At 42.2% G+C, this 144,179-nt stretch overlaps 1 long non-coding RNA gene and 1 pseudogene across 1 annotated transcript; both read left to right on the forward strand.

Moving 5' to 3' along the window:
• Window positions 1-3,593: 3,593 nt before the first annotated feature.
• Window positions 3,594-63,485, forward strand: LOC121147820. The gene is made up of 3 exons (XR_005882474.1): window positions 3,594-3,662; window positions 3,752-3,911; window positions 63,325-63,485. It is a non-coding gene; the product is annotated as an uncharacterized LOC121147820 (long non-coding RNA).
• Window positions 63,486-92,383: 28,898 nt separating this feature from the next.
• LOC121147746 lies at window positions 92,384-92,918 on the forward strand (annotated as a pseudogene).
• The last annotated feature ends 51,261 nt before the right edge of the window (window positions 92,919-144,179 follow it).

The raw sequence follows: 144,179 nt of genomic DNA on the forward strand, positions 1-144,179 counted from the left end.
TAAATGACATGTATATGTGATATTCATGTGTATTGAGGATATTGATATAGGACTTTCATCCATAAATCAGGGTAAATTGTCGGAAGTTTCACTTGGGCTGGTCAACCGTATTCATGTTGGGACCTGCCAAGATAAAACTCCAGAGCAGTCCTCATTTTGCAGTGTGAGCCTCAGTCTCCTTACACAATCCCTTGAGTGTAACGAAAAACGTCAACCTCTGTGGAGTTCTTCCACTCTCCCACAGATTTCCCCTCTCAGTGACTGGTGTAAGAAATATGGTTTTCTGCTTTGGAGCGTTGTATTTTTAAAGTTGCAGTTGAATGGCTGTGGTTCAGCATTCAGGTGTGGAACTGGATATGAGAAACATTTTCCAGCAAATCCATAAACCCAGCTTTATATCTCACTGTGAGTCATCCAGCAGCATCTCAAAGGGACCTGGGAGCCAATTGGTCCTCTGGCTGCTTTCGATCACAAGCAATAGGTGAGCCACTTGGTCTGCAAATCTCCTTTGCTCTGAATCCATCATGTCAGGAGAACATTTCCATGGCTATTTGATTTATACTGAGAAACGAACGCTGAATCTCAAACCACCATTTACAAAACCCACAAGCTTCTGGGCTGTCATTTTGGTTGCCGCCTTGGAGAGGCCTTTCTGCCTGTGCTCTGCGTGGTGGGTTAGTGCGTGTCTGAAGGGGCTGCGTCTTTGAGGCCGGACACAGCTAAGGATATAATTTAGGGACATTCTGCTGACTGCATTCCTTGCTAGGTGTGCCTCTCCCCTGCTTCTCTGTGTTAACAGTTTTCAAGTATCTCTTAGCCTAGCTGAGTCTGACCTCACAGTTTGGTGACTGGATTTTGTATCCGGGTAATGGCTCCGTAAACATACCTATTGGAGACACCCACTTTTTGTTGTTGTTGTTAACTATTATACTCTGTTTTTTTTTTTTTCCTTCAGTGATTGTATGAATCAGTGTATATTTAACAAGTGAACTGACTAAATGACTAAAAGCCATCAAATGAGTTGTCCTTATTTTGGTTTATGTCCTGCCTCAATGTTAAATTTTCAAGTGGAAATCCAGCATTTAACTACTACTTTTGACTCTCTGCCTTTTAATTTTGACTACCAAATATGGCAGAGTTATTCAGGTTGCCAAGTAGACTTTTTCTGACCTTGAGTGTGGTTTACTGGTATTGCATTAAAAAAAAGAAAAAAAAAAGAAAGAAAAAGAAAAAGGATGTCAGTATTTGCAGTTTTAGGGTAGCCTAAGCCCTTGAGATTTCCCAAAGATCATTTTTAAAGCCTGACATGCAGCTGCCTGACATCTCCATTTTTAGCTAAAGGCATCCTCCCTGCGCTCACAGTGACATGCCCCTGGAACGCAGCACAGGGATGGCTTGCTGTGGGTTAATCTTTGGACACTTCATCTCTGACAAGCACCAGCATCTGTGGTTTATATTGTATTGTTCTTTAGGTCTAAAATAACATTCTCCTAACCCTGATGAGAGTCAGGGGAATGTTTACCAAGATCTCTTTGCTTCCATTTGCACCGTTTTAAAGCTAGAGGTAAAACATAACACAAGTGTGATTTAAAAAAAAAAAAAAAAGCCTGTCATCCAAAAAATAATTCATGGCACTGGTGAGCTGAATGTGTTTCTTTGTCATGGAATGCTCACTGGGGTGGACTCCTTTCGCTAAGAACATGTTATATCTGTGTGCTCTGCTATGGATGCTGGAGACGAGTTATCGTCCGGGCTCACTGGAGACAAGTGTGTGTGTGTGAGCTGTGTACTTGGGCAGCACAACCTTCAAGTTGAAGGAAATGCTCTTGCTTCTAAGCATAAAATGTTGATGGATTCTGGGTTAGTGATTCTTTGACTGAAAGGTGAGCAGACCACAACTGATTTATATGCAAAGAGCTTTAGGCCCTATAATGTAGAGCGTATAATCTTATTAGAAAGCCCTTTAAAAATCAATATAAAAAATAAGCCTTAAAAGTGTGGTCGCATTGAGTTCATTCTTTGGGAAAAAAAAATCTATTATCAATTACATTACTCTCTTTAAATGCACCACAATGGTTTTTATTCAAAGGATACTTCTAGCCTACGTATATATTCACAGCTGTCAAGACTTTGTGTCGTTCTGCCTTTTACAAATCCCTGTTCTCAGCCATTTCAGAACCTGGTGCTTGAAGCAGCCATTTTGCAGAAAAGCAGTTCAAGCAATCATCTGTCAGCCCCTTCCCTCTGCTTCCTGCTGCATCATTCAATCCTTCCTAGGATGTGAACCTTTGTTCCAGATTTTGAAAGATGCAAAAGTAAGGTCAGAGAGTTAAATACTGAAAAATAAATCTTGCAGGCAGAACCCTGCGTTCATCAGTCTCTGAGATCTAGGAGCTGAGTGACTGTTGTATCGGTGTCTTCCTGGTGCCCAGGTGATGGTAAATTTCATGAAGTCTGCTGGTTCTTGTGGAGGACCCTGGATAATAATGACACAAGCTCAGCAGGAAGCTTCAGTAACAGTTGCAGGAGAGGTGTTTTCTATCATCTGGCCTATTGGATTGGTGTTGACTTGGCCATTGGGAATAGATATTCATATCTCAGCTAGGGAGAGTTCACCTGAAGAATAAGCATGCTCTGTTATAGGCTTTCCACAGCAAGACCATTTGCATTTTAAGTAGACATATCCATCCAAATACCTAAAATTCACATAAACCTTAGAATGATTTGCAATCCAAATAAATTTATAATCAAAATTAAAGACTCGGTCCGGCGCCATGGCCTAGCGGCTAAAGTCCTCACCTTGAAGCGCCTGGATCCCATATGGGCACCGGTTCTAATCCCAGCAGCTCCACTTCCCATCCAACTCCTTGCTTGTGGCCTGGGAAAGTAGTCAAGGATGGCCCAAGGCTTTGGGACCCTGCACCCATGTAGGATACCTGGAAGAAGTTCCTGGCTCCTGGCTTTGGATCGGCATAGCATCGGCCATTGCAGTCACTTGGGGAGTGAATCATCGGACAGAAGATCTTCTGTCTCTCCTCCTCTCTGTATATCTGACTTTCCAATAAATCAATAAATCTTAAGAAAAAAAAAGAAAAAAAATTAAAGACTCTTTGACTATCACAAACCTTTGTTCAGGGTTTGTGTGTGTGCACACTGTCTTATAAAATCAGGTAACCGAAGATTTTTTTTTTCTCTCTTCTGGATTATTGGTATGGTTTGATTGTTAATCACTGTTGTGTAAATGGACCTGAGCTTATTTTTTAAAAATGACATAGCAACCAGTAACATAAGATTGGTCTTATTCTTGCCCTGCAGAGTTTATGAGAGAAAAGTTGACCTAACAGTAGCGTCAATTCTGCTAATTAAAGTCACCAATAGTTAAAGTCAGTCTGTCAGGTAGGTTAACATGATGATATAGATGTTTGCTTTTTAAATGGTTCAGAAATGATGCTGAGTCTTGAAATGTGCTCTTTGGGGAGTTTTCTTCTCTACAGTCGGCCTTTAACATAGCAGGTGATCCTGCTATATTGAGATACCTTTCTCTGCCCTGGCCTTTCTGAGTCCTCGTTCTCTCTGCTCTGTTTCAGGTGTGAATCATGGCGCTACGGGGAGAGTCGATGATTTACGGCTTTGGAGGGCGTGCATGTGTATGATTAAGGGATGTAAGTTCAGGACTCCAAGATTTACTTCCTTCCTGTTCCCGTAGGGTTACCTGAGGGAGTGAGTAATGGGATAATTTATAACACCACAGGTCCTTTGTCAAGACTCACAGTCAAAACAGGAAGATAAAAAAGACAGTTTGAAGCGTGAGGATGCAACTTTTGATCCTTTCTGGACGTCTTAAGTGCAAGCAAGAGCGTCTTCCTAAGTTTCCTGTTTGTTTTTTTTCCAAGGAGCTGTCCATGACAAAGGTTAGTATGTCAATCCTAGGTAAACTCTGTGAGTGGTCTGTTAAAACTCACATGTCTCTCTCCATGCTTTCTGTTTCTTGGCACTCTTACCTTTTGGGTCTGTTCTAGAAACCTAGTGGCCACACAATAGAACTCATATCTTTTTACAAGGTCAAAGAGTCATCAGGTGCTTGGAGTGTGATGTCTAACTCAGCGGTATTTCAGTGTGTGGGAGGTCTATGCATCTTAGAATCTTTCATTTTCATTTATATATTTCAGGGGCTTCGGAAAATTCATAAGCATATGGAATTAAAAGATAATATTTGTTGTGAACTGGGGTGAAGTATAGTTTACTGATAAATTGTTGATAGAATGACTACAGGGTTTCTCTCCCGATTTTGTATACGTATATTTAGGCAAAAAGGGATTTAGATATCCTCAGAGATGGATTTTTTTCATGTTGTAAGCAAAAGTAGGGCAGTTGAACATGGCGTTCGATAGCATTCAAATGCTTTGTTTCATTACCAAGTGATTTTGATACAGATTTGTATGCTTTGGTTATTTTCACACTTTAGAAAATGCCAGATACAGTAAAAAAAGAACAAAACTCTTGCGTAAGAATGGAAGTATATCATCACCTTGATTTTGTTCCATGACATTATCACATGATGGGTCTTCTGTCTGCTTGTTGGTAACCTTAGACTCACAAAAAATGAGTACCACAAGTGACAATTTTACATTGAAAACATTAATCTCACTGGTCACTGTGGAATGCCTTAGTGGTTGGCAGTAGATGTCTTGTATTAGAAATCATTATGATGAAATGGGAACCGTTCCAAGCTCTTCCTCCTCTCCCATCTGCCCTAAGTGACTAAAACATTCCCATAAATAACTGCTACCCTTTTGAACCGACCTTCAGGTTCATGAGATGTAAATATCAATGGCCTTGTCTTTTTTTTTGGGGGGGGGATGTGTGCATAGTTCAGGAAGCACAATTTCTGCAGATAACTAAAAACAGGTGCATGAGTGGGTAGACAGGCATGGGCTTTTATGATCCATTTTGGAATTCTGTCCATTAACTTGGCTTCTAGATTTTTGTGCAGGAGAAGTGTCTCACGGACAAAGAAACCTACACGTTCAGGTCCTCTAGGGGTTTCCGTGGACAGATTTCGTCAGGTTGGGTTCTTCATGTTAGGCTGACCTTGTGATATTTTGCAGGAATACAGTATGTAAGTTCCTCTTGCCACTGGACCTTTAAAGTAGAGGACTGTTTTTCGGGTAGTCTAGCTCTATAACTGTAACAAGACATATGTCAACAGTTTAGGTGAAACTGATGAACTTATCTGCGCAATAAGATGCTGGACTCTATGTTTTGTAGATGCTTGCAAGGAAAAAAAAATCTCAACTGAATTTGATCTGTGGTAATGAAACAAGATGGAAGAATCCACCTTGGGGGGAGGAGCGGGTTTTGGGGAGGGGAGGGGGGAATCCAAGTGCCTGTAAAACTGTGTTTCATGATGCAATGTAATAAAAAAAAAAGAAAAAAAAATAAAGTAGAGGACTGCAGTATTCCTGCGGAGAAGATAATAGCTTGGGAACACCCCTCCCACCCTTCTGGGTTCAAATTCAGATTCTTCCACTTGTAGTTTGACTTGAAACTCTTTGAGTTTCAGGTTTCAGAGTGACTCATTTGGAATAATAATTATACTTACCTTTTATTTTCTTAAAGAAGTAAATGAGACCTATCTAATTGTGAAAAACACTCCAATAAAGATTTCTTAAATGTTATCTGCTAACAAATGTTTCGGTGTCCCCAGAGACTGGCTTGCAGAGCTGATGAGACCTGCAGCTTTTTGGGAGATTCACCTCTCTGGAGCAGTTCCAGAACTTTTGGAAGAATATCATATATTGCAAAAAAAGAAAAAAAAATAGAGCAGCTCTTTCATAAAAAGGCTTAACAAATTGTATTTTGTTTCTCATTTAGAGAAAAATAATTCCTCTGGTTTTATGAAATGTGAATTATTGCAAAGGGAAACATTTGAATACGTACTTCATTGCCTTGCCAAGTGGCATCAGTCAGACTTAGTTACATATCCATGGGTACTTGCAGTTGCGGAATTGCCCCCTGTAGGAATTACTTCAGTGCTTGATGGCACGGGGTTACTTTGCTGTTTGGGGCACTGTTTTCTTGAAGAGGTATGGACACACCCTGGGATGGTTCTTACCCCTCTGCATGTTGGAGCATTTGTACGTTTATTCTCTGAGCACTGAGGCACACCATTGGGAGTTGGGGGGGAGTGGTAAGATGAAGGGGATAAAGGTAAAACTGAAAATAAACGAATATGATAGAAATAACAGAAACCTCTTTGCAAGGAATACTTAAACTGTTTTTATTTTAATTTTTATTGCAAAGTCAGATGTACAGAGGAGAGACAGAGAGGAAGATCTTCCATCCACTTATTTACTCCCCAAGTGTCAGCAATGGACAGAGCTGAGCCAATCCAAAGCCAGGAGCCCAGAGACTCTTCTGGGTCTCCCACGCAGGTGCAGGTGTAGTGTCCCAAGGCTTTGAGTCATCCTCAACTGCTTTCCCAGGCCACAAGCAGGGAGCTGGATGGGAAGTGGGCCCGCTAGGATATGAACCGATGCCCATATGGGATCCTGGTGAGTGTGAAGGCGAGGGCTTTAGCTGCTAGCTACTGTGCCAGTCCCTAAACTGTTTCTCAAAGTGGATTTCACAGCCAGCAGCAAAACCATTCGTTATTGTCTTTTAAAAAACCAAGTCCAGTCCACAAAGTTGGAACTCAGATGCCCATCTGGAAGTTTTCCAGGGAAGTCTAGCAGTACTGGCTTCTAGGTCTCTGATTCAAGAGGCAGAAAAATCTATTTTACAAAGTAACCTCTTCTATTGATTGGGAGTTGTCAGTGTTTGATGAGAAGGCTCTGAAACATTAACTGATTAAATTCTCTAAGACCAGGCAGTTCGTCACGGCGGCCTCCGCTCTTCTGAACTCCTAAGTGTTGGTGTTGACACATCGAGTATTCTCGAAATATGGAGCAGAGAGCAGAGTGGCACATTTTGACAGCAGTTTGGTTTTTCCCAGAGGGAATCAGTAGAAATAGGTTGCATTCAACTGAGATGTTACTAATTGTTGGCGCTTTGTGGTACCTAATCATTTGTATAGTTCATTAAAAATAGCCCATACACTTAATTTTTCTTTACTAGTTGTGCTGAGCATAGAACTAATAATCTGTGCTGATGGAAAAAGCAGTTCAGGTCATTTTCTTACTACTGTGTTCCCTGCCAATTATTATTATTATTATTTTTAAGATTTATTTTTATTTACTTGAAAGACTGAGTTACAGAGAGATAAATTTGGAGAGATCTTCAGTCTGTTGGCTCACTCTCGAAACAGCTACAGGGACTTGGACTGTGCTAAACTGTAATGTGGAGTCCTGCACTTCATCCAGTTCTTCCCTGTGGGTGGCAGGGATGCACGTGCTTGAATCAGCTGCTGCTGCCTTCCCAGGGGACATGAGTAGGGTGCTGAATCAGAAGTGGAGCCATTGGGGCTCGAGCTGGGGTTCATATGGGATGCTGTGTGTGGCAGGTGGCAGTGTGACTTGATATGCCACGCCAACCCCATTTCTTCACCTTTATCCTTCCAGATACTCACATCTTTGATTTTTAACTGGAGAAAGGAGAAGTGCTTTTGTTCCACATTCACCTGCCTTCCATTTTAACCAAGGCAGCTCTGCCTCCAAACACATGTGCTTGCTTAGAGCTTTTTCACCCCTATGCCCGGAAGTGGGGTATGACTGGGCAGGATTCTGTTTGCTTGCACACCTGAAGAGCCGTGAGGTCATGACTTAGTGTAAATTTAGGTGGCCAGGAGGTTGCAGACGTAACCTTCATTGTGCAGATATGGAAGGGAGATCAGGAATGCAAATACTTGCCCAAAATCATTCAGCCATTTGCTTTCTGAGCAGCAGGTGCCATCAGTGCTGTTTGCGCTTTGTCACTAAGGCGCACTGCAAAAGGTAGAGTGCTGGACCGCACTGTGGTTCATGGATCGAAGTGGTCTGATGGAGGAGTCAAAGGGAAAAGTCTGAAGAATTAGGGCTGGGGCAGGTTTTGTTTGAGGTTGTATTAAAGGGAATATCTCTTGGTCAGGGAGCATGAATACGTTTTTTTCTAATACAAGAGAAAAGGAAGAGATTAAAACATGACGAAGATCTGATAGCTTTTCACGCTGTTTACTTTCTTTTGAAACCATGCAACAATGGATATTTATTCCTCATCAGGTAACTTAAGGTAATGGAAGATGGACGTTTTCTGATTTTACCTTCTTAACCTCCTTTGGTGGTACTACCCTTTTGTTTTGCTTAAAAATAGCCTAAAAGAGAAAGCAAGTGAAACTTTCCAGATCTGATAACTGCAGTGATCCCATAGGAAACCTCTGGCTCCCATCCCGGAGTGAGGTCACGCAGTCTGCTGTCAGCTGGATTTATGTTGCTGTAGTGACCAAATGCAAGGCATGCTGCCACTCCTGCTTTGTCGCCATTTGTCATGGTGCTGGAGTGGCTCCTGGTCGGCTGTGTGCTTTCTGTTCCTGCTCAGAAGCACAGCTCTTCCATGGGCAGAGGCACAGCTATTCGGGGTCCCCCTCCCCGCCTTTTGTTTCGAGTAAGTTTTAAATCTAGGTAGGATAGGAAATGTGACTATCAGTTATAACTGGTGTTACGACTTTGATTCTATCCCTGTGCACTCACACTCAGAGTTAGGAGCTGCCTCAGGATCTGGAGGAGATATTTTCCTGATTGTCTCATGAACTCTGGGAAAAGCTTCCTGTCTGGAAAGATATAATTGCACTGGACAAGAGATAGCCGGGGAGCTGAGACCTGCCTTTACCTCCGATGATCAAAACATATGTCTGCTAGGTATACTGTTAAGGAGTTCAGATAATTCCTGTAAACTGGAAAAGAAGATTAATTTTATTTTGATGAATAGCAGCTTTGGAATTCAGGCATAATTTTTTCATAACATACACTTTTACCCTGAACATTTTTAAAAAAATAAATCACCCGATTTTCTTTTTCTTCTTTTTTTTTAAAGATTTATTTGATTTTAAAATTTTTATTGGAAAGTCAGATATACAGAGAAGAGGAGAGACAGAAAGGAAGATCTTCCATCCGCTGAATCATTCCTCAAGTGGCTGCAACAACCAGAGCTGCACTGATCCGAAGCCAGGAGCCAGGAGCCAGGAGCCAGGAGCCAGGAGCCTCTTCTGGACCTCCCACGTTGCAGCAGCTTTTCCTCCTCTGCTACACCACTGATCTCTCCATGGATTTTTTTGAAGGCTTCTCCTGTACTTCGCCTTCAGATTTCTATTTCACTAAAGTTAGCTTTTAATCCAGTTCCTGGAAGCTGTTTTTAGTCTCTCCATATGTGTGTACATGGGAGTAACGTTCATGACAGCAACCAACATGGAAGTGCTTCTCTGCCCTAGACACCACTCCAACCACTGTACCGTATCATCCCTGAAACTCAGTAGGGTTTGGTTGTTTCCAATCCACTTTACAGGCAAGGAAAAGTGACATGCATATTAGCAAAACACTTACAGTGGAGCTAAAAGGCTAACACCTCACTCCTACATTCGGCAATCCAAGTGCCTAGTCGGAGGAATCTTTACATTAACCAAACATCAGGATATGGTGATTGAGGGGAGGGGAATTCCCAGGGAACAAAGTGACAACCTCTTGGATTGCATCCCAAGTAGAATCTCCTGGGATCAAGCTGGAAACCTAGGAAGGCTGGCCTCTGTTAAAGGGAAAACCAAGATTCAGGAGAATGGATTCATCAAAATCTAAGCTTGCATGGGACTTGGGGAGAAGTTGGCTAAGCAGCAACTGGAAAACTTGTCTGGGGCAACCACAGGAGGTGACATCTTTGTTGAATACCTTGAGCACCAGCGACTTTGACCCTCTGCGATGTGTCACTTGGTGGGACTGGGCAGTAGAGGCAGGAAGTGGCAGAGGCGTATCAGATGGTGGAGAAGCCAGGTTTGTGGGTGGCTTGGTCGTCTCCTGGGGAATTCGTGGTGTGTCTGCTGCTGATGGTGGGAGTGCGTGGGGTGAGAAGGGCACTGGCAATCACACAGGCAGGAAATTTTCAGGAACATAGTTTTGTGCTTCAGTTTGAAACGTGTTTGTGTGGAATGTTGTAATTTAACGGTTGGGTGTTCTGGGCATAATGTCTCTTTGTGAAATGCTGTCAGAAAATGACATTTACCTCCTTGTGCTCTTCTAAGAGTTAAATCGTTTAATTTAAATGAAGGGTTGATGGTAGTGATGAAGAAGTAATAGCAATCAGTGATTTAGATTAAACAATCTCAGACACACACCATTGGACTAGAATCCAAGGGACTTGTTTTCTTCCCTTCAAGGACATGTACATCTTGTTGGGAGAGAAAAGATGCACACAGTTACCTAAGTAATTAATCCTTAGTACCCAGTTCTTATCTATTCACACCCATCCAGCCCAGGATAGTCTTTTCCCAGCCAGTTCTCAATGCCTCCTCCTTCCTATAAGCATGCCAGGCACCCTAACCTCTTGATTAAGTCCTTGATGAAGTTTTTAATCATTTACATAATCTGTTCTCATCAGTTTCAAGTTCTGTCTGGGTAGATGTTTAGTACAGTGGGTAAGACACCACTTGGCACACGTGTTGGAGTACCTGGGTTCTAGTCCCAGCTCTGTTTTCAACTCTAGCTTCCTGCAAGTGTGTCCTGGGGAGGCAGCAAGGGATGGCTCAGGTACTGCATGCCTGCAAGCCACGTGCAAGTCCACACAGAGTTTGTGGATCCTGACTTTGGCCTGGGCCCAGCCCTGGCTATCGTGGGTGTTTGAAGAGTAAAGCATTGAGAATGTAGGATAATCTCTTCACTTCTCCCTCTCCTCCTTTCTGCCTTTCAAACAAATAGGAAATAAGTAGGTTGAGGATTTTTTCTGCTTTTATACGTTGAATTGACATCCCCTCTTGCAGAGTTTGCCTCTGCACTGCCCCCTACACTCACTTTAGCTGCTTTTGCAGTGCTCATGTGACATACACGTCTTTGGTGAAAACTCGGTGTTTCTCCCTTGGGTTATGAACTCCCTTGGAAAACCCTATAGAAATATACAGCGACTGGCACCATGATGTAGCAGGCTAAGCCTCTGCCTACAGTGCCAACATTCCTTATGAGCATTGGGATGCTGCTCCACTTCCCAGCCAGCTCCCTGCTTGTGGTCAGGGAGAGCAGCAGAGGGTGGCCCAAGGCCTTGGGCTCCTGTTCCCACATGGCGGAACTGGAAGCTCCTAGCTTTGGATGGCCTACCTCTGGCCATTGTGGCCATGTGGGGAGTAAACAGGAGGATGGAAGATCTTTCTGTCTCTCTTTCCTTGCTATAATTCTGCCCTTCAAAGAGAAATCAAGTAAATATTTAAAACAAACACATTGTACACACGCAGTTTTGTATTCTATACGGTTTAGTCTATTAAATGTGTATTTTTCTAAGTTCACTGTAAGCTCTTTGAGACTTTCCATCTATTGTCTACTATTACCTGTTTTTCTGAGTCTCAGTATACTTGTGTATAAAATGTAAGCAGGGAGAACAGGGGTTAGTATACCACCACTCACTGAGTGTTTGCTGGTAAGAAAATAGCTGGCAGATATTTGAATGCAGTATACTGTCATTGTCTTTGTTATAATGACTCCAAATACTCCACGGACTCATTCTTCTTGAAGGCTGAATCTCCCTTAGCTATGAAAAGAATTCTTCCTCAAGTCCGCAGATGCACATGTCTGGGGCCATTTACTTTCACTACAGAGCAAACGAACGCAATCTTTTTGCCTTGATATCTATTCCATCTAGTCCACGGAGAATATGCTAATCATTTTTGCTAAGTGCTTTCTGGCCAAAGGTGTAAAAGCCTATTACAGTTAGAGGGGGAAAAAATGAAATTTCTATCTTAAAATTTGCACCTATGGAATTTGCATTTTGAAAGGCAATAGTAACTCAGATTTAACCGCAAGCCCTTGGCTATGGAGTGAGCATCCATTTTTCACACGCTGTATAATCAAACGAACTATGGGGAAGCATAGATTACAGGGACACGATACTTGATTTTGTCACATTCAGATTCACTTAAATGAACATAAGGCAGGTTCCTTTTTCTTCAGGTATCGATCACATTTTGGGGGGGGTTGGTAGGGGTACGTGTGTAAAACTATCTATTTTCAAAAAGCAAAGATTGTTTTTAAAAGAAAGGTATTTAAGGTTGTCAACCTGCTTCAGTTTTTTGGTCAGTAAGTGAAACCCTGGCCACCCACATACCTCCCGGGAGTGTTTGGATGAATGGCTGTGGGCTTGGAAAGCACTTTGAATTTCTTGGATGAAAGGGGCTCTGTAAATACAGGTCTTAGGGAGGTATCCTCCATGGGCCGTCGGAGCTGCCGCACAGCCCGTTTGGCAGGTGCGCTAATGCAAGTCTGGGTTTAGGGCTGTAAGAAGATGTGTATTCGAGAGCCTCGGGCTTCGTCTTGTGAGGTTCCCGAGAGGCATGTGCTCCGGCTTGTCGACCTCTCACACAGATTGTGTCTACACTGCAGGCCTCTGCAGGTGTGCACATACAAATCACCACTTTGGACTTCTTAGCGCCTACGTCTGGCTGCTGTCATGCGCAGGAGAAAGCCGGGGAGGCTTGGAAGGGAGAGCAGCTTGCGAATGCCTGGGCCTGGCCTCACCTCTCCCGAGCCTCTGGGGCTGCCACATTGATGGCTGTGAGATTGCACAAGGGACAACTTGTAGTTGGCTGTGTACGCTGTGAAGAACTGAATCTGGGTGCAGGCTCTTGTAGTTACTGGCCCTGTGCCTTCAGACATGTGGGTTCACTGCTCCAAGCCTCATCTTCACTAACTGGCAGTCCCACCCCTGGAGGACTGCCTACTATGGACACATGATCTACCCACCTGAAGGACTGTCAAATAGGAAATGCTTAGAAATTCTGTTCTGACAAATATACCTTCCTGAGGATCTCCAAGACTGCGTATGAACTTTGAGATTTTATACCTAACACGGTTCCCTGGCTGCCCCGCACCTGGAGGTGCTGCCTGTTGGACAGCTGAGTGTGAACATCTGTGCATGAACTCTGCCCTCTTCCCCCCCCAAGCACACACAACCACGGCATGTTGAAGCAGGGACATCTAAAGCACCTGCAGGAAATTCTTGCCCGGAGACCAGAACAGTGAACCTGCCTTTATAGACAGGGGACTCCAGGGCCTTAGGACCTAGCACATGATTCAGGAGGGGATTTGGGACTTCTGGCTGGGCCTGTGCCTTTGGCCCCTTGGAATCTTGACCCCAAATGCTGGAGTATAGCAGGTTGTGGTGCCCTTTTGTTGGGACACAGGGTGATGATGCCATTGATGTGGTGGAATATTCACTGTACAGTACACATGACTATTACACACGTGGAAAAGCCTCAGCCTCCATTGCTTACACACTCTGCAGTGCTGGTAGATGATGCCTGTTCTTGCATCTGCAGGCTTGGCACAGCACTCTATTTTTAGTTAGCAGTTAATTTATTTGTTCTATCACACAAATTCACCAAGTATGTGCTGTCTCCCTTTTCTTTCCTGAGCATTTTCTTAGGCACATTGTTACCAGCAGGAAGCAGAGAGAGAGAGTGAACTAACTATGGAACTTTTTTTGTAAGAGAAAATAAAAAGCGTAGGGGGAGAGTAAATATGGGACATACTCGGTTTCCTCGAGGTTGGCTGCTTCTCCAGCCCTTCATTTGACCAGCAGCTTCGCTCTCAGGCATCGTTGGCAGGGACTGGTTTTGTGACAGTCAAGTGTGGCCAGGGAAACAGGATGGTATCTTACCTGGCATCTATGTGCAGGAAATACCCTTCACTTCCAGTGTTCTGGAGTTTGTTCTTTTTCCTTGTGGTTTGTCAGCTGATTGTTCAGTCTCTGCTGTGGGTAAGGCAATGTCCTGCACTTCATGAGCGGTTTTTTTTTTAATTTATTTTTTTGCTTGAAAGTCAGAATTACAGAAAGAGATCTTATCCTCTGGTTCAATTCCTGAAGGGCCACAACTACCAGGGATAGGTCATTCTGAAGCTAGGAGCCAGGGGCTTCTTTCTGTATCTTCCATGTGGGTACAGGCACCCCAGAACTTGAGCCATCCTCTGCAGCTTTCCCAACCATTAGGCAAGGAACTGGATCAGAAGGGCATGAACTGGTGCCCATATACTATTTCACTGCATCAGCCCCTAGATAAGAATTAACAGTCTGTGGGAGGTAATACAGTATGTGTGAACACTTCAGTGCAGTTCTTGGCATATCGCTTACTCTTGCATGGTACCTGTTTTTACTGCGTGTCCATCAGGGTCCCCATCAGCAGTTTGTATTCTTCTGTTTCCCTTTTTCTCTGTGTTGTCTTCTCTGGTGTGGCAGGGAGAAAGGTTGCCTGAACTGAATCCTCCAGTGGGTGTGTAATGACAGAATTCTTTTCTCCGCCCTGGAATGCTGTCTTTGGGATGCAGCTGACTTCTCTCAATAGAGCCTCATACATCAAGAGGGCAGGTAGTGTAATTATCCCAGCTACGGGGAAGCCACTGAAAAAACACCTGCTGGATCTGGATGTAAAATGGATTGTGAAATTGAACAAAGGAAAAGTCACCTCCTTCTTTCCTTTCTTCTCTTGAAACCCCCATTGCATTTGAAAAGTCTTTCAGTTAGGATAAATATATGTTATTTGATCTGCCATTAAAGGGCCTAGCCTTCCTGGTTTGGAGCATGTAAATACCTCGCTGAAGCAAATGACATGCCTGGGTTGTTTACACCTTCTTGGGAGTGGCAATCATGAGCCAGTTCTTCCTTTTGATAAATCAAACAGCTAGAAAAGAAAGGATAACAAATTATAGTAGACCTTAATTTTGGTAACCAGAAGGTTCTCACCTTGTTGCTAAACGGGCAGATGCTCTCCTCGCTTACGTTATAATCTGCTGCTCACTGTGTTTTACCCACCATAAATATGGTTTCGCTCTTAGATTCACTATAATTTTTATGCAGATTAGGGTTAATTTTTGCCCATGAGCTACAAAGGATGATGAACTTTGTTAAAAAAGGTAAATGTAGGAGCTAGCTGTTGGAACTGAGTACAACAAACAAGATTGGGAAACCTGATGCTTTAATTTTTTAGAAAAATAAAAATGCAGTATTTTTTTTTAAATTTAAAATTGACAATAGCATATTTTGGGATCCTCCTCCTCTTTTTTCTTTTCCTCTTCCGCCTTCCTTCTTGTTTTTTAATCTAAAAGGCAGGAAAAGAGAGGGAGAAAAGAGGGAAGAGAGATCTTCCATTCATTGGTTCACTCTCCAAATAGCCAGAACAGCCAGAGCTGGGCTGGTCTGAAACAAGGAGCTTCTTTTGGGTCTCCCATGTGGATCCGGAGACCCAAGATGTGGGCCTTCCTCTGCTGCTCTCCCAGGCCATCAGCACGACACGGTGAGACATAGAGCTCCAGGAACTCAAACTGGTCACCAGGTGAGATACTCGCACCTCAGGCTTCTGTGCCATGGTCCTGGCCCCCTGGACTGTTTGATTTAACTAGGTTGATTCTGGAAAAGTTATTCAACAGGTCTGATTCCTGTCTATAAAAAGGATGTGCTGGTTTTCTGAGTTCTTGTTCTTCAGTTTTAAAGCTCCATGATGAAGTAAAATCCGGACACTAGTCCAGTGAACTGCCTTTGTATTTCTTCACCCTGACTGTGTGTGGTAATTGAGCATCACTCAAGAGAACTTACTCCTTGCTTTAAGATTCACATGCCGGGCCCGGCGCGGTGGCGCAGTGGTTAAGGTCCTCGCCTAGCACGCCCAGGATCCCATATGGGTGCCGGTTCTAATCCCGGCAGCCCTGCTTCTCTTCCAGCTCCCTGCCCGTGGCCCGGGAAGGCAGTCGAGGACGGCCCAAAGCTTTGGAACCATGCACCCATGTGGGAGACCCGGAAGAGGCTCCTGGCTTCGGATCGGCATAGCATAGGCCGTTGCGCTCACTTGGGGAGTGAATCATCGGATGGAAGATCTTCCTGTCTCTCCTCTCTGTATATCTGCCTTTCCAATAAAAAAATAATAAAAAATAAATCTTAAAAAAAAAAAAGATTCACATGCCCATGGACCTGGTTATTGATATTCTGATATAGACAGTCCCTTGGGGCATGCATTTCTTTAAAGTCCCCCAGAGATTTCTTCTGATTTAAGAACACAGGGCCACCATTTTACTGTCAGGGTTCTAACACTGAGAGAACAGTGTGAGCTCCTGAAGGTTTAGGAAAGCTCTGAAATTTTTCCTGAGAAAAATGCATTTTGTGCAAATTTTAGAAGCAATGACTTAAAGGTATTCAGGCACCTCCAGCATTTAACAAACCTTAGACTGAAAGAGTTCCCGATGCAAGTCTTTTGGCAGACTCTGTTTTTATGAATTTCTCCTAATCAAATTTTGTCAACCTAGGATGAGATTGCATGGCATATGAAGGATCCCTGGTAAGGAATTTCAGTGAGAGCCACAGAGGTACAGGGAATGATGGAAACAGGAGAGTTGGTGGTGATGGGGGTGGTTGTTGGGATGATGGTGAGGTTGGCCTTATTTGCCCAGCTTTGACCTTTCCGATAGGTTTCCTGACTTCAGTGGAATGCAGAGTTAGGGATACTAATATTTGCTACTAGGTAATATTTATTTAGTGATGTGAGAATCCAGGGCATTAGTTGACTGCAAGAGTGATTATTAACAGGACTCAGGAAAACACTGCTACAAATAATGGCACCTTTGTTATCATGGTGATTTTTTTTCTTCCCATGGCACTGCAGGAAAAGTGATATTTGTTATCAAATCAGTGGGGGAATTTACAAATGATAAAGAGTTAGAGAGCCTGCATTCTTTCTAGTATCTCTTGTAGTCACAAGTATCTTTCTCCCATAGAAAGATAAAAACACTTGACCAGAGCCATGCATTTGCTCTGTATTCTTTCACCAAGGCCTTCAGAAGTCTTGAACTGTCTTAACCTGCAGTTCACCTCTTATTGAAAGGATGCTTATAATATGGTAATGATTTTAGTCAGGGAGGATGAGGAAAAATAGCAAAAACAAAAAAACTAATGCTGCAAAAGATTCATGGAAATTGGGATTCAAGAATGGGTTTAGTTTTGAAATCCACACATATGTAGGATCCTCAAAATGTTGCCTAAATGTGTACATTATGAAAAAAAAATGCATAGATTTCCATTGTCCATGGAGTTTTCAAAGGACATCCATACAGTCCATAATTTCCCAAGGAAAGATTCCATGGCCATTGAGTGGGTAGAAATATCTACCTTTTACATGGTAGCCTTCCTATAACTGTGGAAGAACTTTGTCAATGAAAATGAGTACAAAACCCTCTTCCCCAACTTTATAATGTTTTCTTAGCTGATGGTTTTTCTTGCCCTGATGGCTGCTCAGGGTTCTGGCAGGGGTGCCAGTACCATTGCTGGCGCCCACATAACCTGGTGGAATTACAGATTGTGGTAATTGAAGTGGAGTGTTTAGGAAGAATTTTTAGTTTGTATTTATTTATTTATTTTTTACTCTGAAAGTAATTAAATGATGTACTATCGCACTGTCTGAACAATGGAATGTTTTGCAGACGGGCTGTTTCCGTGTAGAGAGCATTGCTTTTGAAATGCCAGCAGTAGATACCCAAATGACCATCTCACTATCCAAAGTGGAAAATGTTATTTTTGTGGTTCATTTGCAAGTCTCTGGAATGGTTTAGGGGAGGGTGCTGTGGGCAGGGTCCTGCTTGTCTCCAGTCTCCAGCTTCCTGTTGGACTGTAGTTGACCTGAAACCAGCAGTTGATATGACATCATCGTGGGTGTTGCTGGCACCATCTCCTCTTCTCAGTGGATCTGAGCTAAATTATTTTTCCTTTTCAAAACACAAAACAAAAGAAACTTTGACTTGCTTCGCACACGCTATAGGTACGCCTGGCTGTGTCTGAGCAGTGAGGTCTTATCCTCCCACTTGCCTCCTCCCAGGGAAGTGTTTGTTGACAGGACAGGCAATTTATTCCTCTTTGTTCCAGAGCAGGCTAACAAACCTTTAGGGCGAGTTGGTAGAGCCCTCATCCAGAGCACCTTCCCAGCCTCTCTAAGCAGGCCTCAGCAGACACCAGCAGTTCCTAGTTCTGTGTTCCTAGACATTTCTCCAGCGATAATGAGAGACCTCACGGTAGAGTAGAGCATTTATTTTGAATTACACATTCGATGATGTGAGCAAATATGTCTCCAGGTGTTTGCTCTAGGAATCCATCAATCTTCCCACCACCTAGGTTACCTGCAGGACTGAGTCTCTTAGTGCTTAAACAAAGTGGCAAAGTTTAAGTCAGTGTGAAGTATTTGGGGTTCCCAAGCTCTGTTCTGTTGCATTTCCTGACCCGTCAGGATTTTTTTTTTAATATTCTGTTATCAAACATTTCCACTAAGAAGGTTAGTAATTATTTCAGTTTTCAGTATGTGCTATCATTGACTTACGTCTGGGGGAGGTGGACCACTTTTCTGGAGCCTTGGCTGGGTACCTTTCCACTTTGCATTGAACAGCTAAAATTAGAGGAGTGCTGGTGTGTCCCCTGCCCCATCCTGCGAGGGAATTTTATACACCTTAGAGACTCGTTGCACTTGGATGTCCAAAAATTAGGATCATGAGGGAGCCAGTTTTGGTTGACTCTTGTATTTCTTGCTTCTTTCTTTAGTTCAGATTCTCTAGTTGCCTTCCCCCAGATGTCAAAAAGCAATACAATTTTTTTTAAAAAAAGCGCAATATAATTCATTTTCATATTTGTTTCTTACCTAATGTACAATACTTTTATCCTTATACCACTTACTTTAAGAAGAGTTCACGGGGCCTAGGATGTGGCATGGCAGGTAAAGCTGCCACCTTTGTCTTTGGAAGTTCATATGGGCCCCAGATTGAGGCCTAGTTATTCCCCTTTCTGTTTAGCTCCCTGCTCATGCACCAAGTTTTTGGGCACCTGCCCACACTTGAAAGACCCAAAAGAAGTACCTGACTCCTGGCTTCAGACTGGCTCTGCTCTGGCTGTTTCTGTCACTTGGGGAATAAACCAGCAGGTGAAAGAGATTTCTCTCTCTCTCTCTCTCTCTCTGTTTCTCTCCTGCACCACACCACCCTGCCCTTTCACTCGGCCTTTCAATGCATAAATCTTTTTGTTTTAAAAAAGAATTTGCTTTATTATGACATGCTGGTATGTTCACAGAAATAGTGAAAAGCTAGATCCAGTTTGTGGCGCAGTGAGTTAAACTGCCGCCAACAGTGCCCACATTCTGTGTCAGGGCACTGACTCAGCTTACTGCTTTGCTTTCAATGCAGATTCCTACTAAAGCACCTGGGAGAGCGACAGAAAGTAACGCAAGTTCTTGGTCCCCTTTAATCTATATGGAAGGTGGAGATGGTGTTCTTGACTTCACTATTTGGGAAGTAAACCAGTTGGTAGAAAATCTTTCTGATTCCCCTTCTCTGTTGCTCTGCCTTTCAAATAAATAAAAATTTCAAAGACAGACAAACAAACTAAATGGAGGGCTGGAGAAAAAAAGCATAGATAGGAAACAAAGACTGGAAATCCTGGGGCTTGCTTTGTGGGATGCCTACCCTCCAAGTGCCATGTTTTGTCTAGCACTGGAATCCTACCCAAGCTGGAGTGGGCAGGAGGCGGGACTGGTCCTCATTTCCCCTTACAGAGTAGAAGTTCAATGTTGATGAGAAAACATTGCCTAATTTTTGGGTTTTCTCACGATCACTTTGAGAGAATGCTGTGCACGGTTTTGAAACAGAATCTCCGTACGTTCAAGCATTTCTCATAAAAACACATCTTCCATGTTTGAGTTCTCCTTCTCCTCCAGGGTGTTTAACAGATTCTTTAGGTCTCTTCGCTCCCCTGGTGTATCCAGAGCCCTGCTGCCCACTACTGTATAAGTCCCCATCTGTCTAAGTGGTACATCACATCAAACTTGAACACATTCACGGCTCTAGTATTGGCTTCTTCATCCAGCCTTCCTTTCTCTTCTCTGTCTTTATTCTGTTGCCCAGGGAAGAAGATACGGTCTACGCTGATCCTGCCTTGCAGTCAGATGGATCACTCAGTCATTTCCTTTGTAGCTGCTAAATAAGCGTGTTCTCTCCTCTTGATTTTTGTGCCTTTTGTTTTAGCGCCTGATTTATCCTTTCTTCCTGTTTGGCTACAATAGGTGTTGCTTGTCTGCCAAGTTAGGATTTTTTTTTTTTAGGAGGCTTCTCATCAGTTCACCTCCTTGTCCCAAACTCTAAACTGTTTAGAACCCTTTGCAAACTGCTTTTCTATTCTTTCTTTTTTCCCTGCCTTACCGCCCCCACCACCCTCGCTTTCGGCTTAAGGTACCCTAAGCTCTGCTGTTACTTAGCATTGTTCTCTCTTGTACTCTGTAAATGGACTCATCCCTGTCTTCTCATTTCCTCCTGGGCACTGACCTACCCACAGAAAGCCTTGCCCAAAGGTCTTCTCTGGGAGGTCTCTGTCAATAGACTTTTCACGGTGGCCTCTTTGTGATAGCAAATATCATCCCAGGTTGTGTTTGTTTGTTTATATGTCTGTCTCCCGCTGTGATGACTGTGTAATGTCTGGCACCCAATAGACAGTCAATAAATATTTGTTGAATGAATGTCAGTTGAGGATTGAGTCTATGGCTGATACAGAATCAATCCCTCTCTCTCTCTCTGTCTTTCTCTCTCTCCCTGTATATGTGTACCACAGCAAAAATGTGTTCAGTATGTCTATTAGTTCGTAGTATATACTTTTTCATGTATTTTCTTTCTACCTTTAAAATAGCTACCTTTCCATTTGTTGCAAATGGAGGTGACATTAGGAACTGTAGCATTACTGGCATTTAACATGCCTAAAATACTAATATATATCTTGACCAACTTCATTCTCATTTGACATGCTTAACAGAATTCCTCAACCCTGACCTCTGCCCTTATTAAGTCAAACCTTATTTCCTCTAGATTAGAACGTCTCCTTTCTGTCTCCAGTGTCTAGAAATTATTCACATTTCACTAACCAAGAACCTTTCAATTACAGAATGTTTACCTTAGCTAAGGGTGAGAAGAGGCTGGGATATAGAAACTCAGCACTAATTTAATTTTGTCTCCAGCACTGAAACCTTTAAATGTCGCTCTTAATAGCAAATTGCAAGAAGATTAACAGAAAGCTGAAAGGAAAGGAGCTCTAAAATGTTAGTAGGTTTTTAGTAACTTATGGGAACTTGTTAAGAAATCATCAGTTACTTCATATCAGCTTTCAGGTGCGGAATGCCCTCAAATGATTCTTCAGTGCTTCTGTATCTATCCTGGGAGCATTCCAGAGGGCAGACTAGGTCTCCTGTATGATTTTAAAATATTCCCGGGACTTTAACCTCGTTTGATATTTTTTCATGTGCCACATGCTGAATTAATTGTATGTAATTTAAGATTTTGTAACCATTATGTCACGTATCGATGAAAGTTTAAGTGCACACAATTATTTCTTTAAAAACTTGGGCCCAGCATGGTGCCCTGGCAGCTCAAGTCCTCACCTTGAACGTGCAAGGATCCTGTATGGGTGCCGGATCTAATCCTGGCAGCCCCACTTCCCATCCAGCTCCCTTGCTTGTGGCCTGGGAAAGCAGCAGAGGGACGGCCCAAAGTCTGGGAGACCTGGAGGAAATTCCTGGCTCCTGGCTTCGGGTCGGCACAGCACCGGCCATTGTGGTCATTTAGGGAGTGAATCATCGGACGGAAGATCTTCTTCTCTGTGTCTTCTCCTCTGTGTATATCTTACTTTGCAATAAAAAAATAAATAAATCTTAAAAAAAAACTTTAAAAACTTTTTTGAACCTTTGTAAATCACATAGGATTTACCTTTGGAGAAAAGCACCTGTGACTGTTCCCTTCTAGCCAGGTGGAACTGGACCTTCAGCTTTTCCATCGATGTTACTTCTTTTGTTTAACATCTTCCTTTGTTATCATCTTGTCTGTTCATTTGTCTAAAATTCCGCAGGGATGGCATTCTAAAGCCTCAGACATGATGATGTCCACAAATTGTTAAAAATACAACTTTGATTAAAGATTAAAGCAAGAAAAAATTTGTATTTTTTGAAAGGTTGTGTGACTCATGTATGTGTGTATGCACTTGCACACATGCACACCCCCACATGCACACATCTCACACACACACACCCACACATACACACATCACACACACACACACCCCCACATACACACATCTCACACACACACACATCTCACACATACACACATCACACACACACACATCGCACACACACACCCCCACATGCACACATCGCACACACACACACCCACATACACACATCTCACACACACACACACACCCACATACACACATCACACACACACATACCCCCACATGCACACATCACACACACACATACCCCCACATGCACACATCGCACACACACACACCCCCACATACACACATCACACACACACACACACACATACACACATCGCACACACACACACCCCCACATACACACATCACACACATACACACACCCACATACACACATCTCCCCCACACACACATCTCACACATACACACACATCTCACACATACACACACCCCCACATACACACATCACACACACACACACACCCAGATACACACATCACACACACACCCCCACATACACACATCGCACACACACACCCCCACATGCACACATCTCACACATACACACAAGGCGAGAACTTTAGCCGCTAGGCCATGCCACCGGGCCCAAATAAGCCAATTCTTTAAAAAAAAAAAAAGTAGCCTTTTTACTTTGAGGAGATAATTGTGGTTTCCACATGTGTTTGTAGGAATAATGCAGAGAGATCTCATATGTATCTGATTTCCCTTGCTGGCAATATTTTAGAGGATACCACGTAGGGTCAGTGCTAGGACGCTGACTTTGATACAATCCACTGATTTTGATCAGCTTTGCCACCTAATTTTACATGTGCTGGTACATGAATGTGTATGCTAAATGCAATTGTATTATACATGTGGGTTCTTAATTATGAAAGAACTCAAAAAAATGTTGCTAGAAAATGAAATAAAAGCCAATGCATATTTTTCTCGAAGTTGTGAGTTTGCTCATAGGCTATAAAATGCTTGGTAGGTGCAAGTTGTATTGCCACAAGGATTACTTTGTAACTCAGTTCCCTTCCCTCCTGGCTTCCCTGTATTCGTGACTGCTGGTGAAGGCTGTTCTGTTCTCCAGTTCTATAATTTAGCTATCTCAAGGATTGTCCTGTGGAGTGATGCGGCATGTAACCTTAAGGGATTGCTATGTTTTGTTTAACTACTCAGCACACATTTCTGGAAATCCATATAAGCTGCATATCCAGAGCTTATTCACGTTTTATCACAGAATGGTATTGAACTCCTTTGCAGAGGGACTGTGGCATTTTCTGTTCCACCAGCTATGGATAAATGGTCCAGTTTCTCTTCGTTCCAGCCACCATCCGGTGTTATCACTGTTTCATTTTAATGCTCTGGTAGCTGCATAGTGATGCTGTTGTAGTGGTCGATTTCCCTGGTGGCTAATAACCTGGATGGTCTTTTCTTGCACTTATTTGCTATTTGTTTAGTATCTTTGGTGAAATGTAATTTTGTGTATTTTGTTTATTTTCCAGCTATGTTTATGTTTACATTTCTTTCTTCATTCCTAGCGTATTGACATAAATATATTGAAATGAATTTCATGTATGTAGCATGTAAGTGAGTTTTTAAAAAATCCAGTCTAGCTTTTTGTATATATTTTAACCGTCTACGTTTAATGTAGTTATTGATACATCATTTGAATTTGTTCACTGCTTCATTTTTCTTTTTCAATTTCTCTTTGTTTTTGTTTTATTTTCTCTGTCCTATCTGAAGTTATTTGATGTTCCGATAGCTCTTTGTATGATTTTTTTTGATTGGTTCATTTTAAATGTTTTATTGGAAAGTCAGAGAAGGGACAGAGAGGAAGATTTTTCATTAGCTCATTCACTCCCCAAGTGGACGCAACAGCCAGAGCTGAGCCAATCTGAAGCCAGGAGCCAGGAGCCAGGAGCCAGGAGCCTCTCTGGGTCTCCCACATGGATACAGGGTCCTGTGGCTTTGGGCCATCCTTGACTGCTTTCCCAGGCCACAAGCAGGGAGCTGGATGGGAAGCAGAGCTGCCTGGATTAGAACCGGCGCCCATATGAGATACCAGTGCATTCAAGGTGAGGACTTTAGCTGCTAGGCTACAGCACTAAGCCCTGTGTAGTTTTTTGTTTGTTTATTTTTTAAAAAATGTATTTATTTTATTGAAAAGGCAAATGTACAGAGAGGAGGAGAGACAGAGAGGAAGATCTTCCGTTCGATGACTCACTCCCCAACTGGCTGCAACGGCCAGTGCTGCACCAATTCGAAGCCAGGAGCCAGGAATTCCCTTCAGGTCTTCCACACGGGTGCAGGGTCCCAAGGCTTTCCCAGTCCACAAGCAGGGAGCTGGATGGGAAGTGGAGCTGCCAGGATTAGAACCGGCAACCATATGGGATCCTGGCGCGTTCAAAGTGAGGACTTTAACCATTACACTATCGTGCTAGGCCCTTGTTTATTTTTAAGTGGATGTTCCTTGTGTTATACTATACTTAATTTTTAATTGTTACTTAGGATTAACAATCTATTGCTTTATTTGGAACATAGAAACCTAGTAATTGAGAGATCACTTTACACTCCCTTTCATGTACCCTTGTCTTTTTTCCTGAGTAGTTAGTTTCATTCTAACATTTAGAATAACAAAGAGCTGACTAATATCAAATCCATTTAAAGAGATGAGAAGACTCGCCAGTATATTGAGAGACTGCAATCACTTCTGCAGCTCTTCCTTTGTTCCTTCTGGCATCATCTTCCGTTTGTCTGAATAGTTTCTTTTAGTGATCCTATTAGAGAAGTTGGCTGACCATCGATCTTGAAAGTTCCCCTGCAGCTAAGAAAGTTGTTCACCTGTATTCCTACCTAATTTAGTTTTAAATTGCATTCACTACTTCTTCCTAGTATCCGTGGTTTATATAGGAGATGCACAGTCATTCTGGTCATGATGCACTGAAACATTTTACTCTGGCCACTCTGAGCTTTGTCTTTATTTTATTTATTTTTTTTTTTTTAGAAATTGTGATAAAAATATGTAACATAAACTTTGCTATCCTTGCTTTTTTGAAATGTACATTGAGTTATGTTGCTCATATTCACAAGTTTGTGAAATCATTCTTACTCTAATCCTAGCACTTCTTTTTTCTTTGATCATGCCAGTGGAATGTCCCTTGTGATTTATCACAGTTTGGATGGGTTTTTGTTGCTTTGGGGTTTACCCTGTTTAAGATGGGCTCAGATTGTTTGAACTATAGGTTTATGCCATTTGCCAATCTCGGCAAATTTTCCATTATACTTTTTAAAAAAATATGTCTTTAGCATATATTCTTTTGTGTCTCCTTGAGGAATTTCAATGACATGAGTATCTGAACTTGTTATTGAATCATATATCTTTAAAACTGCTACTTATTGGGCCTGGCGCAATAGCGTAACTGTTAAAGTTCTTGCCTTGAATGCACCGGGGTCCCATATGGGACCTAATCTCGGTAGCTCTGCTTCCCATCCAGCTCTCTGCTTGTGGCCTGGGAAAACAGTCGAGGACGGCCCAAAGTCATGGAAACCTGTACCCACGTGGGAGACCTGAAAGAAGCTTCTGGCTTCAGATTGGCTCAGTTACAGCCATTATGGCCACTTCAAGAGTGAACTGTTGGACGGAAGATCTTCCTCTCTGTCTCTTTTCTTCTCTGTGTGTCTGCCTTTCCAATAAAAATGAATAAATAAATCTTTAAAAAAAAACTGCTCATTTATTTTTCAATCTGTTTTTCTCTGTCACTCTGATTGGATAATATCTATCATTATATGTTCAAGTCTAGTGGCTCTCCTCGGACATGTCCATTCTATTGCTGCATTCCATTTTTGAATTTTCAATGTTGATAATTAGCATATTCAATTCTAAGACTTTTGTTCTTATATATTTGTTTCTTTGCTATCTCAATTGTAACATTTATTTCAAGACTTCATGATATGTAATTTAAATATTTGTAACATAGAAATGCCTTTTCACAGAATAATTGCCTTACATTCTTGAGCCAGTTAGGGCGTTTCGGAGGTGTGGCTAGGGGGAGGTCTGTGGGTCACTGTGGGCTCGCTTTTCAGAGGTGGTTCTCCTGAGAATGTTGATGCTATTGACCTGTGCCAGGACCATCTCTTCTCTGCTTGCTTCCTGATTTTCAAGGTGGATCTTCTTTGTACCTGTTTCCTATCTGCCACCCCCATCAGGTGGAAGTGGCCCTGTGATGTTATCAGAATATAGAAGAGGTGGACTTGAAGGCTGGCATTTTGGCACGATGGAGTAAGCTGCCTCCTGAGATGCCAGACTTCCATGTGGGTGCTAGTTCGTGTCCGGCTGCTCTACTTCTAATCCAGTTCCCTGCTGATGCATGTGGAAAACAGTGGGGGATCGCTGAAGTGCTTGGGCCCCTGCCTTCTACTGGGCAGAATCAGATGGCATTCTAGGCTCCCAACACCATCAGCCAGTCTCAGGCCTGCCCATTGTGGCCATTTGGCGAGTGAATCAGCAGATGAAAGATCTCTCTCTTTCTGTCACTTTCTTTATAATACTTTCTTACATTAAATAAGCAACATTTTTTGAAAAGAAAAAAAAAAGCAGTGATCGGACAACAGGAATGTTTCATGGTATTTTTGTTTTTGTTTGAAATAATTAATTTACTTAAAAGCCAACAGTGAGGGCCTGGTGGTATGGCCTAGTGGCTAAAGTCCTCTCCTTGAATGCGCCAGGATCCCATATGGGTGCCGGTGCTAATCCCGGCAGCTCCACTTCCCATCCAGCTCCCTTCTTGTGGCCTGGGAAATCAGTAAAAAATGGCCCAAAGCCTTGGGACCCTGCACCTGTGTGGGAGACCTGGAGGAGGTTCCTGGCTTCTGGCCCCGGATCTGCACAGCACTGGCCGTTGTGCTCACTTAGGGAGTGAATCATCAGATGGAAGATCTTCCTCTCTGCCTCTCCTCCTCTCTGTATATCTGAATTTGTAATAAAAATAAATAAATCTAAAAAAAAAAAAGCCAGCAGTGACATTCAGAGAGAGTGAGAGAGAGAAATCTTCCATCTGCTGGGTCACAAATGCCTGTAACCGATGGGTCAGGACCAGACAAAGCCAAAGCAAACACTGAATAGCTTGGACTTGAACTTGGAACTCTGATGAGGACATCCCAAGTTATGATTTAATCCACTGCACCACAGTGCCCACCACCATTTGGCATCCTTTTTGGTTTTTATGAAATGATATATTTTTTTATGAGTATGATTTAAGCTGCTTGAATATAGGGCAGTTATTTCATTGTTTTTAACCTCACAAGGCACAGCACACAATCATGTAGTTGCCTATTGCTTAGTGTTCTTTTGGTGTAATTGTCACCAAAACGCCTATCACTCCTTCAAAGCAAATGGTGGTCTCATTTGCATCTTGTTCATTTCAGAGCCGCGCAGTAAGGAATGTGGAGGCAAAGCCAGAGGAATTTGAGAGTGTATTCTGTAGGATTGCTTCCTGAGTTAGACATAGAAGACCACATTTGTCTGCTTTTAAGAACAGGATTGGGTCTTGTAAAAGATGAGAACTTCAAAGGCACAAGGATGTACAGAAAAGTGAGTTAATAGTTCTGTGCTTTGTGGTGTATTTACTATGTGGTGTATTTAGTGAAATGGGAAATTTCTGAGTCATTTGCTTTCCCGGATGTAGTTAAAAAAAAAGATCAAAGCATTCTGTAATAATAGTAATAATAATAATAATCAATGCTTACTTTTTCTGGTCAAAATTTAACAATGAAGACAGCTTTCAAACAAACAAACAAAAAAGTCACGTAAGATCCAGTTACTAATTACAAGCTGTAGAAGTCTGAGTATTTTTCTATATGGCCTATTTTCTGTCATTCTTCTTTTTTTAATGGGCCATTTTATATAGATTATTGGATCTACGTTACTGTGTTGTTGTGTAACATTTCACGAACTAGTTGTGTTTGTCCATTTATTTAACATTTCCTTTTTGACTAATATGAATACTATGTGTGGTAAAGTGCCAGGTCCACAACCACTATAATCAAGTCAGTTTGTACATTCTGTTACACTGGGCTCCTACAGACAATCTTCCTCATTGCCTTGCACATCCTCAATCAAGTTCCATCTCATGGTGGACCATAGGTAGATCTGTGTTATTCACTTCTCTTTAAGTTAGGATTTTTTTTAAATTAAATTTAATTTTTTTATTATATTTTGACAATCTTTACATAGTTAATTAGGGTAAAAAGGTTCAAGGGCTACAGAGAAGTGGGTAAGACCACTTTTTTTTTTTAAGATTTATTGACTTTTATTGGAAAGGCAAATTTTAGAAAGAGAAGGAGAGACAGAAAGAAAGATCTTCCTCTGTTGTTTCATTCCTCAAATGGCTGCAAAGGCCAGAACTGGGCTAATCTGAATGCGGGAACCCTGAGCTTCTTCTGGGTCTTCCACACGAGTGCAGGGTCCCAGGGCTTTGGGCTGTCCTCCATCGTTTCCCAGGCCACACGCAGGGGGTTGTATCGGAAGTGGAGGAGCTGCGACGTGAAGCAGTGTCCATACGGGATGCTGGTGCTTACTGGGTGAGGATTAGGCCATTGAGCCCCTGTGCTGGGCCCTAAATAGATGATTCTCACGGTGATTCTGTCTCTCTGGTTGGGCCCTCTTCACTGTCTTTGCATCGTACAAGATTTTCTCTGGAAAACTGGAAGGTACTTTTTAGACGAAAAAATTTCCAGGCAAGAAAGTTCATGGGGGAAAAAAATCCATATTATGAGAAAATTGCGTAGATTTAAAAATCTTTTGAGCAATTTATCTTTCAATGCCATTTTCCAGATAATTTCTTGAGATCTTCCTCCCAAATAATATTTCACTTTTGTTGTGGTTTGTGTGTGTGTGTGTGTGTGTGTGTGTGTGTGTATTTGGTCATGTCTCCGTGCATCAAAAACAACCGACTCGGGAGGCTTTTTTGATAAGATGTATGTATGTTTGGAAAACAGAGTGACAGGAGAGAGAGAGAGAGAGAGAGAGAAAGAATCTTTCATTTGCTGGTTCAGTTTCCCAGATGCATTGAATAACCAGGGAAGGAGTGCACTAAACCCAGGATCCAGAAATTCCATCCAGCTCTCCCATGTGGGTGGCTTGCTCCCAAGTCCTTGAATCATCCTTGGCTCTTCCCAGGCACATTCATAAGGAGCTGCACTCAGGAGCAGTGGGGCCTCGGATGGTTTCTTTGATAAGGGGTGCGGGTGTCCCAAGTTTTAACCTGATGTGCCACACACCAGCTCTTTGTTAGTGTTTCTGAGAAGCTTCTGTGCTGGCTGTGAGCTGCTTTTTCCATTTCATTATGTAGACATTGGTCTGAAAATCATCTCATGCCCTCATTTCTAGCTGTTAGTTATTTGTTCTCCCCACCTATATTGTCATCGGGGCTTCCTGGAGATAGAAAGATGGACGCATTTAACACGACTTTGCCTTCCCATTTCCTGTTTTCATAATTTGTGTGTTTAAGGGGATTCATAATCATTAAAATTATTAAAAAGTGGAAGAAACGGGAACAGTTAAGCGCAATAAGAGGAGCAGATTTGACTTTGCACAGTCACTAACCTCCTCTTTAATCGTTGGGAGGCAGCTTCTTGCATGGATTAGGAGCACCAGGGACGGGTGATTTTAGCAAACTGGCCTTAACCATCACCTCTTTCCCCTTTGTATATTTGTGTCCACTCATTTTGGTTTAGGGAAACCTCAGGTAGCCTCTCTCACAGGTATTAGTGCCTCATTTCTCTCCAGATCCTGGGATGAAATTGCAGAAAGGAAAGTTTCAGCAAAATATTATTCTGAGACCTCCTACACTTAAAGAGTAATCTGTGGAGGCAGACATAGCAGAACAGTGGGTTAAGTCCCTACTTGGGATGCCAGCGTTCCATCTCTGAGCGTCCATTCAAGTCCTGGTTCCTCGGCTGCTGATCCAGCATCCTGCTGTGGCATCCCAGGGGGGCAGCATTTGCTGCCCCTCTGTTTGGGCCTGGGTCATCCTCCAGGGAGACCTAGATGGAATTCTGGGCTCCTGGCTTAGGGCTCTTCCAGTCCTTGGTGTTGAAGGCATTTGAGCAGTGTACCAGCAGGTGGGAGATCTCTTTTGCTCTGCTTTTCAAGTAGATAAAGGATAAATATTTTTTAGAAAATTAGAAATGATGACAAGGTGGAAGGATACATCTTTTTACTATGCACAAGTCAGCTGGTGTGCGCACAGGTTTTTGCTGAATATTAAATTACTTAGATATCTCTAATAACTGGACATCCTTCTGCTATACCCAGCTGATCCATGCCCTACATTTCCAGAGAAAATTTCTTTAATTACTTACTATGAACTGAAAGTGGCTAATTTTGCCAAAGAAAATTGCTGTGCAAAGTTCTTGGCAACCCAGGGAGTTAACAAATAGCAGTTTTTACAAGGAGAAAATAAGAAAGGAGCTCTTAATCCTTTGAGATATAGTGGGACTCCGTTCTACAACTGCTGTAGGTATAACGCTTGGAATTTGTGAAGCTGCTTTTCCTTTAGTTTTCTTGCACAAACATTCAGCATTGCTGCGAAGACAGTAATACTACTTTTTTCTTTTTTTTTAAAGGAATCAAAGGATCAGGGATTTCAAGGACTTGGGCCCACAGGCATGCTGCTAGAAAGCTGGCCGTGATAATAGCTACAGTTTATGGAGTGCTTAGCATTTTCCGAGAACTTTTCTAAGTGCCTTACACATATTAAATTTTTAAATCCTCACATTAGTCCTGTGAGGGAGGCGCTATTATTATCCCCCTTGTACCCATGGGGATGCTGAGGCACAAAGAATCTTAAGTAGCATGTTTGAGATTTGACTAAGTGCACAGTCCAGCTGCACCCAGAGCCCAGGCCCTGTCACTCAGTTGTCCTCACCCTGGGCTTCAGTCCATGGTTCTGACTCCAAGTTCAAGACTCTGCTTTCAGTAATGCTGCAGGAAGATTGAGCTCCCAGTGATGAATATGGATCGCAAGAGTTCACCCAGGGGTTCCGAATCTCCACGTTCCTGCCCTGCCAGCAGGAGCGAAAACAGTCCCTTGAATTGACCTGAATTCAGATGTGGTTCCATTTTCTCATTTGTTCCATTTTCTCTTTTGTTTCCACGTTAACGGGTCCCCAGCCCTGCCTTACCACGTCTGTGTAGTCAGCACTACTTCCTTTTGCACCTGCTCTTCCCGACCCAGTCCACCCTTGAAGGGCACTTCTGATACAGTCCCTCTGACACTCTGGCCTTTCAGATTGTCACAAAATTCATTGTTCTTGCGAAGCATTTCCACATAGAATTCTCCTGTGGTCTCTGCAGTCTTTAATGCGTGTGCCTGTGCATTTTCGGCTTCACTCCCCTCTGGCTCAGGCTGTGCAGTGGCTACCTCTGTGTTACCACACTCTGAACATTGATTCCGTTGTGTGGCTGTTGGAGCTTGCGTTGCATATTCCTGTCCCAGTGACCGTGACTTTTTTTTTTTTTAAATGAGAGTCCTTGTTTCTTTGCTGGATAAGTCCCTCAATTATTTGAATTTAGAAGTATTCTTAATTACTCTTGGCATTTTGGGTCATCACATACAGTTTGGAATTGGCTTATCCTATTCCACAAAATAACATGTCGTGGTTTTTATTGGTGTGACATTTCATCTGCAGATTAACCCCAGGAGAATTGAAGTGATTTTTAAGTTTCGAATCCGTGCATTCGTGAACCCAGCGTCTGTCTGCATCAGTTGTCATTTTGCTTTACTGTTAACATAGTGAACTTACTTGTTTTGTGTTGTATTGCTAAGAACGTTGTACCTTGTCTTTGTGTTTGAAATCAGTTCATTTTTCTATTACACGTTTAATAATGTTAATGCTTTATAGACACTTCTGACATTTTCCTATTCTGTTTGTATCCAGAAACTGTTAAATTCTCATTAATTCCATTAGCTCTTAGATTTGATTGGATTTTCTAAGTAGATATTTTACAACCATATGGGCAGCTTAAAATTTCTCATTTCAAGCTGTTCACCTATTACTATTATGTGTCATTTAACTTCATTGGCTTTTAGTACCTTGGCTTTAGTACAGGGTTGAATTAAAGCAATTATATAAGACATTCCTGGTTTTCCTGATTTTTAGTAATATATTAATTATGGTATTTACTATAATTTTTATATGTAAATTAAAAAGTTGAAATATACTGAAAGACATAAAAAAAACTCCATATCAACTCTGAACTTACCATCTGTCTTATAAAATTTTCATCTTTTAATAGTAGACACCATTAAGGGTGTGCTTTTTTTTTCTTCCTTTTATCAAAGAAGCAGCAGTATCTATGCCTGTGTGTGAACATTCCCACACACATTACAAAATTTATATAATACCATTAGAGACGTGTTGATTTTTTGCATGTTTTTATTCCCACCTAACAATAGAGATAACTTGGCCCATCCGTTAGCTCAGTTGGCTAGTCCTTTGCCGATGACTCACATCCCAGCAGCTCCACTTCCCATCCAGCTCCCTGCTTGTGGCCTGGGAATGCAGTGGAGGACAGCCCAAAGCCTTGGGATCCCACACATGCATGGGAGACCCAGAGGAAGCTCCTGGTTCCTGGCTTCAGGTTGGCTCAGTTCCAGCTATTGCGATCATTTGTGGCGTGAACCCAGACAGATCTTTCTGTCTCTCCCTCTCTCTGTAAATCTGCCTTTGCAATGACAATAAATAAAATCTTTAAAGAAAAAAAAAACAATAAGGAGCATTAAATTTACTTCATTTTTGTAGAAGCTAAGTAATGCGCCATCGTATGGGTGCATAACATATCCAGTAATTTCCTTGTTACTGCATTTATTTGATTGTTATTATTTTTGTTTGCTAACAAAACAAATGCTGAGGTAAATGACAGTCACAGAATTGAATTAATCTGTAAATTAAATTCAGTGCCAATAACTATGCACAGTTGCATGGTCTGTGTCTTAAGGAAATACTTGTAAAAGCAAAGGGTCCTGGTAAGAGGATAGGCAGTTAGGTAAAGCATATCCTGAACAGAGAATACTGTGCGGAACCTGCCTTGACTTATCACCACCTGCAATCAGAAGCAGTCCCTTTAGTTGCCTTCATATTTGCACTCACTCCCCTGCTGCACCTATAATACTTAGATGCAAATATGAAATAATTTATCAGTCATCCTTAAATATTTTAATATCTATCTCAAAGATGCAAAGTTTAATTTTGGAAAAACACATGCAGTCCAGGTATGGTATGGCAGGAATTAACAATAAATCCCTGAACATGAGGATAATCCTTTCCATGCTCCCATTTCTCTAGTTTTCATTTTCTTTCTTTTCCCCAGTGTTTCTTAGAATCGTCTTTATAAGCTGACTAATAAGCCTTTTAGGTCAGTGTGAATCTGCAGATTCTCCCTGTGTTTTTTTTTTTTTTTTCACCTTGCGCTTCAATTCATTTGTGAAAGAAAATGTGTGATAGAATTCCTCATTGTTTGGGTCTGCTAATTGCTTCATATTCTTCTCTGCACGTTCTATAAATTGGCAGTTGCGTGTGCAGGGACATTGTCAAATTAGACAGCCACTATTCCCATGTGACTATTTGAAGCTAATGGCAGTTCAATCGAATTAGAACCTGTTTCTCAGTTATGCTAGCAATGGAGCATCATAGTCACGAGTGGCCAGTGCTTTCCAGATTGGACATCCTGTATCACTGAAGAATCTGTTTTTGGACACGACTAGTCTAGAAGCTTGCTTGATTTAAAGTGTTTTTTTGTGTGTGTGTGTGTAATAATTATTTATGACTGACGTGCTCTTCCATCAGCAGTTTTATAATGTCTTACTGTTTTTCCTTTCATGATTAGAGCTACACAGATGCATCATTTGTTGTGGCTACTGACAGTCTAGTTCATCAGTTATTAGCTGTGATTACTCCAGTGAAAAGACACCGTAAGATTTTGTGATTTTCAAGTTTAGTGATATAAAGTAGACTCAGATATTCCTGTTATTTTTCTTTTCTTCTTCTTCTTCTTTTTTTTTTGTGTTTTTATGATGTGGGAGCTCTCATCCCCCTTCTTTTTATGCTTTATTTTTAAAACTTTTTATATTGTAAACATAACATTTTCATATTTCCACTATGCAACATGTTCCAAGGCACAAAGTGAAATGATGGTTATAGCTGAGAAAGTCTGCATATCCGTTGTCTCAGAATTCTCGTTCTGGTGTGTTTGGTCAAAGCACCTGGTACTCTCCTGGCCAGTTTTTAGTGTGTGGTGCCATGTTGTTATCTGTAGTCCCACTTGTAGCTCTGCTTGCCGACTCTGCTCTCTGCCTTTGTAGGATTTGGATTATTTATTCAAATATACTGTATCAAAGTCATGTAGAGTACCTTTCTATCTGCTCCTGGCTTATTTCCCTTAATGTAGTATCTTCCAAGTACATCCAAATTATGACAGGTGTCAGGATTTTCCTTTTTTTTTTTTAAGATTTATTTATTTATTGGAAAGTCAGATATACAGAGAGGAGGAGAGGCAGAGAGGAAGATCTTGCTTCTGAGGATTCACTCCCCAAGTGAGCACAACGGCTGATGCTATGCCGATCCAAAGCCAGGATCCAGGAACTTCTTCCGGGTATCCCACATGGATGCAGGGTCTCAAGGTTTGGGCCATCCTGGACTGCTTTCCCAGGCCACAAGCAGGGAGCTGGATGGGAAGTGGAGCTGCCGGGATTAGAACCAGCGCCCATATGGGATCCTGGCGCGTTGAAGGAGAGGACTTTAGCCTCTAGGCCACGCCACCAGGCCCAGGATTGTCCTGTTTAAAGGCAGAATGATGTTCCATCAGATATGTTACACATATACGTATGCGTATTCACGCACATAAACCCCAGCGTTCTTGTATACATGTCAGCGGAGAGGCATCCAGTCTCTTTTTTAATATCTTCTATGTCTGTTACGTGTCTTGTTAATTCGTGATACTGTTTACTTGAACCTTTATTTTCTGTCATCTTTGTCAAAAGGTCACATTCCATAGTGTTAGAAGCAAACTTTGAACGAGTTGGTTATCTTTTATGGTTTTAGATTTTTTTTTGCTTACATATTTATTATTTAGTCTCTTATTTTAGTTCATTACCTTTCACTCTTGCTTTCCAATACACATTTAAGTGTCATTTTTCCATTTCAGCAATAAATGTTAAGAGAAATTCTGTATGATACATATTATTTGAATTTTTATCAAGATGTAATTTATGATGAAGTATAGAGTCACTTTTAGTAACTAGCATGGCTCTGAAAGAAAAAAATATATTTTCTGGGTAGATATTTCTGGTTCTGTTCAGTAGTCACCTGTGGTTCATTCCTTGTGTGGACTCGAGGCTGTTTCCTGTGGTACTGGTTTCATGTTTCTCCAGCTGTTGCTGGTCTACAGGGGTAACTCTGGCTTTCAAGTCGAATTTTTCATGGAATGAAGCAGCTAGATTTTTACAACTCATCTTAGGTTTGTAAGGAATGAAGACAAACTATCTTACTATTATGAACTTGATGTGTATCAGTGTTTTTCAACTAACAATGATTACTCCCCTCCACCGAGGGACATTTGAAACCATCTGGAGGCGTTTGTATGACTGTGAGCAGGCAAAGGCGTCCCTGGCATCTCCGTGATAGAGCCCATGTGCACGGCCTAACATCCCGGAGGACAATGTGAAGGAGCAATAAAGAATTTTTGGGTCTAGTGTATCCATCAAATTGGGCAAAAGAGAAAACCAAGCATCTGCAAGCTGACCTCCTATAACAGCGACTGATGGATGCCCACTAGGAGAACCCTCCCTGCCCCACGAAAGTATCACTTCTAAAATTTGATGCAGTAGAACCTTGTCCTTCCCCCCTCTTGTCCTCCTCGTACCACATTTTTGTTGGTGTGCGTTTGTTATGCCCAGGTAAAAGAGCTAATGAATTACTTGCATGATTTCTAAGAAGTGTACAGTTCATGGGAAATGCAAGGTCAGTTATCGAGAAGCCATCTGTGCTGATATGCCTGGTTATATCAGATAGAATTTCTGCTTACATCTCTGAGTTGAGTTGTATAAATATTGGTGAGCATTCTTCCTGCCCTAACCTCTAAGGATGGCTCTTCTGCTAGCCATGTCAAGCCTTGATGAAGAATTGGAAGGGAGGTGTCCCACGTGCACCAGCAGAGATCCGGTCTGTGGACTGGAAGGCATTATGGAAGGCGGCAGGGCACAGCCCCTGGCCGGCTGCCCCCTGCCCTGCAGTAGGGCTCCCCAGCACATGCGCCTGATGAAGACTCTTTCAGTCTGATTGGCTGCCTTCCTGGGCCAGGTCTTTGGCTGGCCATGAACTGTGGAAACCTGAGTGTGGGCTTTGACAAAGGGAGTGAGGGCCAGAGAGGAGGGTATGGAGAGGAGGAAAAAAGGCAGATAAGAGTCGAATGTAATCAGCGTTTCATTACCGTCCGCAGGAAGTAGGAATAGGGGGCAAAAAGAAGTAGGTTGGAGCAAGGAAAGTTAATTACGTGAAGTTATTTGACAGGAAATTACTAAATACAAACAGGCAGAAGAAACACATTTTAAAGCAGGGTAGGAAATCTCAAGTTACTCTACTGTGTGCATTCAAAACCCCCAAAGCAAATTCTGAAAATAGCAGTTTAAACAAAAGCTATCTTATCTGATAAAAGTATTTCAAACACAAAGGGAAATTTATATATTGAATTGGCAATCTTAAAATAAACGGATTTTGTTGATACCACTACAAATTTAATTGTGGGAAAAACCCTTCAGATGTCTGAATTTATCCTGTAAATATTTTGAATTTATTTTGAATCTGTCATTCTACAAAGGTGTGTGTGTGTGTTCACATTCATATTTCATGCTGGAAAAGTATGCATGTACTATGTAATGAGAAGTACTTAATGCTTGTGTCTCCTTTTATAGTGCTTGAAATTTGTTGTTAATTTATTATTAATATTTCCAGAAGATTTTTATATCAGAAAAGCATAACTGAGAAAGTATTATCTAGAAAATATATATTTCAAAGCTCACATTCTGTAAACCTATGTATGATTCAGAAATTGATTAATAAAATATCCATTTTTTAATTGCTTGGCAAAAGTTAGTGAAACTTGAAGGGTTTTTGAAAATCAGCCAAACCATTTTGACAGTGTTTTTTCTTTAAAAGATGAAGCATTTTAAGAACAGAACCTTTACATAGCGTTAAAATATTTTTTTGTACTTCAGTGGTTAATGGCTGAGTTGGCCTTTTTGATCTCCAAAGGACCGGACGTAGCTTTTCAATAATCTGATCCATTTAATGAAGTATGTCATTCTTTAAAAAAAAATTCACACGTATAAACACACACTAGTGGGATCCTATAAGGAGGTTTGCTTAATAGTTGTGATGTTGAATAGTCGTATTACGACAAGTGGGTGGCTGTAAAAGCCCCCTGTCTGTGTGGTTACACGTTCCATGTGAGTTCAAAGCAGAGGCAGCATTTGAAAAAACACAAATGAGCTCAAAGTCTGCATTCCTTTTAGGAAGCCAACACCTGTGGAAGGAATGCAGATGGTTTCCACTTGACTCTCAAGCACAGAGCTCAGACCTGGTGGTGTTTGGGTAGGAACCTCTCTGTTGGGCACGAGTTCCAGGTACAGCACCTGTGTCTGGCCTGTTTTCAGGAAGGCGAATACGGCAGCAGTTGGAAGTGTTCAGAGAATGCATCTGCACCTTGCTTTCTAAACCATGACGCTGTGCAGTGATGGATGAGTGGGTGCAGTTAATGTGAAGTAAGCCGCAGCCCCTCTCAGCAGCCAGGTTTACATTTTGCATGCACTGGGAAACCCCGGGCAGACGGTGTAGTACACTTAGGCTGAGTCCTGTGTGAGTAGGCGCTGAAGATAAAGACATCATTGATGTTGCAGACGGAGCCTCATCATGCATAAATAATTCCTGAGGATGGGATCAGTTGCCTTGGGTGGTGCTTCCCATCCTTAGGCCACGTGCATTAGATCAGCAGTTTATTGTGGTGTCTGAAGAATTAAATGTACAATTCAACACTGGGGCAAAAAAAGTTACACAAAGAATATTCATACTCAATGAAGAATGTATTACTCTGTGCAACTTTTGGTGTGGGAAAGTACAAAAGTCTGGCTCACTTGTTCATTATTCATTCACTCTTTACTCATTTATTCTACGAATGTTTATTAAAGTCTGCTAGATGCCAGGAGCCATGGCTAAGGCTGCGGGAAAAAAAAAATGACATCCCTGCTTCTTAGAGCTCAGAGTTTCACATAGTGTGGTTGTTGACTGTGCACTCAAGCTTTGTGATATTGGGCAAGAGACAGCCGCTCTGTGCTTTAGTCTCTGAATATACGTTAGAGGGTTTTCCCAGAGGAGTCTTTCCAGTGGTATATTTTCTGGATTTAAACTTCTGTTCCTAAATATTTTTGCCTTTGTGACTTAGCATGCTGCTCTCCTGAATGCCTGCATGTGATGGGACAGTGTGGCTCAGCTTGGCTGCGGGGGTGCCGGTCAGAATCACTGCCTTGACTTGCATCAGGGCTAGTCACCTTTCCAGAGTGTATGGCCCATTCTGTTTGGCATGTAAATGCATGGTTTCCACTGCTGCTGGAAATATTTCGGGGAGTTCTGAAGTGAGTCTTCACATACAATGGTACTTGCTCCTTTTTCTGAGTCATTAGTCCAGGGCTACTGAGTTGTTTCAGCTTAACTTCAGCACTACCTGACAAAAGTATACTTGAGGTGGGGTGATTTAAACGTGACTCTTCTGCAATTTGATGCTATTTGTATTGATGATGAACTCAATTCCTACTTACGGTATCTATTCTCATAAAGTGTAGCTGAATACCTCTATACTTTGACTATTGCCTTGGGCCTTTACTATTATTTTTTTAATGTTACTTTTATTTGAAATGCAGATTTACAGAGAAGGAGAGCCAGAGAAAGATCTTCCATCTGCTGGTTCACTCCTCAAGTGGCCACCACAATGGTTAGAGCTGACCCAATTCAAAGCCAGGAGCCAGGGGCCACTTCTGGGTCTCCCATGTGGGTGCAGGGGCCCAAGGGCTTGAGCCATCTTCTTCTTAGGCAATGAGCAGGAAGCTGGATCAGAAATAGGGCAGCGGGGGCTTGAACCAGTATCCATAAGAGATGCCGGCACTGCAGGCAGAGGCTTAGCCTGATAGTGCTACAATGCCTGTTCCTCTTTGGATTGTTAAGAGTTGTAATTGAGTAGTTCAACAGAGACTCTGTGACCCACAAAGGCACCAAATGATTACCATTTGGCTCTCAACACCTGGATTGTGGGATAAACTTAAAGTCCCTTACTCTCAAATTCAAGGTTATGTGGCTCATGTACACGTGGCCTCATGTATGGAATTATGTGTAGCATCCACACAGTGTCCCCTGAAGCTGAAGGCAGGCTATAGCAGGTGCATGACAAGCGGTTTCTCATTCAACATCTTCAGGGCTCGGCATGAGCTGGGGTTGGGTTTAAAAATGAGCAGTACTACTGTTCACTAAGGGTCTACTTCAATGTAATGCATTAAGAGGGAAATACAGGAGTCTCGGTGGTGAATGTGGATACTTTTATAGGTTCATTTTTGTCTGCACTAGTTCTAGCACATAACCATTTCTGAGTAAATGTTTATGTTATATGTAAGCTCTTGGGAAAAAAAATCTGTTCCTTTGACTTGAGGTTTCATGTTTAAAGCCAAGTGTGGGTGCTATGGTAAAGAAGTTAAGCCCCCATCCCATCTCACAGTATGTGGTTTGAGTCCTATTTTCTTTCAGATACACCATTCTAACTAATGATCATCCTGGGAGGCAAGAGCCATGACTCAAGTTCTTTGGCCCCTGCCACCCCCATGGGAGCTCTGGATGAAGCTTGGACCCCCCTGCCTTTGGTCTGGCCTGGCTCTGGCTGCTGCAGTAGCCTTTTAGGGAATGAACCAGCAGATAAGAGATTGCTCACTCTGCCTTTCATATAAACAAAGGTTAATAATAATAAAGAAACCAGGCTGCTGGAAATTCTGTTTCCTTCATCTACATTTCCTGAATGTCTACCATATACCGGACACTGTGCTGAGGTCAGGGACCTAGGCAAGAACAAGATACAATTCCTGCTGTCGGGGGGCTCAGAGCTATTGGGGTTGATAGACACTTTCCTACAAAGTGATGTGCTTCTAAGCTGATGAGGAGGAACAAGGCTATCCCTAAAGGCTTCCTGGAGGAGAATGCCTTGTTCTGGCCTGATGACCGAGGCACTGTGATCTTCTTGTCTGCTTTCCTCCAGAAGCCATCAGGTAGAACCTGCCACCGTAGGTGACAGTGTGAAGAGGTTGGGACTCTGGGAAGTGATCATGGAATTGAATATAGTGGAGGTGGAAGGGCACTGCCTGGCACACTCTACCCCGTGAGAAGGTGCCTCCTGGGAAGGGAAGGGTGAACCTCTGCTAGATGCTGAAGCTGTGGGCTCCTTTGTCTTGGCCTTCCCAAGCTGAGAGCAGACACTGGATCCTTTCTGAAGGATCTGGGCGTGATGCTTGGTTACAGCAGCAGCACGGGCTAAGGCACAGAGGATAGCTTTTTTTGTTTGTTTTCCCCTCAGAAGAGCAATGTGCCAGAAGGGTTTGTTCCAGCTTCTCTGGATAAGCCTTGGGGACAGAACTCAGGCAAGAGTGGCTGGCAAGACCCTTACCCACCACTGTCTGATGTCATGTACTGCGCAGCTTTCCCTAAACACCATCTTGCTAGAAAGGAAAGAAACCTGGGCTGTGCAAGACACACAGCTCCCATGCTAAAAGCCAGGCCGACTAAATCACATGGGCTTGTGAAACATACCTAAAGGCAGCCACATCAGCAGCTGACCGACACTGGGCCAGCCTTCCACAGAGCCCGGCCCAGGGGTGACCGCTAGCCCATTCCTGGCTTGTCACAGAATCCGGCCCTTCTTCCCAGGAGCTTTTAGAATCAATAAAGATAAATAAAGGCAGGAAATCTGTAAGAAAGTACTAACTTAGTTGTATGCCAGATTGTAACACACAAAACACACACACACACACACACACACACACACACACACAAAGCGCCCCTGCAGGGACACAGTCTGGTAGGATGAGATCAAAGGGCAGCCCTGGGACTGGGCCTGCACAAGGCTTCTTTCCCAGGCAGCCCACATCCTGCCCCGGCACAGCTGAGCCAGGCAGAGGAGGAAGTGGTGAGTGGTGCAGGGGCTTCAGCCGTGGTTCTCAGGGATGTGGGCTTAGGACAAGGGCTCCAGGAGTGTGCCTGGGAGTATGGGAATGATAAGTGCCCATCTGCTGCTTTTCACAAACAACCCTGGGGAGGCCAGGTTTTAAATTACCTGCCTCCGTGCTCTCCCTACCCCCTCCTCCCGCCCCCCCCCCCACCCCCCAGCTCCACCCTGCTAAACCTTCCCTGTAATCTTATAAAGATGTCAGATACAGATGGGCCTCTGGAGGGGCAGCACCCTATCTGACAGTCCCCGTATCAAATAGCCAGAGAGCCCTGGGGTTGGGTTGCAACAGGAATACCCTAATCTTGATTGCATTGTTTTTCCTCTCCCTAAAAGGGTGGGATTGGATTTGGGCATGGGAGGGGAATCTTCCCCAGCTCAGTGGCCTTACACCAAGTAAGGAAAACCTGGGAGGTTGCTTTGCCCATTCAGAGGGCTCAGCAGGGAAGATTGCAAGAAAACCGGTCTCTGCTGGGGGGGAGGGGGCGGTGGCAGAATCTTCCCTCTGCTCTTCTCCAACCCTGCACTGCTTGGAGGGACTGCTGAGCTACTGCCAGAGCTCAGCCTCCAGGCCCTGAGCTCCAGAAGGATCACCTGTAAGTGCACGCAGGCCTGGAGGGGCAGGTGGAGACCCCCCCCCCCGGCTGTACCCCCCATCCTGCTGTTACTCTCCTTCCGTGGGACAGCTCAGGGGATTTATGCATCCTGCGGCCTTTCCCTGCCTACGCCACGGATATACTTAGCAAGTGCTGCGCTGGGTTGGGAATTTCCCTAGGATGGGCCAGGACTTGTTTCCAAAATAACACCTTTCAAAGCCTGCAGAGAGTTTGAGAAATTAGATAATTGTGTGATATTTATAAAATGAATTACGTGGTGCTAACAAAGTCTGGGCAGATGGTTCTGATGCTGAAGTAAACAACACCTTATGATTCACTAAGGTTAGAGGGAGAAAGGCCTTTTTCTTTTCTTTTTTTTTTTTTTAAGCTCTTACTTTAGAACAAAATCTTTGCCAACAATTTTGACAAGTCACAAAGTAAGTAAGGCACTTTTCAAGGATACAGTGGTTGTGTCTGGGTGTACACGGCCATGGTTAAGTTGTCCTATCTCCTTCATAAAACACTTAGGGAACATTTGAAATCTGCTTGTCCCTGTCTTCAGAAAGACACAAAGATAATACTTTATGGCCCCTGGTCCTTCATGGATTTTCAGTCGAGTGAGGCAGACAGAGGTATGAACAGGTAATTGCAAAACCGTGAGCTAAGTGTTAGCAGAAGGAAAGAACAAATGCCACAATGACACGATCGATTTACAGTATGAAAGGAGAGGGGAAAACAGCTTCATTGCGGAAGTGATGTGTGAACAGTACGTGAAAGAGAAAGAGGGATTTTGAAAGCTGAGACAAGATGCTGTATTTTTTTCACCAGCCTCTTCATGCCCCAGGGCCTTTGCATGCTCGGATTCACTTTTTTTTTTAAGATTTATTTTTATTGGAAAGGCAGATATACAGAGAGGAGAGACAGAGAGGAAGATCTTCCATCCAATGATTCACGCCCCAGGCGGCCGCAATGACTGGAGATGAGCCAATCCAAAGCCAGGAGCCTCTTCCAGTCTCCCACGTGGGTGCAGGTTCCCAAAGCTTTGGGCTGTCCTCGACTGCTTTCCCAGGCCACAGGCAGGGAGCTGGAAGGGAAGCGGGGCTGCTGGGATTAGAACCGGCGCCCATATGGGTTCCCGGGCGTGCAAGGTGAGGACTTTAACCACTGCGTCATCGCACCAGACCCATCGGATTCACTTTTGAGTCCTCTTAGTTGTGGGCTTCTGGTCAGTTCAGAGACCCCTTCTTGCAAACCTTTCTCCCACTCACCACCCACTGCTTCAACCTTTCAGAAACTGGAGACCAGGTTACCTCTTCCATGGGGAAATCTGACTTCGCTCATTCCATCCCTTCTATTATTAATGTTCATTTGTCAAGCACCTCTCCTGGAGAGCAGTTATCACAGTTGCACTTTTCCACAATTTGTTTGATTATCTGGATGACACACGCAGAGCCTGCCACTTCTGCTCAGCTTCATTTCTTGACTAAATAAAGGTTTGTGGAATGAATGCGATGCAGGTCGTTCCAGGTGTGAGAGCACGCAGTGTGTTCGAAGTGTGACAGGTGGCTTGGTGTATCGCATCTTGGGATGTGTGAGTGAGTGGCCAGGAAGCAGAAGATTCTTTAAGAAATTTCTAGACTTAGGTTTATATGTGCTGGCTTGGTTCCTATTTTTCCATATTCAGAGATATTTGAAAGCTCTACTTCTTATTAGATTTCTTGTGTATCAAAGTTTAAGTCAAAGATGAATTACTAAGAAGATAAACTTTTTTGGAATATGATTTTTTTTTTAAAAAAAATTTATTCTAAAGGCAGATTTACAGAGAAAAGGGGAGAGAAAGATTTTCCTCCCGCTGGCTCACTCCCCAAGTGTCTGCAACAGCTGGAGCTATGCTGATCTGAAGCCAGGAGCCAGGAGCCTCTTCCAGGTCTCCCACATGGGTTCAGGGTCCCAAGGTTTTGGGCCGTCCTCTACTGCTTTCCCTGGCCACAGAGAGCTGAGTGGTCAGAGGAGCAGGTGGGACATGAACCCCTGCCCATATGGGATCCTGGCACATGCGAGACAAGGATTTAGCTACTAGGCTATTGCTTTGGGCCCGTGGCATATGACTTTTAAGGCTTAAGTTATGTAATTTTCACAAAATGTGATTCCAATATAACATATACAGAAAGTTAGACAATGTGTAATTGTCCAGGCAGGATAATTTAAAGTGAACTCTGCCTGGATCTGATCCATAGAAATTAGTAGATGAGATGGAAAGAGTTTTACCAGAATCTTAGAAAGTTCTAGCATTCAGAAGAACAGATTCTTATTAAAAAAAAAAAAAATCTTACAATAATTGACATACTGAGACTGGAGGAAGCATTTGGAAACACATCTCTGTTTACCAATTTTTGAATTGTAGTGGTTGGACTCAGTATTTTTTTTTCCCCCCTCACACAATCACAGCTTGACCACATTTGCCCTTCAGGTTAGAAACTCTAGAGGCTGTCAACCCTCTTGCGGTGATGGTCACGTGGTGGGCTGTGCACGTGTCTGAAGGACTGTTGGTGTCCCCAGTGGTGAGAGGTGCTGCAGGCGACAGCTCACTTGTCTGAGCTGTCTGTGTTTGACCCTGCCGCAAGGTCACCTTGACAAGAAACGCACAAGGACAGCAACTGGCTCTGCCAATAATGGCAAGCAGAGGGTGTGGTTTTTCTGGAGCTGGGCTTTGTATGTAAAATTGAGGGCATCATGGGTTTGGATGGGATGTGGGCCAGGAACAAACAGGAAGAGTGGCAGCTGAATTGGCATGTCGGTGAGACCTCTCGGGGCAGAAGCTGGCCCTGGGTTGGCGGGTGGATGCCGCAAAGGGAAGCAGGGACTCAGGATCTGTGAGGAACCGTCATAGTAGAGAGAGGACAGGGCCAAATCCCTGGAGGTGTCAAGGCAAGGGGATGGGTACCTATTAGCTTGCTCTTCTAAGCCCAATGCCAGGGATGGCTTTTGGAATAAGAGAACTGGAGGCTAAGGTAGCAAAGGAAGCTCACTGGCTTAAGCAGCACTGAAGCAGGAAGCCACTCCGGCTGGATACGGTAATGGAAAGACAGCGCATCCAAGGGAAGGGAATCTGCAGCTAGCTCTGCTTGTACATGTGTGTGAATGTGTGTATCATGTATCATGTGTGTATCAGAGCTTCCCTTGTGTGTGTTAGTTCTGTCCTGACAGAAACCCTAATCATCCAATAATTCAATATTATTGTCCCCACTTCACAGACAGACAAAAACAGTCGAGTACCTAATCGATGTGTTTTACACCAGGCTGGCATTAAGCAGTAGAAGTTGGGATGACACCTGGGGTTGCCTGGTTTTATACCTGAGATTGCTCTACTGTATCAATTCATATTCATAGGACACCTGCACTTAAAAAAAAAAAGCACAAAATAATGCAAAACAAGTTGAAAAAAAAAAACTGTCGAAGGGAGGAAGCCTTGAGAGCAATATTTGGGGAAGAATAAAAAGGCAAGGCAAGGATTTGGTTATACACCAGAATGTCAAGTCAGATAGAGGAGATTATGCCTGCTGTTTTTCCAAGCTCCAGTTACAACATTAACGTAGTAAAATGAGACTGGGGAGGTGAGACTTCAAATGTCCAGACCACTGCAGAAAATCGCCCAATCTCCTTCTCTCTTTCTCTCTCTCTCTCTCTGAAAAACAACATGTGGTAAAATGTAGACTTGAACTTCAAAGAATTTTATCCCTAGACTGTTAAGTCAACAAATAAAGAATGAGAACTCAAAATTAACTTTAATAAATAAAGAAAATTCAAAATTAGTTTGGGAGTGGCAGAAATCCGGGAGAAAGTAGCAGTATTCGAAAGACCAGAATGAAAGGGAAGAAAACTTGGTAGATTTAATCTACGACGAACGCCCACTCCGTGAGTGCTGCTTCTCACAAAGGGGTCTCTTGGGACCCCCTTTGGAGTCCACGTTCAAACTTTATGGCTAAAGTGAGTTTCTTTGGGCGTTTGGCTGAGAGGTTGGCTTCCTGTCTGCACCTTCTGGCCTAGCCTGAAAATTACATTCGAAAGATTTCGAAATTTTATCAGCCTGTTTCTCTTTTCCATCAGAAGCCAGCAGTTTCCCACGTAATGGAGGTGAAGGATTTTCCTATTTGTCTTTCTTAAACCTCCATCCTGTGAGTTGGGGCCCATTGTTCCCTTTTCTCAAGGCTTCATTCAGGGGATGTGTATATAAAGACTTTGGTGTGTACAGCATTGTGCTAAGTGACATGGATGGATGGCCATGTCTCAGGGAGGTTGTGGTGTAGTGATAAGGAATGGTAAACCAACGAGCGAAACAGAGAGCGAAACAGATAGTACCGTGGGCGTTGTCAAAGTTGTTCCTGTTGAAAAGGAGGGGTAGAGGACATTCAATTTCGTGAAATTGGGGAAGATTAGAAGGCAGCTTCTACCCTGGGAAGATGATGGAAGTGGTTGGACTGTCTGATCTAGAACCGACAGTGCCTGGCACACAACAGATGAATATAGACACAAAATAGGCAAACAGTAGATGTTAGAGGAACCCACAAGGCATCTTGAAGAAAGGGTCGACATTTTGATGTTTCACCAGTGATGGAATGAGAACACTTGATTTAAGCATAGTTATAGGTAAGCATATAACTCCAGATTGTAAGGGATTTCTCAGTGTTCCTGAGTCCTTTCATTTTTGTGATCTATGGGACATGGTTTTGAATCCTAAATACTATAACTTTTTGAAAAATACTGACTTATTTGAAAGACAGAATGAGAGAGAAGGAGACACAAAAGAGAGTGGTGTTACATCTGTTGGTTTACTCTCCAAATGGCTGCACCTGCCAGGGCAGTCCAAGGCAGAGCCAAGAGCCAAAAAAATTCCTTCTGTGTCGCGTACATGAGTGCAGGAGCCCAGACACTTGGAAAATCCTCCACTGCTCTCCCTGACACATTCACATTTAGCTGGATCATAAGTGGAACATCTGGGACTTGAACCGGTGCCCATACAGTTTGCCAGCATCCCAGGTAGCAGATTTCTTCACAATGTCGCAATGAAGACCCCATTTTTATAGTTTCATATTTTTTGGTGTGTTTTGAGGATGTCATACAAATCAACAAATATTGAACAGGAGAGGTCAAACAGGGACCTAACGATATTTTTCAGTTTTCAGACCCTCAATTCGATATTTCCACGTCCGCTTTAAAAATAATCCTTGGAGACATTTTCCAAGCTTTCATGTGGATTGTTTGCTTTCTGCCAGAGAGTTTCCATTGGGATTTCTTCTGTTCCAGGGATTCTGGTGGTAAGATCCCTCAGATTTCTGTTTACAGAATTTATTTTGCCTGTATATTTGAAGGAAATATTTGCTGAGCATAGATTTGCTGGGCATGATTGTCTTTGGCTGCGTTATATGTTTCACTCCTGGTTTCCGTAGTTCGGTGGAGAGTCTGTGAGGGTCATGTTTGTTATTTGAGAGTGTTCTCTCTGGCCTCCTAAGACTCACTGTTGGTCGGTTAAAAAAAAAAGTTCTCTTCAATTTCAAGCAATTTGAATATTATATTTGTCCCTGCTCTTGAACAGTTTTACTGTAGTGGTCTAGGTGTGGATTTTCTTTGATTTCCTCAGTCAGCATTTGTAGCATTTCTTAAGCCTGTGCTTTGATTTCCTTCACAGTTTTAATAAACGCCCAGCCATTATCTCTTCTTACACTGCTTTTATCCTATTCACATCTCTCTCCCTCCAGGATTCTGCTTGCATGTGTGTACACGTGTTTCCTATGTTGTTCTTCCTCTTTCTTGCCAGGCTTTCATTTTTGGTCACTTTCTTTTGATGCAGCTCCCAGTTCATTTTTGATCTCTTCAGCTGTGTCTTGGGATACCGTTAGGCCCATCTGTGAATATTTTCCTATTAGCGGTTCTATTTTAAATTATGGAATATACCTTTGATTCATTTTATGCCAGATTCCTTCTATATTAGTCATAGTTACCCTAAAGTCCCCTCTGTTAATGACAACATCTCAATTCCCTGTGGGTCTATTTCTTATTTTTCTGATGATGCTTCATTAATTCTTGGTGAACATGGTTATTTCTGATGAATGCTGACCATTGTGTGTTAAACTTGCCGAAGTACTAGGCATCCAGCAGTAGTGTTATTTTCCTTTGCAGTTTTCTTTTGGGAGGCAGGCAGGCGGGGAGGGGGTGATACCCGTGCTCGTGGTACTCTGCAGTCTTGGAGAGAGCTGCTTAGTCTCTGGTTTGTGTTCACTTCTTTGGTTTAGCTCTTGGGAATCTGAGTCACCTGTCTAAATTGTGAGGTCATTTCCTTTCTCTGAGCAGGCTGGGAACTCTAATGTTTGTCTGTCTGGGCTGGTGAGACTGAAATAAGCTATATTCAGTTTCATTGTTTTCTTACTGCTTGAGACAGAGTCGGCAAATGGAGTCAAGAGAGTAAGATGTCTGCCATCTTCTCCCCACTGGCATGGCTCTTCAAACCATCATGCCTCAATCGTCCTCTTAATGCCAGCAAAAGTTTTAACAATTGGCTTCCTGGTTATTTGAGACCTGTATTAATTGAGCTGTTCTGATTTAATCTAGTTTGTTGTATTAAAGGTAAATTTGAAGTGCTTTTTGTTCTGTTGTTGCTTTTAAATATTTACTTATTTTTATTGGACAGGCAGACATACAGAGAGAAGAAGAGACAAAGAGCTTCAGACTGCTAGTTCAATCTCCAACTGGCCACAATGGCCAGAGCTGAACTAATCGGAAGCCAGCATCCAGGAGCTTTTTCCAGGTCTCCCACACAGGTGCAGGATTCCCAGGCTTTGAGCCACAAGCAAAGAACTGGATAGCAAGTGGAGCAGTAGTGATGTAAACCAGATCCTATATGGATCCACATTCAGGGCAAGGTTTTAGCCAGTTGGCTATCATGCTGGGCCCAAAGCGTTTGTTTAAGACAGTCCAATTCTACATGTTTTAATCCCTTGACCCTAGGCTTCCATGTTTACAAATGTGACTCTATTTCTGTGGGTGCTACCTGGAACTTGGCTATCAGAAATTCTTGATGGGGGGCAGGAAGCAGCGTTGTTGTGCAGTGCCTTCAAGCTCCCTTGTGACAGCAGCCCCCCTCTATCAGAATGTCAGTTAGAGTCCTGGCTGTTTTGCTTTTCTAACCCAGCATTTCTACTAATGGGTCTGGGAAGGCAGAGGAAGATACTCAAATCCTCAGGCACCTGCCATTCAGGTGGAAAAGTTGGATAGAGTTCCTGGTTCCTGACTTTGACCTTGGTCAAAATTGGCTGATAGAACTATTTGGGGAGTGGCCCAGCAGACAGAAGGATAAGTATGTTCACTCGCTCTTCTCCCTCAAATAAGTATTAATTTTTTTTTAAATTCAGGTAAACTTTGTAATGTTTTTTCTATACTCAAACACTCCAGTATCGTGTGCAATATTTACATGTCACCTGATGTTTGCCAACTTTACTAGTTACATTTAATCATCACACAACTATACAATAGTAGACATTTATAGTTAAGTTCCCCATAGAGACATATGTGCAGATTTAATTAGTGAATACATTATATATGTGTTAATTTATCTCTTGTTATCAAAGTGACTGTTTTGGAAAATGGGAATGGGAAAGATGAAATATTAGAATTTATATCAAAGGACTTGGTGGCCAGCTGGTCGTAGAACGAGGAAGGAGTGACCACTTTGCTTGGGTAGGCTGGAGTGATGCTGACTCTCCCTTTGAGGAGATGCACTGTACTATTAGGGGAATTAAATTTTAATTGCCACGGTTAATAGTAAATATAGAGTAGTAGGATTGAATTGTCCGTCCAGAAGGTAGAGTTACTGTGGGCTTACAAGGGCTATGTGACAGAGTTGTGTTCTTGGTCATTTTAAGGAGGGGAAAAGAAAGCAGGAGGAGACACTGCAATCTTGAAGGAGTATTGAAAAGCAGGCACAACTGCGTTGCCACTACCACCTGCTGCCCCGTCCCCTCTGTTTCTCCTTTCTTCTCCCATGTAACGTTACCAGATGCCAGTCATTGTACTATGTTTATGCTTACATTCTTAGTAAATTTAAAAATGATTTTGGCCATCTGAGAGGCAGAAACAGAAACTATGTGACAACAATTGCATTCCTAATCTGCTGCTTGATCTTCAAGTGCCTGCAACAGCTGAGACTGGGACAAGCCAAAACTGGGAGACAGGAACTCATTCTGAGTTGTGCATGTGTGTGGCAAGTGCCCAACCACTTGAGTCATTTTCAGTGATGCCACCCAGGGTGTACATCAGCAGGAAGCAAAGTAAGGAGCTCAGCTGGAACTTGAACTCACACAGTCCCATATGGGATGCAGGTGTCCTAGCTGGCATTGGATCCCCTAGACCCAAGGCCAAACCCTGTACTGAATTTTTAACCCTATAGTATAGGTATTCCAGTGGTCCTGCGTGGTAGTCTTTTCTCCATCTGACATTGAAGGCAGTATCTTAAATGGAGTAAAGTGTCAAGCTATAAAATTGATTATGAGGTTGATGCAAATGACAGAGTTCTAGGAATTGAGTCAGAGGGAATGCTTGACAATTAACCTGAAGACAAGTGGCTGAGTGTGATTTTGGAAAGCTGTGTGTACAGTATAGAGTGTTAGTGAATGGGCTGCTGGTTGGAAGTAGAGTATAGAAATATGATTGACAGGCTCTTCCATGATGCATGGCACATAATAAAGTCCTATACTGGTAGAGGCAGCAGAAACAGAAAAATTAGGTGAATGTGGGATCCAGATGTGGAAAGTTCCAGAGTTGGTAACTGAAGATGTGAAACATAAAGGAGAAGAATGTCCGGAAGGACATTTCAAGTCTGGGGAACAGAAATTTCTGACTCTCTTCTGCTCCTGTCTTTCTTGCATGTGCACTCTTAGAACTCCGCTCCTTTCGCAGCCTGCCCTGACCCGCTCACCTCCTCCTCCCACCTTCCCTGTGCCTCCCTGTTCCTTCCGAATCGGCCTGGATGTGTGCTCCCAGTACCACGTTGTAATCGAGCTCTTCTCACTTTTCTCTTTTTTAAACTCATGGATCATAACCCTTTTCTGCCTCTCTTTCTTCTCTGTCTGAAGTTTTTGAACATATATTTTGTGTGATATTCAGGTTGTCAGCATCACAGAATGTCATCTTTTAGTTTTTCCCCAGTATGACGTGGTAAATAAAGGAGTGAAAACTATGCGAAATCACGGGCTAGTGTCAGGAATAAGTTTAAAGAAGCTGTGTCCAAAACAACTCAACAAAAATCAATGGAGTTTTATCAAATGCTGTTCTTCCTTGATTTTTTCTAAATTTTTTTGTCTTGATTCTAGTATATTTTATCTCTGCTAATTCCACAGAATAATAGTCAAGTTCATCACTTCATATTGAGAAAATAATAACCAAAAAGAGAGAGAGAGAAAAAAAGAGAAAACCAACCCAAACTCCTGTAATGTCATACTATTTATGGGTGACAATTTTCCTTTCTTTGCAATTTGTATTTCCCTTCTTATCCCAATTTCTATTTCATAAGACTTTTGCTTAATGAAGAATCTGGTGAGCTGTAAAATGACTAAATATTGGACTGCAACGTGAGGGAGAGGAGCCGCTTTAAAATGACTGACTTGCCGCACAGGGGTGTGTGTCACAGGGCTCCAGGGAGCGGCTGCTGGCTTGGGAAACTGACGGAAAGTGAGATTACCCAGAACTTGGAGAGGAGGTACTACAGAATGAAGCTGCAACAAAATTCATTCATTTAGATGTGAATTGAGGATTTTTATATTAGGAAAGAAGACTGATAAAACAATTTGCTGCCTCTTCTCAAATTCGGTATTTGTCATGTGAAAAAACAACGGCCCATGGGCTTTAACTGGAATGTCCATGTTTTCTAGAAGTTGAGCTTGTGTTAGAAGTACCACTTAACTACAGTGGTAGCATTTGATACCTTTCTGGAGGGAGGTTTACGTTCTGGACCACGTGTGTGATTATTTGTTGTAATGCAGGGCAGTGAGCATGTGTTTCATTTTTTTAAAAGATTTATTTTTATTGCAAAATCAGATACACAGAGAGGAGCAGACACAGAGAGGAAGATCTTCCTGTCTGATGATTCACTCCCCAAGTGACTGCAATGGCCAGAGCTGCGCCAATCCGAAGCCAGGTGCCAGCCTTCCTTGACTGCTTTCCTAGGCCGCAAGTAGGGAACTGGATGGGAAATAGGGCCACTGGGATTAGAACCGGCACCGATATGGGATCCTGGTGCTTAAAGGTGAGGACTTTAGCCACTAGGCTACTGCGCCAGGCCCTGTTTCTTTATTTTTAAGGTCTTAAGACCAGACTGAAATTAATATTTATATTCAATTTATTTGGGGACAAGTATACTATTGAAGAAAAAAATAAATATTCAGTATGACTTTTTTGTTTGTTCATAACCCATCCTAAACCCACGAAGCAGCTTTCCCTAGCCCCTGGGATTCTGGGCCTGATGAGGTATCCTTTGGACCAAGGTGGTGCCTGGCCACCAGGCCTGCCTCACCTCCTGATACATGGAGGTGAGCTGAAGAGAGTTTGGCCTTGCCTTTCTAACTGGCTTTAAAATATGATGCTGTTAGAAGTCCAGAGAGAATAGGCTTTGCAATTTAAATCCCTCCTTTCTCCCTAGGTAGAACTCTGAATTTTAGATTTCATGGGCGAATAAGTAACCTTAGTGAGTGATTTGAGACTATAGTACATAAAAATGTGTCAATAGTTCAGAAAGACTGATAGCTCCCTTATAACCAAAGCCACCTGCAATTTTGTAAAAGTCCAGCAGCATAAGCCACTCTGAACAGGTAATCAATTCTGTTGTACCAACAGTCACTTGTGTTCACCAAGGAGGCCTACTTTCTCTTCCTAAGCAGGACTATACATTTAAAAATAGCATAAGCCGAATAATCACATCTTCTGGAATATTGGAGGTGCCTGCAGTGGTAGCGTTCTGTGCCTCCTCTTTATTCCTGGCCTTTCTCTCCTATTATCAAAGGAAGCGCAGTGGAACTGTATTTGTAGAAGTAACAAAATTGGGGGCCCAGCACGGAAGAGGCTCCTGGCTTCGGATCGGCATAGCATCGGCCGTAGTGCTCACTTGGGGAGTGAATCATCGGACGGAAGATCTTCCTCTCTGTCTCTCCTCTCTGTATATCTGCCTTTCCAATAAAAATAAATAAATCTTTTTTTAAAAAAAAAGAAATAACAAAATTGGTGCCAGAACTTTACTGACCTGTTTTTATGTACACATACTCTTTTATAAGTGAAAGCTTTATTCTTAGTAGTAGTATTCTAACTAGTATGCTCAGCCTTGCTTAAAGGGACTGTACGCATCTTCTACTACTTATGTGTCTCTTTGATGGAAGAGAGTAGGATTTGAATTTACAAAATCAGATTTTGTAGGACATGAGAGCATCCCTGAAAATGTGATTGTAGAATCTTTTTGATTAAGGCTGCCTTGACTGACAGATTTGCAGTTTGCCTGTTTGTCTTCTCCTGGTACATTATAGTGATGCTGGGTTCTGTAGTCTTTCGTTCCATGTGACACACACTCCTCACATTGCCTGTCAATTCCTACATGACGTTAAACTGCAAAGCAAATCCTTCATTTGTTCCACCAGCATCTTTGATCTTCAGCTGGGGGACAGTCCCTGGTTTTGGGTGCTGATGCAAGAGATACTGCATGAAGGCAGACAGGTGACCCCCTCCCCCCCCGCTAGGAGCTGACATTTGAAGATGTCAGTTAGCAGTTGTTTGAATTCTATATCTAAATTCCTGTAGCTCTTGGTTTACTAGCAAATGATGATTGTGGAGGAGCAAGTACTCTCCTTTGCTGGTACATGTCATCCCCTCTTGCGTGGGCAACTTGCTCCTTTTCCACTTGTCTACCATGTTGTGACCTGGCCAGGGGGCCTAGCAGACACTGGTACCATGCTCTTTGGACTTCTCAGCCCCAATCATCATGAGTCAAGGTAACCTATTTACTGTCTAAGTTAGTAAGCCTTGGGAACTTGTTATAATGAGACAAAATGGACTAATATCCACTCCAGCCCTAACGTGCATCCCATGAGACTGAAGTCAAGGGCTAGGAGACTCCAGCTGTCTTAAATAGCCAGATGTTAAAAATATTTACAGCAATATAAGATGTCTTACTCTTCTCACAATAAATGCTTTGCAAACAGTCTAGTTAATGTTTATAAAAATATATTATTTATGTTAAAGTACAGTAGACTATAAATTATTTTTTAAAGAATTAGTGTTAAACATTTCTTGGTGTTAACATGTAGCATGATAAATATATATATATTATATAATACATGTAAAATTGACATAAGCAAAAATTCTTTTGAGTCCTCAGAACTTTTCTAGATTAAGCAACTCATCCTGAAATGAACCAGTATGACTCATTGGTCTAAAGCCATGTGTGTTAATGAACCCTTCTCCCAGGAATTTGAAGATTCAGGGTTCTGAATCTGCTCTTAGCTCTCATTTTGGTTGAATTTCGAAAAGCTTAGGTTGGATTCTCCTATTGGCTCAAGGCCTCCTGTTCTGTGTACAACACAGGGTTAAGACAAACAGGACGTAGTTGGCAGGGTTCAATTTCAAGTTGCAGTCTTCTGTGTCCCAAGATTACAAAATCCTTTAGAACGCTTTCTGAGTCTCATTCTACAACTACTGAACACGGAACACTTGACAGGGGCTGCAAGATGGTTGTTCTTGGAGATGTAGGTAGCTTACAGCGCTTCGTGTTTAAAGGAAATCAAAACTACTTACCCAGAGCGTCTCCATCGCTCATTTGGAAGTGAAGAATTCTGCCTGTTCTATTTTCACCCCTTCAGGGCTCTACACCAAGCTGATTGCTAGTCTTTGCTGGAAATCAAGATTACTTGTAATCTTTTCTTCCAAAGCTTCTCCTTTCCTTATTCTCAGTTTTCTTTTGGACTTCCTAAAATTTTAATTCCAACTCACTTCAGTTCTTTTCTATGGATGCTTAAGGACCCCAGTTTTGCTAATATTTGATGCATTAAATAAAATAATAAACCAAACGATCCTCACTCTAAAGGCACTTTACCTTTGGACTTATTAAAAGCCAAGGCTTAATGTTGGGGTAAAATAATGTGATTTTTGTTTTATGATTTTTTTTTAAAAAAGAGATTGTTACATTTCGGAGGTAATGTGTCTGTTCCCAATGAGTTAACTTCACGATCCAATGCCATCTGTCATTGATGCAGGAAAAGAAATAGTTGCTTACTCTATGGTGTACATTAAATCAGTTCTGTTAAAGGGGAGAGGGAAAATGAGGGTGGTGACATAGAATCAAGAAATCATAAAATTTTCAGGGAACTACTTCCTTTTAACTGGTTCTTGGATGCCTTATCTCTGGCCCCTTCTGTAAGCTGATCCAGCTCATATAGGCATGACACACGAACCATGCAAAGCTGCTTTTTAAAGAGATTTTAATTCCTGCTTGACAGGCTGGGCTAAAGCCTGTGAGTGACAATAGGTTTCTTTTTAAATGTTTTCTTTAACTAAAAAAAAAAAAAAAAGACTAAAAACCACATTGCACCTGGCATTTCGTTGAATACTGCACACACACACACACACACACACACACACACACACGTTTTCAGAAAGGGCAAAAAACAAGTTAAATGCTCAGATGTAGGTTTTAGAAAAATGATAAAAAAAAAAAACAGCTGCTTTGTCAGGATTCCTGCTTTAAAGACAAGAAACCGACCTTGTTTGATCCACTGAAGGCTATGTCTGTCCACATTCTATTTTGAATCTTTTAGGAGTTTCACCATTTTCTCCTTTCCACAAAATTAAGCCATTTCTGTTTAAATTCTAGTCTGAAATTTCATTCCGTATTAACCTCTGTGTGGCAAAAGTACCAGAATACGCTCTCTAGGATGATAAATTTTGTCTCTCGTATCCAATAGCGTGGGTAATGTGGGAGCTAGAAATTAACATCATCCTTACGGAGTGTGTGAGGTCCAATCCAGAAAAAGAGCAAAGGAATTTAGCAGGTGCTTACAAGTGTCCTCCTGCAAATATGAGATGATCTCTAGTTTCTTTATGATGACCTTAGTATGGAGGACTATACCAGAACCATAGCAAGTGTAGCTTTGTTTCACATAGGGCTGGAGGCTGACAGTCCGAGATCCAAGGGGCAGCTTGGTCCAATTCTTCAGAGTTACAGACTAGACTATCAGTTTTGATTCTTACGGTCGGGGAGCAAGCAAGGGAACTTGCTGCATCTTTATGTTTGAGAGCATGAATTCTATCTAATCCCAAGGACTGTATCACTCTGTTAAAAAATACCCAAGGAAATCAACTTTGTAAAAATGAAAGGTTTATTTAGGGTCAAAGTTGTGGAGTTTCAAGTTCCAGATAGGGTTCAAGTTCAAAATAGGTTGGGGCATTCTTGGGAATGCTGGGTCAGGAAAAAGATGAGACACAAATGAAGGCCGTTCTGACAGCTTTCTCATGAGGACTCCCCTTGGAGCTGCCCAATAGGCCCTGCATCAGAGACACTGTAGTTGAATGAAACTGTTACTTCCTGATGTCATTACCTTTTGACTTTGGAGTTTATAGTTCTATGTGATTTTGGGAAGCAGATCCTATTCACACCATATCAGGATTTGACCCACCATCCTAACCAAATCCCAAAGGTTCCACCTCCAAAGTCTGTCACATTGGGATGAGGATTTTAGCACAAGAATTTTGGAAGGACTCAGATCTCCACCATAGCAGGTATCAAGCAGCTTGTGTCCCCACTGGAAATACAAGGAGGCTTCCAAAAGTTACCAGAAAATGTGTGTTATCGCTTAATTCCTTTTTTTTTTTTTTCCCTCAGTGACTTTCTGGAAGCCTTCTCATTTGTAGTGGAGACAATTTAGGATTGAGAGTAATAATGATAAATCTAATAAAGGCGCTTGTGACATCTTTGATTATGGTGCAGATGATGGGAATAGGATAACTTCATTGATTCAGTGAGGTGTTTGGATATGTGGTGAGTATTTTACACATGTTTTGCTCAGAGAATTTGCACTCCTGGCCCGAGAAGTAGGCACCATCATCTCCAGTTTACAGATAAGGGAGTAAATCACCCAGGTAGTAAATTGTAGAACACCAATACAGTTTGATGCCAAATCCAATCTCCTCACCCGAGCTCCAGCTGTACTTGTTTTGCTCACAGTTGGAGAGAACAGGCATTGCTTTTCCCTTTTTGAGAAGACAAGGAGACTAAAGTTTGAGTGACCTGCTTCGTGTGAGCTGAATGGGAGCTTGGTGCCAGAGCTGATGCTTGTGCTACAAAAAGTTGCCAGAAAGTAATCAGTTTTCTAACAGGAGCTCTGTATGGACTTACAAGGAAAGAACAATTTGCAACAGCACAGAATAGTCATGTTGTTTTCCATATGTGATCTTCCCAGAATGCTCTGTTCGCTGGGATCTTACTCCCATTTTGCAGGTCTTTCGATATTTCTGTAGTGCCTTGTTTGAATCATTCCAAATCATGACAATTTGGAGAATTACAGGATGTTGAAGTCAAAAACAGCTTCTGGACACACAAGCTGCTTTTGAGAGTTCAAAGTGTCAGGAAGTTTTTGTTGTGTGGACAAGATTGTTGACATGCAGGAACTGACTATAGACTTGCTGCATTTGGGCTCCTCCACTTTCCTTTTAGGGCTTGGCAGCATTGTGGTTCCCTCACGCACACACTCTGCCACGGTGGTCGGAGTTTCAAAGATAACATGGCGTAATGACCTGGAAATCAGGCACCCATGGGAGGTGCTTCTGCTTTGTTACTCATTATTTCACTTCCCCCATCTTTCCTATAAAGGGGTCCAGTGTCCTTGCTGTCAGGATGTGCTAGAATATTTCTTTTTTATCCATTTTGAAAAACTTAGTCATACTTTGACATTTTTATTACTCAGAAATATCCTTATGTTCATCAAAAACTCTTTGTAGCATGCCTGTGGACAGTTGTGTGAGTCACGTGTATTGAAAGGCAGATGATAAGTCCCTGGAAGACAGCTTAAAACTCTGTTAACGGCTACGGCCAGGGAATGAGGTGCCGTGTTGATAGATTTAGTCTTACATCCTGGATTATGTTTTATCCTAAGTAGATTACTAAATCTCAGGAAGGCAATGTAGCTGCTTGCCTTTCTTCCCCACTTCCTTGCTTCTCTTCTTCCATAATAATTTAGGCAAAAAGCCATTAGCATGATCCGTGCAAGGACAGCCCAAGGAGGCCAATGAATAAATATGTTGGAGGTCCTGGGAGCCAGACTTCTCTCCAGCAGAGAAGAGCATTGCAGATAAAAACAGGAGAGCTGGATGAAACCTCATGCTGTGAGATGGAATTGGAGGTGTCAGTGTGAAATGTGCATGTTGAGTTGTGGAAATTTCATACATGTAGAAATAATATATATAACCTTAGAACCAGCAATGTGTCCCAGTGCGTTAAACTGCCACCTGCAATTCCAGCATCCCATAGAGGGATGCTAGTTCACATCCCAGCTGCTCTACTTTCAATCCAATTCCTGGCAAAGAGAACTGGGAGAGCAGTGGAGGATGGTTAAAGTAACTTGAGTCCCTTCCCCATATATTGAAGACTAGGATGGAACAAAGACTGAGCAATAACCACAACGGGATTTATACAAGTCCCACATCTAAACTGACAAAACTCAAGACCCCCAAATAATAATGATCACTATGGAATATGTCCTACTGAATCCACACTGATGTAAATACAGGAAAACATGAACAAACGAGGAAACAAGAAAGTTCTTCCTTAAGATGGTACGCCATATAGAAAGAAGGCTGAAATTAAAAGATGGCTGTTTTGCAGTCATCATAGTCATGATTTATTCAGGTGAATATCTTAGTGGATGCTAAAACTAGTAAGAAAGTCTGGATGGAGGATCAGGATATTTCTGTAACTAGAAAGTACCCTCCCGCCACTCATTTTCATTATCGAGGAAAATGGTACCTTTACTGATAAAACTTGTCAGATAAGACCTTAATGAAATGATCAAATATCCAGACACTGTGATAGAAAAACTGACATCAAGTGTCAGTGGTGGGATGCAATGAGAATACACCATCATTTTTAGAAAATGCAATCCTTTGGTCTTCTCTTGAAAACACTTCAGTTGTGCCCCATTAGGAGTCAATTTTACTAAATGAGTAACCTGTAGCTTTTCATAATATAAATGTTGTGAAGGACATTCCAGATGGACAGAGCTAGAGAAAAATGACAACTAAGTGCAAAAATTCTGGTGGAATTCTTTGACAAAAAGAACATGCCTGGGGTGACTGGTTGAACATTGATGGTATTTCTGAGTGGAAGGTACGTGTGTATGTTTTGAGCAGTTTGAACATTTTTGCAAGTTTAAACTTCCTTTAAAATGAAAATGTAAAGTCATTAGCACAAAGAGGACTACATCAAAAACCTGTATAGCAAAGGAGATGATCAACAAAGTGACGAAGCAACCAATGGAATGGGAGAAAATCTTTGCATACTACACAACTGATAGGCGACTAATATCCACGATTTGTAAAGAGTTTCAAAAACTCAATGGCAGCAAACCAAAAACCCTGTGAAGAAATGAGCAAAGGAAATGAACAGACATTTTTTTCAAAAGAACAAAATCAGCTAGCTAATAGGCATATAAAAATGTTCAGGCTCCCTAGCTGTTAGGGAAATACTAATGGAAACCACATTGAGGTATTGAGGTTCCACCTAACTCCAGTGAGACTGGCCTACATTCAAAACTCTACTAACAACAACAAAAAACAAAAACAAAACAACTCTACTGACAGCACCTGTTGGTGAGGATGTGGGGATAAAGTTACTCTCCTTCCTTGTTAGTGGGAGTTTAGGCTAGTACAACAACTATAAAAGTCAGCATGGACAGTGCTAGGAGAATTGGCCTGTTATATGATTCAGCTATCCCACTTCTGGGAATACATTCATAACAACAGACATCTGCATACGAGAAAGGGATTTGTAATGTTAGATGTACAGCAACACAATCTGCAATAGCAAAGATGAAAACAACCTAGATGCTTGTCAAAAGAAACTGTGGTACATCTACTCCGTCAAATACTACTCAGCCAGTAAAAAGAAAGAAATTCTAGCACTTGTAACCAAATGATCCCAACTGAGACCCTTATGCTCAGTGAAACGAGTGAATTTCAAAAGGACAAATTTCATATATTCTTTCCGATATAAGACAACATCCATGCAAAAATATGAGATCAATAGCTCTTTCAGTATTGTTTTTGCTACATCTCAGGGGCTTTGGCATTTTTGTTTTTATTTTCTTGCATTTAGAAAGAAGTTTTCATTTTTTTCTTATTAATTTCCTCACTGACTCATAGGTTCCACAATAGCACCATTTGCTTCAAGAGTCTTTAATACTCTTTTTCATGTGTTCAGCGACGCATTCAGGAGTATGTTTAATTCCATGTTGTGAATTTTCTCTGTTTCTCTCTGTTGTTGATTTTGTTTTATGGGTTTTCATTGAAGGAGTTGTGTAATAACTGTGTGGTGGAGACTATCGCATGTAGACGGGAAGATACAATGCAGTGTGCATCTTTACTTAAAAATCAAAGGTGAACTCCCAATGAAACTGCCGAGTGTATGTTGACAATAGGATGCTGGACTCTCTGCCATTGTCCATGCCTACAATGTCAGGATACACTGAAATAGAATGATGGGGTTAACCACTGATTGCGAAGGACTATAGTATTGTAATAGAAGGAGTATTGGGGCTGGGGCAGGGATCTGTGGCGGTGAAAGGGAAATCCTGCAGCCCGTGGAATTATATTATGGAACAATACAAATAAAGTAAAATAAAATAAATCAATTTAAAAATAAACTTCAAAAAGTAGAAACATTCAGGAAAGTACAGTTCCCTTATTACAACTGTATTAAGTAGCAGGATTGCTTAGCTTTTAGTGTTTGTTTTAGTGATGCAAAATTGTATTAAGACAGTAGTTTTTGAATTCCATCTTACTTTGGAAGTTTTTTTTTTTTTTTAGCAATTCTTACAGGGTATAATCACGAAATTAGACTTTCAGTTTTGGATTTCTGTGAAACTATTGAATGAGCAAGGAGAAAGTTTAATATGACCAAGACCTTTGTGGACATTGTGTGTGGTTTGTGTTTCTATAGAAGTTCACTCAAATGAAACGGAGAGAAAAATCACAACTAGGCAGTGTCCTAGGGCCATCTTCGCGAGTATTGTCGTGGTAATGAGGTGTGATAAGTTAGCCAAGGAATGAGTTATGCAGAATCAGACTGCCGGGGTCCCCATCCCGCCCCTGCCACTCCCCACGGTGTGACTCGGAGCCAATGAATTCATGCTTTTGCTTCTCATCTACAACATGTAGGTGGTAAGAGTACATATCTCTTGAAGTGTTGTGCTGATTGCAGGATTAATACCAGCAAGTTGCTCAGAAGGATACCAAATGTACGCAAAGTAAATACTGTTATTATGGTTATGCTATTATTATTGCTGCTGCTGCTTTAATATGTATACCTTCTGTAGAGGCTAGGCAATCTGAAGAGCAATAATTTTGAGTTGCTTGTTAGCAGTTTCGCCCTCCCACCCTTACTGCAATAATAGACAGTAATACCATTATTTGGGATATTCACACTGTGTTAAACCTCCACATATTTCTGTATCTGCAAGAACAAGTAAATGTGCACTTGGAAAAGAGTTAACAAGCACGGTGTCCCTGAAGCAGGGAACCATCCTCCAATTGGTGCTGTCACCCAGCACCCTGCCACCTGCTTCGGGATTTCCCTCCTGCTGCCTGTCCCCCCAAGGCTTCCAGTCAAGCTCATGCTGTTCGTACTTCACGCATTGAACATCAATGCATTGTGTTAAGCTTTTTGCATTTTTATTTGTTTGTGCTATGTTCCTTTCTGGAAAGAATTGAAGGAACATATTGAATTTTCTGCACTCTTGATAAATACTAAATTGTCCCGGGAAATATATGAATTACCAAAATATGAAATGAAAGAAGACACAAATCAGCAGTATAGGAGGAGAGAAAGAGACTTTATCAAAAGCATGGACAAAATGAATGAGTCATCAGAGGATGTATTGGCAGTGGGAGGTGCTGGATTGCAGAGTGTGGGTTTCCTTTTTTGAGTTTTGCAGAAGTTGAGACCTAGCAGCACATTTGGGACTATGTACCTGAATAATTCAGGCACAGAGATCTTTGGATAGATTCTGGCACGTAGCTGGCTTTTGGACACTTTACCTAAATGGCTCAAATTGCTTTTCCTTGATTCAGTCTCTGACTGACCTCCCAGACTATAGTATCTTGAATTTTGGACCACATTTACATATTTTGCAAAGCACTGGCAGTAAGATAGGAATAAACCACTTAGGTCTCTTTTATACCATCTTAACTTGTGAGACTTTCCTCATAGAATTATGTAGTGGACCCATGTGTTAAGATGGTATGTGCAGTAAGAACTCGGCATCTAGAATCAGGAGCCCAGGGTACAAATCCTGACTTTGCCATCTGTGAGCTGTTTTCTTCATCTGTAAAATGGTATTGGAAGAAGAAACAAATGAGGACATATGTGAAAAAGTATGTGCAATATAGGAAGCTTTTAAAAAAATGTTAACTAGTACATATTTGTCTAATGAATGTAAATTAAAAAGTTGCAGTTCTTTCTTGAAGTCCCAGTACACATGTCTCCCCTTGTCCACAGAATATGTTCCCAAAATGCCTAACAGGTTCCTGATATAGTACCCAAATATATATATATATATATATATATATATATATATATATATATATATATATATATTTATATATATCTAAAAAATATATATACTGTGTTTTTATCCACGATAATGCTTAATTTATGAATCGGGCAAAGAAGATTTACAATGACTAGTAATAAAAGTGCAACAATATAGCAAAATAAAAGTTGTGTAAGACTTATGAATTACTTGAGGAGTTTTCCACGTGACATGTCTGGCTTTCACTTGATGATACGTCAAAGCAAAACTGTGGCTAAGGGGTGTGACCGTATCTACCTGATTCGGTAATGACTGTGCAACTGCTTTCTTTCACAGAACTATCTAATGAGTTGTTGGCTTTTGCTTACAGATACAGTCATCTCCTGGAGTCACCGTATTCTCTCTGGAGGCATAGATCCTGACTTGAAAGTTGCTGATAAAAATTTTTTTGGATGCCAACTCTACCAACTTGAGGTCAAAAGATAATTTTATTCACTTAAATATAGTTACTGAGGCATGGAGAAAATGCTAGCATGTTTTAAAATGTAGGACACATTAAAAAAAAATCCCGGTTCCTAGTGTTGAAGAAGAGTGGGGTACCAACAGACACATGGGATAAGGAGACAGGTGTGGTTTCCTGCAAGGTTATAAAATGGTACATGAGAGGTGTCTTAGAACTGATTTTTCATCTCTCCAGCATCTAGACCTGGAAACAATGTCATAAAATCTGGGGAAAACAAATGAAATACGAAGCAGCGTACTGCACAACTGAGGCAACTGGTAAATGAAATAGGGATGCCTCGGACAAGATGCAGACATTGCAGTAAAAGGCAATGAAATGAAGCCTGGAGCCACTCAGGCTGTAACTCAAGACTCTTGGAGAAGACACCTCTTTCCGGAGATGTCCCTGTTCGTGTTCTGCCTCAGTAAATTGCTTCATAGTGTTCAGTACGGAAATTCTTTTCGGAGGATGAGTGTGAGAAACCTCTGATCATTGGCTTCCTATCAAGATGGCTCTGTCTCTTACTCTTCCCGGAGGGTGTTCTTCCGAGTTACCGCACACCCACACAGTGAACTTGCACTCAACATTGGGTGATGCGTGTACCCGTTAACTGGCTTTCTTCCCAAGTTCCTCCTTTTTCGATACCACTTACCTTTCCCTTTGTCACTTGTTGTTCTTAACTTTTTTTTTCCTGATTCTTTTATCCCCTTCTTTTTAACGGGAGGTAATTCATTCGTGCCTCAACTCATCGTTTAGCATTAGTGGTTTTGAACACAAACTCACAAAATTGAACAGCTGTCATCATGATTTAATTCTAGAATGTTTTTGTCACCCTGTACCCATGAATAATCACCCTCCATTTCTCCTTTTCCTCCAGCGTTTGGAAACCACTAAGATACTTTCTAAGATTTAACTCTTCTAGACATTTCATACAAGCAGAATCATACAATTTGTAACCGCTTATATCTGACATTTTTATTTGGCATAAAGTTTTTAAGGTTTATTCATGTTGAGCATATATTGCTATTTTTTCCTATGACAGAATGATACTCTATTTTGGAATGTACTATATTTTCTTTGCCTGTTCATTGATTATTTCCCCATTCTCCCTATTTGTACCATTGAGGGATGGTTAGGCTGTTTCCATAGTTTGGCTCTTTTTGAATAAGGCCCTGTGAATATTCACATATGAGATTTTGAGTTGACATAAACATTTTCAGTTATCTTGGGTTCATATGATGGATCTTCCCAAAACGGTATGCAAAATCTGTAAACTACACATAGATTTGAATTTTTTATACAAAAAAGGAAACTTTTAATTCTATTTTTCATGATCTCTCTGAAGTCCCTTGCAAATCAAGAGGAGTTTAGTGGGGTTTGGATGATTCTATGCTTCACGTCTGCAGGGACTGCTAGAGTGAAGAAGGGGTTACCATTATATTCCCACCATCAGTAGATAAGTGTTCCAGTTTTTCTGCATTTTTCCACAAAACTCATTACTATCAGCCTTATTATTATTATTACTATAATTGTCTTTGGATACACAATGATTACTTCTTAGACTTCTTCCTATGTCACTTCCTCTGAGGAACTTCTCTTTAAGCTTATGTTACAAGTCCTACCCGATATCCTCCCTTGCACCCAGTACTCATTCTTGTAATATCCTTCAACACACTGAAATTAACCAAGAGCTCTGTCTTTTCCATTGAAGTATGAACCTGTTAGGACACTAAGAATTTCCCGTGTTATGTTTTAGAATGGATACAATGCTTGACATAGTCCTTTTTTTTTTCCCAGAGGGATTTATCTACTTATTGAGAAGTCTGAGCTTCAGGGTGAGGTCGGGTGGGGTGTGTGTGTGGAGAGACACATCTCCCACCCAGTGCTTCACTTCCTAGGTGGCTGCAATGACCATTGCAGGGGAGGTTGAAGCAAGAGCTGGGAACATCCTGCAGGTCTCTTAGGTGTGGTAGGGTGATGACTCACTGCTTTTCCAAGTCCGTTATCAGAGAGAAACAAGCACAGCAGCTGGTGAACATTAGGGATGTTGGCACAGTGGGAAATGGCTTTATGTGCTATACCACAGCACCAACCCCTCCTGAGCCAGTTCTTTAAGCTCTTTTTATTCTCACTTTTTGGAGATGGTAGACTTACAGCAGCATAGCATGATTGTCTAAGCCCTTGAACTGAAGAATGCAAATATTTGGATGTATTGTTAACTGAAAGCAATTGTTAGGTGTGTTAATTAAAAAGCTTGGATGTTCAGGCCTGTGCAATTGTTCAATTAGCTAATCCTCTGCTTGCAAGTGCCTGGATCCCATGTGGGGCCGGTTCGTGTCCTAACAGCTCCACTTTCCATCCAGACTGTGCTTGTGGCCTGGGAAAGCAGTGGAGGATGGCTAAAGCCCTTGGGAGCCTGCACCCACATGAGAAACCTGGAGGAAGCTCCTGATGCCTGGCTTCAGATCAGCTCAGCTCTAGCCGTTGAAGCCTTTTGGGAAGTGAACCAGATGGAAGATCTCTCTGTCTCTCTTCTGTTTGTAAATCTTTCAAATAAAAAAATAGATAAATTAAAAAAAAACTTGTATATATCAATTTTTAGCAAGTTGTTTTAACTTTACTGTTATGCAGATTTAGAGTGTCTACTAACTCACCAAGAAGTCAGAAAGAAGAAAACAGGGATATCATATAATTACCCAGGTGACTTTTAAAAAAAGATTTATTTATTTTTATTGGAAAGGCAAATATACAAAGAGGAGGAGAGACAGAGAAGAAGATTTTCCGTTCAATGATTCATTCACCATGTGGCCACAATGGCTGGAGCTGAGCCAATCCGAAGCCAGGAGCTTCTTCTGGGTCTCCCATTGCAGGTGCAGGGTCGCAAGGCTTTGGGCCATCCTGGACTGCTTTCCCAGGCCACAAGCAGGGAGCTGGATGGGAAGCAGAGCTGCTGGGATATGAACCGGTATCCATATGTAATACCGTTGCATTCAAGGTGAGGACTCTAACCGCTAGGCTACTGTGCCAGGTGACTTTTAAAACACAAATCGATTAGCCATTTTTACTTTGACAACTGTGATTGAGAAATGCTCCTTTCTTTGTAAAAATAATGACAATTACATATAACAGAGTATAAGAATTCTAAATGGAGATAAAAGTCAAGAACAGTGTCATGAAATCTGTGAACTTGTGAGCAGAGCTCGATTCTGATGGCATTCAGTTATAATGTTAGTATTGGCTGCCGTGGATACATCGGCTCCAGGGGTGAACAGATAAGGATCAGCACTGGGACATAAAAGCTAAAACAGTATTAAACATAATTAAAGACTTCAAATATATGTTTGAATTAAAAAGTACATTGAAAACTTGAAGGAAGACTCGTACTAAATTATAACACCCTGTCCAAAAGAACAGATAAAAGAGATATTTGATAAGCTCTTTCGAAAATGCTGCCCCTCAAGTGTTTGTTTTTTATCATCAACATTGAGATAATTTGCTTCCTGGTATGATTTATCTTCTCATACAGGTTTGAGCATTTTAGAATTGAACTTAATTGTCAGGTTATGCTTGGACTGTGTAACTGTTTCCTCATTTGACCGTATTTCCAGTGTGTTCTTGGAAACTCTCTCCGGCTTTGCTGTTTCCTTGCTATGATTTTCCTACGCCTCTGAAGTGAAGTGGAAATGGGGGAGGGAAAGATGGAGAGAAACAAATGTAAGTTGGACCCAGATCAGTGAGATAGCATCAGAGGAGGCCAGAATGAACTTGGCAGCTGTTCTTCTCATGTTTCCCATCCGAGCATGCACGTATTGTTGCTTGGAATGCCACTTGCATTTCTTTCATTCTTCTAAGGTTTTTTTCTTCAGCTTCAGAAACAAACTTTAACCTAAATAGAAGTCAGGAATGAATATTGAGAATCTTTTTTTAAATGTGTGAATGTGCTTAGAATGGATATTTTGCCTTGAAGGTTTGGTGGGTGAAGCGTGTCATGGATATCTTTTAAGCACAGAAGTGAGAGTGTGAAGAGGCAGAGAACCGCGTTTTTTCCTTGAGAGATCCGAGTCTGAGTACTCATTTAGCATCTTAGTAGTTGCATGACTTCAACAGATTATCTTTGAGTCTAATTTTCCTCCCATGTAAAATCAGAGTATTAATTTTTACTATATTTTATTGTTGTGATGCTAAGAGAATTTAATGACAAAATGTATCCATTAGGCCTTAACTGTTTCAAAATGCTGCAGTTTTACTGGAAAGCGGTAGTTCAATAATTTTTGTGACAAAAGACAAACTTTCTAATTGATTATTCTTTGAATGTCAGGTGGACGTTTAATGCTCATGAACATCTGAGCACATAAATTCAGCCAATGAACTTGTGTAGTCATGGCAATGTATGCTTAACAAAAGTCAACTGGAAGTGGATTTGAGTACAGACAATCCAGTATTATTTTATCGCTTGTGGTATTTCAGTTACTGCGGACAACTGAAAACTTGAATAAAGAGAGAGGAAGAAAGGAAGAAAGAGAAAGAAAGAAGGAAAGAGAAAATGCTGCATGACTTTTCAGAAATGTATTAGTTATTGTTTAAAATATTTATTAATGTTTTTAAAGACAGAGGCAGAGATATTAGAGAGAGAAAAAGAAATATTTTCACCTACTGCTTTATTCTCCAAAGCTACAGTGGCTAGGACTGGGTCAGGTCAAAGGCAAGGGTGTGGAATTCCATCCAGGTGTCCTATATAGACAGCAGGGACTGGGCCTTAAATATTTGGGCCATTTTCTGCTATATAGTATCAGGAAGGTGGATCAGAAGTGAAACAGCTAAAAACTGAAATGGGTCCCTGGTTATAGGTGTACCACAGCCCGGTCCCAATACTGCAGTTACCAGCAATATTTCTTTTAAAGAACTTTAGATTGCAAAGAGGTGCAGTGATCAGATAAGTTTTGCTTGTGCCCTTCTCCCAGCTTCCTGAATCATAGCATCTTTGACAACCCCCATATAATAACCAACGTTGAGAGATTGACATTGGTTGTTTTATGATTCCATTGCTTAACCTGTTTTGGTGTTTTTCAATGAAGGAAATTCTTCTTTATGTGTGAGTTCATTGATTTTGACTCCAAGATACTTTCTGAACATCAATATGTTTAAGGAAAAGACATTTTGAGGCCTGAAAACTTTGGGTAGGATCTTGATCCTGCTTCTTGTTCTTCCATGGTCTAGAGCACTTGATGGCTATGGTGATCTGTTCTTTCATCTGCCCAAAGTGATACAATTAATCTTGCAAAGTTGTTACGGATTACACAAGTGTATTGCGTAACCCAACATTCAATACGTGTCGGCTTTTAGTATTACTATGCGTAATATCATTCTAGCTGAATTTTCATCAAAATTGAAAACAGCTGGCCATTATCTGTAACATGGTGTGAGTATTTTGTGGACACCTGTCATGGAAGAACCAGGCTCGGGAAACGATGCTCAGATAGCACGATGCTTCCTCTTGTCCCTTCTTTCTTTAGTACACCTGTTCCAGTCACGTGCTTCTCTCCCTTTCTGCCACCTGACCTGCTCAGCTAGCTCTGGTGGAGTAAGAGCTGCTCCTCTCTGTGTCTAGATTACATGTCTTTCCCAGACGCTTTCTATTCCGTGGGTTCTATGTTGTTCTTTGTTTTGAACAGCATCTCTGCTCACTTAGCTCCTTTGCAAGCAATTGATTATAGCCATAAATAATGCCCACTTCAAACCCAAGCTCATTTAGCCTGTTCTTGGGAATCCCTCAACAAACGTTGCCCCCCAGGGAACAGTGATGGGGCTGCCACCACTGCAAACCCAGTGGCTGCAGAGAAGTTAACAGGATCTGTGTGCAAACTACACTCCTCTTCAGCCTGCCACGTGGCACAGGTGCAAAGGGGAGAAGCTGGGAGCCACGCCCTGCTCTTTATTGGACCTCGTTTAACCCACAAGTGTTTCATCTAATTTAAATACCCAGAAAATACCACTTTCAGAACTGGCTTCAATGCATGTTTTCTGATAAGACCTTCGGGTCTAAGGAGGGCCTGAAGCTGCCCTCCAAAAACAATAATTAATTGGGAATAGACATCTTTATTTACATTAATTTTTGTTTCTTGAAATGAAAATTGGGAGCAGTCCATTTTCTCCTGTGATCTGCCACCCAGCCTCTCCTCCCACTCTCATTAGCTTCCTGCTCGCTTGACGTCTGCGTGACCTACTCAAGTTTTCTAGTTTTTCCTTTCCTTTTTTTTTTGTGACATCTTAGCACTTCTGCCCCTTTAATATTTTCCAACCTCCCATTTCTCAGAGAGCAATTATGTTTTTATGCTTCTGTGTCTTATTGACTGTTTAAGGAATGCTTAAAAATATTCTTTTTGTTTTGTTTTAAAATATCTCTTTATGCTTTAGCAAGTGGCGTATCATTTCCTGCCTTAGTGTTGGCCTTTGTCCTACAAACCAGGGCTGAAGTCAGGGTGAAAAGTTCAGTCTCCGGAAGTGCTGTTTAGGTCAGAGCTGTGTGGCCAGGAGCAGCCCCAGCCCTGTGCTCATTCCTTGTGTATGGGAGTGTTTGGGAGAAAGCCCAGGCACACAAGAAGGTCCTTTTCTTAACTGCCATCTGTGTCGGAGCTCTCGGTTTTAGACCCTTAGTTTTCAATGGGTATATGGTACCAGGAACCCGGCAGAATCCTGTTATTAATGTTCATGTCAGGTTTTTATTTTTGGAAAGTTAAAACCCATTGGTAGGTTCTGCAGTTATTTAGTACATAGTGAGTAGCATTAAGTAATAATAAAAGGAAGTAGGAAATATATACAACACAGTATATGTAAAAAGAATATATACCTTTCTGTAAAACTTTCCTTGGTGATATATGTTGACATTCATTTGCACTGGGTCCTACTTGTTTGTGTATTTCTGCCAGCCGGCCCGTAGAGAATCACCTGATTCTTCATTCCTATTTATTAAGAGCTCAGTCATTCAAAATATATTTACTTGTCAATGCACATGTTCCTTTTTAAAATACAGTGATTCCTGCTCATTTGTGGGGCACATATTCTGACACTCCAGTGGATAACTGAAGCTATGGATTAGTCCTAAACTTAATTTCTGCTTTTTAAAATTAAGATTTATTTTATTTTTATTGGAAAGTCAGATACACAGAGAGGAGGAGAGACAAAGAGGAAGATCTTCCATCTGTTGATTCGCTCTCCAAGCAGCCACAATGGCTGGAGCTGTGTCAGTCTGAAGCTAGGAGCCAGGAGCTTTTTCTGTGTCGACCATATGGGTACAGGGTCCCCAGGCTTTGGGCCGTCCTCGAGTGCTTTCCCAGGCCACGAGCAGGGAACTGAATGGGAAGCAGAGCCACCGGGATTAGAACTGGCACCCATACACGGTACATACAAGGTGAGAAATTGAGCTTCTAGGTTAACTGTGCAGGATCCTCTATTTTGTTTTTCCCCAGACATATATAACTGGTCAAGTTCAATTTATAAAATTAGGCAAAATAGATGAACAACAAGACTAATAATAGAACATTTATACAATATACTCTATTAAAAGTTAAGCAAGTGTGTCTGTCTGACAATATTTTACTCTCCAGCCTTCTTTTCATGGCAATGAGACACACCTAGGACTGCCTGATGAGTTGTGTGGGATGAGTGATACACACCATGATGTGTAGTTGGGCTTGGGCTGTGGGTAAAAGTGCCTGGCTTTGTCAAGCTTTCTGTTTCCCTGTTTTCATCTGCTGACTTACTTGGGTTTTATCTGATGGGTGGGCACGTAAGAATCTCTTTCTCTGCTTGATTATTAACTTCTTCTATTAATCCCTCTTTGAATTCATTTCACATTTTCTTACTGGAGGTCTTTATGTATATATTTTTTTCTGTGGGTTCAAAAGCACTGTTTTGTTTAATTTGGGTAAGCACTAGCTGGTTTTAAATATTGCATATATCTTCTTTGCCTTACTTTGTCCATTTTAGTTTTCTGAACCAAAATCTTTCATTTTGATGTGATACAGTAAGTATTTTATTTGGGAGATTTTGCAAAGGAAATCATCCCCTATCCTTTGTTATAAAATTATATTATTTGTCATTCACCTTCATGGGTTTATCTTTTACACTAGTTCTGTAATCCGTGTGAAGTCCATGTGTGTATATGGTTATGAGACGGAAGTCCAGTTTTGTTTGTTTACTGTTTCTTTAAGAGCGCCAAATCTCAGCTCTCGTTTGTTTCATTGGTCTTTTTGTTGTACAAAGTACATGGGTGTTTTTTTTTTCCTATAGATCAATAGTGAATTGTCCTATCTGTGAAATCCTGTTTAATTATTCATCTTTTTGAAGATGGATATAGATATTTGTAAACTTTCTTTCCAGGTAAATTTTGGGGAAAAATTATAAGTATCTTTTTTTTTTTTCTGGGAACAAACAGGGCTAACATTTATTGGTGTGTACAAGAACTGAGATTTGGAGAGTAAGTCACAGGAGGTGAGCATTAAAAGTACATGAGATTGTTAGGTAAAGTTATGGGGAGGACTGCCATGCAGAATGGAAATAAGAGGGACAAAATGTACAAGCAATTGGAAGATTCTGATAGGGCCAGCACAATGGCTCAACTGGCTGGTTCTCCACCTGCAAGCACCAGCATCCCATGTCGGCACTGGTTCGTGTCCCACCTGATCCACTTCTGATCCAGGCCCCTGCCTGTGGCACCAGGGAAGCAATGGAATATGGCCCAAAGCCTTGGAACTCTGCACTTCAGGAGACCTGAAGGAGGCTCCTGGCTTCAGATTAGCTAAGCTCCAGTCATTGTGGCCATTTGGGGAGTACACCAGGGGCCAAAAGATCTTTCTTTGTCTCTGATTCTCTCTGTAAATCTGCCTTTCCAGCAAAATTAAATAAATCTCTTTTTTTTTTGTAAAGATTTATTTTATTTTTATTGGAAAGGCAGATATACAGAGAGGAGAGACAGAGAGGGAGATTTTCCGTCCGATGATTCACTCCCCAGGTGGCCGCAACGGCTGGAGCTGAGCCAATCTGAAGCTAGGAGCCAGAAGTTCCTCCAGGTCTCCCACGTGGGTGCAGGGTCCCAAGGCTTTGGGCCGTCCTCGACTGCTTTCCCGGGCTACAGGCAGGGAGCTGGATGGGAAGCAGGGCTGCCAAGATTAGAACCGGTGCCCATATGGGATCCCGGGCTTGCAAGGCGAGGACCTTAACCACTGCACCATCACGCCAGGCCCATAAATTAAATAAATCTTTACAAATTTGTAAGAAAATTAACTTGAATTGATCCTAGCGAAAGTCAGTTATATCTTTTTGACAGACTTGAAGCGACTACTGCAAGTGTGGAAACCCTTAGAGACTGATGGAACTCAGCACACCCGTTAGGGCTTCCAGAGAAGTTCGTCTGTCTTGGGAAGCAGTGAGCACACCTGCAAACTCGTCTGGTAGAAACCCAGTGGGATTGCTTGGAAATCAGATTCCTCAAAGTGTAAATAATTTTTACTTGGTTGATACTAAACTTATAAAGCAAGGAGTGATGTTTGACCAAGCAACTAAGACAGCAGCCATGATATACACGACCCAGAAAGCACTCAGAATGGCTGGCTTGGCTTCCAGTTCCAGGCTCTAGGGGCAACAGCAATAACTCAGGGAGTTGGGATCCTGCCACCCACAGGAGAGACCTAGAATGAGCTTCTGGCTCCAGGCTGTGTGATTTGTGAGGAAGAACAAGCAGATGGCAGCTCTCACATCTGTTTGCCTTCCGGAGAAATGGAGAGAGAACTAACATGATTTTCTGAAGTTATTCCTACTGTGAACTTTCCCTGTCCATTTTGCTCATCACCTACTATGTACCTCCCTGGAGTTCTAATGATTCTGCATAGAGAAACACGATTATTGTTAACACTTGAAACCTGCCGAAGATTGAGACACAATACCCTGAACCAATAAAACAGTTCTAAATGACAGAAAGGGAAGATTCAGCAGTTGTTAAGAAAGCCATGTCCTTCTAGTGTGTGCCAGAAGATGATCGTATCAGATATCCCAACCCAACTGTCAGTGAGAAAGGAGCCCCCTGTGAGACTTAGTGTCTCCTTTGAGATTACAGAGTCAGACACTGAGAGAACCTTGGATTGCAATCAGACTTTCTAACTCAATCCGTTACTTAACCATCAGGCCATGCCCACAATCACTGAGTAGAACTCTGATATGTTGTGATTTTTTTTTAAAGATTTATTTTCTTTTTATTGCAAAGTTAGATACACATAGAGAGGAGGAGAGACAGAGAGGAAGATCTTCCATCTTATAATTCACTCCTCAAGTGACCACAACGGCTGGAGCTGAGCCAACCTGAAGCCAGGAGCCCGAAGCACCTTCCAGGTCTTTCACATAGGTGCAGGATCCCAAGGCTTTGGGCCGTCTTCAACTGCTTTCCCAGGCCACAAGCAGGAAGCGGGATGGGAAGCGGGGCTGCTGGGACACAAACCAGCACCCACATGGGATCCAGGCGCATGTAAGGCAAGGACTTTAGCTGCCAGGCCACCACGCCTGGGGCCTATTATATTGTTATTTTCTGGTGTTTTTTTTTTTTTTTTCCTCCGTCTTAGGGGAAGGTTTACTTATATTTCTAGAGAAATCCAATTCTTTCTCCTCTGGATCTCCATAAGAATGATATGCCTGCCAGAGCAATAAGGCGGAAAGGAGAAGAGTCTTTCGAGCAGCTTATTGCTTTCTGATGGTGAAAGTTAGCTGCATTGGCTTGTTTTCACCAACCATGTTTCTACATCCTAGCTGTGACTTCACAAAATGGATACAGTGGTACTTGCACACGCTCATCATCATGCAGTGGTTGAGTGTGGAGTGTGAAGTGTGGGCAGCCTGCCGGGGCAGGAGGGAAAGCTTGCACCCACACTGCTGGGTCAGTGGGCTCGTGATGAGAGCGGGAGGCCCAGCTCCCGTGGACTGACAAGACGCTCTTCATATCCATATAGTGTCTTCCTCTTCCTACCTCGTGTTGAAGGTTGTTTGTTATTGTCCTTAACACAGTTGATTTCAACCTTTGAATTGAATTTTAACACCTAAAAGAGTATATGAAGGTACTCCAACACTTTCTTGGAAAATGATGTTTTACCTTTTAATCCTATTTTTTCATGAACTTTTTCAACGTGTGTGTGTGTGTGTGTGTTTGCACTTTTTACAAAGGTTTACATTCTTCCATGTGTTCAACCAAATTAGTGATCTGAGTTGTTCACTTATAACAAGTAAAAAAAAAGCCATCTACTCTTCATATTAACAGTGTTCAGCACACGTTTTTTGTGGGTAACATAATTTACTAATTTAAGTATTGCCTTTAGTACATGCGAATTCTTAATAGTCCTAAAGATCAGAGGATCCCTGAATAAATGTTTGTTTAAAATTTGAAAAAAATAATTTGTAAGATAAAGAGACACATCACAAGAGACAGAGACGGAAATCTTCCATCTCAAGCTTCACTTCCTAAACACTGGGAGGAGCAGGACCGTGCTGGACCCCGTGGCGTGGAGCTCAGTCCGAGCTGCCTTGTGGGTGGGAGGCACCCAGCTCCTCCAGTCGCACCCGTTCCGATGTTCATGAGCACCGAGTTGTTAGTGTTAGAACCCAGGCACCTTTGTCATGGGATGCAAGTATTCTAAATGGGGTCTGCTACAGCACATGCCTGAACCCCAAGAAAATGCTGATGTCAGTTTTGCTGCAATATTGTATTACACAGCAAGCACAGAAAAACAGAACAAACAAAAACTTTTGAGAAATTGGGAATAACAATTTTCCCCTTCCAGGGGATATGTCCCAAGGAAGAGAGTTAAAGAATTAGATTGATCTGAGTTTTCTGCAAGCTTAAATTTTTTTTTTAGTTTTATTTATTTATTTTTTTTTTGTTGCATGTAAGACTTTGGGCCTACTTCTTGCCTCACTAGTCTCTCCCACAAAAGAAAGCCTAACATCTGACAACGTTTTAGAAAAGAGAAACAGCTGCTTCTAAGCCTTGGAAAGGCTCTTGGGAAGTGGTTATTTCTTTGGATCTGTGTTGGAGGTGACAGCATCTTGAGTATCAGTAGGGAAGGAGGATGGATGCCAGACGCGGCAGCACTGGCAGGGTCCATACACGTCCAAATACAAGGCATTCTACTCAGCACAGGCCACACTAAGTATTACTGCCCCATTTGTCTAATGGGAAAACTGAGGCTTGACAAGAGGGGATTTCCTCACAGTCATTCTGCGTTGTGGGGCATGATCGGCCCATGTCACAGAACACTCATCCTGCTGGGCTCTTCTTGTTTCTGTTAGTAGCAAGCCCTGATCGCTCTGTCTGTCGCAATGATTGTATACAGTATGTTCTAAAACTCCCCGCCAGATCTTGTCTGGTGTTATAACTTAATTAAATGTTGAATAATAACGAAGGCACACTTCTCCAGGAAGTGCGAAGACACTGTTTACACCTGACAAAATCAACTCAGTGTTCTGTCTGTCAAGGCACAGGTATGCAAATTGTAAAAGTGCTAGACAAGGGCCTTTTCTGAATCTTCTCATTCTTAAATGAAGAGCGTACAATACCACTAGAGTAAAGAGAGCATTGTTCAGATTACACATTCCCCTCCTTAAATATGCACTGATCGGTCTGATTTCCATTTTGAAAAAACAAATGTTCTTTAAAAATCTTAATTTTGTATGAAAAGCATTTCAATTTTTGAAAAATCAAATGATGTGCCATTTTAAAATAGAGGTCTTCAAATTGATGCCCCTCTTTAGTGTGTGTGTGTGTGTGTGTGTGTGTGTGTGTGTGTGTGTGTGTTACACTTTGGTTCCTAACATTGTTGTCTCAGAAACGTTGACAGCCCCATTACCCACCTGGTCTGTTCTTATGAAATGTAATTCCAACTTCCATTGTGGATTTTGAACTGATTATGACCTTGAATTTCAAGTATTGATTTTTGTTGTCCTGCAATTCCACTTTTTAAAAGTATGCTGTCCCCTATGGTAGTCACTAATGGTATGTGACCATTTAAACCTAAAATATAGTAGATTCAGGGCCTGGCCCAGTAGCCTAGCGGCTAAAGTCCTCGCCTTACATGTGCCTGGATCCCATATGGGTGCTGGTTTGTGTCCCAGCAGCCCCGCTTCCCATCCAGCTCCCTGCTTGTGGCCTGGCAAAGTAGTTGAGGACAGCCCAAAACCTTGGGACCCTGTAACTGCATGAGAGACCTGGACGGTGCTTCGGGCTCCTGGCTTCAGGATTGGCTCAGCTCCAGCCATTGCGGCTGTTTGGATAGTGAATCAGCACACGGAAGGTCTTCCTCTGTCTCTCCTCCTCTCTGTATATCTGACTTTCCAATGAAAATAAAATAGATCTTTGAAAACATACATAGTGGATTCATAGTGGATAAAGCTGTAAAATCAGATTTTTTTTTCCAGCCAGAGTAGCCGTATTTCAAATGTTTTGTGGCCCTGTATTTCTAAGAAGGATAGGCTAAACATCCTTGGGTAAGGAACATTGCTATCACTGCAAAATCTGCTTTTTATAAACTTTTTTTGGGGGGCTAAAACATAATAAAGTGGGTTGTTGCCATCAAAGATCTCACTTTAGAATCTGCGGGACAGCAGCAGATCATGTTTGCTCTGGTATATACAGCATCTCTATTCTAAATGATTTTCTTTTCATTAAACACAGTGTTGGCCCTGCTGATTTTGATCACTTGTACTTTCGGCGAGTGAACCAGGCCTGCAGCAGTCTCAGATTCAAACTAATTTGTATGAATTCCATGTACAGGGAGTCTTAAATTACAGAATCCATGTTGAAGTTCATTTAGTAGTCAGGAGAGTGCCCTGCAGACTTGCGCCCTTGAAGGCAGTGGGGGGGTCCGGCAGGCTGTCTGGTGGCAGGGTGTCCAAGTTCCTTAAGGCAAAGAAGAAAAGAGACAATGGGTCCTTGTGTTTCTGACAGCTTTATTGAAGGGATTCAGTCCCAAGTTATGAATAATTTGTTTAACTAGAGATACTTTGCACAGTGAATAAAATTTCTTTGCTATGAAATATAATCTTTATACTATCTTCAGAATAAGTTTAACGCTTGCCAGATCTCTGTATCGACTACCCAGCTCTGGGTTAGCGTCCAAATGCCTGTACTTGTTGGAAAAAACTCCACTCAGCATTGCTGATCTGTCATCCCTAGTAACAGCTAGGAAATAGAGAAGATATATGCCTAAAAAAGGATGTGGAAGGTTAAGTCAGCCCTCTCCAACCTTCCAATATTTGATCAGTTTTCCTTCGTACTTCTTGGTTCTCGGTTGTTGACAAATGGGAAAATGTTGATTAAACTGCAGCTTACAAGTGATGTAATGAAGGGCTTTAGTAGCAATAATGAACGGACAAGGCCTTCCACCCATGGAATTTGAATTTGAAACACTTATTGGTTTTCAGCTAGCGCTGGTTTTTCTCGAAAAGTTGTCCGTGATTATGAAATCTTCATTTATCATCATGTGCTATGTGTAAAATTTTAGTATTGCCCTAGTCAAGATGTCATTCTGATTCCGTCCTGTTTCATTTTGTGTGATTCCAGACCGGATGCCCATGATCAGCATGAAGGAGCCGTCCTTCACCTCCTGGACCTTAGAGCCGCTTCAAGGGATGTTTGTCTGGAGTCGGGGTGAGTGGCTCCCTCCATCGATACAATCTTAGCTTCCTGTGCTTGGTGGCTGACAAAGGGCTTTTCTTCTCCCACATTCTATTCCAGTGCAAACCTGGCTGGGCTGAACCTTAGAAAGCTTCGGTTGTCAATGAAGTGTGTGTGCCAAAGAATCTGTTCCATGCGTGATCTTGACAACATTCACGATCCCTAAAGTTTTCTCCGTTTAAATGTAAACTTACCTACTGTGCTTGCTGCCATGGCTGGAATTGCCTCTTTTGAAAGTGGCAAGTTGTTTAGACTACATTTGTCTTATAGGCCACTTTGATTTTAAATAGTTTGAATAATTTAGTTAGTATAATCATCTCAGGTCACCTCTGTCTCTTTTTGTGAATGATTTACCAAAATGTGAATAGCAATTCAGCAGCTTTTCCTGTATAAAACAGAGAATCATGTTCCTTTTGCGATGTATCGTCTGGATTATTTGTTTTGCTTGGAAGCTCAGAAAAGAAATGTAGACTGGAGGGTTGAAGTAATTAACGCCTCGATGCCCACATACTCCATCAGAGTGCCTAGATTCAAATCCAAGTTACATAGAGAGCTTCCCGCTCAGACACACACCTCCACTTCCAAAGTAGCATCAGTAATCCTGGGAGGCGCTGATAGCTCAAGAACTTGGTTCCCAGTCAGCAAAATGGAAGACCTTGTAATAGTTCTAGGCTCCTGGCTTTGGCCTGGTTCAGCCGTGGTTGTTGAGGGCGCATGGGAGTGTGGGGATATTTCTGTGTGTCTCTCACGTTGTCTCTCTGCCTTTCAAAATTTTTAAATAAATAAAAATTTTAAAAATGGAAAGTGAATAGCACTAGCTTTGAAAATAACAGTTTGTCCATGGTTAAGCTGAAATGGATTTGTAAGAGTAGGTGAGGGGAGAGGGTTAAGTAAAATACGGACTCTATGGTATTAAAATACCATTGTCTTAAGTTCCAGATATGTCTTAGTATGGAAGAGGGAACTGTGGGTGGATAGGAAGAAAGAACAAAAGGGAGTTCTATGGTGTTTAGTTTCAAAACTGCAAAAGTCTTTGTTCTTAGTCCCCACTTGGTGTAGGGAATTCAGGAAAGACAGTATGTATTTCTATTTTCTATTTCACTTGATTCGCTAATCTTTCATATTTGGCCAGCTCCTTTCAGAGAACATATTGTACACATGTTCTGATGCTGTTTGAAGGCCCTCTGAGAGACAAGAGCTGATGGAAAGCTCTCAGTTCTACTGAAGTGGGTGGCCAAAGAGCTGGAACTGAACAGCTGCCATACACTCATTGAACTTTTGTCATTTATAAATTATTTTCCATGCCATCTGGAGCAAGAATGATGCCATGGCTTTGAAAAACTCTTTGTGGGGTACATTCACATCCAGTGCTATGTCACTTATGGCTCTACATTTTAAAACTGAAGCTTGTACTATCTCGATTTGCTTGGAGGCATAAGCATGTAAGTAAATAGGAGTGATTTCCTTAAAACGCCATATGAAAGACACGACCTCCACCTCTAGCAGAATTTTCCCTCCCACTCTCCCTTCCCGTGACTACATCCTGCCTGCTTTCAGCTCCAGTGGAAAATACATTAATCCCAGAGTCTCCATGAGGTTTCCTGTTTGATGACATAATCAGAAAAATCCTCCTCACATTACCCTTGGGGTTGCTGTCTGGATGTTATGTTGTCTTGGTGGGCGTAATTCAACCATCCAAAAAATCAGCACAGGCCATAAACTCTGGGCCTGAAAAGCATTAATAGAATGTTAAAAGAAATAAAGCTGTGGGCATGTCTGCAGCACTGGGAGGGAATTTCATTAGTGTGCAGATTCTCACTGCCATCAGATGCATTGGCTGGTGACTTCAGTACATATGGCCTGAGCTGCTGCAATGGCTGCTAGCAGGAGGTATTTGAACTGCTCCAGTGTAAGCTGCTAGACTGCATCTCATGGAAAAATCCCACACATCCCCGACTCCCAGACTTTAGTAGTGTCGATTGGAGTAGTTCCTCCCTGATTTGCCTTCTGGGTCAGCCTGTTTACCTTCTGGGTTTTTGCCTTTGGTGTGGTGTGGGGGAAAAAGAAAACTAGTGGGAAGTATCAGAAAAAGATATATTTTTTCATGAGAGAATCAAAAGATGGCCTGTGACATGGAACATGGCCTTTTAGAAGTTCTGAAGATAAGCTAGTGTAAGGCAAAAACTTCAGTAGCTGTGAATCTAGTTGGAAAAAAGAAGCTTCAATATAAGAGTTAAACGAAGAATGTGATATTTAGATGCCAAGGGGCAAGTACAGTTTTATAAGTTTAGAAGTTATTGGCATAGGAAGTTGAGCATATGCTTAAATGTGGATTTCCTTTGCTATTTGGAGAACTTTTCATATATATATATATATATTTTTTTTTTTTTCTGTTAGCCTGCCATTACCTTCCATTTGGTGGGCTTGGCTGCAGTATCTCTTACCTTGGATCTTGGAAATTCAAGCCGTATTGACAACTTGCTTAGGAGAGGAACCAGGAGCTGGACCCTTGGACAGAACTACAAGTTCTAGATGCAAACTGCCTCAATAATTTCCTCTCTAGAACGCCATATCTAGCTCAGGAAGAGAATGGAAGAATGAGCAAAGAGGCTGTCTGGCAGAGCCTTCTTAGGGAGAATGTAAGAGAAGAAGGAGAGAGCTTTAGCCCTGACAAGTTCAAAGTGAGGGGAGGTAGTGGCATGATTTGTATACCCTGGAATCCAAAATATCCTTGGATTGTCCATATTGTTTCTAAGCACTGATACGCTTTTCTTGGATGTGTCTTCTGTGGTTGAGGAATCTGCAGTAACACAACACTTGGGAACAATTTATATTCCTTTATGATTCTTTATATTTTTATTTCATTTGAATTATAGAAATCTTCCATTTGCTGGTTCACTCCCCAAATGACTGTAACAGCCAGAGCTGGACCAGGCCAAAGAAATGTGCCTGGATCTCAAGTCTACCGTGTGGGTGGCAAGGGGCCAGGTATTTAAGTTACTATGTGCTGTTTCCCCAGACACACATTAGCAGGAAGCTTCATTGGAAGAAAAAGAAATAGAACTTGAACCAGGTATTCTGAAAAGAAATGCACGCGTCCCAAGCAGCAACTTAATCACTGCACCAAACACCTGCCCCAGCATTTATTTAGATAGATGACTACTGAATGGATTTGGGATTTCAGCTTCTGTGGAGTGTTTTCTTGTGGAGTGCTTTAGTGGTTGCGTGTCTAAGAAAGTATATATAACCATTGCTTGCTCTGTGCTGGATAAGGGCACATCACTGTGGGAAAAGATCGTAAATCTGACATCGGATGGGACCGCATTTACTCCAGGAGGTTGTGAACACTGGAGAGAAAGGACGAACATTATCCATTTTGTCCTAGGTTTATAAAGCAACATGGTTGGACAAATTGACCATCTCACAAATCTTTTCAGGCTGCGTGTTTCAGGACACTCATGTGGACAAAGTGATACCCGGATAGACACGCTGGGTCTCATGTGGAGTTATTTCTCAAGTATTGTCTTCTATTTCCTTAGCAAGATCATTTAAATGCCTAGATTGGAGACTTGAGGTTAAATTTCGGCTCTGCTGTGCACTGGCTCTGTTATATCAAATGAATGATCTAACTGCAGTAAGTCTCTGTTTTCTCATTTGTAAAATAGAAAATAAAATGTTCCAACACCCTTCTTGCATAGTTGTGCACGTAAAGAGTAATGGTGCTTGTGTAAATGTTTGGAGGAAAAGAAATGAAGCTGTATATCAATACCAGTTTTTATTAAGTTATCTGAAAATATAACAAATATTCCTCTTTTATCTTCCTTAAGGTGACTGCTTAAGAGTCAGTGATGAAAGGATGGTTTTTGTGGTGTGTCAGGTTAAGCTGTTGGTTGCCTGGGATGCCTACCTCCCTGATGAAAATGCTGATTCGAGTTCTGGCTGCTGCACTTGCTCATCAGCTTTCTGTTCCTGTGCCTGGGAAAGCAACAAAGCATAGCCCAAGTACTGGAGCTCCTGCCGCCTTAGTGGGAGACGGGTGGAGTGCAAGGCCCCTGGCTTCAGTCTGACCCAGCTCCAGCTGTGGAAGCCAGTTAGGGAGTGAACCTGTAGATAGAGTTTGTCTCTGTCTCTTCCCTTTGAGCATTAGTGAAACAGAAGGACCTAGGGCAAAACCCTGCCTCTTTGGACCTTCCACTGAGTGGGATCAGTTGCATATTGACAACGTTTGGTTCACTTGTTCTTTTCTTTTCCACTGTCACACCTTATCCTTTGAGTTGCAGTGATAGCTCTTGTCACGTTACGTACTCAAGTTCAGCCACACATTTCCCTCTCGTTCCCTGATGTACCTTGTCGGAGAGGGGAATGGGCATTCTCTGTCCCTGCCCAACCTGCACAATTGGCCATTATTTTTGTTTTTCTGGGTGGTCTTCAAACACTTTGTCCAGATTCTTGGACAGGATCCATGGTAGAAGCATGGGTTCTGTGTAGGATTGGGATTCTCTCATGCTTTTTCTCTCTTGTCTTTTTGAAAGTGGAAACTTGTATTTCCTACATCTGCAGTCTTCTGGCACCAAATCTGTCTTTGCAAGAAGGGAAATTCAAGAGCAATTAACTTTTGTTGGAGTCCAGGTTGCATTCACATTGCCACTTTAATGGCTCATCTTGGTTTTGGCTGAAGTTGTGCTTAATCCCTAGCAGCAGTGTTGTGCTTACTATTGTAATACATAGTGGTAAAAAAAAAAAAATCCAAGGTAATGGGAAAGCCTTCGATTTGTGTCTCAATCTGTTTTAAATGCATTTTGAAATTCCATTTGCTTTTAGTTCCTTTATGAGGTAAAGGCAACAGAAGAAGCCAGTATGTAATTACAGACATTATAATAATGCAATTTTTTTCTTTAAAAACATATCTGGGTATTTTGAAGTGCTAAGGATCCCAAGAAAGTACATCATATAAAATTTTTGCTTTGCCCTGTAGGTTTACTGTGGTCATGGAGAAAAAAATCATTTGCTCTTAAGGATTTGTTCTAAACAACATTCATAAGAATGGCTGCGTAGTAAAGAACTTTTGTCTTTTTTCGGTTATATGGACATTTTGTACTTGTTATGTCATTGCTGAAAGGCAGAGGTTTGCAAATTTTGGAGATAGGAAAACTGAGACCCTGAAGTCTTTGGTGAGATGTTTAATAAGTGAAATTTTCAAGCTGGAATTTTATTTTAGGTCAACTGATGGTAGGCCTCAAAGTTTCCCATTGTACCACTGTGTGACATTTGATGGTGTTTTCCATTTGACTTTAGCATTTTTTAGTTGTTTCATATTATGATAATTACACTGTGTGACCTTTAACTTGGGCCATGCCAGTGGAAATTGATTTAACAAGATTGTGTTTTTGTTAGGAAGTCAATTAATTATTGTTGGGCTCTTTTATACATTTTAATTAAAGGAATTTACCAATGAGAAAGGAGTTGTCTTTATCTATTGCTGGTCATACATGAACTCTTTGCTTTATTTATTACAAATCAATTAATGGTCCTTTCCTCTAATGCTCTATCAATCAACACAGAGAAGTTTGCACCGAAAAGGGTACCTCACCACTAGAAACCCATTCTACTTTGTCATTTTGACAAGATTTTGCTGTAAAGGTAGACTAATCCGGAATGCAGCAGGGTAGTACCTGCAGGCTAATTTGGTCTGAATAAGATTGCCATAAGAATATTTTATCAGCATTGAGAGCAAAAGGCTCTACCCCCCACTTGTGTGGTGAAGATTTATTTGCCTTTCCAATGTCAGTCAAAACCAAAAACTGCCTCTGTCCTTCCATATCCCATTGCCGGATGCCATAGAAGCAGGAAGCTTCTGATGTCCATTTAGTAATGCCATAGAAAGAGTCATGGCAGTTTGCTAGGTTTCCCAAGGCTTGGTTTGGAATTTGAACCATTTTTAATAAGGAACTGTATAAGGAAATCCAGGGTAATGCCTCAAAAATGTCCAGTTGCAGATCGGCTGCTGGCTCTGAATCAGGATTTCTCTAAGAATGGTCCAGAAGAATCTTTGGAGAGGAGAATTTTCATTAGCATAGGCTCATCTGAGGAATGCTTAAAGCAGCAAGAACCTAATCCCATCAGGAGTTCCACATGCACAGTGCTGCTGATGGCATGTGGTTGGCTGAATTTTTAATATATGTAACTTAAAATATGCAGGTGAATTTCTTGACTAGAAAGTCATCTAAACAGTTTATGCCTGGATATTTGTGTTTAAACAACTTTGAAGAAACTGTGCTTAACTGATTTTTACTAAACTAAGACAATCTGCATTGAGCATTTTTAAAAAAGAATTTTTTACTTTTTATTGGAAAGACAAATGTACAGAGAGAAGGATAAACAGAGAGGAAGATCTTTCATCCACTGCTTTGCTCCCCAAAAAGCTTCAATGGCCCAAGTTGAACCAATCCTAAAACATTAGTCAGGAGTCCCTTCTGGGTCTCCATGGCAGGTACATGGCCACAAGGCTTTGGGCCATCCTCTGCTGTTTTCCCAGGCCACAAGCAGGGGACTGGATGGAACATGGATCAGCTGGCACATGAATGGGCACCCATACGGGATCCTGGTGTGTACAAGGTGAGGATTTAGCCACTAAGCCATCTTGCCAGGCCTGCTCATTTTCTTTATGTATTTTTTTGGTAGTTTTAAATTAGCCTCATTTTTAGAAATGTAAAAGTATTTGCCCTGCTTTTTGTTTTTGATATGTATTTGGAAACCTTTTGAAACAATATTTATAATTTTATTCTCTATAGATTTTTATAGTATAAACTTGGCTGTGGCCTCAGGCTCATCATCCACTTTGCATTGCCAGCATCCCATATGGGTGTCGGTTTGAGTCCCACTTGCTCCACTTCCTGAACAGCTCCCTGCTTGTGGCCTGGGAAAACAGCAGAGGATAGTCCAAGTCTTGAGCACCCTTTAGGTGCTGGATAAAGGAGACGCATTCAGGAGCTGCAAGTGGCCATGAGGAAGACTGGCCACCACGGAGGTGGCAGTGTGTGGACACCCCCTCTGCCTCAAGGCCAGACCCACGTGGCCGCCTGAGCTCTGACAGGAGAAGCTCTTGCCTTTCAGTTTCATATTGAGTCAGTCCAGCTGTTATGGCTACCCAGGGAGTGAATCAGCCTTTCAAATAAAAAAGATAAATAAATCTTTAAAAAATAACCCTGAAGACTGAACCTTCATATTTCTGAAAGACATAATGCACACATGTCCAGTTCAGGTTGCCCTGATCAAGACTATTTGTTTGGGGGGCGAGGGGAGACATAGATCTTCCATCTACTGGTTCGCTCCCAGTGGTCACAGTTGCTAAGACTGGGACAGGCGATAACTCTGAGCCCAGTATCCCAGCTATGTCTCCCACATGGAAGGTATTGGCCCAAGTATTTTCTTTGGACATCATTCATTGCTTTCACAGGAGCATTAACTGGGAGTTGGATTGAAAATGGAACAGGCAGGACTTGAAGGGATACCCAACGTTGGGATGCTGGTGTCCCATGTGCATCTGAACCAGCTAGGCCATAATGGAAACACCTACAGGGTAGGTTTTAAACTCTTTTTTTTTTTTCTGTTATCTTAGTCTCTCAGTGCTTGATTCTCAGAGGAAAAGTGCATGAGTTGGCTATTTAGTTTAGAAATTGTGAGATGGGATGTATTTAAAAAATGATGTAATTCTGAGATATGACTGTAGTGTTTCCAGACTGCCTAAGTCAACAATTTGGATAAAAAAAGAAACATGTTTTCCTAAAAATACATTTTTTTGTCCATTTTCCCATGAATAGTAACCAAACTTTCACTTAATTAAAAAAATGTTTTTAAACTTGCTTCTTACTAACTTAAGCAATCCTATGAGTGACTGATAGTTGAAATCGAGTTAGCCATAGTGAATGTAGCCACATTAAATTATGTCACTATTAACTTAATTATTTTAATTCCAAATGTAAAGCCATATGCTGAGTTGGGATACAAATTTCTACAATTTAAAGGGAGTTGGAGTCTTTCAAAGTATTTTTTTGTGACAATAGCAAAATGAAATTAGAATTTAATAACAGAAAACCATCAAGAAATCCCTCCCCATTTAGAAACTTAGCAACACACTTTCAAATAACCCACAGGTCGAAGAAGACACCAAAAGGGAAATCAAAACACATTTAGCAATGACAATAATGCATACCCCATATATCAGAAGCTGCCAGAGAGTAAGCACATTTGGCATCAGTGGGAAATGTATTGCTTCATGTGTCTATGATTAGAGACCATAGTTCAGATTTTCAAACATGCCCATGAAGTGATCAAGAAACTCCGCAAACAGAGAGAGCCGAATGGATGTGATCTGCAGGATTGCAGCAGGGGCTGTGGCTGTTCAATTTCTGCAACCACTGTGCTTCATTGGTGTTGATTGCTGGCTGAATTTTTTATCTCCCAACATTCATGTTTGGAAGTTCCAATTCCTGGGATCTACGCATTGAGAATGATTAGCCCTACGTCCTATAGAAAAATGATTACATTAGCATGGCCTTTGGGGATGGGCCCAAATCCAGTTGACTGATGATCTTGTAAGCAGAGGTAAAGAGGAGAACTTGCTGTAGGTTAAGCTGCTGCCTGAGAGGCCAACATACCATGTAAGTACACTTTTGAAACCTGGCTGTTCCACTTGTGATCCACGTCATTGCTAATGTGCCTGAGACATCAACAGAAGGTGGCCCATGCACCTGTGCCCCACCCCCATTCATGTGGTATCCCAGGTGGAATTCCTTGTGTTAACTCTGAGGGGAGCCAGCAGTTGGAAGATATCTCTGTCACTCTGCCTTTCAGATCTATGTAGACTTAAAGAGCAGGAGAAGATACCAGGGGATATGGGGATGGCCATGTGGAAGGTATCTACTCAATCAAGAGAGTCGTTTTGAGAGAAACCAATGCCCCTGACACCTTGTTGGTCCTATCATTCGGCCTCCAGAAACAAACTGTATCTTTGAAGTCCCCCCAAGCTGTAGTATCTTGTGTCAGTCCCAGCAGACTAATACAGTATCTATGTTTTGAAAGAAGTTCTTTATTCTCACACATGTCATAAATCAACATTTTTGTGCCTTTTGGGCATTTTCTAAATCAGTTGCAAATGAGTAATTGGATCATGTGTTACTGAGCTCAGTTTTTGTCACGTGTTTCAGAGTGTGTTAACAACATTTTCAGGAACCCTTTCTTAGTGTTTCAGTGCATGGGGTGGCTAATATAAATATTTAAGATGTGATGAGTCGTACTATGTGCAGCAGCAGCGCTCACCTCAGGAGTTGAGAGGCAAAGCAAGAAACAGCTAGATTAAGCCTTCCTCACGTGTGCCTGCTACAATGCATGCTAGCTGCTTTTATCACTCATACTAATGGTTTAGTAAGATGATTACATTGGGGTTTACTTTTCTGGAATAGTATTCACTCCCAAATGCAGCCCTCACTGGGATAAGGGTGGTGTGTTAACTTTGTTGAGAACATCGCTCTTTGCTGCTGGCCTGAGGTAAAAGCCTTTTAGAGTGCACCTGTGATCATCCTCCCAGCAACGGGCACATCTCTGCTCTGCCTCTGGCTGGAATACTTTCAGGACCGTGCGGCAGTGGCCACTGAGAATCAGAGACACGATTGTCATTCTATGGCAACTTCTGCTGGAAGTACCACAGCAGTGGCTTTTCAGTAGGATGTTTGGAAAGAAAAAAAAACAGGAAGTGACTAGTGTTTCTTAGTTACTTAGAATCAACTAGATGAGCCTCAGTGGTACACAGGCTGTGTGTGTGTAGAGGAGCCTTAAGCACATGTTGCTATTTGCTGTGGGGAGGGCTTTATTGGATTGTTACTTAGTGAGAGTTGAAAAGCGTATGTGGAGTGCTTTATTAGCTACCGAATGATGGGAACTAAGAATGATGGGAACTAAGCAGTTTCTGTCTAAACAGAGCTAGCTCTGACTTTTCTTCCTTGACTTGCTCCTCCCTTCTTGGCTAACTTCCCCCTCCAATCTCTCCCTCTTGCCTTCCAGTGTACCATGTTACTTACAACTGTAGAATTAAGGATTCACTTTTGGGGTTGCAGTTCACTCCGAAGAATTTATTTTTTAAGTGATGTTAGTTCATGAGAGATTGCTGTTTTGCAAATGGCAGTTGGCCTGAGGGTGGAGGAGAGGTTGTCACTTTGGAGGGGCGTCTGTCACTGGGGTTCCTGGAATCCATGTTGGGGAGCATCAGCCCTTCTCAACCAGAGCATCATAACTTCATGCCTTCAGTTTTATATGTAAAAAACACAAATGGGTCTCAATACCTTCTGGATCACCTGAAATTTCATTGACTGGTTGGCCTTGCTTTATAACAAGGTCAACCAGTCAATGAACCCTTCAGCCTCTAGATTTATATTTGTTCCTGCCCTACGTAGTGATCTCTGTTTCTCCCTGATGATTGAATTGTAAAGAAAAGGTGACTGCCAGGTCAGTCTAGATGACATCATTCTCTGATACAGTTCTAGTAGGAAACATGGTGGGAGAGCTGACTTAACCTAATGCCCAGACTCACCTGGCACTCCCAACACAACAGGGTTGTGACTATAGTATCAGTTACTTTCAGCACACTGGAAGAGACAAATTCCTTATCATAAAACTTCATCTGTTACAATTGGTTATACTGTTGAATTTGTCCTATATTTTTCTGATTTTGTAATTACAAATCTTTAGTGTTCAATTCTCATGTTTGTGCACAATTTTTAAAATGTTAAAAAAGAGGTCTGCGAAACATTCATATAGAATGTGTTTTATCTTTAGATTCCATTTTCCAAGAAATTCGTAAAGTTACCTTGCATGATCAGTCCTGCGTATCTGCAAATTTCACATCCATGAATTCAACCTTCAAAAATATGAAAATAACAATAATGCATTTGTACTGGATAGATTCAAATGCTTTTAGGAGCTTTTTTAAATTTGAGAAACAGAGATAAAGCGAGGTAGGGAGACATGTACGTGTGTGTGCACATGCGCACACACACAAACACATACCCCTGAAAGTATGAGAGAGATGGAGGAAAGAGATTTTCTCTCTGCTTGTTCTCTTCCCAAATGGTTACAGCAGTTGAAGCTTGGCCAGGTGGAAGTAAGAAGCCTAGAACTCTGTCTGGATCTTCCATGTGGTGGTAAAGACCCAAGTACTTGGACCATCTTCTACTGGTTTCTTAACCATATTAGTAGGGACGTGGATCAGAAGCTAAATAGGTAAGACCCCAACAGGTGTTCATATGGCTGTCACATTGCAAGTGGTGGTTTATCTCACAGTGCCATAACAGCTGCAACAATTATTTTTCCCTAAACAATACAGTGTTGTATACAAAGCATTTACTTTGTATTTCATATTATAAATAGTGTGGAAATGATTTAAAATTTACATGCAAACACTATGCTATTTCATGTAAGGGACTTTAACATGTATAGATTTTAGTGTTTTGAGGGGGGCATCCTGAAGCCAAACACTGGAGGATGTCTTGGGATGAATATATTTTAACTTATTATTATTAGGAGTTTAAGTTTACTAGTGTCTTACTAGTCTCTTTTCTGTTACTCTGATGAGAGAGTCTTGTGGCTCTCACTCAACCCTACTTAACTACCCCACAATGTCATGATGCCATTATGCTGAGGACCAAACTTCCAAACACACAAGCATCCAGAGCTCATGTTCAAACCACATCTAGACCACCACTAAGAATAGACTGTTGATTATTAAGTTTAAGAAATGATGATTTGGGGCCCGGCGCCATGGCCTAGCAACCAAAGTCCTCACCTTGAACATGCTAGGATCCCATATGGGCGCCAGTTCTAATCCTGGCAGCCCCGCTTCCCATCCAGCTCCCTGCTTGTGGCCTGGGAAAGCATTCGAGGACAACCCAAAGCCTTGGAACCCTGCACCTGCATGGGAGACCTGGAAGAACTCCTGACTCCTGGCTTCAGATTGGCTCAGCTCTGGCCATTGTGGCAGCTTGGGGAGTGAGTCATTGGACAGAACTTCCTCTCTGTCTCTTCCCCCTTTCTATATATATTTGACTTTGCAGTAAAAATAAATAAATCTTAACAAAAAGAGAACTGATGATTTGGTGTGTACAAGAGGATTTCAGGTCGGGATGAATACTATTTTTGTATTTATCTTCTTATTTATTTTTATTTGAAGGGCAAATTTTACAGAAAGAGAGGAGAGACAGAGAGGTCTTCTACTCTCGGTTCTCTCCCCAAATGACCACAACAACCAGAACTAAGGTGATCCAAAGCCAGGAGTTAAGAGCTTCTTTCTGTTCTCCCATGTAGGTGCAGAAACCCAAGTTTTGGGACCATACTCCACCACTTTTCCAGGTTATAAGCAGAGAGATTTACCAGAATTGGAACAGCCGAGACACAAAGTAGCACTCATAAGGGATGCAAACAGGTGGAGTATTATCTTTTTATGCCACCACACTGGCCTCTGGGTGAATACTGTTATTGGAACATTCTAGAAGAAAGATGAAAGGCCAGGGTAAGAACGTTGCTTCCTTGTGACTGAAGAAGGAGTTATTTTGCCAGGGCCTTGGATGCATAAAGGAGAGCTAGAAAGATTTCAGAGTGTCTTTCCCCTTTTCCTCTAAAGCTTGGTCAGTTTCACAAATTGGCCTGCAGTTGGCTGTCTCTTATTACATGGTCGAAGTGGTATCTCAGAAATAGCTAACATTTCTTTTCTGGATTACTTTAAGAAGCAAATGCATTTTTTAAAGTGATTCATTATGAAAATTGAGGTTAACAACCTCCCCCAAACAAGGTGAAGTGGTATCACTCACTTTTCATTTAGCCCCTGGTGTGTCTGCAGGCCAGTTGTGGGGTCAGAGCCAGCAGCTTAAGTGAGCAACACATGAAAAGTGGCCCGGCCTGGCTGCCACTCAGAAGAGAGCTGACCCTCATTCCCCATATATTTAGTGGAACTTCACATTAATGACAAAACTGTGGAGGTAGCACCACATTAATTTTGTGTCCAGAGATGCACTGGTTTTGTATCTAACTCAGAGAAAGGGAGTTCAATTCCTTGTTTCTTCCTCATTTATTTACTCATAAAAAAGAAATTTAAGCTAACTGACCTAAAAATATTTTAATTCAATATGAGATGAAATGCCCAAGACTTTTAAAAATAAGCAAAAATTGGAAAATTAATATTGGTGCTACAGTTATGAAATAGTACTGCATGGAAATAACAATGACAGAATGAAATAAAGCATGTGATTTTTATGAAAAATGTGTTACTATAGTAGGCAAATAATTATCCTACAAAGTTCAGTTTTTTAATTTATACTAAATGTGATCACGAAAGCAAAATATAATTTCAAGACTTCATCTTTTTAATAGTATTGTCGGTAGGTTTTGTTAGAGGAGAGGTAAAATTTGTTATGTGTCTGTGTATTATAGATTCATATTTTATTACATGTATCATAAAAACATGTTTACATATTGTGTATATAGTGAAAAATTATCTATTTTGTCTGTATTCTCTAGTACATAAATGTTTTGGTGCTGTGTATTTGCCATTTCATCCATTTTATCCCTGTTCCCCACGATGGGAAGAACGGAATATGCGGAAATTGCATCTTGGCATTGCTCAAAAGAAAGGAGATCAGGCTGTTGCAATGGAGTGATGACTCCAGCAAGTGATGTGAAACGAGGTTTAGCTTGTCCTTTTTCGCTGTCATTTCTGCTTTATGTCATTGTGAAATACCAAAGGCCTCCTCTTCTTGGAGCCCAAGAGCCAAGTGTGGAGGAGAGTGAGACTTGACATCTAGAAAGTAGCTGTATTGAAAACTTATAGTTTAAATTAGCCATCTCCAAATGGAAAATTTATAGTTGAAATTTATAGTTTAAAATTAAATGGGTAGTTTTAAGTTATAGTAAAAAAATTTATAGTTTAAAATTAAGTCAATTAAGGTAGAAGTAAGAAGAAATACTTTTGAAGACTTGAAAAAAGTATGAGATCCAGAAAAAAAAAAAAAGATGGGGAGAGGTTTAAGAAAATACTAAGAGCTGGTACCTACCGGGAGGGTTTCACTCAGGCACTCGGGTTCTCACGTCTGTGCCAGGATTGGATCATCACCATGGTGAATAAATCCACCAAGAATCCTGTGTAGTGCACAACCAACTTCCAAGGTGTTTTCCATGTTTACCCATCACAGACTAGCCTTCAACATGATCCAAGCAGAGATAGTTTCATTGGCAAGAAGGAAATACGTGACATGCTTGACCTGCTTGGAACACGTCCAGCTGGTGAGTACCTAGGCACTGTCATGACTGAGGCGCCACACCACATCGGTTTCACCACGTGTCTTACCAAGTTGCAGGGCAAAGAGCCAGAAGATGCCATCAGAAGTGCTTATGCTTACTTTGATGCAGAAGCCACTGGCATCATTCAGGACTACCTGCAAGTGCTGCTGACAGCAACTGGGGATTGGTTTACAGCTGAGGAAGCGGACAAGCTGTGTGGAGAAGGACCTATTGACAAAAAGAGGATTTCTGTTACATTGAGTTCACACGCGTCCTTAAACATGCTGCAAAGACAAGTCTAAGAGAAATGTCACATTTCAACCAAATGCTCTTGTTGCTGGGGCTTTCTGAGATTTTGTCTTGGAGCTGTGGCATGCCCTTAGCTTTGCAATCGTTACTTTCCTTGTTGTATTTATTGTCAGCCATTTGAGCACATATATTTTCATGAACCAACTACAAATAGAACTTGTTATTTTCAGAATATAAAATAGGATGATTTCATTTGCAAGCCCTGTCTTTGTAACTATTGTCTCTACAGAGCCAAAGTATGTTTTTCGGAGTTATCTACTCAGTTTTTTTGTGAAGTATCGTTAAGCTTTATGGTAAAAATTTAAAAAGAAAAAAAAAAGTACCAAGAAGCTGACACAGAAAGAAGAAATAATTGGAGAAATATTAGCAAGTAGGTTTGAGTTTTAGATTTTTCCTTAAGTGACACCTTTTAGGTCTTTGTTAAGCTAATTTGCATTTATTTGATAATGAAAGAACTTCTGAATATGTTATTATTTCAAGGGTATTTTTCTGTTATAATAAGGTAAAAATGGATGTTCCCTCCTCTTCCCACAAGGCACTCATTAACATGTTAAATGAAATGGAAGAACAATTAAAACTAGATTTTTCTGCAGCTTTTCTCTTTGGTTCATGAAAGAGGAAAATGTTGATAATTTGTATGTTGAAAGTGAGTCTAAATGAAATGACCTATTCAGATTGTAGACAGTGCTAACCACAAATGCAGATAAGCATATGCAGGCCTTTGAATAATAATGTAACACCTATACTAACTTCCACAGATATGCCCATATCAGAATGGTAATTAAGATTACTTACTGGATTTCCCAGGAATGGTTATAGATTGTGTAAAGTTGCAATTTCGCTTTCTCTGCAAGAACTAGTCAGGTCTTAGCAGCTACTAATATTTGTATTTGTTACTAATGAGTTCCCATAACATGGCTTTTTTGTGCTTCGTGCAGTGAAAAACCTATGCCATGCAGACATATGACAGCATTAAAAGGAGAGGGATGGAGATTGTGCTAATTTAGTATTTGCTGCTCTTTCATTAAGGAGCATGAATGTGATCCCAGTAATATGTACTCATTGTTTTCCATGTGCTAAGCAATGTTGAAAGAGCTGTCTCACAACACCACAATGGGGAAGATACAATTTTAGTCTCATTTGTAAATGAACTTGACCCCCAATCACATACCTGGCAAGAAACAGAGCCAGTGTTGGAATGGCAGTAACTTGCTCCGGTCTACTGGGTCACCAGTGGCACAATGCAGGTGCTTCTAGATCTACTCCACAAAAGAGTACTTCTAATAGTGGATTTATCAAACCAGTTGCTTTTGTAATATGTCAGTCATTCCATGTCAACGACTTATTGATCCTTTTCATCTGGAAAATTCATCGCATAATCATTGTGTCAGCCTTTTTTTTAATTGAGCAGCCATTCAGATTTTGTTCTGGGAACTATGTGTTGTGTTCTAACCAGATATGGCATCTCCTCAGAAATCCAGAATCTCCTGGAATCTGTATTCCTCTTGGTTTGATTTCACCAATATCAAGGTGGTTATGTGAAACTGGTTTCCTCTACTGGGATGGATGAACTGTGCAGCTGCTGTCCTGCCTTCAGAGACAGGTGTTATAAACTGTGCCTGAGAGGGAGTCACATGAATATCACAGAGAGGAAATAAAATTAGATTTTGTATCTGTCTCACACTCACATATCTGAAGTTGGAGTTCTTGACAAAGGGAACAGCCAGTAAAGAATGAACCCTGTGCTTATGGAAAGCCTGGAAGGAAAATTCCAATATTAGTCTTCTTTTTAAAGGTTTCAGTCAGCTACCTGCTACATCTGTGTACATCAACTCATTCTTAAGGGATTTCTTTGAGGTTTGGTTTGGATACCCAAGTTGATCTGCTTCTGTAGGTACTCAGAGAATATTGGTCAAATTTTCCAGGGTATAAAAACATGGCCAAATCTTAAGTGTTCTAGGTTTCTCTAGTGTCAGTGGATTATTTAATGATGAAAACCATGAATAACATTGAAATGTCATTTGGGTGATTACTGGGTTGAGTTTACTGATCATCAACATTATGTGTAGAAGTATCCATCCACTATGTTGGGATCAAAATAGTATGTATCAGGGGCTGTAGAAAATGTAGGAGCTGAGACTCTATGCTGGGGCATTTGGGGGACCAGACATATATCCAACAAATATAGACTTAGGATACAGGCAATAGTTGAGTCCCAGGAGGCACCAGTTTATTTAGGGATAGCCTATTTGTGGGGACGGAAATGGAACATTATATGAAAGAATGCCATAAGTGGTGAAATTTTGTTGCAGGAGTTGAGGGATTAAATGGCATAGAATGATTGAGTGCAGAAATTACAGAGTGGGAAATATGTGAATGAAACAGTGGCATGCTTATCTGTCTAAAGCATCAAGAGATGAGCTTGACCAGTGGAAAGGTTTTCTGTACGGTAAATTAGATGTAGAGTCTGTTGTCCATTGTGCATGTCTGATGTTGAACATAAGTAAGGTCAAGCTGGGGTTAGTTATGTCTTGAAAAATGAGCTCACGGGTATCAAGCAACATTTCACCTAAGGGTATTCTGTGTGGGCCAAGTAGCTCATGAAGTAATTTGTGACATGACATTCCATAGTCAGGTAAATCTAGGCATCATCATAATTTAACAGCGTTTTTGTGGGCTTCACAGAGTCTTGAATCTGCTAACATGTTGTATATTCCCAAGGGTAGCAAAATCATAGAGAATCATAGCATGTCTGGTCTCTCACACTTTAAGTACAGAATATTTGTTTTCTAAAATATCCATGAACAGCTACCCTTAATGATAGTTTTCTCTGAAATGTTCTTTTCAAACCACTGGCTCACACTGTTCTGTATAGGATGTGCAATAACAAGAAAATGGGAGTTAAGAAAAGTTTTATCATGAAGGTTTTTTTTTTCTTTTTGCTTATTCCTGCAGCCATAGATCTGAAAAGCTTAAGAGTTTAAAAATACAGAGAAGTCCCCAAATTTGATGCCATCTGAAAGTCATTACTAGGAAACAATTTCAACGTTGCTGCTTGTAATGCTGCCTTCTTACCTTTTGCTTTGGGCATTGATGCGAGGTTTGAGTCTTTCATTTTGGTTGTTCCTGTTTAGTCAACTGTGTTTGTATACTGCCCGTTGTGATGGACCATCCTCTGAGCATTGTTGTCAGAGAGGTGTGGCCAGAGGAAGAGCAGTTTGATCCTCTGACCTCCACACGTCCTGTAACGCTTTCTTCATCACTACACTGTTGAAGGATGTACTCACTTGACCATAGGAAGCATGTAAGAACACAGTTGGTTAAGGCTGGTTCTAGTCTCCCTGGCAGCATTGACAAATGCTATTTCTACACTCAGCTTTTAAAACACCATCCTGGCCATGAGGCCTGGTTCAGCCGTATGACATCCCCAGTTCTTGTGTATTATGGTGCTAATGTCTTGATCGTCAAGACTCATGGAGAATTAATCCAAAAATCAGCTCTTCCTCTTTCATAGAATCATGAGGGGAATACTTCAACAGGTCTGCTCCCTATGTTCTTTTTGGTGTTTGAATAGCTATGTCTGGGAATGTTTCCTTTTCCTCTAAGTTTTGAAATAAAGTGGTTAATACACATCTTACATAAATCAGCTGAAGAAGAACATTGGGTTCACAGAAATGTTAGGAAATCAATAATACGATTAACTTGATTGTTATTTGTGAAGGCCCTTGATTAGAATCTATCCTTCATAAATATGGGTTGAAGCACATTAATCTGGGATAAAGTTGTCAAGCTTACCAAGGCTCTCGGGCTAGGTTTCTGTATGATTCCTTTAAGCTCAGATTTATACTGACATTAGGGAAAATATGAGTGAAAATAGGATAGTAACCTGCAAAATACATCCTGGAGTTTCTATAAAAGCCATTCTGGTGGTAGACATTTTTCAGGGCAGTTAAGACATCCATTTTAATGCCCATTTCCTATGTCAGAGCGCCTGTTTCCATTCCTGGCTCTGCTGCTCTTTCCAGTTTCCTGCTAACGTGCATGCTAGGAGGTGGCAGGTGCTACTTCAGGGAGTTGGGTCCCCACTCCCAACTTGAGAGACCCAGATGAACCTGCTGATTCCTGGCTTGGGCCTACCTTTCCCAGTTTCAGCTGTTGCAGAAGTCAACTAGTGAATGGGAGATATCTCTCTCCTTTTCCATCTCTGCTTCTCTCTGCCTTTTGAAGAAAATGAAAATAAGCACTAAAAAATAATAATAAAATGAAAAGCTATCCCGTATTTACACCAAACTCTAATTCCCAAGAATCTGTCTTTTAGAAAAAATGCTTTACAGAAAAAAGCTCAGCAGTGTGTGCATCCAACTTTTAGTATGCTCATTCAATTTATTTTTTATTTTATTTTTAATATTATTTACATAGTTGAGAGGGATACGCATCATGTGGGTCTCGGATTGGGGTCAAGAGGGTAAGGTCAAAGTGTGGAAGAAGGTGGATGGGACAAATGTTTTGATTTTTTTTTCCCCCCTCCTGTGTCCAAGTAGGGGATTGGGAGGGCATCGCTTCTTGTCAAACTAAGTTGGTGCCTGGGGATAGGAGATGGTCTTTTGATGATGCATTAGAGATCCCAATGTGGGGAAGAGTCTTCTGAGAGTATTATTTCAGTGATTTTGATAGTTTTGAGATGTTGGCATCGTTGTACCAGGGTTGAGGAAATGTTTTGAAGGTCTGTTGGCGGATCAGGTCCTCCTTAGTGCATTCTCAGGCCCAGGAACTTGTTGCAAAGCTTGGGCAGGAGAGTGGTCCAACCTGTTTTGCTTTCCGGCCTCTGATGGGGCAATTCATATCCTCTGCTCTCCCAGAGGAACTGGTTGTCATGTCCCTCGTGTGCATCTGGGCATGCTTTCCACTATATAGGGATCAGTAGCTTAAGTTCATACCATAAATTGTGTGCTTTTTCCCTGCGGCCAGGGTTTAAGTCCAGCCAGCTACATGGGGAGTCCCCCAGGAAACCTGAGCTGGGGTCACCTCAGGCTTGACTGTTGAGTTCAGCAGCCAGTACAGGATCGGGTTCAGTCTGGCACCTGCATCAGCCAACACGCATACCAGTAGATGCAAGCTACCAGTCAGTTCTACCCCGCACCCCACTCATTCCATGTTTTAATATTTGTCACCCTAAAAGGTCAGAAGTTTTTCTATATCCAAGGGGAATTTTTCTTATTTAAACTATTCTCAGATCCCTGTCTGTGTGAATGTGTGTGTGATGCTTTTTTTCCCCCTTGTTTGTATCTGGTACTCTTGGAGATTTTTTGAAATAATCAGAAAACACTTATGTCATAGACAATGTTGACTGTCTTTAAACAGAAGTTTACTTTTTCTATTTTCTTTTTTTTCTTTTACCAAGGACTGTGTTGGAATATGTATTTAAGAAATGGTATAGATAGCAGGGTGATGTAGAATTGAAGTCCCATTGCTTGGGTTCAAACCTTGGCCATAGTCCTTATTGAGAGTATAATATTAGTTTACCTCCTTAGCTTCACCATACTTTGATTTTTCTTTATGTAAAATAGAACTGTGCTCGTCACACATATTTTTGGTGAATATTTCAAAACTTACAACAATATGTGTATATAATAAATATTAAAGGTTAACCATTATTACTAAATGAATTAGTAACATTATTAGTAACCATTATTACTAAATGAATGTTAACCAATATTTTTAGATTATTTCTTGAAATGGTGGTTTTCCTCCTATGTTTGATTACTAGATGAGGGAGGAGGACGGTATAGTTTTTTTTTTCTTTCTAATATGGCCCCTGGAAGATCTTTAAGGGGAAGATGGAATTTGATTGTTTTGTGTTTTTGTGTCTATGTAGAAGCTATGTCCTTTTGGCCTGGTTGAGACTTCTGTTTATGTAGCTTCTCTACCAGAAGCCTGACAGCCACCATGTTTAGCATCCGAGGATACCATTACTAAGCATGTTAATGGTTGTTATTATGGTGGTCAATGGGAAACCTAAAAATACCAGATCCTATAAACTTATTAGTGACACTCACTGCTGTTTTTGGCCATGGTGTTAGTTAACCATAATTTATTTACATAGTCAGATTCCACAGAACTCTATTTACTTAATGCCATTATTAACCATGAAATTGAGAGTTTGATATCTTAGGATGGCTCATCCTTGCTATGCGTTTGTCTTTGAATCATATTGAGAACTATGGTTGTAGTTAAATCTAATCTTTGAATTGTGTCAAAGTTCTTTGGTTGAGAAATTTTCCTAATAGTCTGCCACTAAAATTGAAAGCTGTGATGTGTATTTGAGAAATACCAAACTTTTTTCCATACATGGACCTTGAATTCCTTTTCTGCCTGAATTCTACATGGTTTTGCTCTTTCAGCTCCCTTCCAGAAGGAAGACTGCTAATCTGTCTTCTGTCTGACCCCTCCAGAACATACCTCCTCTGGCTTATACTATCCTTGTCTCAAACTGAAGCACCTTCACAAGAAAATTATTTCTTAACCCAACTCCTCCTTTCCTCTTCCTGGTGGTTTCTGGATTACACCCCATTCTTTGGCTTACTGAGATACAGTTCCTGGCCACTTTGAATTTCTATTCTTTATCTTTCTTATATAGGTAGCCAACAAAATCTTTCAGTTCTGCTTTAGTTACTTTCTTCCAACCATTCCTCTTTCAACTTTCTAATTGTCTCTTTCCTGATCCAAAACTCATACCTTCAGAAATAACATCTACCTAACAAATTTCTAAGACATGGTAATTCATTCTTATCTTCCCTCAATAGCTTCCTGGTGAGTGTTTCAAAACTTGTACTTCATTTGTCACTCCTGTTCCACAGCTTACTGTGGTCTTAAGGAAGGCTCACGTTATCCCACTAGTTTTTCTTCACTCGTCTGCGTCTCCACTGTCACTTGTCCTTGGCATGTTCTATTCTTCAGCTAGAACTTTTTTTATGCTAATGTTATAACTTGGACTATAGCAAACTTCTTATTTTTCTCCATTTCCTTTGAACTATCTTCATCCATGTTGAAATCAGAGATCTTTTACGCTTTTGCCAAGATTTGCCTCAATTCTTCCCATTGTCCTTTATTTTTATTCGCATGTTCTATGCCTCTCTTTCCTTGTCTTGTATGAATGCATAACCATTACACGTTCAGGACTTCATTGTCCATTTTTTATATTCCCAACAGGCAGGTGTTGTTATTCACATTCCTGTGTCCCCTGAAGATGATTATACAAGAATGTGGAGTGAATCCCTGCCTAAGACGTGAGGAAGTCAACAGATGCACCACCTCACTTGGTGTCTACTGAGATCCTGTGTGAGGAAGAGCTGGTTGCAAGCTGCACCATTTGATTACAGACATTGAGGTGTGTTTCTATAATAGATCTTAAAGTAAGATTCTGTTTGTACCCACATTTGATTGTTTATTTTTATGTATTTTTTCTAGCCCTGGCATTCACTTACTACAGCTTTTTTTTTTTATACGTAAAAGCTAAGATGGGGTGCTATTTTTCTGTCACCTGCATTGCCATGACCTGTGTTATTGGACCAGGACTCTGAGCATACACCAGCATACTAGCAGCTAACTCCTCATTCCTGTTCAAGTCATTTTCTGTATATCCTCCAATTACTTTTCTGCTCCATCCTGTTTTCCTATTCCTTTATCCAGCCCCTCTCCTGTCTGGCTTTGACTGGTTCAGCCACCTTATTTGGGGGCTCTCCAGTCTAAAAGTGGACACCACATCCTGCTCCTACCTTCTGCTATTGTCTCATGCTGTTAGTTTCGTTACTAACTGGGGCACACTTCATACATGTTAGCATTCCGTGCCCTTAAGAGACGCCGTTGGCTCACGCAGCATTCCGTGTCCCATCTGTCTCACTTCCATCATCTTGCCACACATATGTCACTGGATGTCTCTAACTGGATGACTCACTTCCTATACTCATGTGTTCTCCTTTGCTAGTTGTGCTTGGCACTTCTGCCAACCACCTTATGTGAGTATGTCTTAGTCTAGGCTTTCCCTTGGGCTCCTGTTCCTGAATTTTACGCGTTTATTGCTCAGGCTCAATAATCTGGTCTTCCACTAAAGTGGCATCTTAGATTTCAACTTTTTTGTTTTTAGTAGAATCTTCTACCCATTGGTTCACTCCCTAAATGTCTGTAGCAAGTAGGACTGCGCTGGTCAAAGCTAAAAGTCTGGAGTTCCATCCAGGTCTGACACCATGGCTGGCAAGGACCCAGCTATATGAGCTAGCACAATTTGTCTCTCCTAGGATGAACGTTAACAGGAAACTGGGGTCAAGAGCAGGAATTGGGGTTTGAACCCAGAAATTCTGATATGGGATCCTGGTGTCACATGTAGCGTCTTAACTACTGTGTCAGATGCCTCTCTCTTCAACTTCTTGACACTTGGGTTTTCCTAGTCTGTCCAAATTCTTCTTCTCAAGATTGGTGATTATGGCACACATAGGTTGTGGGTGGTTGTAGAGAGCGACTATGCTCAGAGTGTGTTTTAATTTCTTTTGACTGCTGTAGCAAATTACCATGAACTTGGTGGCTTAAAGCAGCAGAGGTTTGCACTCGATGGGGCTGAGCTCCTGTCAGAGGCTGTGAAGGGGGACTCGCTACTTTGCTTTTCCAGTTTCTGCTGGCTGCTGGCATCCCTTGGCTCGTGGCTGAGGCACTCCTGCATCTGGCTCATCTGAGCACATTCTGCCTTTTTCTTTTCTTTCTGTAATCAGATCATCCATCTTAGAAACTCCCTTGTGATTGCATTTATGCCTGGATTAGGCTAACCCACAATGATTTCCCCATGTCAAGTCCCTTATTACTTCAATAAAATCTTTCCCGTAAAAGGTAACATTTATAGTTTCCAAGGACGAGGGTCTGCTATCTTTGGAGCCATCACCTGGCTTACTGCAATGCTTTTCCCATCCGAGTGAGTCCTTCTCCTGGAAGCCTTCGTCATAACCCATTTCTTAACTGTTAGTAAGCTAGCTATAGGCTTTTGCTTCTCTGTCTCCTCATTCACCTCTCCCGTGGCTACAAAGTTGGCCTCCAGGCACGTCCAGTCCCACCTCCCTGTATCTGTCAGTCCTGTCCCCAGACATCTGTCTCTTTTGTTGGAGGTACAGAAAATACCAAGTTTCTTGTCAAAAATCTCGTTCTGTGTTACTCCCCTCCCCACAGACACCTTGCAATTCAGGTCCTCCCAGATGTTCCCCGTTACACGTCACGTTAACTTGGGCATACTTAGACATGCCCTCAGACAGGCGTTGCCCTTGGCTGGTCTGGAATGCTCCCTCCCCATGGTCTCTACCAGGTGAAATGTTCATTTTAAAAGGTTTTATTCAAATAGCAAACATTTCCTCAGTTTTCTCAATGTCCCTTATCTCTCTTTCCATGCGGAATCAATTATGTGTTCCCCTCTGTTCTCTCTTAGCACTTTGTGCTTGAGTCCAAGGCTCACCACATTGCATTTTACCTTATTTTGTCTAACTCTGCACTTGCTAACTTTTGAGGCTTATGATAACTGGGACTAGGATCTTCTTCGTCATTGTATTTTAACCTAACACATGGTCTATGACGAGTGCTTTTTAGAGGAATAAAACATAAGATGCATTCAGTAAATTTGGTCAACAGAGATTTCAGATTTTCCACCACTTAGACTATCTTGCAGTTTACAAATATTTAATGCTCGTCTCCCAATTCCTTATGGATCTGAAGGTCCTGTATGTGTATTCTGTGTTTTGCTCAGTGTGTGGGGACTGTCACCAGTAGCCCTCGGGGGAACCCATTTTCTTTAATAGGAGACACTTCAAAATCGGTGTAGTAGTGTCTCTTGTTCATGTTCTTGATCCACATTTTTACATGAGAGTTAAGGATGCTGTCTTTGAGAATCGCTTGTTTTGACTTATTTATGGTCTGTTGAAATAGGACTCCTTTCACACTCTTTTTCTCTAGGCGTTCTGGGGACATGTGAGTTTCATAGTATTTTATCCCACCGGAGCAGTGGCAGCTGGGAGCAGAACTGCCCATGGCCTCCCCACTGGTAGAGTCCATGCCCAGTGCCGGACTGGCTGTGGTGCGTGGCAGGCTCCTCTTTCCTTATTTCTTGGGTCGGGGTTCTCCCAAAGCTTCTGTCTCCAGCACTCGCTGGTGTCTTATGACATTGTGTGCCTCCTGTGTATGAGCAGCTCAGAGGGCTTTGAGGATGCTTCTCTGGGGATCTAATCTTCTAACAGCTCTCTGAGGTGGGGAACGAGAAGCGTTATCTCCATCTTGCAGACGCCGTCACACAGGCACTGCGCAGCTTGCCAAAGGCCCCACTGCAAATCAGGGGCTCAGTGGAAAGTGTCTCCCCACTCTTTCAACTTCCGTTTCCGTGATCTCGATGGCAGAAGACTGCATTTCAGTTTTGAACACCTATACGCGTTTTAGTTTTGCATGCGATTTTATTGTCAACACCTGGGTGGTAACCGGTGCCCCAGTTTAGCATATGTCTTTTTATCTTCCGTATCTTCCTTTTCTTCATTCCTATTTGGTATACATTCTTACACACACACACACACACACACACATGCACACAGGGTCTTTGTGTATGCATAGGTATAATTAAGTGTATGTACTTTCATAGGAATTTGTATACAATATTTTTTTTTCATTGGGGGTACTTGGTCTGAAGATAGGGAACAAATAATTGAGATGTCAACATTTATGGGCATATTTGATGCCTTGTAGTCTTTTTTTTTTTTCCCTGTCAGGTAAATACATCACATACGTATTAGGTTTAGACAAAGATCTAAAACTATAGTCTATATCCATGGAAAACATACGCAAGTAAGAAATAGGGCCAAATTGGACATCCTGTAGCATGAGTAAGTGAAATAAATGCTTTTGTTTAGCACAGTACGTCTTTACAAATGATGAGATCCCTGAAGTGAGCTCAGCCTAAAATGTTCATGTTTTTCTGCTCAAATGTTCAAGATTGCTTTTTCACTCACAAGACAGTACTTTGTTTTACATTCTGCCACAGATGGAAGCTCTTGTTCAGATTCGCCCAGTCTCTGGAGGGGCCGTGTGCCCGAGTGTGTGTGGTGGGTGGCAGCGTTTCTCTAGTCTGTGACTGCATCTGGAATGCCCCACTCTTTCACCAAGTGGCATTCATTACGCTCTTGCCCCGAGAGCTACAAGCGCAGAGGTTGGTAGGGAAATCTCCCCAAAGCTCCTGCCTGGAGTGTCCCAGGCCCAGTTTTGAATTTATTGCTGTGGGTTGGCGGGGCAGGCTGCGACACCCACAGTCTTAATGGGATCCGCCTGGAGACCTCTTTGTGATTTCCCTAAGCCCGCGAGGGGATTTAGAACACCTGGTGGGGGCTGCAGCTGCGGAGGGGGGTGGAGGGAGGAGGGATTCCACTTTGTCAGCCTCTGCCCCTCCACTCCCTGCACTTGGGAACACCACCCGGCTGCAGTGTGTTTTTGCCTTGAAACCATTTGCAGCCGCAGGGATGGAGGCCACCCAGAGCTTGTGTGTGAGCAGCTGCGCCTGCAGGGCTCCCATTGGCCAAAGCCTGAGTGTTCTCACTTATCTGCACTGAGCATGGGTGGCCTCCATCCCTTAGGATGATGCATTTTCTCACTGTTTGGAGGTGGAAGCTATTGTCTGCCTTCCCAGCTTGGTGTTTGAAGTTGTTCTGTGGGGCTTCCGGCTTCTGCTGACTCACCCCCCTCTACACATACACACACACACACACACACACACACACACACACACGCACACACACGCACACGAGCAGGCACACACACAGGCAGAAAGACTTCCCTCCCTGGCTTGTTCCCTCTCCATTTTAATGGCCTTTGAGATGGCAGAGGAGATAACAGAACTTTCCCCTTCTGCGGGTAATGGCTTCCCCTATGAGCAGAAAGAACAACTTGGTACAGGTCCAGAGCATCTGACAACTGCATCTTCCTCTTTGCCTCCCAATTCTGTTTCCTTCCTCCTGCCTGTGTCTCCTCTTCAAACGTTCAGAGCTGAGCCACAAGCCTCAATGTGGCTTGCACATGACTGCAAGCAGCGTCATTCCCTGGGGTGGGAGTGTGTGTGTGTGGGGGGGGGGGGGTGGGCTGCTTGCTGAGATGAGCGTAGTGAAAGATGTCGTTCTTGTTTCCCAAGAGAAAATCACCATTTCCAGCGACGATTTTCTGAAGCAGGACTTCTTCACTTACAGCTCTCACTTGCACTCAGCTGTTAAGTGTCTGGAGAGTTGGGATTCATGGTGCGGGCCCCTGGGCTCAGTGTGCAGGCCTTTCTAACCACATGCCCCCGAGAGCTGACCAGCAGGTGATGGGTTCTGAAGCACAGATTCAAGCTCGTTCACAAGAGAAGCTTGGAGTTTCAAGGGCTGCATGGTTAGGAGGAGTGTCGTTTTCCAAGATTTGGCAGACATTGCACCAACATGGAAAACAGGATGTCATCCACTTTCTCTTCTCGTGGCTTTGCAAGTGCTTCCACGAACACCCCAACAGAGCCAGGGTTTCTGCGCTCACTGGCGATTTTTATTGTTTTCTCATAACAATCTTAGGTTGGGTTAGAGTAAAACTAAGACACTTTTATTTTTAAGGAAAGAGTACCAGGGAATATAGATGGCAATTCTATCTGGTAATATGTTTAGACCTCTTGCAATTAGTAAGACATATTTATTATACACTTGGAAAATTCCAGGAATATTAAATCTCCTGTTTTGTGTTGGCCACCCTTGTTCTAACTAAATAAATATTACTTGGATAACATTTACACCTTTCTCTGAGGTGTTTTACACAACTAGCAAGATGAGAAGTAGTAGTTCCTGTCCTCTATTTTAATGTCATTAGTTCATGAAAATACGGCAAGAGCTGGAAAACAGCATTTTCTCGTGTTTTATAACATAATACCTCTGGGGCTCCAAACCTAATTTGTTCTTAATAGTTTTCAAAAGGGGCTCTGTCCTTTAGCTCCACTGCCATGTCTGAGGCAACTGCAGCCAGGGGTGGAAGCCCAACCCCTTTGTAAGTGGTAGAACAGTGTTGAGAAGTAGATCTTGTTGCCCTTGTGGGAAAGGTGGGAGCCTTGCTAGTCTCAGGGTGTGGGGGAGCGTATGTGCACACGTGTGTCTGTGTGTATGCGTGTGTGTTTGTGTTCCACATATGTAGTTCCTAGTGAAAAAAAAAATCACAAACCGCTTGATTTCCCGAAGACTTGTCATTGTAATAAATAGAGGCAGTGTCTATGAGGGAAGCCTGACTCTCTGCTGGAGTTCCAGTGCTCGCTCCAGGCCTCGAAGGGTAAAGAGAGGACATTGTTTTTGGTTGCCCCGGAGCCCTTGCCCATTAGAGGATGGATACAGCTGCCTTTCTTTGTGTGTGTGTGTGTGTGTGTGTGTGTGTGTGTGTGTGTGTGTGTGTAATCTCGCCTCCCACAGTGCACTGGGAGAAGGGAGATCCATTATTCGCCTTCTTGAGTGTCAACTCCTGTGCTGGGTGTTGTGTCCAGCTCCAGAGAACAGACTTGGGGGGCGTAATGTGGTCACTTTCAAAACAGCGGATCTCTTGGTGCTCTAAGTACCTTCATGTCACCATTTGTACAGTGGGGGTAGTAACACAACCTGCCAAAGGACTCCAAAGGGGGTCTGCCATGCGGTGTCAGCTAAACATGTGCTCAATACAAGGAGAAAGAAGCATAAGTGAATTACGTTGCCCCCACTGAACTCGCAGGTAGCTGGGCCAGGGGCTGAATGTGGAGCTGAAGTTGACCTTTCCTTTAACCACTCCACCCTAGTCTTTTCTCCTTAGTTGCGTCTGAGGTGATGTCTTGAGTCAGTGCTCTCATTTTTTTCACACCTTGCCTGATGAAAGAGGGCTTGGTGTTCGCTGGTTTTTTCCTCTCTTCTTGTGCATTACTCCAGTCTTAAAAATTTGAGGCTGTCTGTGCAGGCAGGAGGTAACGATCTCACTCCCTAAAATGTTGTGCAGTTGAGCCTCTCCTCTCATTGGCATGGCCAGTCTTTGAGAGATCGATGGGTGACAGTCTGTTCTTCCGTACAAGTATTCTGTGTGCTGTTTTTTTTTTTTTCCTCCCTCAAAAGCAGAAGCGTCTTTGAGCACAGTCTGAGTTCTGTGCCTCCTGCTTGTGCACTCTCCACACGTGATGGATGGATTCCCCACTGTCTGCCTGGGTAGCCGCCCATCATTATTTGACCTGAACAAGGAGAGCCTCTGGGTGAATGTTTTCTTTCTGGTCCCTAAACTATGTGCAGTGGGAAAGGCCTCCCCCTCCCCTTGTTTTTTTTTTTTTTTTTTTCCTTTTCAGAGTAGCAAGGTCAGAGTCTTGCCAGGTACTTGGCTTCCTCTGGAAGTTTCTACTGGGATGTTCTGTTCTAAGTGGCTTCCCTGTCTTGTCCCAGCAAGTGCTGTGGAGTTGACCAGAACCAGTCTTGGATGCCAACTTTGCTCTTAAGAAATGCTGCTAGAGGCTAGAGATGTAGGACCTGTTTACAGCATCCTTAGGTGTGCTAATGAGAAACCCAACATTTGATCACCAGCAACAAAATACAGCAGAGATTTGATTACTTCTGCCCCAATCTTGGCTCACCCACCTACACACGATTAGTTTATCTTGGGTGGGAGTTTTCAGTAACGCTAAAATTTGTTTGAACTGCAATGAGGTTTTGACTGTGGATACAAGATCTGTAAGGCAAGACAACACTATTAATAGAATATGGATGTGTGTGGTTTATTTTTGTTTTCAAAATGGAAATGTTACTTCGGGATTTTGGCATGCTCTTTGATATGTTGAAAGATGAGAAAACATCATTTGGAAACTCAGCACTTATACCATATTAGGAAATTTACAGTGCCTCAGATTTCACATTTAATGTTTTAATTGCCTGGTTTGGCAATAGAAAAATTTTAAGCTTCTCTGTTTCTTTTAGAACTTCCACTTCTAACTTCTCCCTCTGCAGTGGTGGGCTGCTGCCAGCCCCACTTCCTGCCTGGGTCCCAGCATGGACCATCGGCTCCGAAAAAGCAGTTCATTGCATGTCATCTGAAATGAATATCATACTGACTTCCGACAGACTGGTTTACTCACTCTTTTTTTTTTCAATACCACACATGCAGTTGTTTCCTGTGGGGCTTGTAAATATCTTAAAAGTGCAACTAAAATTGAGTTATGTTTGAGAAACTTTTAAGTTGTCTTCTTTGAGCAGAGCGTTCTGTTATGAACATTGTGTAAAGCCCAGAAGAAATCAAAGAAAATGCTACCACCTTGGTCTGAAGGCAGCCTTTAAGGAAGAGATTGATGCATTATAAAAGAGGGACACACACAGCTGGGGACAGAGAAATACACAGAGACCAAGAAGAGTGGTAGGAGAGGATGGAGACAGGGAGGGAGGGAGGTTATATGTTATGTACAGTTTAGTCTTTCAGGAAAAATTCAGACCCAAAAGAAAGTTTAAATTCATGCTTCTTTACCTACTTCCTTAGGGGCAGAGTCATGCTGAAAGATCTTCTAAAAGTCCATTATTGTAGACAATGAGATATGGAGGGAATAGTCGTATCTACAATCATGGCTTTCAAAGGTACACACTCCCTTTGCTGGGCACTAAGACTGGGAATCGTTGTTTCTGAGAACCTGTCTCTCAATATGATTTTTCATCACAGTAGTTATTTCTTTTAGCTATAAACACATGTCATTTTCAATTGTTAAGATTTCTTATATTTATCTGAGAGGCATGGAGGAAGGAAACAGATAGCTTCCATCTGCTGGTTCATTCCACATGTGGCCTGGAAAGTCATGTTGCCCCAGGCCAAAGCCAGGAGTCTGGAACTCCATCAGGGTCTTCCACGTTGATGGCAGGGCCTCAGATAGTTGGACCATCTTTATCCAAGGGACGTTGATAGGAAGCTGAATTTAAAGTGGAGTAGCCAGGACTTGAAGCAACATTCCCATATGGAATGCCTTGGTTGTCGGTGACACTTTAAACTACTATGCTGTGATACCAGCCTCCCAAAATAAAATTTTTAACTGTACAAAACATTCCATGCTTGTTCTTGAGAATTTGAAAAATACAAAATGACCTCCAGAAGAAATTCAAAACAACTTTTAATTCTATACTCTAGAGAGGATTTGGATCTATATCCTTTTAGTGTTTATTTGTGCTTAAATGTTTTGTTTTTTTTTTTTTTTGGTAAGTGGCATCAATATGGCATGCACATTTTAAATTCCTATGGCCAGAAAAGAAACATATAATATGTAATATAATATTCAACTGTGTTATAATTCTTGGTGTGAACATATCACAAGCTACCATTTCCCTGGGGGTTTTAAGCTTTGCTAATTGTATTCTTGGTGGTCTTCCCACTGAAAGTGATATCTGAGTTACTCAGAAAGAATGAATTGTTCTTTAACATGAGATGCCAGAAGAGACAGAGTGATGGTGCATGAAGGGGGTCTCCTGAAAGCAATTATGCATGCATTTTAAGTGGATTTTTTTTGCGGGTGGGATGCCAAAGAAAGCATCTTTTGATTCTGTTACTCTTTGAACTTTCTGAAGCCGTGTTACATTTGGGAAATTCAAAAGGTAAAGTGCCAATTGGAAACCTTCTGAGAGATAATGCTCAGCAAGGTAGGTAGAGGCTGGATCATCTGTTGCTTTGGAAACTGTGGCGAGAGCTGTGTGCTTTTCAGAGCATAGCAAGGAACCCTTGGAAAGGCATGGGAGCCTGGAAATGCATGATGGGATCCACAACATAGGAAGATCCCTCTAACAGTCAGGTGGGTGGATGGACCACTGCCGTGGTGGTCGTGTTCTGCTCAAGTGAAGCCATTGACAATGATAGTGCCTTCAGTCCCTGGCGTACTGGTGTGAAGAAATTGAAAGACCCTTTCTAGAACAAAAGCAGAGAAAACAAAGCGCATGGACAAGGGTGAGGGAGGAATATCCTCTCTTTGAGTATTTGGCTCCTGATGTGTGAGCCTCATTCTGGTTCTTCATAACATCCATGATGCTGAAGACAAGAAATTGGGCCTTGTATTCCAATTAACTTTTTTCAGCTGAAATAGCCACAACCAACTTTGATTTCATTAAAATTATGTACTTTTTCCCCCCCCGGATCTCCAAGTGCTGAAACTAAAATAATCAAGCTTTAAAAAAAAATCTTCTAAGAATTTAGAAGAATTTTAAACTACATTGAAGCAAGTACACTTTTACAAATCCACAAAAATGCAACATGTTTCTCAAGACGCTTTCTTCATTGACCGAGTTCAGCCAGTAAGGTGGGAGGAAAAGTGAAGAGACGCGCGGGGCACGTGGCTGCCATAGGTGGACACAGGTGGGTCACTGTGGACGAACATGTTGACAAATGGAGCTGCCTTTCCCTGCTCAAAAGTGAACACTGTCATAGTCTTCCCTGCATTTTTTCTCCTAAACAACTCCCTTTAGAGAATGCCCTTTCCCCCTCAATGAGAGATGATAGATGATCTCACAGAGCCGGCAGAAAGGGTTTAAATGTTGAGGGTAGGATGAGGCACTCGCAGGCCTAGGTCTTGACAGTCCCTGGACATGCTGCACTTGGCTGCCCCCCACCCCCTCTGCAGAGGTCCCTCAGGTGGCCTCATTGTTTCTGTTCCCTTGGTAGAAAGAGTATGTGAAGTCTTTGCCTGCTGGCTGTCTCGTTGCCATGGAAACCTCCATTCCATACACCTGATTCACACACTACGCTTGGCTAAGTCTAGACAGAGGTCACAGATTGGCATTTGCCCTTTGTTTTCCCCTTCTTGTGTTTCTCAGGCACTTCAAAATGGTTGCAGAGAGAGGAGCAGGTGGGCCGTGTTGTGTGGAGGGAAGCTCTGTTGTCAAGGGGAGAAGTTTTCTAGTTTTGGAAAACAACAATGCAGGAACTCTAAAGGGCAGGGCAGGCAGGGCAGGCAGGGCAGGCAGGGCCAAGCCAGAAGAGAAGCTGGGGCATTTTGAGCTCCACACGGGAGGCCACAATTGTGATCCTCTGTTGAGTTGCAGTGTGATCCTCTGTTGAGTTGCAGTGTGATTTCCTGAATTCCCTGGGTGAGACTGGAAATGAGTGCCACAGATTCAGCAGCTTGTAGCGCCTTGGCGGGTTTTCTATGCCATTGCTGTGACTTGACTAGTAACCCAAGCCCATGGCATACACTGTAGGATTGCAGAGCACGTCATCAATGAATGCGCTACATACTTAGAAATGAACTCCTTTTTCTCATGTGTTTACAGCTGCAGATGAGGTTACTGCAGAAAGTTCAAGGGAGATGGATGTCAGTGCAAAAGAATTGTTAAATCTACACTTAGTTTTCATAATGCATATTTTCGATGAACATTCTTGAAGATACCTTACATGCATGGATTTCTAAATTGTTTTGTACTAAAATTAAATTGTATTCTCCACAAACTTGTCAAAATCCCATGATATGAAGTCTCTGTTAGAGAAACCAGGATTCAATCATAGGGTTGTAGGTCCCTATCCTAACAACCTGATCATTTAATTACCTTTCAAAGGTCCTGTCTTTAAACACTATAATCAGATTGATAATCTCTCCTCCAAAAGCCCTTTAACAGGGCCTGGTGCAGCAGCCTATTGGCTGAAATTCTTAACTTGTATGCACCAAGATCCCGTATGGGTGCCGGTTCATGTCCCAGCTGCTCCGCTTCCCATCAAGTTCTTTGCTGGTGGCCATGGAAAGCAGGGAAAGATGGCCCAAAGCTTTGGAACCCTGTACCTGCATGGGAAACCTGGAAGAACTCCTGGAGTTCACTTGGAGAGTGAACCAGTGGATGGAAGATATTCCTCTCTGTATCTGCTTCTCTACGTAAATTTGACTTTCCAATAAAAAGGGATAAATTAAAAAACAAAATAAAGAAGAGTTACTAACAGAAGACTTTAAGCACCCAGAGCCTTAATCAGTGGGGAGATCCTGAAGAGCCCCTGGCTCCTGGCTTTGGATCAATGCAGCTCTGGCTGTTGCAGTCACTTGGAGAGTGATTCAGCAGATGGAAGATCATCCTCTCTGTCTCTCCTCCTCTCTGTATCTGACTTTGCAATAAAAATAAATCAATCTGACTTCTCTGTAAAACCTAACGAAAGTAAATTTTTAAAAACAATTTTTTTAAATCTTAAAAAAAAAACAATTCACCTTCTTGGTGCTCTCAATTATTGTATTAACCTCATTTCCCTTCTCTGTGAAATGGTATTCCCGATATAAGGTTGTTACAAAAATAGGGTAACTGTTTAAAGCTTTGTTTCCTGCTGGTTTGAAAAGCCTGAAGATGGGGAGAGACAGAGAATGAGATCTTACCTCCATTAGTTCTCCCTCCACAATGACCCCAACAGGTTGTTCTTGTTTCCATGTTGAAGCCAGCAGCCAGGAACAAGGGGTCCAATGGGACATCATCTGCTGCCTTTCTGGTTGCATTAGCAGGAGGTTGGATTGGACACTGAGCAGCTGGAGCTCAAACCGGTACTCTGATGTGATATGATGGTACTCCAGGTGACAGATAATCTCAATGTGCCACAACACTGACCCCAAACTATGGTAACTTCTAACATTCACACTCTGTGATAACTATTATTATCTTGACAGAGTAGAATTGCTGTTAGTAGTATCCACGAGAGTATTCTTAGCATCATTATTGCTAATTTTTGGTACTGCTCTCAACATTGATATTGTTAAGAATAGTCAGGAGGTAAGATTGTGGATAGTGGAAAGAAAAAATATGAAATCCTTTAAAAATACAATGTGCACGCATATACTCATTTTTGTATGCACAGTTGGATCATTTTCTGAGCCCAATGAGGATGAAGTAGAGATGTTGGAAGATACAGTGACCTCCTAAAGCCAATCTGCTTTCCAGGGCAGTGTTGCTCTTTCAGCATTTCCGGATAGTTGTGGAATAATAGTCACCTGTTTGTATATGACATTTTGCTTATTCATGAATTACTTGATGAACACTTAGTTGGCTTCTGTGTGTAAGTACCTGTGGAGTTGAGTGCAAAAGCATCTCTTCAAACCTTTTCATTTTTTTTTGCATTTATTGAGAATGGAAGTGCTACATCATAGGATAATTCTGTTTTTGCGTTTTTGAAAATTTTCCTTTTTTTTAAAATTGTTGTGGCTATATCTTTTCATCTCACCACCAACAGTGTAGAAGGGTTCTAGTTTTTTCATTGTCTGACCAGCATATGTTTTCTGTTTATTTTTTTTTATAATGGATGTGAATGGTATCTTACTCTATTTCAAATTTTGCATTTCCATAAGGATTACAAATGTTAAACATCCTTTTGATTTGTGTATTTTTGAATAAATATCTATTTTTGAATAAGTATCTATTCAAGGCCTTTGTTTATTGCTTAGGTCAGTGATTTTGTTGCTGTTAGGATTTGAGTGTTATTTATTCTAAATAGTAATCTCTTCTCAGACATCAGATTTAGCAATATTATCTTCTTTATACTATATTTTTATTCTGCTGCTATCTTTAGATCTGAAGTCATTTTATTCTGTGAAGCTAAATATTGTGTTTTTTATTGTTGTTGTTATTGTTGTTATTTATACCTTTGGTATAATAGCCAGGAAATCATCGCCAAATACTGTGCCAGGAAGATTTCACCCTGTGTTCTAAGTGTTTTGCACTTTTAGTCTTACATTTAGGTCTTTGATCTGTTCTGAGTTGGTTTATGTATATGGTGTTAGGTAAGGGTCCAGGTATACTCTTTGGCATCCCATCATCCTTTGTTGAAAAGAGTGCCCTTTCTCCCATTGAATGGACTTGGCTGTCTTGTTAATAATAATTTGACCATTTATCTGAGAGTTTAATAAGGGGGCTGTTTTATTCTCTTGATCTTTACATCTGTCTTAATGTTCGTGCTGCACTGTTTCAATTATTGTAACATTGCGATAAGTTTTGAAATCAGAAACTATGTCTTTAATTATTTTCAGTGTTTTTTCCAGTGGTTCATTATACAAGTCTTCCAATTCCTGGATTGATTTTTACTTCACACTTTTTGATGCTATTATAGCTGGAATTGCTTCTAGTAATTTTTTCATGAATGATGAAGTTACTCAGGGCTTTTCTAGAAAGCTTTTACTTTGTTGAGGTAGTTTCCTTCTTTTCCTAGTTTTTTTGAATGTTTTCATCATGACAAAGTGTTGAATTTTGTCAAGTGCTTTTTCCTTTTTTTTTTTTTTTCGCATTAGTTGACATAATCATGTAGGTTTGGTCTTTCATTCCGTTAATGTTGCGCTTTATGCTGATAGATTTTTGTATGTTGCACCATTCTTACATCACAGGAATAAATCGCATTTGGTTCTATTCTTTTAATTTGCTGCTAAACTCAGTTTGCTAAGTTTGCTAGAACTTTGTTGAGGATTTTTATTTTAACGTTGATGGTGGATCTTGACCCATTATTCTCTTCTCTTAGAGTGACTTTGTCTTGCTTTGATATCAGAATAACATTGGCCTCTTAGAATTATCTCAAAATATAAAATAAATATATAGAAATAGAAAATAAAGAGTATGTTTAAAAGCAGTCAGTTGGCTTAGGAAATTATTTAGGATGAAGAAAAGCTTGGAAAACTGAGAGGTTCTGGATTGGTTATTTTGTCTGCATCCCACAGTCCCCTGCAGCGTGTGGGCTTGGTCCTTGTACCCTGCCTTACTGGCCATCTCAGGACTAACGGCCGAGTTGGGCCTGGATGGGAAGCCTGGGCTGCCTGTTGCTGTCTCATCCTTTAGGAGTCCTGGGTGATTACTAAGCATTTTCTCACAGCAATGACTCATGCATGAAATGTAGCTCCAGATGCAAAATTGCTTCAGAAAACAACTGTGTTTCACTTGTTAACAGCATTAGCATTGACTATTTCTACATGGATTTAAGAACAGTGATGATGAACGCAAATCAACACTCTCCCTCTCTTGTTTTGTTCATGTATTTAGTCAGCAGGGTTTGTGGAGCTCCCAGAACAATACCGCCTGACCCAAACTTTTCTACTAGCCATGTTTTCAGCAAAAAGAAAACACGGCAAAAGGCGTTTTTTTTTTTTTTAAAGATTTATTTTTATTATTTTTTTTTTCATTGGAAAGGCAGATATACAGAGAGGAGAGACAGAGAGGAAGATCTTCCGTCCGATGATTCACTCCCCAAGTGAGCCCAACGGGCCGATACTATGCCGATCCGAAGCCAGGAGCCTCTTCCGGGTCTCCCACGCGGGTGCAGGGTCCCAAAGCCTTGGGCCGTCCTCGACTGCTTTCCCGGGCCACAGGCAGGGAGCTGGAAGGGAAGCGGGGCTGCCGGGATTAGAACCGGCGCCCATATGGGATCCCGGGCGTGCAAGGCGAGGACCTTTAACCACTTGCGCCACCGCGCCGGGCCCAAAAGGCGTTTTAATATTACACGTTTTTCTATTTGAACTATTTCGACATTTAATGAATCCTAAAATTAATGAAAATGTGTACGTTTCAAGCTATACCTTTGAAATCTGTTGTCTGTTTTAAACCTGTGGTGAATCTTACTTTGAAGGGACCGTGTTTCACATTCTCAGGGCTCCCATGTTGCCAGCGGCCACTGTATTGCATGGCAGAGCTAGCACTTCTGGACTGAAGGACGTTCAAGCTGCAAAAGAGGAGCCCTCACCCACTGCCACTACATGTCATTTGTCTGAAGTTCTCTGCTAAGGTCACAGAGCTGGGGTCTGACATGGGCCTGAGTATGGACGGTTTTGAGTTTTGGTCGCCTGTGTTAAGAGCACCGCTGGCAAATTCACACTTAATTATAGCCTCTGTTGTGGCCACAGGTCTGTAGGCTGGGTTCATTGGCATGGTCAGACCTGCTCATCTGGCCTCCCTGAGCTTGCTCTCCTCTCTGTTGTAGCTCCAGGGGGCAGAGGTAAAAGAGTTAAGGCAAGGAACGGATTGCCATGTTGTCCTTTCTCCTTCTGCCTCTGGGAAGTGGCACCAAGAGCTCGGGTAGTTGATGGCAGAGTCTTTGGATGGGCTTGCAAGGCTACCACACTTGCCCCGACACTCAGGAAATCATGCAGGTACCTAAACGTGGATGCTGTGGCTCCCTGGTAGTTGGGCAAGTCTGCACATCTCCCACCACTCCCTGTGTGGGGAAGGGTGGTGGCGAGATGTTTACAGACACCTAGCCAAAAAGCCTGAGGCAAGAGGAGGAGTGGTTCCATTTTCCCACCCACCTCCAATTGGCTCTCTCTTCTGGCCTTGCCAGGGGCCCAGAAATGTATGGCAGTTTGGCAAAGTGAAAAGTGTCTCATTGTCCTTCCACTCCCCTGAGTCTCACCCTCCTCCTAGGAAGTTTTCTCTACCCATGTCACTTCACATGCAGAGCCTGCAGATTCCTTCCCTGCTGTTGATGTGGAAGAAATTTGGAAACATGCTCCTTTCCAGGAGATGAATGATACAGCAGAAAGACTGGGTCAGATGAGGCCAAGTGGGCGGAGCCAGACTCTTGCTAAACTCTTACAGGCAGCTAAGCTGATGGAGGAGGGGAGGCCTGGGGGCCTCTCTGGGTGGATTTCTCTGTTGATGGCAGATGGGCGGGGTGAGGGTCCAGATGAATAGGGGGCAGTGTGTAGGAGGAACAGGCAGCCCTGCCCTTCTGACAATTCTGCTAATATAACAAGGCATGTTCAGTGATCATGGAATTGATGTTACTGGACTTGTTCTCACATCACCCGAGCTCTTTTAAAACTATTTTTAAACTATGCCTGGTCAGCACCAACTTCTTTGGGAATTCTGGTTACTTTCCATGTTGAGTGCTGCAATCCGGGACAAGGAGAAGGCTTGGGACACCCACCTCCCATCTCACAGTGCCTTGTCAAAGTCCTGATTCATCTGCTTCTGAGCAGGCTTCCTGCTAACAGGTGTCCTCAGACTCAGCAGGCCATGGCTCCACTAACTGCCACCCACACAACAGACTCACATTGAGTTCTGAGTGTCTTGTTTGGCCTTGACCAAATCTAGCTTTTGTGAACATCTGGGGTGTAAACTAGCAGTTGTAAAATCTTCCTTGGATGGTATGTCTCCCTGCGTTTTAAATAAAAATGAAAATAAATGCATATTATTTTTAAAAGATTTGGGAGGTACAGGTTGTGAAAAAAACCTATGGCAAGGAAGAAGCCAAGGCAAAAATATTTATTTTCCTTGGAACAATAATCAGTGAATGCTTGGGGCTAGTGTGGTATAGCAAGTTAGGCTGTTGCCTGCAGTGTTGGAATCCCATATAGGTACCAGTTTAAGTCCTGGCTGCTCCACTTTGGATTCGGCTCCCTGCTAGTAATCTGGTAGAAAGCTGTGTGAGATGCTACTTTACTCCTCCCAAGTGGCCACAAAGGTTAGGGCTGGCTCAGATGAAAGCCAGGAGCCAAAAGTTCCATCCGGGTCCTTTATTTTAGGGGCAGGGAACCCAACACTTGGGCCATTTGCTGCTGCTTGCCCAGGTGCTGTAGCAGGGAGCGGAGTCGGAAGCAGAGCAACCAGAACTCCAGTCTGTACTCCGATGTGGAATGCCAGTGCTGCAGGAGGCAGCTTAGCTCTCTGTACCACAACGGGTAGTATCTTCATTGACAAAAATATATATATACATATATATATATATATATTGAACTAGGAGTTAATGCCAGAAAATGGAAACAAATTGAGAAAATGGCAAGGATCATCTACGTGCTTCACATTGCTCCTCTAGAGAGAATGAATAGACATCATTGCGACTGCTGCACTTTATAACTACACGCATTTCAGCATTCAAAATATGTCACGTTTGCTTAAGTTTGGCTGGGTTGGTCGAGTGATTGCACTCCTTCAGCAGATCAACAACCCAGAGCAGAAGTGAGCTGTCAGGTGACTGCAGGCTGTGGTCAGCCAGGCACCAGAGCTGACCTGCATGTTAGCAAGATGGTGGGCTCTGGGTTTGAATTCTGGCTCCCCTACTGACAATCTTGGTGCAAGTTACCCAGCCTCTCTTGGTCCCATTTGTGTTGGAGTTTCCGAAAGTGTGTTCTTGTGGAGCTAATCATCAGATGATCCTAGTGACAGATTCTAAGTTCTGAGAAAGTTGGAATGTGATCACTGTTACTTCAGCTGTGTTGTAGCGGAGCAGTAGGTTGAATGATACTCGTATAGCCTTTGTTCCAAAAGTCTTTCTGTGTGCTTTTTCTGTGCAGCCTTGTGGATTGTGTGTGTCTCTGTGTGTTTGGAGTCTGTCTCTCTCTGTCCCCATGTGTCCTGGAATGTCAGTATTTACCCCATGGAGATGAGACTGCCCAAAAACAGTCTCTGCTATGTCAATGTTTTTTTAAAAAGGCAGAAAAATTGAGATTATGTAACTGCTGTCAGTGGACTAGGAGTGGCACTAGAAACATGCCAATTTTCTTTTTTTTTTCTTTCTTTTTTTTTTTATTTTTGCGGGTTTTGGTGTTCTCTGTAGTGAAGGTGTTGGATAAAGATACAGAAGTCCTACTGAGTAACTGAACAGGATGCCGTTGCTTGCTTTGAAGTGAGTAAATTGGTCAAAAGTACAAATGGGAGGGGAAGTTGAGGTTTAATGAAGGAGGGTCATTATTAATGTTTCCATGCTTTTAGCAGTTTCAAAGATGGGGGTTGAAGTAAGGTTGTTGGTTGTGGGAAAGCTAACCCACAAACATGCAGACATGGCTGAAATGCGTCTCTCAGTCCTCATTTTAATCTGAAAATAGGGAGCTGAGGCTTCTGAATCACCCAGCAAAGGAGTTGTTTCATAGGCCGACCAGTCCCAGTGTTCTTTGCCACAAGCTAGCAAGGGTGCATGATTTAAAAGCTCCACCCTCTTCTCATATCCTAATTAACTGTGAAGTATTTTCTTCTAGGGAGGAGAAAGAATATTTGCAACTTTGGATTTTAAAAATCCTTTCAAAAAGATTTATATTCATTTCCCTGAAACCGAGGTCTCAGCAAAACACATCAACATGCAATAAACAGATGCTGTCTTTTCTTGACATCTGTAAAGTGATCTTTGTAAATATTTTCTGGCGTTTCTTAAATATTTTCTTGTGTCTAGTAGAGGGATTAATGAGAAGGACTTTATTTGAAAGATAGGATAGGCTTTTTTTTTTAAAAAAGATTTATTTATTATTAGAAAAGGAGATCAGACTTAGGGAGAAAAGGAGACAGGAAGATCTGCTGGTTCACTCATCACATGGCCATAAAATCCAAAGCTGAGCTAATCTAAAACCAGGAGTCTGGAGCTTCTTCCAGCTTCTTCATTTGTGGGTACAGGGTTCCAAGGCTTTGAGCCTCCTCCACTGCTTTCCCAGGCCAGGAAGAGAGTTGGATGGAAAGTAGAATAGCCTGAAGAAGAATTGGTGCCCATATCAGATCCTGGCACTTGCAAGGTGCAGATTTAGCCATTGAGCCATTGTGCCAGGCCCAACATGGCCGACATTTTTTATGGAAATTTGCATTCTTGATTCTAGAATAAAGACAGATAAAACTATTAGCATCCTCCGCAATGTTTCAGGCTATCTATATCTGTTTTTACTTTTATAAGTTAGGAGCACTTTGCCCTTGCAGAGACCCAGTAAATAATATGAAGGTGACTAGCAATAATGATTCGAGAGTAAAAAGAGCATAGAGAATAGGAATCTGTGGATTATTCTAAATTCCATTTAAAACTTTTCCTTAGCTTTTTAAATGTGAGCAAAGAACATGTGAGAAAGCAGATATAGAACCAACTTAAGGGTGTTTATAGGCACTTGGCTCAGGAGCCCTGCATTCCCATCTAGATCTTTCCATTTTCTAGGGAAAACTAGAGTATTTTCTTCTCTTTTCCTTTTTATTTTATTTCTAAAGATGATTTACTTATAATAATATATAATAATTTATATAATAATATTTATAATAATCAGATTTACAGAGAGAAAAAGAGACAGAGAAAGATCTTCCATCTGCTGGCTCATTCCCCAAATGGCTGCATGGCCAGTGCTGAGCTGATCCAAAGCCTCAATCAGGAGCTTCTGGGTTTCCCACAAGGGAGCAAGCTGCCAAGGCTTTGGATCATCCTTCACTGCCTTCCCAGGCCACAAGCAGGGAACTGGATGGGAAGTGGGGCAACTGGGACTGGAACTGGCTCCCATATGGGATCCTGATGACACATGTAAGGCAAGGATGTAGCCATTGAGCCATTGTACTGGGTCCTGGAGGATTTTCTTTTTCTAGCTGCGTGTTTTCTTTCCATCGTTTGTCCAGTGCAGAAACAATGCTTGTTTCTTACAGCCGCTGTTTTAGATGAGGCATGTGATGATTTGTATATGGCAGCCGCTTCAGTGTGACGATCTTACTTCTTGGGTAATGTGAAGGGGGCAGAGGAAGCCTTTGCCACCAGTTGCCTGATGTCGTTCGTGCCTAAATTGTCAAGAACAGTCTTCATGGTCCAACCTGCATCAACTATAATTGCTGAGAGGTCCGTAAATTGGTGTTTGTAAAAGAAAACGTAGTAAAGGCGAAAGACTTATTCATACCCTTTTTTGCTCAGCCTTCTTCAATCAGAGTTGTCAGTTGCGGGATATTAACCTAATTTTGACCTGAAATAATGACTGAGTGCATTTTATTTGTATCCTTTCTGGGAGTTGTGATTCACCAGCATTGGTCATTACAAGCTGTGGGAGTGGGGCATGTCCTTTCCCCCAGTGTTTCTTTTACAATGACATGATGGGAAAAAGGTTAGAAAATCTGGAGGGGCCCAGCACGATAGCGTAGCGGGTTAAGTCCTTGCTTTAAACATGCCAGGATCCCACATGGGTGCTGGTTCTAATCCCGGCTGCCCCACTTCCCATCCAGCTCCCTGCCCGTGGCGCGGGAAAACAGTCAAGGACAACCCAAAGTCTTGCCACTCACATGGGAGACCTGGAAGAGGCTCTGGGCTCCTGGCTTTGGATTGGCTCAGCTCTAGCCGTTGCAGCCGCTTGGGAAGTGAATAAGCAAATGGAAGATCTTCTTCTCTGTCTCTCCTTGTCTCTGTATAGCCGCCTTTCCAATAAAAATAAATAAATTTTAGAAAAAAAAAAAGAAAACCTGGAGAAGAAATGGAACCGAGCAGCTTTCTGTAAGTGAAGGAGCGTGGGGCTTTTGCAATAGCTTTGCTCCATGTTTCTGTTCTACCTTGCTCTACTTGAAACATGTCCGTTTCTGTCTTCCATCATCCTTGATTTACTATCTTCCAGGGGAATAACTCTTAACAGAGTTGTCTAATTTTTCCTGTTGTTTTAAATTCTCTTCATTGAAAAGTGAACTGAGTGTCTCATTGCTTTCTCTCCTGATTTTTGTTCAAAAAGTATGGAAAAACCATCAATTCTTATGTGCCTTGGTGGTCGTGTACATGGTATCCCTGCAGGCTCCAGGTCATTACTACCTGCTAAAGGCTTTAGTTCTCCAAGGCCTTGTCCGTAACCTAGCCCTGAGCACATTCACTGCAATATGTAGATCGTAGATGAATTCTGAGATTAAGTTAATAACATTGAGTCACTAGAAAGCTGAGGAGTATTGGTCTAAGTGAAAATGGTACATGTGGGGGCCCAGCGTGATAGCATAGTGGTTAAACTCGCTGTGTACATGCCGGGATCCCATATTGTTGATGATTCTAATCCCAGCGGCCCTGCTGCCTATCCACCTCCCTGCTTGTGGCCTGGGAAGGCAATCAAGGATGGCCCAAAGCCTTGGGACCCTGCTCCCTCGTGGGAGATTCAGAAGGGCTCCTGGCTCCCAGCTTCGGATTGGCGCAGCATCAGCCATTGCTGTCACTTGGGGAGTGAACCATCTGACGGAAGATCTTCCTCTCTTTCTCTCCTTCTATCTGTATATCTGCCTTTCCAGTAAAAATAAATAAATCTTTAAAAAATTTTTTTAAATGGTACATGTGGTCTAAACACTTACTCCAGTGACAGAGCAAAATTAACCAGGAGTCAAGTTGAAGATGTGTCTTTGTTCTTGCTAGTAATTATAGTTATAGATGTTGGAGAAACTTGATTTTGATGGAGTTCATAGCATTACTTATGGAATAAGAATTTAGACTGAATCATCCTTAGGACTGCTCAACCTTCTGATTCTGTGTCTTTAAATCCAATTGTCTGTCTCCAATTCCATTGTTTTTGTGAGATTACAATATTGGGATCTTGATATAACCCAAAGAAAAGCACATGTTATTCAGTGTTAGGCATTTAGTCACATGTGGGATGTTCCTGGTATCCATTATTCTGCCCATTCTAACTGGTGTGCCTCACCAGAAGAAAGAAATGACACGGACAGTTTCTTCATAAAATGAATGGAAGAAACCGAGGTACAGAGGATCTGGTGTCACATCTTTTTTCTTTTTTAAGATTTATTTATTTTTGGAAAGGTAGATTTATAGAAAGAAGAAGAGGCAGAAAGGTCCTCTATCTGTTGGTTCACTCCCCAAGTGGTCGTAATGGCTGGAGCTGATCTGATCTGATGCCAGGAGCCAGGAGACTCTTCTGGGTCTCCCACATGGATGCAGAGTCCCAAGGCCTTGGCCTATCCTCTGCTGCCCTCCTGGGGCATAAACAGGGAGCTGGATGGGAAGTGGAGCAGCTGGGACCTGGACTGGCGCCCATGTGGGAAACCAGTGCATGTAAGACAAGAAGTTAGCCCCTGAGCCATTCCACCAGGCCCAGTGTCATGTCTTTTAGTGGATTTGGGGGGAGAACTGTCCACGTCATTTGAAAAGCTACTAAGCTCAGTTCAAGACTAGAGGTTGCTTATGGAATTGTTTCTTTTGGAGAGTTTAAACATGGAATCATCAGATCAAAATGTACTTGTCTTTTCTCTGAAGATAGGAATCTCCTAATTGCCTTTTTGACATCCATCTTTCAAACTTAGCAATGCTTAGCTGTTTCTCCTAAAAAAAAATGTTTTTAATTATTTCAAAAGCAGAGGGACACAGAGCTCTTTAATTGCTTGTTAGCCTCCCAGTGGCTGCCAGCAGCGAGGGCTGGGCCAGGCTGAAGCTAGAGGCCCCACTCTCCATCTGAGTCACCCACACGGATGGCAGGGACCAAGGTACTTTGGGTATCCTCTGTTGCCTTCCCGTGTGCCTTTACAGAGAAGCAGAGCAGCTGGGTCTCAAACCAGTGTACATATGGGCGAGGTGTCAGTGTTGCCAGTCACTGTTTATCCCACTGTACCATCACACTGGCTAACCCTAGATACTGCTCTGTAATGTAAGCCTCAGTTGATTTTCCAGGGATTTTTTTTTTTTCAGGATAAATGCAAAAAAAAAAAAAAAACTATCCAGGCATTTATGAAACCCAGAGAACCAAAGTTGGAAAGCAGAAGTGTTCCCTTCACAAATTTTACATGCAAACCTGATACTCAAGAAACTGAACACACAGTGAACCACACCATCCTTGTTCATGTTTTAAAATGAACATATTGGTCGACTTACGATTGGCTCTTGGTGAATCATTCATGGAACCATTTAAGGCACAAACTTTGCATTGGTATGGAACCAACAGAATAAAAGCTGTTTATAACCTTGTATACCTTTCCAACATAAACCCCATTTCTGGAGTCAATCATTTTTATGCTAGTTTATGTGTAACATCACATGGGAACTCACTCTTGTACGTTTCATCTGATGAGATTGCCAGGGAGACATTCCTCTTTCCTCACGGTAATGTTCGGGTTATCCCTTTACGTTCCAAGCTGGCAGGAACCAGCATTACCAGTATTTTACACTTGTCAAGGGAGAGCGCTTATTACTCTATCAGTGTTCAGACCCATTGGATTTTTGGATAGCTCTTTAGCCTGTCTACATCTGTGTACAATATACCCTTTGAAAGAATTCTTGCATCCAGGGAGCAACAATTGTTTGTTACTTGCTGTAGTTTTATCTTTTACCCTCATTGTGTTCCACTTGAAAGAGGTCACGTCTGTGGAGGATCCGATGGAGTTTCACTGTCCATAATAATGGTTTGTGTTACTGTATCTGAGCTGAGAGGAGTGCTGTGTGTGTGTGTGTGTGTGTGTTTTGAGATTGAAGTTGCAAATATTAGCTTGATTATATTTCACTTCTTTTTGTGTGCATTTACTAGATCCCTCAAAAGCTGCTCTTGGGGTCTCTCGTGTGTCTGTCACAGATCCAGATACGTCAGGCATCACCTGCTGCCTCCGAGTGCACATTAGCAGGGAACTGTTATCGGAATGGAGCTGGGACTCAAATCCAGGCTTACTATTATGGGGAGTAGGCATCCCAAGTGGTGACAGAATTTCTAGGACAAATATCCATAGTAGGTTTCAGTTCTTTTCTGAAATGATGATGTGAGAGCAATTCAAAAGGCTCACAGAAAAAAATGGGATGAAAATGACCATTTTATTTTGGCACAATAACATTCTAGAAATTCATACATCACTTTTCCATACTGAACGTCTTCCATGCACTTTTGGAAGATCTCGCCCAGTCCTGCTCATCTGGACATGTCTTTTCCCTCCTGAGCCGCTGCCAGTATTCAGTGACTGCTCTGGGTGACTGCAGTCTGCTGTCCCGGCGATGGCCTCCCCAGGCTGTCCCCGTGGACCTTGTCCAAGAGGCTGCATCACGTGGTGGGGGGGCAAGCTGAATTTAGAACACTGTGTTGGAATCTCTGCGTTTTGTTTATTCAGTGTGTACTTGAGAGGGGTGATGTGAGTTAACACGGTCTCCTAAAGGGTACATACATGTAATATGCATATTGGCATTGGTTTTTGTCAGTGGTACATTGTGAGTAAGTATTGTGTAAGTCAGACATTTCAACCTGTTCCTTGAGATTTCTCTCCTGCCTGACTTGGACTTCAGAGTCTTCACACAGGCACTTCTTACTGTGAGTAGCACTCCTTTTGCTTGTCATCTGTGTAGGTGGGAAATTCTTTTTTATCATCTAATATCAGAAGACTTTGACAAGGACACTTTTAACGGTAGATTTAAGATATAAATGATCAGGTTATTTTAAAATATTCAATTGAGGCTGGTGTTATGGAGTAGCCTGTTAGGCTGCCACTTGGGGCACTGCATTCCTTATTTAAGCACCCCAGGGTAACATCCAGCCTCCACCTCCAAATCAGTTCTTTGCGAATTCTCAAGTACTTGGTCCCTGGCACACTCATGGGAGACATGAGTATGTTTGCTGTCCTCTGGCTTTGGTCTGGCTCAGCCTGAGTTGGCACAGGTATTTGGGGAGTGAACCAACTGATGGAAGATGTGTCTCTTCTTCTCTCTGTCATTCCACCTATCAAATACGCTCATGTGTGTTAGTAAACAAAAAGGTCAAAATTTATATCCACTCTCTATGTTGGTCATGTAGGAAAATGGAGAGAACAGAAAATCTGATTTTTTTTATTGGCGTAATTATTTGCTCAATTATTTTTTGGCTATTCATCCCATAGAAATATCAAGGAGGATATCAATTTCAGCGGTCTTAGTTACCGTTCACCATCTGTTTCCGAAGCGAGAAGTGATTGTCATAAATGCTCTCACTTATACAGACACCTTTAATGCTAAGTTCAAATTCAGGAGAAAGAGGTGACTACTCTCTTTACAGATAATGTAATACTAACATTACATATGCCACATTCTACTTCTCTGTATCCTTTATTCCCTGCCCTTCCTGTTGATTGCTCGCTTAAGTTATTCACTTACCACCGCATACTTCTGATTTCACAAAATACGGAACTTTTCCATCACAAATGGTTGATTGTTGTTGTTGTGTATATGTGTTTTAAAAACCAAACTTCGTTTCTGCTTTCATTAGCAATTTTTCTTTTAAGATCTATTATAGAAGGAAAAAAAAAAGCCAGAGACTCCTAGAACACTAAAGTGAATTAGAACAAATGGAGATCTGGAAATTGGGAGCCACAAACATTTAAAGATAACATGGATTATGTGGATGTTAGGTGCTTTCACTTATTTAATAGTTTTTCCAAAAGCATTAGCTGTGTTGAAGATGACTGTGACAGTGAATATTCTTGGACAGTTAAGAGGTTTAAGGAAACTAGCTCAGAGTAGCAGGTACGCTGGCCACAAACATGCCGTATTCTCTGGCTACCCAAGTGCATGTGACTCAAAAGAGATTGCTAGTGTGATCATATAGGTTTGAGTAAAACCAGTTTGAGTTTGTTGTTTGTAACTGTGACTTGTTAGACATTTTCGATGATTTCGCATCCCATGAGAACATCATACTAATTTTGGATCACTACCCGGTGTACCAGATGCTCCAGATGACGGTGAATGTTTTACAGTGGTTTGCTCAGGAAAAGACTTGTGTCCTTTGCTGCAATGTCCTACCAAAGTAATCATGTAAAATATAAGCCTATGTTAAGGTGATGGTATAAGCAGAACTCTGCCCATGATGAAATAACTAGAGCGTTCCACATACACTTCCACTGGTCTGACCCTCTGTAGCGTTTGCATGCTTCACAGTATCCTGTGGGCTCAGCCCTGTTGGTGCAGAAACTGAGGCAGGCGAGAACTCATGACTTCCCGGGGTCCCACAGCTGGTGCGGGTTGCAATGCAGGCTCTCCAGCTGCCCAGGCAGGCTGCAGGCCGGCCCCTGAGCCTCTGGAATTAGTGACTGGCTCCCTGAGGAGCTTCACTTGGCCTCAGTTAACTCAGGAAATATTTTTGTGGGTGTATATTTAATTCCAAACCGATTGTATGCTTTCATTAAATTGTAAGTAGTTCCCATTTTTTTTTTTAGGATAGTATTTGCAAAAATCTAAATCTAACTCAAGGCATAGTTGGACAACGGGGGAAGAGTTTAGTCTCTTGGAATGGTTTGAAGACGCTCTCTGGGCAGCCTCCCAGGAATGCAGCTTTAGCTGAGCTCAGTGGGCCTGAATGTTTAGAGAAAGTGAGAGATTCTGTGTCCATGTATGCATATGTTCTTGTGCCTTCTTGATCTTCAGTTTGAACCACTCATGATGAGGGGAGGTTGGGAGGGAAAAGCCTGGGAAAAAGCAAAGAGTAGAAGTGAAGGAAACTCCTCTTGGATTACAAAGGACCAGAGTTTGGTGACTTCATTTATGATGCTCCATGATCATTTACATGGAATTGCTTTTTTGTTTGTTTGTTTGCTGGGGAATATATTTTTCTTTTATATTGAAAATATTCTGTCTTAGAAATTCTTTTAATCTAATGATTGGAGGGAGAAAGTCATACAGACCAGGTACTTTTAATTTTAGCCTTTGAGGTCATTTGAATGTTTCTTTGTGCACTCACACACCTTCTCAAGAGATGTTTATTGAACACCTGCTGAGTCCTGGACCCTGGGGATATAAACAAGACAGGCGGCTCAGTCGACCCTCCAGGATGCTGGAGGAGGAAGAGCCCTGTCCCCCCAGTTAGTGTGAGCAGTGCCACCTCAGTGCAGTGCCGCGCTGTGCAAGGCCACAAAGCCAGAAGGAACTTGCTCCTCCTTTGCGTAGCAGCAGACATCTGAGCTCATCTTTTCAAGGAGGGCTGCTAGGCCAGGGGAGGGGCAGGGAGGGCCCTGGGCACCTTGGGCTCTAAAGCTGCCAGGACAGGAGTGATCCTCACCTTCTCACAGCCCAAAACACCCAGCACTGCAGCTGGCCTCGTTCACCTGCACAGGAAATGCGGCCAACGCCCAGCGTGCCCTGGCCGGTGTCCAGTTCGTATGGAGTAAGATGGAGTGCCAGTGGCTGCTGCCTTCTGCCTCTCCCCCACTTCTCCTCCTCCTTTTTTTAATTCCTCCCCCTCCAGCGTTCTCTAGTTAGCTTGATAGATTTGGATTCCAGGTGGACATTTTCCACATCAGGCCTTTCTCATCCTGAGGGAGTGGAAACCAGCTCCTCTGCCTTTTCATATTTGTGATTCTGCCCTGCTCTCCTGTTACGATGTCTCTCTGAGTGCTAGCTAAGTGGTCACCCCATCGCTGCTCCTCACAGCTAATTTGTGAGCCTCCTGGATAAACAGGGTACATTATTGTGAGGTTTCCTGGTTTAGGTACCTTGAATTTGCTAGTCTGGAATCTTGCACTGGGATAGAAAAACTCTCGTGTTTAAATAAATTGCCTTTCTTGGGAAACGTCAAAGGCTGTCCTACGTGATGCTGAGAAGTTTTTGCATATGAGACATTGCAGGTGGCTAAGATAAATGTGAAAGTTGTTTTATATGTTTTGGCTGTGCCTTCAGTTGCACTGTACAAACTCAAGCAGACTAGTCCATTTTCATTAGAGAGATGAGCGATTCCCCTACTGTAATTGACAGATGTCACAAACAACCCGGGGACTGAGTTGACGGCTACTGACTCCCAGGGTTTATTTGACAGTGTCCAGCAGGACTGATGCAAATGCACTGCGTACCATATTTACTCTGCAATGTGTGTTTTCAAATGAAGAAGATTTTGCTGACACTGGTTACTGTAGGGAAGCCACTTAATTTTGATGGCTAACCCTGCTAGGTACATAAACTGGACCTACCGCACACCTAAGAGCGTGCTGCCTAATTGTGATCTAAATTCACTGCCACAAAACACACACACACACACACACACACACACACACACACACACAGGTGTAGCTGAAGACACTGTTCCCTGGGGTCTGCTTCAGGAAGACTGGAAGCTAAACTGGAAATGTTGTGATCAATGTCCTATGTCCTGCCAAGAAACTCACTTAAGGAGACAAGAATACATTATTCATGGCACATACTAAGAACACAAATTGTGTTGTATAATTCATTCTGTGATTCAATTCTGTAATTTATTCAATAAACCTAACCAACAGATAATGTTTAATGAGTTAATTTATAGTTTCATGAGTTTAAGAAAAAAGCAATGTGCATTGTGGAACTATCACTGTAGGGCTGTGTGGCTATGTGCTTTTTCCAGCCCTGTTCCTCCTCATTCTTTTCTCCCTGCTGCCCATCCACACATCCTGCCCTCTTACCCTAACCTCTTTTGATCCAACACAGAGATGTGTTACAGTCAAGATGAGACGCTGTTCAACATTATTAATTCAATCCTTTCTAGAATTCTGCCTGGACTTGAAAACACTTCCATGGCTCACTGCTGAATTTTGCCATTTTCTTCATGTTTTTCTTTTGGGATTGACCTGGGCAGGATTTGGGCTTTTAAATACATTTCGGTGGGCATTAGTATATTGGCTAGTAGAGGTTTCCTTGATTGACCTCATTACAATAAAAATAATCAGTCGCTTCACCCCTAACTTGTCTCCTTTTTAAAACTAGAGATGAATAACCACCTGATCTTCCCTCCATCATTCTGGTGAGAAATCCTGCCAGCAGGGGTTAATGAAAGTAGCTTGGGGATCAGATCTAGAGAGTGGCTGGGATTATAGCACCAGATCTTCACTTTTTCTTTGAAATTACACGTGGAACATCTCATAACAGAGGGTAGCAAGTTCATATTCTGTATTCTGTTCCTAGAAAATGAATGTGTAGCCCAAGCGATAGTCTTTTTCAAGTAAGAATTCCCTTTGAAGTTTCCCTCTTATCTGAGCCTTCTCCCGGCACCTTTTTTCCTGCCCCCAGTACATTGAGTGCGGTGAGTCCTGAATAAACAGTCAGTGAATTGTGGCCCTGTCGTGTAGAGGGTGCGCATGCAGCTGCACCGGGGGCTGTGGCTGCTCTTACCAGGGAAGCCTGGACCAGACTTCAAAAGCTGTTTCCTCAGCTTGACAGGGCAGGACGTGTTCTCCCTCGGGCTACAGAGTCCTGGTTCTCTCCGTGTTCAAGACTACACACCTCCTCTTCTCCTTTTCTCTTTCCCAGGAGCTGTGAAGTCCAAGTGTGACTGCCAAGAAAAAAATCCAGAAAAGCCAGAACCCCAGCATGCAGCCCTGCCTGCAGCTGCCACACACACACACAGAAAACCAAAGGAAGTTAGGATCAAGAGGCAGAATGAGCCAGCCAGGTGAGCAGCCACGTTAGTCTGAAAACTAAAGCAACAGGAAGGGCGCCTTGGCAATCCTGGGTATTTGGCAAGATTTGGACATGACCTGAGCTTACACTAAATTGCCCTGCAGCAAATTTTCTCTTACCAGGCACTGCAGATGTTGGGATGGCTCCATGAGAGCTCTGAGGCTGAGGACAGATCAAAGGGTGCTTGTTGGTCTCCAGGTGTGATGGAGCAAGGCAGTTGTCTTTTCTCTTAGGAAAGGGTTAATTCCCAGTCTCCACCCCCCAACCCCCCCATGCCTTTCCTTTTAAGCCAGTTTAAGATTTACATAAGTCTTTTTACATAAAGTCAGTTTGCATAGAGTGTTCAGATATGGGTGCATGGGGGTGTTCTCCCTTACAGGTGGCCAAAGGCTCTCTGTCTTCTTTAAGCATTGGATTTTCATGACCAAGTCTTTGAGTGCATATATCCAGGAAAATCTAGTGAACTGAATCAGACTGCTGTAATTTTTTTGAGGGGGGGGTGGGATATTTTGGTAATTAAATCACTACCCGGAGCCTTATACAAAGTTGTGTGCTGTAATAGGATTTGTCAAGTTTCCATTGTGATTTGAAATGAGCTTTAAATTTCTGCCTCTTGCCTTCTTTTCCACATATGTTAAGTGGTATTATTGTGCGGAGAGAAAGTATTTTAAAGGTAGCAAAATGTCATCTAAAACCCTTTCTGCCCTACTGATCCCCCAAAACATATAGAGTATGGGGAAAGAAAAAAAAACAACAAAACAGGAAGTTAATCTGGAAAACAGTTGGGGCTGCTAATTCTGTATTGCGGTGGGGGAGGAGGGAGGCGGAGCTATCCAGTGCATTATAATAGGTACAGGGTCACCCTGGCCTCCATCCCATTAGATGACAGCAGTATACCCTTGGCCCCAAGTTGTGACAACAAACTTGTCATGGTGGATATGTATTATGGTGGATAACGTTACCCCCAGTTGAGAACCAGTACCCCAAGATGCATTTAATGCGGTAGACAATAACTAAAATAATGAAGATATGGATTACAAAGCTACCATTGCTTCTTTAAAAAAAAGATTTATTTACTTTCGTTGGAAAAATAGATTTACAAAGAGAAGGAGAGGCAGAAAGATCTTAGTCTGCTGGTTTGCTCCCCAAGTGGCTGCAACCCCAGAGCCTAGCAGATCTGAATCCAGGAGTGTCTTTGAACCATCCTCTATTGCTTTCCCAGGCCACAAGCAGAGAGCTGGGTGGGAAGTGGAGTAGCTGATACTGGAGCCAGTGCACATGTGTGATCCCTGTGTATTCAAGGCGAGGATTTAGCCATTGAGCCATTGCGGCAGGCTCTGCTTTCGATTTTAGGATTGTATCAACCTGTGGCTAGGACTGGGGCATGCACTGTAAAGTTGCTACCTGCCACACTGGCACCACATATGGGCATATGTTAGAGTCAAGTTGCTCCACTTTTTAACATTATTGATTGATTGATTGATAGATTGGAGAGTCAGATATACAGAGAGGAAGAGAGACAAAGAGAAAGATCTTCCATCAACTGATTCACTTCCCAAGTGACTGCCATGGTCAGAGCTGAGCAGATCCGAAGCCAGGAGCCAAGAGCCTCTTCCAGGTCTCCCACGTGAGTGCAGGGTCCCAAGGCTTTGGGCCGTCTTCCACTGCTTTCTCAGGCCACAAGCAGGGAGCTAGATGGGAAGCAGGGCCGCTGGGATGAGAACTGGCGCCCATATGGGATCCTGGTGTGTTCAAGGCAAGGGCTTTAGCTGCTAGGCTACCACTCCAGCCCCCTCTTTTAAGGTTTATTTATTTGTTCATTTTATTGGAAAGCCAGATTCACAGAGAGAAGGAGAGACAAAGATCTTCTGTCTTCCTAACAGGCCACAACAGGTTGAAGCTGAGCCGGTCTGAAGTCAGGAGCCAGGCACTTCTTCTGGATCTTCCATGTGGGTACAGGGTCCTAAGTCTTTGGGCCATCCTCTGCTGCTTTCCCAGGCCACAAGCAGGGAGCTGGAAGTGGAGCAGTTGGGACATAAGCTGGTACCATTGTGGGATCCCAGTGTGTGCAAGGGAAAGATTTAGCTCTCAGACCGTTCCCCACAGCTGCTCCACTTCTAGTGCAGCCTCACGCTAATGGCCTAGGAAAGCAGTGGAGGATAGCCCTAGTACCTGGGCTCCGCACCCCAGTGGGAGAGCTAGAGGAAGTGCCTGACTGTTGGCTTGCAGCAGGCCCAAACGCTGGGCATTGCAGCCATTTGTGGAGTAAAATAGCAGTTGGAAGACCTCTTTCTGTCTTTCTCTCTAACCCTCTATCTCTAACTATGCCTTTCAAATGAATAAATAAATCCTTCAAAATATTAAATTAACAGGTTATACTCTCAAAGAAAGTAAATCCTAAGGGAAATGGGGTCTGCCAGTAGAATATCCAGTTACCTGCCAATTCTCATCTGTTATTGTCTGGCTGTTTTGTTTACATTAGGAAAGCAATGGTAACTCATTCAACCCAAGCATGGATTTTGATATTCTGATCAACTGAAGAGTTCTCAGGTGTTTAAGTAATGAAGGGGACACTGCTTCTGGAAGCTTTGCAGTGTTGTTTTATTGGCTGGAGAAGAAGACTCCAATAAGGCTCATGTAAGACATTAACAACTTAATGCAAGAGTTGAACGAAGAAACACACCCACCATTCTACAGTGTAATTCGGCAGTTTTATGAATGGGCGGTCGGGTGCGGGATTTAAGTACAGGTTTCACTGAATTCACTGAATCTAACAGCGCTAATCGTTGTCTAGAATACTATATGCTTCCTGTTTAGGATTGTAATTCATTCTGTTTTCATTCACCTTTCAAAAGTTACATGTACCTCCGTGATAGGATGGTACTGCAGGACACATAGAGTCATGTCACCACCCTAATTTAACATTAAATGTCCTGTTGTCTTCATTTTACATTTTCTTTTTAATTTTCTTCTACCCCATGCTCTCCTCACATGAGCATACAAGCTTGCCAGGCACATTCTGGCTTTTTTTTTTTCTCTTCTGATTTTCTATCCCTTCTGCCCTTGTTTCTCTGGCTTTGGAAACTGTCAGGTGGCCTTGCCGGCATCCTCTTTTCCTTTTTGAACTGCGTTACCTAGGGACTTCCATTTATTATGCTTCAGGCACACTCTTTAATACTGTATCTCTCTGAGGGATAGCTAATGATCTTTGCAGCAAATGAAGGTGAACTGTAGCCACATTATTGTTCTAATACAGCCAACAGTATGGAACAGATTGGGTTGAGCTTTGAACAGCTGGGGCTGGCAGAGTGAGTCTTGACTTCTCTCGGAAGAGTTCCAGAAATGCCAAATCATCAAACTCGAAGGGGGAAAGGGGGACAGGAAAGGTTATGGGGATAGTGGTTCCTGCAGGTGCTTTTTGCCTTTGTGAAAATTTCACTGATTTGTGGATCTGGCAAAGCACAGCCTAATTGAACTCAGGAACTGCTGCCATTGCTGCAGACTGCACTGCCCAGGAGCTGTGCTGGTCTTTTATTGTGCGTTTGGAGGTACTGAGCACACCATCAGTTGGATGCTTTGTTGTGAAAACTTGGGGCTTTCAAAATGTAATCCTTTGAAAGTCTGTATAACTTCAAGGAGAGTTATGATATGCATGCTGTATGTAACCCTAACCATGTAAATTTAGGAATGGCATCATTGGTGCTTCTAAATGCTAGTGTGACTCGCTACATAATAGATGGAAACAGGGAAATTAGGGTGTGTATCGTAAGCCGGCATCTCAGGCGTCCAAACTCATCCTTTAGATATGTTGTCTATGGGGCATGTGTACACACACGTGCAGATGTGGATTGAAGCAACTTGACTGCCAGTATTTAAAAAAAAAAAATCTTTGTATAGAAATCTGGTTACTTAAGATGCCAGGTGATCAGGCTTTCCTGAAACTGTGGTCACTCAGGTTGAGTGACAGCTACCCCAGGCCTAGGAGAAGGTTGCAGGGAGGGTGGGGCTGATCAGGAGGGAGGCTTTGCCAGTCTAGAGCGGTCATCTGTTTCCTCATGTTCCTCCACCAGCCTCGCCCCTGCAGACGCACAGAGAACAACAGGTCCAGGCCTTGTGGTGAAGCAGGGCTGGAATTGAACCTTAGGGTCACTCCTAGCACTACTAATTTGGACAAGTTACATGTCTTTCTAAGGCTGGTGAAAAATAGGAATATACTTCTTCCTCTCATGTGGCTGCTGGAAGAGTATTAAGTGAAGTGGTTTGCTCAACAATTGTAGAACAGAGCTGTGTACACACTCATTGCTAGCATGCGTGAATGCGTAACCACCCTTGGTCACATTGGTCAATGATTTACAATTTGATCACTGTTTTTTCCCAAGGTGATTGAAGATATTTGTGCCTGGACTCCCTTGGTCTCATTTTTGTCTTGCAAAATACTATGTATGATATCTCCAAATAAAAATCTCATAGAAATCTAGGTCTTAAAGGTGGCACTATTTGAATAGGCAAAACAACCTTATTGATTTAGTTCACATTAAGTGGATTCTTGGTTTTCTTCTGGGTCAGGGTTTTGTGATTTTGAACTTAGACGATTTTTGTTTTCCTCATTCCAGTCTCACTTGAAGTTGTCTTCAGGGTCCTTACAGGAGCAAAGCTACAGAAATAAGATGCTGGCATGCATTTGCATATTTCTGAAAGGTACGGGTGAAGCTTCCTTTACCTTAGGCATTGCTACCTTGAAGGTTTGTTTCTACTACGCACTCACAAATTTCTTAAAAGTCTCAAAGGAGTTTTCCCACATGATTATGGTGAATGGACATCTCTTTGGTATATATCAGAATATTCCAGTACACTTGGGGATGTCACAGTATGTGGGGACGCCTCCTGGCTGTTATAAACATGATTAGAAATACAGTTCTTTCCCACCTGTTTTTCTACTTCCTGCAATGATGAGTTTCTTCTAGAGGTGGATATTTCATGTAAATGCATATGCTTGTCTCAAAATGGTCAAAGGCAATAGTGTGTGGTCTTTTTGCTTATACTTTGGAGCGTGAATGAACTTCTAGGGGTTCCAATGAAATCAGTGGACTTTGAAGGAAGACAAAGTACTTAGAAAATGGTCAGGTTCTGTGACCAGTGTGGGGGAGAAAGGGTTAGAAAAGGTGAAGAGTCATTTGTGACGAGTTTAGTTGTCAGACCAAGCACTGCAGATAACGAGTGATCATTTCAAGTGTTGTGCTATTCTCACTTTGAGTAAACCACCACCGACTTGAGGGTAGGGGACCCCAGAAGAGGAGGTGGGAAAGGAGAACTTTGGTTTTAGAGCCAAGGTTTTTTTTTTAGAATTTTGTGAATGGGGATATAGGTCTGCCTCTTGACCTTCAAGTTGTGCCCAAACCCAGATGTCTCATATGCCAAAGTGCCAGTATAGGGTTTTTAAACCTTAACCTGATATAAACATTTGTTTTGAAAATAAGAAATGTGCGTAAAAAGGCTGAAAAGATACGCATGTCGGCATGATTTACTGCAACCTGCTCTTAGTTAGGGTACAGCAAACCTTGTTGAAAGTTGTGGAATGTGCTCGGATAGGCAGTTTCCCACTTTTTTTCTGGGTCAGAATGATTTCATGAATATTGTTATAGTTTGGGCAAGGGGAAAATCTGCGTGGTCAGGGCAAACGGAAAGCCTCGGAGGAGGCCTGAGCCAGTGAAAACCATGTGCTTGTGGTTGTGGTGGTCATGGGGCGTGTGAGGGCGAGACACACTCTCTGGGCACAGATGCTTCCTTTGCTTGCTTGTCTCCTGGTTTCCAAAGCCTCCTTTCTTGGGGTTGTTGTTTTATTTTAAGGTCTAGTGGGGGCGCAGGGAGCACGTAGGCGTGGACCCACCTCTGTAACGTGCCGGTCCCCACCGCATGGCAAGTGGAAGTGCAGAGCACCACAAAGTGCTTTGAGTGGAGCCCACTTCCCTTCACCCGCACAAAGCGTGCAGCAGTTACACCGACATCAGTGAAGGGAAACCCACAGGCTGGGCTCCCACGGTTGGAGCAGGTGTATGCGCGAGTGTTCTCGGGCAGGCACACCAACCCAGGCGCCCACCTCTGCCTCGCCCACAGGTGGTGGGGACCACGGCATTGTGGGCAGAGCTGCGACAAGCTTCTTGTATCTTCAGAACAGAGTCAGGGCAGCGGGGCGAGGCCTCAGTGGAGTAGGCAGGCTGCAGCATCCTGACGTTGTCATGTTGGTCGTTTTCTCGCGTGTGATAGGAAGAAGAACCTGGGTATTTTGTTCTCTATGATGCTTTGCCGTGAGAAGATGCCTTGGATTATTCCTTTAGAGCAGTAAACAGGAGAGAACAACAGCATTGGCTGATTTGCTAAGGAAAAATGCAAAGACAGAAATCTGTGTGTGTGCCTGTCTGTGCATAGATGGATGTGTTAAATATTTGCACACAGTACCGACCTATGGACATCAAGATCTGTGGATGCTTTGAACCTTCTTTATAAAAAAAAAAGAGAGATGGAAATAGTTAACTCTAGGGCTTCATCATGCTCATAAATGGTATTTTACAAAGTTATTCCCTTTCTAGGCCTTCTATGATATGTTACTCTATGGTGAATATCCAGTTTCAGTTGAAGCTTTAAATATCATGTGCATTATTATTTTATATTTCAAAAAGTTCAATTATGTTTTCTTAAGTAATGTAAAAGAAAATTTACATTTAGACTATCAACACTGCGACCACATGTATTTAAAAAAATTAGCTACAAGAATATTTGAGCACAAACGATCTTTGGGAGTGTTTATTTTTATCTTTTTGAGATGCAAATGCAGACCCAGGGAGAGGAGGAGGAGGAAGGACAGAGATGTTCGTCGGCTGGTTCACTTCTCATAGACTTGCAACAGCCGAGCGAGAGCCAGGAGCCCGCAAGTCCATGCGTGTCTCCCGTGTGGGTGACACGGGCCCAAGCACTTGAGCCATCCTTTGCTACCTTTCAGGGTGCATTAGCAGAAAGCTGGAAAGGATGTGAAGTGGCTGATGCTCAAGCCAGCACTTGGTAAAGGAAGCAGTGGGTCGAGCTTGATTCATTGTGTTGCATGCCTGCTCCCACAAGTTGTTTCTGTTGTATTTTGTTCTAAGTGTCTAAACACTGTTGCAATGAACAAATACATTATAGTTAGAAATACACACTAAAACATCAAATGAGGCATTAAAATGTACTGCAGGTTTGCCTCTGATCCTGCCCTTTTTTGAAACCAACAAACCTATTGTTATCTATTTTTGTGTATGTGTTGAGAGTGGAAAGAAGTTGGAAGGTAATGTATAAGCTTATTAGTGGGTGATTTGAAAATGGTTTCTTTAGTTTGCCTGCTATTCTTTAGTTTATACTACTGATATGTATTATTAGCATAATAAATACAGAAAAGGGCAAACAGACATATCATTTAAAGAGTGTACTCATAGGGGTGGCATTGTGGCACCAAGACATATGGTCTGGCCCAGTCCTGGTGGTTGCAGCCACCTGGGGAGTGAGACCAGCCAGTGAAAGTCAGCTTCTCTCTCCCTCTCTCTCTCTCTTTCTCTCTCTCCCTCCCTCCACTCCTCCCTTCAGTAGCTCTGGCTTTCAAATAAATAAATAAGCACTTTTTTTAAAGAGGATACTAGAAATATTTTGAGAACAGAGAAAACTTTTATTTTTATTTTTTTGCTTATTGCTGAACAACAGATGCCAAAAACTATGTGGTGATTATTTAATTCTACAAACGCCGTGTGCCTGTATGTCCCAGGCACTGTACAAATTCTGCGTGTTTCCAATGACCAGTGTTGAATACATCCTGTGTAACACAGTGTGTTAGTGAGGGTTTGCTTTCAGAGAGCTAATGATACTATTGGAAACCTATGTTAAGATGAGAACTTCTCATTGCGTCTTATATGCTATGAACTGTCTCGTGTGACTAACATGTTTCTACCACGTGTGTAGCTGACAATATCAGTTGTCTGGAAAGCTGAAAGAAGTATGGGAATCATTGGGAAAACCTGACACCACTAATGAATGCGTAAGAAATGCTGAATAGCTTATCTTCAAGGGCTTTGAGACATCTGACCTCTCGTTACTTTGGGCGTGTTTGACTTTGAAACAGAACCTTGGTTTAATGTTCAGCAGGTGTGCTTTGGCGAGGTTAGGAGAGGATTTGAGAGCTGGGGAGCGGTATGGTGAATCCTGTGTCTGCTCAGCTGCAGTGTTGAGCCTGGAGATATAAATAGGAGGCTTGGGTTAGGGATGTCTGAAGGCAAAAGGGTAGGGTTGAGGCTGATGTGGACAGGTTTGGGTAGCAGTTTTTCAGAGCTCCCAAGAATCCACCAGAAGGACATCAATGTCTAGCCTTGGTCTTTCCCCAAGGTGATTTTAAAAATGTGCCATCCAAGTGACCTCTGACCACTCACGCCTTGCGTGCTCTTGTGAGATGAAGAGCAAAAAAAGAAAAAAAAAATCCCAGTTTAAGCTACCCAAGGCTCCAAGTGGAGAGATTTGCATGAGTTCAGCTATAAAAATAGCAGTTTCTTGGGAGGAAGGGTTTATTTTGGATTTGTACTAAGTTGCCTCTCCCATGTGTGTGTGTGTGTGTGTGTGTGTGTGTGTGTGTGTGTGTGAGAGAGAGAGAGAGAGAGAGAGAAAGTGAAATGCGTCTGGGGAATGGTTATGACTTCTTGAACTTTGTTTCTTTGCTTTTGGTGAAGAGGAGAGATTAAACTTTGAATTAGATTCTATTTCCATGATCCAATGCATCAGGAGTATTCGCCCATCTGTTGCCCTGCCGTTCTTTGGCTATGATTTGTGGGAAAATTGGTCATCTGCACTTCTCCTTTCCCCCGCTCCTGGTAAAACAGATATGGTGCCATTAACCACTTGCTCAGGATAAAATTGGGAAACCGAGTTTCAGCTCTTTCAGAGACAATTCCACAGTGGTAAAATCACTAACTCAAGAAATCACTTGCCCTTCAAAAAAAAAAAAGTAAGAAAAGAAAAGCCTGCAAATGGAAAAGCCGGGGGCGGGGGCCTGTCTTGCGGCAGGCTAATCTAATCACACACACAGAAGGCAGCCTCTTTCCCTGCTTGCTGGATGGCTTCCACTTTATATTCTCACAGGGAACAATATATTCCGTACAGTATTTAGAAATATTTGTTGAATCCTACTGTCTGATTTTGGCAAGTCTCAAGGAAAAAAAAAAAAGACCATGTTTTGGACTGCTTGAGTCTTCCTGGGAGGATATTAAGAGTTTTCCCAGAGAGGCTGGCCTGAACACTGTGGGAAACTCTGGCCTAGCAGATAACGCCGTTAGAATTCACATTGCAAAAGGCATTTCATTTTCTCTGGCTTTCTGGAGCAGCTTCAGCTGATCTTACGTATCTCCTGAGCTGAAGAAAACCACAGTGTGTGCGAGCCTTCCCTCACATTGGATACGATCATTTCCCTTTAAGAGCAGCCAACCTGTAGCCCTCTGAGCTTGTTCCAGCGTTGGGCTGAGTTCTCTGTCTGCAAAACAGCCATAGTGTCAGAGGACAAAATGTGAGCACGACAAGTGAGAGATGGTCCCTGATCGGGTAGGGTGGAGCGAAACGTCGATTGGCTAATACGTCCTTTTCTTGCAAAAAGTCAAAGCATCAACATGTTGGTAAATTACTAAGTTAATTTTGTTTACATGTGATCATCACGTGGCAGTTGTGTAATTGAAATTTGTCATGGTTATAATGATAAAATATTTGGAAAACAATGATATGGCGATGATGTGACCCTCCAAACATGTATGTGAGAGTAATTGCATCAGAACAAGAAATATAAATGAAATGAATTCATTAAGTTCAGTTTTCTCAATTTATATGGCATTTGAGATAATTTTTACAAATCTTTTTTTTTTAAGTTTCATTTATTTTTATTACAAAGTCAGATATACAGAGAAGAGGAGAGAAAGAGAGAAGGATCTTCCGTCCGATGATTCACTCCCCAAGTGGCCACGGGGGCTAGAGCCGAGCCGATCTGAAGCTAGGAGTCCAGAGCTGCTTCTGGGTCTCCCGTGTGGTGCAGGGTCCCAAGGCTTTGGGCCTCAACTGTTTTCCCAGGCCACAAGCAGGGATCTGGATGGGAAGTGGAGCTGCCAGGACTAGAACCGGTGCCTTTATGGGATCCCAACGCATTCAAGGTGAGGACTTAAGCCACTAGGCCACGTCATCGGGCCCAATTTTTACAAATCTTAAGTAAGGTATTATCTTACAGCCCAATTCCCTTGGTTGCTTAAATACAGAGTAGCTGTTTTTGCCTGTTCATTTGCTTATCATGTTGTGGTATATGACAAGCTATTGTTTGTCATCTCCAAAATGGAGATGCGTACCAACTCTCAGGTTTTTAAATAATTGCTCTAGAAGGGCCCAGCGGCATGGCCTAGCGGCTAAAAGTCCTCGCCTTGAACTCCCCGGGATCCCATATGGGCACCGGTTCTAATCCCAGCAGCCCCACTTCCCATCCAGCTCCCTGCTTGTGGCCCGGGAAAGCAGCCAAGGACGGCCCAAAGCTTTGGGACCCTGCACCTGCGTGGGAGACCTGGAAAAAGTTCCTGGATCCTGGCTTTGGATCAGCAATACTGGCCATTGCGCTCACTTGGGGAGTGAATTATCGGACGGAAAATCTTCCTCTCTGTATATCTGACTTTCCAATAAATAAATAAATCTTTAAAAAAAATAATTGCTCTAGAAGAGGTTTATAGAAAAGTGGCAAAGATAGGAAAAACATATGTTGCCCTCGTGGCCTCTTTTTTCCCACCAGGTCTCCTCTGGGTATGCTGTTACATTTATTAGTCTTATCTCTGTAGACTATTAAAAAAAGATGTATTTACATATTTAATTGTTTTGAAAGAGTTACAAAGAGGAAGAGATAGCAAGAGAGGTATCTTTTTATCTGCTGGTTTGTTTTCCACATAGCTTTCATGGCCAGACCCAAGCCAGGAGCCAGGAACTTTGTTTCATCTTCCATGTGAACATAGGGTTCCCGATGCCCCAAATTTGGGCTATCTTTCATTGTGCTGTTCCCAGACCATTTTCAGGAAGCTGGATCAGAAATGGTGCAGCTGAGACATAAACTGGTACCCACCCATTTGGGATGCCAGCAGTGCAAGCAGCAGCCTTGCCAGCTATGCCGTATCAGTGACATTGGCTGTTGGGTTTTCAGAGATAGACCGCAGAGGCAAAGACACATCCCAACTAGGGAATAATAGCCCATCACCAGAAACTTTTCTTGTTTATTCTGGTCTTGTTCAGTGGCTTGAGGGACTAGTTGCCAGGTTCCCCCATTACATTATAAAGCGATTCTTCCCCTGCAGCTCACTTTCCATATGATACTTTTTGGCAGGAAGTTACTAGTGCACCGCATAGGGTTGGCTTAAGGCTTAAATGAAATACTAAAAACTCTTGGCTCAGAATCTTGTGCTGCTTGATATCAGTTGTTACTGCACTTAATGCTCATGTTCTGGTTATTTTAATTCGTAATGGCCATTTCTTTTTAGTGCAGTTCCGTATTCCAATTCTTAGTCATTCATCAGTGTTTACCAAAAAGATTTTTCTTAATAAAATAAACAAGACAATGCTCACCAACATTTCCAATGAGGTGACTATTGAGAAAGGCCTTCTAGGATGAAGTGTGGTCAATTCACTAAGCACATTGCTGAAAGACCTGTGTGACAGACACCCTAAGACTGGTCTTTCCAAAACTCGGGAAGGATAACGTGGAGCCGTGATTAATTGTGGCATCTGAGAGGTGGGCCTGGTGGGGGTGTGCCCTGAGGTGGTGGTTCACCCAAGAGGATGGATTATAGTTTGCAGTCAGGTGGGGCCTCACTACTCTTTCTCTGCCTTCTGCTTCCTGGCTCAGCATGTGAATTGCTCTGCACCTGATCCCCAACTGTAACCTCCACTCTGTAAGCTGAAATGGAACTTTCCTTTCCCAGGAGGTTCCTGTTGAGACTGGGTTCTAGCGAGGACACATGGACCGATGCATCCTGCGAAGCTGGGCTCTCCAGCCTCCACTCCTGTCACATGTGGAGGAGTCAGTCACTGAAGACAGAGTCAAGAGTTGAGTTCTGTCTATCTTGGACATGAGGGAGGGGAGGAAGGCAGTTAGGAGTTGAACCTGCACTGTGGTAGAGACTTAGGTTATTTTCTTCATCCACTTTGATAGCTTTTAGCTAGAAGTTAGAGTTCTCATGTCTTCAGCATGTCTCTGCAGAACAAGGATCTTGTTCTGGGATCTGAAATGCTTCAAGCTGCTGCGGTTGCTGCCAGAGTCGCTCCCTGGGCCTGGATAACAGCTCAGAGTCCTGTTGTAACCTAGTCTGCTGGAATAAATAAGAACAGCTGGCCTCTTGTCCAGATACTGTTGGCATGGATTTGTTATTTAAGTCTCTCCATGTTTCTAGTAAACAGTAAGCAGGATTCTAGCATTACTAAAAGCCTCCCAAGTCCCCTTCCAATAAATTTCCCTCTCTCCTCCCCATTTAAAAGTTCAGAGTGTCGGGCAGGGTTAATGTACCAGAGAAGGGATGCTAGAAAAGTCTTTCTGAGCCAGAGAAAATAAGGTTCCTCTTCTTGTCTCCTATCCCATTTGACCTTGAATTTCGCTCAAGATAACACATTTTTTTTTTTTTGGACTGTTTCTTGGGAAAGCAAGATTTACAGAGACATTCTTTTGCTGTTCTATATATACTAAGCAAAGACATTTATTCTTATTACAATGCATACCCTGGCCTTGAGTGCTTAATGAGGAGAAAATTTGCATTTGTATTAGGATAGGTAGAAAGTTCTTCCCCTATATCTCTTTTTAAAAATTTATATGAAAGGCAGAATTACTCAGAGAGGTGGAGAGACAGAGAAAGATTCTCCATCTGTTTGCTCACTCCCCGTACGGGAGTGATGGTTGTAGCTTGGCCAGGAGATTGGAACTCCAGCTGGGACTCCCACATCTGCGTCAGGGGCCTCAGTGCTTTCCTTCACACATTCTTGGAGAGCTTGGGGGGAAGTTGGGCAGCTGGATTTAGAACCAGTGCTCATATAGGATGCTGGATTTGCAGGCCTGGGGTTTTTCCACTGCACCACAACACAGGCTTTCCTGCATATCTCTGAGTTTCTGTTGTAGCATGCTTATTGGAGAGTGAACATCCTAATAGACAACCAAAGATGTATGACTGAGTCATTTCTTCTTGCTTGACCTGCTGTGTTAATCGTGGCATTCTCCGGAGGGCGAGTGCCATGGGTGACCTGTCCCCATGGGTTTCTTCCTTTTTGTCAGGCAGACGGTGAGTTCCTTATCCAGCTCACTGAGCACTGAAGCAAGAATTTGGTGGGCTCTGTGTATATCAGTAGCCCACTTATCATTTTTGCCTGCTCAGGGAGGCTTTCTATGGTTTTTCAGGTCTTGGTAAGACTCATAAGTTCTTGAGACTGCTCATGAATGCATTGATCGCGCAATCCAGGGATACTCATACGATAGAGCTAAGAAACGCTCATGGAAAATGCATAGAGTGGATACATTCTGCTTGTGTCTCTCTTGACCAAATTAAGGAAAATGCCTACTAACTTCACTTGATCAAACTTTGTTCAGTGGTCTCTCATCCAAGCCCACCATTGGAATACGGAACTTCTCCCATACCCCAGACCCTTACTGCCAACTCCACTCCAAATTGTTATTAATTTCTGAGAGTTAACTTCCTTAGTTAGCTTCAATTAGGTCATGCATTCATCTCATGTCCTTGCCTCCAGTTATTTCTAGGTTCTAGGATCATCTTTCCAAAGGTTCTTTTCTGCTAGACCTTTGAGATAGCTATACATCTGACGAAGTCTTTTCCCTGTTACAACGTTTTTCTGTCCTTCTGTTTATTTAGTCTCTTCACTTTTTGATATACCTTTTAAAATAGTCTTTCCATACTTGACTCTGAATGTTTAGATTTTCATCCATTTAAATGCATTTAAAATCATTTATTCAAGAGAGAAAGAGAAAAAATAAGAAGGTTCCTCCTCCCATCTGCTGACTCGCCATATGCCCACATGAGCAAGACTAGTCCAGGCTGAGGCCAGGAGCTGGGGACCTGATCCAGATCTCCCAGATGGGTGGCAAGAACCCAACTACTTGAGCCATCACTGTTGCTTCCAAGATTCTGCATTGGCAGAGAGCTGGAATTGAGTACTAGAGCTGGAACCAAACCCAGATATCCCCATGTGGGATGAGGGCATCTCAGCTGGTGTCTTAACCATTAGGCTTAATGCCTAGCAGGTGTGGTTTTCAATCTTTAAGTGACTTTATTTGTCTAGAGAAGCT

This window comes from Ochotona curzoniae, unplaced genomic scaffold (genome assembly GCF_017591425.1).
Source record: "Ochotona curzoniae isolate NIBS_2020 unplaced genomic scaffold, NIBS_Ocur_1.0 scaffold_461, whole genome shotgun sequence".
Lineage (NCBI taxonomy): Eukaryota > Metazoa > Chordata > Mammalia > Lagomorpha > Ochotonidae > Ochotona > Ochotona curzoniae.